At 38.9% G+C, this 144,179-nt stretch overlaps 2 protein-coding genes across 3 annotated transcripts in view; both read left to right on the forward strand.

Moving 5' to 3' along the window:
• Nucleotides 1-19,266: 19,266 nt before the first annotated feature.
• Nucleotides 19,267-86,835, forward strand: nck2a (NCK adaptor protein 2a). 2 transcript variants are annotated; one of them, XM_028436729.1, is made up of 4 exons: nucleotides 19,267-19,509; nucleotides 70,239-70,480; nucleotides 83,406-84,160; nucleotides 85,769-86,835. In XM_028436729.1, exons 2-4 carry the CDS (start codon nucleotides 70,255-70,257, stop codon nucleotides 85,961-85,963), a joined length of 1,176 nt encoding a protein of 391 aa, XP_028292530.1. In that variant the 5' UTR covers nucleotides 19,267-19,509; nucleotides 70,239-70,254; the 3' UTR covers nucleotides 85,964-86,835. The 2 variants fall into 2 exon arrangements, with proteins under 2 accessions (XP_028292530.1, XP_028292531.1); XM_028436730.1 differs by lacking the exons at nucleotides 19,267-19,509; nucleotides 70,239-70,480 and adding exons at nucleotides 75,384-75,394; nucleotides 80,057-80,178.
• A 45,828-nt stretch (nucleotides 86,836-132,663) lies between these two features.
• ecrg4a (ECRG4 augurin precursor a) overlaps nucleotides 132,664-144,179 on the forward strand; it is a 15,719-nt gene continuing 4,203 nt past the window's right edge. Inside the window, exons 1-3 of the mRNA XM_028436214.1 lie at nucleotides 132,664-132,832; nucleotides 143,625-143,675; nucleotides 143,763-143,920. Coding sequence (XP_028292015.1) covers nucleotides 132,664-132,832; nucleotides 143,625-143,675; nucleotides 143,763-143,920 — 378 coding nt within the window. The remainder of the gene's footprint in view (nucleotides 132,833-143,624; nucleotides 143,676-143,762; nucleotides 143,921-144,179) is intronic.

Below are 144,179 nucleotides of genomic sequence, written 5' to 3' on the forward strand. Positions count from 1 at the left end.
CCCAACTTTCTTACACACACTTCTTCGTCTCCTCTTTACTTCCTGGCCGCTCTAAGTAAAAACAGTCCCACTGTGCCCCCTACTGGCCGGAGAAGGATGAACTTTCAGAACACAACAATCACAACAACATTTTTTTTTTATTACCCATTAGCAGTATAATGTACAATCACAGTAGAATTAAATCCTGTAAAGTCCTGTACTTGCTGTAAACATTGCAGAGTTTCACTGAATTCCAAGCATGTTTGATAAGGGAGAAAAGGAACAAACTCAAAGTTATGTAAGTGAAATTGAAGTCAAATGACAAGTTTTTTCAGACAAAAGGAGATGTTGTTCTTTGAAGACCCGGACTGGAATAAACATTTATTGGATTACGCTCTAAGTAACAGGCATGTGGTGTTCTTTTATTCCTTCCTCCATCCAACGGGCTCGTGCTCTAAAGAGGAAAAATAAGTTTGGAGAGGAATTGATATCATAACATCCAGAGACAAGTATAACCCTGCTTTGTATACTTGAACATGCCTTCTTACAGTGCAGCAGAGTCCTTCTGTGTTGGAGACATGCATGCATGAAAAACCATTTTCTCAATTTATCTCAATTAACTTTAGCTCTAATTAATTCCTCAAGGGACTAATCTGTTTAATATATTGTTGAAGATGTGTCCAAGACTGCCATAGCATGATCCAAGTCTTCACCCCTTCAATTCCACCCACTCACTACTACACACACATTGAGCTGGCACCCAGTCATCCTCTCCCCCACCCTACATTCTCTGGACCCAGCCGTGCCCTCAGTAACTATAAGGCCATGGGGGAATAGTGGTGCAGCTGTCCTGGCACTGCGAAGCTATCGTCATGCGAAAGCTCACAGCTTACTCCTGCTGCAAATACAGCTATGGCTAAAGGTCAGGGGAGGCAGACCCCATCATCACCAGTGAACTGTTAATCATTACAGTCACGGCAGCCAATTGGACTGGAATTCTTTTAGGTCATCCAAAATCCAGAGTGATCCTTTAGAAGAACTTCAACGCAGCTCGGTCCAAACGGAGCCCAGCAACTGACTGCAGAAGACCGTGCAGCATCATGATCAGAGTCTCAAATGAGAAATTAGACTTGATGAAGATAGATTAAATGATTCTGGCCTCCCACTGTGGGAAAAGGACAGTAGCTACTGTATATAGCAGAGGTTAGTTCAAGATGGCTATAGGGTTGATGGGAGAGTTTAATGGGATATTTAAACTAACCACTTAAAAAAGGGTTGAAGGTGAAGGAAGTGCGTGGGAACAACCAACACAACTTAAAACATGAACTACATTCAACTAATTAGTGTGAAGTGTGCCTTTTTCTCAAATTTGAACATATAACCAGTACATCATAGAGCAGTGATTCCCAAACCGGGGTATGTGTACCCCTAGGTGTACAGGAGCACATTGCAGGGGTTACTTGGAAAGAATAAACAATTAATTTAAAAAAAATTTCCTAGTTATTTTTTGGACAAATTCACCACAAACTAACAGTACTATTAATATGTTATGATTTTATGTATTCAGACAATTTTTTTCAGGAAATGTACTTTGACCTCATGTCTTGCTTCGACTGTCAAATGCCAGTCTTCCTCAAAGGCATCCGCTGATCGCTTTGATGTGTTCAATGCTTGGACATCGTTTTGTTCATAACTTCCACGTAAAAATTGGAATTACTAACAGTACTACTGCTCAAAAAATACTATACTTTTTTGTAATTTATTGAAACAGGATCATTTTATGCTGTAGAGGCCATTTTATCACACTTGTGACAATAAGAGAGATTTATTAGCTACATTTACAAAGGAGACTGCTATTATTTACTTACCATTGCAGTAATCACATTGAAGTTGCATCTTTTTTCTATTTTTTTTAATTTTTATATTTCACTTTAAATTCCACTCATTGTTTTGAATTTGTGTATTCATATTTGAATCCCTTAAAGTTCCAGTATTATGCTATTTTTCACCCATCTCCATTTGTTCTAAGAACCCCAACAACATAGTATTTGAGGTTTATTTTCCCAAACTCACCTGTTTTATCCCTCTGAAAAGTGACTGTCAGAGCTGTTCTAAAAACGGTCTGTTTTGGGGCCGGCTTATGCATATTCATAAGTAGGCGTGTTTGTGGACGCTGACTCCACACAACAGCTGATCACGGCGATTTTCTTGTGCATTTTCATTTTTAAATTTTCCATTTTCAATACTTCCCCTTTAAGCCTTAGGAACCGATGTTGGAGACACAGTTAAGGGTTTAGGAGAGTCTCAAGAGTCACAAGTTGAATCGGGAATACCCTCCACTCTGCTGGTATGTCTACCCATGGACTCCAACCCAAACCCTATGAAAACTTTTGCAAAAGTCCGCCTTTGCTTTTCTTGCTAGCAAAGCAGTGATGGCTACCGGTAAAATTAAATACAGAACTTGCTCAGTTGGGACTTCTTTACAATCAACCAGAAGAAGCTGTCCAACCATATCTACAGTAGTGACAGTCAAATTCCTCGTGTGTACAACATACACTTGGCCAATAAAGATGATTCTGATTCTGATTCTGAGATGAGGTGGATTAACATCCTTTAAAGCATATTTGCTCTTTTCAAGTAAAAGTTGATCAAGTTTTAAAAATGTAATAGATGGCTCACAAAGTAATTAGTGGAGGAATTGGAGGGGTGAGTGTTGGATCACGAGTAATTTCCTGGTTAATGTGTTTAATTTTTAATTTTTAGGTTAATATCTATTTGCAGTTTAATGCCATGGGAAGTTTCCAGTATGTTTTGTGTTACAAACAAGTTAAAGTTAGCCTAATATATTTAACATGTTTATCTCAAGCCAAGCAGACAATGTTAGTAATAACGCTTCATTTTCCGACTAATTCATGACAATGATTCGATGCCTCCTGCTCTCATTTTTGCTCTTTTCTCATTCGATGCCATCACTGTGATGTGGGTCTATATATGACACAGCAAATCCTCAGTCATTTAGCCTGGTGAGCCCGGTGTTGTGTTCCCAGACGGCTAAATCCCTGCAGAGATTGGTGGGATGTTTTAACCTCTAGCGATGACCTGACACTTTATTTAGATGCTGAAGTGTGTGTCTTTTTCCTTTGTGTTCTTTTCACCTGTGTAATCTCCTTATATGATTTAAATCACAATGACAAGTTGAAGAGAATCCAATTACTTAGATTCAAATGTGTCTTATACTAACACACAGAGAAGTAAAATACTGCAAATGTTTATCTAAGATTCAAAGTATAAATTCGTTAAGTAATGCTACTTAATGATCATGTTTACCATCATCTAATAGTGAATGCTAAGGACGTTGAGTCTTTGCAGATACTGTATGTTCCTTGGAAACTGCCCACACTTGCTGATCAAGCATACAGCAGCATTAAAAGAAGTTCTTGAAAACAGCAAAAGGGTTCTGTAATTTGGTTAGTTCACTGTAATCACCTTTCAATAAAATGTCACAAGGAAGTCTGCAGGCCTACTCTCACTTATTGGATCAACCATGGGCCCCTTTGACTTGGGCTCCATTTATCTAATTCTGTCTGCAATGAGAAACAACAGCTGATAGGCTGGCTCTCAGGCACCCTGTACCAAGCCATTGCTTCCAAGAATATAAATATAAAGATGTGAGAGTGAAAAGGAAGACTGGATCTGGTGGTTTGGTAGCAGCTGGGGACCAACTGTGCCTCAGATTCTCAATTGCCAAATACAGATAGCCCTTCAGGCCTATGGTTCGTCAAATAACAAGGACCTATGGAAGCTGTGTTATGTTTTCAGACATGTCCATGTTTCTTTCCTTTGTCACAGTTGTTTTTAACTCAGTAACTGTTCTAAATAAACCCTGTGTTAGGTATTTTTTTGTTAACAGTCACAGCAGGCTCACTGCTGTGGCTGTCATGACTAACTGGAACAGTAGACTACATGCAAACCTATTGTTCTTTGTTCCTTTCAGCTTAGAAGATAGGCATCAGAAAAACCTGGGGACTGACTTGCAAAACAATTCATTTTCTGGACTCTTTTTTTATATCCGTCACCCTCCCCTCTCGCTTGATATGAATATTCTTACCTCTTTAACTTTTTCAACAATATTCCTCGAGTAGAGTCTGATTCTACAATCTTACTACTTGTGTTAAAGATTCATTACAAATTAGGTGACCATGGCTTAGATGGTAGAAGCTTTGAATCCAAGGCTATCCCTGTCCATGTGTTAAAATGTCCTTTGGCAAGACACCAAGTTGCTCCTGACTCTAGATTAGCACCTTGAATGGTAGCTCTGGCCCAATGTGAATGAGTGAATGTGCTTGATATTGTGCTTTGTGACTACTTTAGTGGCAATAAAAATACTAATAAATCCAATAAGTCCATTATCATTTGACAGCCTAAAATCACCAAATTACCAGATTTCAAACAGTATGTTCACACTGAGACATCCTTCCATCCAACAGTGCTCAGTTAATTCCCATAATGTTGTAGAGTGAGTATGGTACGCTTGAAAAAATTAATGTAATGCATTATTTTACTCATTGTCGAAGCCAGAGAGTTGAGGTGTCAACAGTATTGAGTAGAGGTGCCCCTATCCAACTGTTTTTTTTTTTTTTTTTTTGTTTTGCTGATATCGGACTGATTACTGATATCAATATTGGATCAAGACACCCCTAGTATTGAGAACCCTGTCAATTTGAAATGCCATGTACTTGCATATTAGGACAAATCAGGATCAGTCCTAATAAGTCAGAAGCCATTAAGCCTCCCCAAACTTTTATTCATAGACAAGGGTGAAGTCCAACACGAGAGTAGAATGAAAATCTAGCTGCATTCCCTGGTCTGACCCCGCATTGGACTATAAAGACCTTTTTCACAATAACCGGAACTACGCAACCATAGTGTCTTTTTCTCTACTGCGTATGATTGAGAGAGAGTTTTTTCATCATGTTGTTGTTGATGTAATGTGTTTGTTGATGATTTTAAATGATTTTACTGATTATTTTAAATGATGTTCTTATAGATTTTAAGCTGTTGGATTTTTTCTGTTGCACTTTTTGATCATGTAAAGCACATTGAGTTGCCTTGTGTATGAAATGCGCTATACAAATAAATTTGCATATTAGAGGCGTAATTGTTCCGAGACAAAAGGCTAGGGACAGACTCAGGTTTCAAGTGGCGAACAGTGATCCCTAAGATGTAGTCTTTTGTTGTGTGAAGTGTCTGCTGCAGACATAAGTACTCCCTTTTTTGTAAAAGTTGGACCTTCATCTCGCCGAACAGCCTGAAGCCATTTTCGTCTAGCCTCAGCTTTAACAGCGAAGGAGAGGAACGATAGATAAGGCTGCTTTTAGAAATTACGTGGTCTATTCTCCCGTCTGGACAAAGTGCTTTTTTACGTCCCTGCAGTTACGCGCTTCTCTCCTGCGCGTATTCTCTGGTGCAGGCTCCCGACGCGTACACCGCGTGTAAACCGACCAAAGGCCATGATGTCATTATTTTTGGGCTGTCTAGAAATTTAAACTTGTAAATGTCATTGAAATCTGTTGAAATTATAAAGTGCACTTTTAATTTGAAACTCCTTCATTGATAAACAATGTAACAGGTTCATCAGATTATTGCAGTGTGAGGATCGGACACATGTTTCTGTCTGAGCTACAATTAAAATCTCTCTTTTTCCCCTCATATTAACACCAGATTAACATTTGTTTGTGTGGAAACCCTGATTTTATTAACTTCTTACATTCCTGCATTCAGAAATTATCAGTGTGCATCATCGTCATCATCTGTTGTCAATGTTTCACTTGTTATTTACTCTTGTAGTGGATCAAACAGTGGCTTTACGTTATACACAATGTTAAAATAGTTAGACATCAATCTGTCAGTTTCATAGTTACGAGCAGCAGCAGCCGAAGCGCACACAGCTAAACAGCTCTGCGACGCTGCTCTAACCCCCTCCCTGAAAACGACATGGATAAAATGTAATTAAATGTAACACATTTTGTCCCGTTTAGAACTGGTAAATGTTAACATATTAGTTATGCTGATGGTCAATCCTTTAGTGTGCTTGTGTGACTCCCCCCTGCCACCCCAGTGACAGTGTGACAGTGTCAATTTGGATAGATTATTTCTGGGAGTCTCTTCCGCAATATTATGAGTCAGTGTGGCTTAAATTGTAACTATACTTCTTGTGCAATATAATGTTTCACCTTTCTCGGGACGCTGCACTTATTTCAGGTTCAGAAGTAAGAGGAAAAGAACTTAAGCAGACAGGAAAATACGCGTAAGGCCAGATTTGAATTCAACCGAGAGTGCGTAACTGGGATGGCGGTGCGCTGACTTAAGTACAGGACAGACTAGCACGCAGCCAAAAGCAGCGCCACTGCGCTGCTTTTTTTGACTTACACGCATTGGAGAATAGAGCCCGTAAGAACAACCCTGTACGCAGTGAAGTGCCGTGAGCATTAGGGTTGGGTAGGCAGGGCGTTCCAAATCGAGACCACCAATGTAAATTCAATTTTACTTGTAGAGCACAATTTACAACAAAGTCATCTCAATGCGCTTATCAAAAAATAAAATTCATAATAAGAAAGAAAAAACAAGATCCACATGAACAAGCATTTAGCCATCTAACAAAATCAACATCGTAAAACACCATTAAAGAAACATAAACATTTAATATAGCCTCCATACTCTCCCAACAAGATATATCTCATGACACGGCAGCGCATCCGTTGTTTGTGTTGGAAACACAGAAACACGGAGAAAATGACAACAACAACAACTCAGAAAAGCCTCAGTGAGGAGCATCCACAAAGTCAATCCTTCCTTTTGTACCATTCACTGTAGAAAGTATGAAACATTTTCTGATCTTACCTTTGCTGAAGGTCTGGTATCTCACGTGTTGGTCTCCCATCTTTTAAAAGCTGTCGTTTTTCCTCAGAAGAAAGTTTCTCTATCATCTCTAGCGCTGTCATCCTGCCTGTAGTGTTATCCCGCCCACTAGCTAGAGAATGTAGCAGCAGCGGTCACACGATATCAATTCACTAATGCACTGTGAACTTACGTATAGCATGTAGCATAACGCAGTTACGTCCAAAGGCAGCGTGGAGAACTGCCTTTTTACGTAAATGGTTTTCATCATGGGGAACTGACTGTGCATGCGCAAACACATAAAAATATGCAATGGGAACAGAGGCAGAGCAGCAACGTGCTTTTGAGAGGGTGAGAGGTGGTTTATTAAAGTCATGATGCTGAGCATGAATGCACCACTTTGCAACAAGTACATGACCTTCATAATGTGGGATTCACAAGTCTTGAATAAGGGCCCTGAAATAAACTAGTCACTTTACATAGCAAATAATAGCATTGGTTAATTATTACCAATGCTATGATATAATAACATATTTGTTAAAAAAATGTGGGTATGGGGAGCAAACATGTATTATTACAATTATTGTTAGTAGATTCATCCTCAACAGTTGCAAAACAGTAAGTGCAAATAATTTGTGCAAAATTCAACACACCATGGATTAAAAGTATATTGGAAATGCATGCAATTGTGCTTGACACATTATGACAGCTTGTTCAACCATTGTGCATGTTAAGATTGATATAATGAACTAATGCATAAATGTTGTGGGGTGTGACACTAAACAGGGAGCCTAATAATACAATTTGATCAACAGGACATCAGAAATTGAAAATATAGGAAACAGCATAAAATTGAACAAATCATTTGCATGGATTCACCAAAGCATTTGGAACTTTTTCAAAGAAATGTGAGGTGCACAAGCAAAATAATGACGTGAAGATTGAACAAGAAGTTTTCAGAATTTCAATTCTGATCTGAGAAATGAACTAAAGCGACTGATAAAATGTCAATTTCAGGTTTACAGGAGACTTTGTTGAAAGATCTTTATGCAAAGCCTCCAACAGCATCAGCAGAATGTGGAAATGCAAAGTCATCAATAAAGCTTTGAAGAAGGCCTCTGCATGATCAAAGGACAAGTGTTGTGCGAGTTTTAATGGATGCCAGACAAATTTGATTGATTTGGTAATAAAGATCTGAACCCCAATCACACTAGTATACTGCAGGGATCCAAGGACCCCTTGGTGGGGGGGGGGGGGGGGGGATTTCCCAAGGACCCCCTCATATTCAATTAAACAATTTACTCCCATTTGTACCACTAAATGCTTGGGAAATATCTATTCTTCACTATTATTTAAGATATTTGTCGTAGAAAGGAACTTAAAGAGTACCTGTACCAGTCTAATAATACTTGGATGTATTACCATTAAACAAATTATGTGCACATTTATTTGAAAGAAAAAAGAAAAAAAATTGCACAATTGCACAAAATGTCTTTTGTGTGACAATCCTTAACTGGTTTATTGGGCATTTTACAGAATAACACCCCATGTTTCTTTATTTAATTAAAAAAAAACATGTGATTTCTCAAAACATCTCAGTAACTAATAAATAATTATAAACCAACCCGTATTTGTCTGGCCTTAAATGTTCCAAACTTTTTTTTTCCAACTCCAAAAACTCCTTTTTCCAGTTTCACAAATGTCTGAAAAAGGCATTGTAAGGAATATGTGGATTTGAACGTTAAATTCACATATCCATGTGTAATTCAAACATTTAAAGGCTCACTGTGTAACTTTTGACCACTAGAGGCACTAGACCTGTAACTTTCACGTCAAGCGCCCCTAGTGGCCACAAACGCCGCAGCACTGTCGCAAAAATCAAGTCACAACAGTCAGTCGGGCCAGCCTCCCTTGTCATTTGATTGTGTATGCAGACAGTAGTTGACCTGGGACTTCGGGATAAGAATTGGCTCTAAGGGCTGGGTCGGTCGGGCTGGGGTGGAAAGGGGAGCTGGGCTCGTCTGGAGGAGCAGCCGTCGCCGTCGCCCTCCTCTCCCTGCCACCGGAGGCCTGGTGCATCTGTGGCACTTCCTTTTACTACCTAGCCTCGCTGTCGTCGTTGGCCCCCTTCGCCGGAAGTCAGCGCGGTAGTTGAGGTCAAGGCGGACAAGGGACGAGCAACCCAGCGTGCGTGGAGCGGGGCGGGTTGGCGGAGAGGGCAGGGTCTCCACAGTGGAGACTTTTGCTTGCGTCGGCCATGACCAGGAGTCGAGCAGGTGGAAAAATACTAGCAGAAGCCTTAGCCCAATGAGTATATCTGAGCCTGTGGTCCCGTGACTGCCAAAGAGGGATACGTTCTCCAGGTCACATGACCTGGCCAAAGACGGTCCGTCTCCTACAAACTTACATAGTCAGTAATGCTCGGAGCATTGATACTGTCAAGCACTGTATTTTGGCCTGAGGAATCATTTAAAATAACTCATATTTATTTAGGTCAAAAGTCCACGGTGTGCCTTTAAGAAAAAATCTATCATAATCTAGAAATAAACAAAAGGACTGAATGTTATTTTGCATTTGTAGTTTATACCACTGGACGTTACGAATATCTCATTCCTCTTAGACATTGAATTAATTATTAATCTAATACAATTGTCTATTTTGAGAGTTAACATCAAAGTCTACATCAATGAAGCGAGTTTCAATATTTGGCAGCATTTAAAAAAATAAATAAATCCATATTTAATCTTAAAACAACAATATTTGATTTGTTTGTGTCAAACAATCTACACCAAAGGTCACCAACATGGGGCCTGTGGGCACCTGGTAGCCCACATGGACCATGTGAGGTGCCCTCAGCTCTGTTTTAATAGCAGCACTATAGTCACTGATGAGCTCCGTCTACAATCTGATTTACTTGTCAAGTTTCAAACCCACAAAAATAAATACAGATGCTAACAGATGTAGTCGGAGCCTTAGTAGAGTTTAATACTGCTGCGCTTAAAATGTTTTAATTTTAAAGGATTTATTTTTCACTGAAACAATGTGACAAATGTGTTCAATTGTTGCAGAAAGCATCATGTTAAATATGCTTCTTTGTTTTTTTTAATAAACAAAAATAAAATATTACAAACAAATAAAATAAAATATTGCAAAATTATTAAATTGTACAAACATGTTACCTTTTTTAAGATTGGTTATAAGTTGTTGGCTAGTGGCTAGTAAAATAGGAACATGATGATCTGTTAGGAAATGTAATTAAAATGAAACAATTGCATAAATTAAGAAAAATAACTCAAAAAGACTTCCTACCTTTGTAAGTTACTGCTAGTCTTCATTCTATAGCGTACCCTCTAATTAAAGCCAAATGTTGAAATATTAGTATTTAAAAAGTGGATATAAAATGGCCCTTTGAATTATTCAGAACCTTTGAAGTATCTCGCAGATTCAGAATGGTTGGTGACCCCTGATCTACACATTAGCCCAGTGTAAACATTTTTTTTTTCCTTGAGCAGCACATTTATTCCAGTTAGGATTAGATATGTAGCTAATTCTATGAATCAAAAAGTTTCCACACGACCAACAGAACACACAAATACACTTTGGATACTGGGAAGTTAGTGATACAGAATATAAAAAGAACAATATATGTTGATTTTGTCATACAAAAGGCCTTTATTTCCCCTGGTTCATATTTCAGAGTGCCAAAAGTAACAGTGATGATAAGGGAGCCTCTGGCTTATCGTGTATATCATCACTAGAAGTCAGGTGGTCCTGAGGAAACATCCAGTTCCATCGCTGTGGTAACTATAGCCTTGCCTTAGCTGCAGGGCTCAGCAGTCACTCAGTGGGGTTGTGTGCTGTGGGGCAGGCTTTGCAAATGGCTCTGGGTCTAAAACGGGGATATCATGCATGGTTATTACAGCAGCAGACTCAGAGTCGAGAAATGTAACTCCAAGCTCTGGGCCCTCACTGATACAGGTGTATTAGAGTTTCACCTAGGTCCCAAATAATGAATTGCGTTCAAGAATGTATGCAGAAGAATATACTTTACACACAAGAATGAACAAGAAATGGGTGTAAATTTCCTTTAAATTGTGTTATATAATAGGACTGTTTGCAATATTTAAATATATTATTGTAAAGTCTGATTGAACACACAAAGATAGAAATGTATTTATGAATCTGTTGGAAAGTGTATTAAAAAGGCACAGTGCTTTATTGTAAGTCCTGTGTAATAACATGTGGATAAACTCTGTCATCAACAGCCCACAAGGAACCACGTTATCAGATTTCCAAATTGTGGAATCAAATATTTTGGAAATAAAAGGCTTTCTCTGGTTTTGGTGACTTATAAAGACATCTTTCTCAATTAAAAATAATATAGGATTCTTAGTTTGGCCTCGTTTTGTTCTGCAGTCAAAGTATCCCACTTTTAAAATCAAGCACAAGCCAACATGAAGTGAACAAATCTATTTATTTCCAAATGATTAAAAATAGATCAAAAATGACTAAAACAAATGGAAAAAAATAACAGAAATCTCTATAAAATAAATGCAGGCGCCCACGTGTGGTTACGCTTTTCCCGCCCTTTTCCTGATAGAAAATGAAACACTTCCTGTTGCCTAACCGTGGCCTATAAATGTCAGAGGTGAAAGTAACTAGTAAGTACTCAAGTTACTGTAATTGAGTTGCTTTTGTGGGTACTTGTGCTTTGTAAAATACATTTCTAAATCAGTGTTTTTACTTGTACTTAAGTAAGTTTTGAAACAAGTAAAGTACTTCATTACATTTCTACACCCAACCTTTACTGAGTAAATTATTATCAGGGGGCCAAGCCCGCTGGGCCAGGGAACCGCGTCTTGTCCAATAACTCCCACACCGTTTGTTGCACATTAAAAACCTTCATATCCACAGATTCCTTGAATAGCACTGAATCACCTGGGCTAGGCCACGCCCATTTCTTTTTTTCCAAAAACCTACTTTTTCGAACTACACCTTGGGATTTTGTCCAATCAGCGTGAAACTTGGCATGTAGAGTTTTCAGTTGGACCTGAACTAAAGTTCTGCGAATAATTTTTATCGGTCAAAATATGCGCAAATCATTAACGAGTAAAGTTTTCTAGCTCGCTATGAAAACGCGAACTGGTACATATCTCGGTCAAAATAAATGTTGACAACACCAAAACTGAGATCCTTAGTTGGCATGTGACTGTGGGAGTACGTGGCAAATTTAAATAATGTAGGTCACAATGGGGTGCTGCAAATATGGAATATCTATATCACTTAAATGGTAAGACCAATTTTTACCAAATTTGGTGGGTATGACCTTGGGTCCCTCCTGAGGCCATATCTCAAATTTATTCACGATTGGTCAAAGTGGGCGTGGCTTATTACATCATAACATATAAATAAACAAACATTTATTTCAGCTGAATTATTATGTTGAGGGCTGTAAAATTTACAGGGTAGATATAAAAAACCATAAAGACCACCCATACCAAAATTTGCACTACTAGGTGGCGCTATAATTGCAAACACATTTTGGCCTCTAACTTTCACATTTTAATTCACATCTTCAAAAACTTCATATCCATTAGTTCCCTATATGGAGGCGCATCTTCTGACATAGGTTACGCCCACTCCCATGGCATATTGTTTTTTGTAAGTCAATACACATCAAAAACCTACTTTTTCAAATTACTCCTTGGGGTTTTGTCTAATCAGCATGAAACTTGGCACATAGAGTCTTCAGTTGAACCTCATCTAAAGTTGATAAAATAATTTTGTTGGCTCAAAATATGCGCAAATAATTACTGAGTAAATTTTTCTAGCGAGCTATGAAAATGCATAACGGTTGCATATCTCGGTCAAAATGCAAACAACACCAAATCTGAGATCCTTAGTTGTCATGTGACTGTAAGGGTATGAGCCGATTTTGAATAAATTAGGCCTCTAGGGGGCACTGCAAATATGAGAAATTTATATATCTTAATGGCACGACCGATTTTTACCCAATTTGGTGGGTATGACCTTGGGTCACTCCTGGGACTGTATCTCGAAGTTGATCGCGATTGGTCAAAGTGGGCGTGGCTTATTACTACATAACATATAAATAAACAGACCTTTATTTCAGCTGAGGTATTATGTTGAGGGCTGTACAATTTAGAGAGTACATATATAAGAGCACACAGACCACCCATACCAAAAAGTGCACCACTAGGTGGCGCTATAATGGGTGCATTTTGGCCTGTAACTTTCACATTTTAAATCACATCTTCCAAAACTTCATATCCACCTGTTCACAGCAAATGGCACGTTGGCCTGTGTCCTGACGCTCGCCACAAGCTCGTCCACAAACTTCCATGGGCTCCGCGAAACCTGGGGGCCGAGTTGCGCGGGAAGGCTCGGCCCCCTTTCATAACTGCTTGCAGTTCTAGTTATTATCATTATTATTTATTTATTTATTTTTTAAATTGTAAAACTACAAAAAAAATTTAATAACCAGATAGCAATTAAATGCATCATATCATAGCCGACCAATCAGATTAAACATAATGCACTGCACCAAAACAGCACTGAATGGAGGTTCTTTTTTCAGTTTTAAAGTTCATAAATGTAGCTATACTTGGAGCCTGAGAATTTTCTTTCTTTGTTTCTTTTTTTTTTTGAAATTTAATTAATTGGTGTTATTCTATTTAAAAAAAAAATTGTTCATTTTGACAATTATTTTATTTTAATTTTAATTTGTTTAATTTGGAAAACAAATTAAGTTCCAAATGTGCAAGATCTGATCTTTTCTTTTTTTTTAGGTTTATAAACAGTATGAGATGTTTACTGTATGTATGGGAATCGTGGTAAGATTTATTACCAAAAATAAACATGGGGGTTGAAAGCAACGAGAAACTTTTAATATGAGTACCATTTAATTGAGCTACTTTTACCTTGTACTTGAGTATTTTATGGATGACTTACGAATATTTGTACTTGTATACAATTTCAATCAAGTAACAGTACTTTCACTTGAGTAGGATATATCAGTACTCTTTACACCTCTGTTCAAGGTGCTGTTTCATGTCTCTTGACATATTTTACTCATTTCAAACATGTAAAAGATGTTTCCAGGCCTATTACTGAACTCACTGCATGGGTGAACATAGACACACGATGGCGCTGTCGCTCAAAAAACAAAAACAAGCTGAGGGACTGACAGGTGGTGTCTAAGTTAGTGAGCAATAGAATGCAATGGCAATTTAAAGATTTATTCATGTGAACACATTTGGAATTCTAGAAACGCCTTTCATAATATCAGCGTGTACAAATATGAATGTCGTGTATACAAGGATAGAACATTCTCGGCCTAATATAGAACAATACCTCTCCCAACATGAGGAAATATTCTTGGGTAAGACACTGAACCCAAGGTTGTTCTCAATGGTATAGGAACAATGCCTTGCCCATGTGCCAAGTCGGCAAACCTGACCAGGATGAAGTTGGTGCAAATAATCAACCAAATGAATAAATAAAGTGCCCTTGTGTAGGATTGAACCATTCAAGCCATTGCTCTCAATGAGCAATAAGCTATATATATTGACATGTACCAGGGTTGGGGTCAATTACATTTTTCAGTTACAATTACGCTTTCAATCATCCATGTTCAATTACAATTCAAATACAATTACAGTTACCAGCATTTTCCCCAATTACAATTATTTTGAATCCTCAGAAAATCAATTACAATTGCATTCTCAATTACTAAAGTTCAGTTACAATGAATCACAATTACTAACCCTGCATTTATGATAACGGTCCGAAATCAGCTGTAAAATACACTAAAAACAAATATCTATCAACTCATTTCTTTCCCTTGTTAGGCTTCCTAATCAATGAAAATATAGGTTTTAACATTTTGGTGTGGGTGTCTTTTTTGTGTCAATAAACCCCAAAATTAAAATAAAAATAAAAAATCAATTCATGATGGTAAAATGTGGAAAAGATTGACATGAAACAAATTTTTAACAACTGTTAACTACATATGTGTAGAACTGTAATATTGTCCCCCAGTTGAGCATGAAATTATAATTGACAATTTTTATAGAATTTCCATGGCAACTACTATTATCTGAACTCACTCACAATTTAATTATAATTACGAGAGCAACAGATTAAAGACATTTCAATTATAATTATGCCATAATTGTAATTAATCATCAATTACGCCACTACAATTATAATTGACCAAAACCCTGACATGTACTGACCTCTACAGATCTTGTCTAACGTTACAATTTCCTTGCGTACCAGTTCTTGTTGCTTGCAACACATCAATACTTTACAACAGTACTATCTTGATGCCATGATCATGAGGTAATCGTTCACCAGTCGTGACTTCAACACTAAGTCACAGAACGTTGGAAGAAGGTGACCTGTCTCACACATCACATGGATTGCATCACTCTTGTTCGGAAATGCATGACACAGCATGTAAGGAAAAATAGGGAATGTTGGCAGAGCATTGGGTATCCAGAGATTTTGTTCCTGTCATCCAATGAGGACGTCTCCTGGATATGTACGTACACCCGAACCTGCCTTAAACTCCTCAAATGGATCAAATCTAATTCAATTTGCCTTTTCTTTTTTTAAATGTTATGGACACATGATTCTTTGATTTCCCACTGAGCATCTTGCAAGATTATAGGATTTGCTTTTATTGAGAGATATCACATAGATAAGTAGTCAATAGGTGTAACAATGCACTGAACTCATTACATGACACAATAGACAAAATTGCATGGTGATAAACTGATAATTATAAAATAGAATGTTTTTGGAAAAAGATAAAGACAAAAAAACCCAAATACAAAAATCTGGATTTGGAAAAATAACCATGCTTTTTAAAAATGTATCTCTGGACATACTTATATGCTTTTTCCACTCAAAAATAACATGGAAAATAATAACAATCCATAACAATCTGATGTGCAGTTGAGAGTGTGGATTTTTTTTTTTTAATCCGGCACTTAGCAATACCACTCATACCCTAAACAATACATCTTGTGAAGTTTAAATATCCAATATCTTGTTTTACGATCAATCGTCTCACCTTTAGTGATCAATTAATTGATTTGTCAGTGTAGTATTGTCAGCAAGCATAGCCTTAAACATTTTTAATGTTTAATGAATCGCTGACAGCAATTATGTCCATTAATACTGTAAAGGTTTAGTGTAAAATGCAAATTTTGCTGGATGTTTAAACTGAGTTTAATGTAGATGGCAAAGTGAAAATTAATGATCTTATCAAAAGTATAGATACAAGTTTGTCTTAAACCTTTTTTTAATTATTACAAATCGAGGAAGATAAATAAATGAATGAAAATTACCACCCATCCATCCATCAATTCGTTGCCGGGTCGCGGGGCAGCATCCTTAGGGGAGGCCCAGACTTCCCTCTCCCTAGCCACTTCATCCAGCTCTTCCGGGGGGATCCTGAGACATTCCCAGGTCAGCCAAGAGACATAGTCTCTCCTGCGTGTCCTCGATCTTCCCCTGGGTCTTTTCCCGGAGGGACGGGCCCTGAATGCCTCACTCGGGATGCTTCCACGGGGCATCCTAATTAGGTACCAGAGCCACCTCATCTGGCTCTTCTCAATGCAGAGGAGCAGTGGCTCTACTCTGAGCCCCTCCTAGATAATAATAATAATAATAATAATAATAATAATAATAATAATAATAATAATAATAATAATAATAATAATAATAATAATAATAATAATAATAATGAATTTTATTTATAATGCACTTTACATTTCAAATAAAATCTCAAAGTGCTACATAGTAAACAGGATAAAAATACAATACAATAGAACAATAAAAGCAGGACAAGTTAAAATTAGCTATAGGTTTTTTTAAAAAGGAAGGTCTTTAGTCCTTTTTTAAAAGCATCCACCGTCTGTGGAGACCTAAGGTGGTCACAGACGAGGAGCGGCAGTTTCGAAAGCCCTGTCCCCCATGGTCATGAGCCGCATCCTGGGCGTGAGCAGACGGTGCTGTTGGCCTGACCGGGTCCTGGTTGAGGTGTGTGGTGTGAGGAGGTCAGTGAGGTAGGTGAGGGCATCGCCGTGCAGACAGTGGTGGAAGTGCAGGAGGACCTTGTACTCTATGCGGGCGGAGATGGGGAGCCAGTGGAGAGTGCGGAGTATGGGGGTGATGTGATCGTATTTCCGCACCCTCATCAGGACCCTGGCAGCGCTGTTTTGGACAAACTGGAGTTTTTGGATGTTCCTGCCAGGGATCCCGATGAGGAGTGCGTTACAGTAGTCCAACCTGGAGGAGACAAACACATGGACGAGCCTCTCTGCAGCTGAAAGGGAGAGGAAAGGACGGAGTTTTGAGATGTTACGGAGGTGAAAGAAAGAGGTTTTGCATATGTGGGTGACATGGTTGTCGAAAGAGAGGTGGGGGTCAAACTTCACCCCAAGGTTGGTAATGGAGGGAGAGAGGGGAATGCTGTGGCCACCACCCCGGTCTGCCAATCCAGAAGCAGTGCCCCCTATGTCCATGCGATGCTGCAGAGTCCTGTCAACCATGACAGTCCCACAACATCCAAGGCCTTGAGGAACTCTGGGCAGATCTCATCCACCCCCGGGGCCCTGCCACCGAGGAGCTTTTTAACCACCTCGGCAACCTCAGCCCCAGAGATAAGACTGTCCAGTCCCAGGTCCCCAGGCTTTGCTTCCTTATCGGAAGGCATGTCGGTGAATTGAGGAGGTCTTCAAAGTATTCTTTCCACCGATCCACAACGTCTTGTGTTGAGGTCAGAAGCGCACCATACACAGTGTTGATGGTGCACTGCTTCTCCCTCCTGAGATGCCGGATGGTGGTCCAGAACCTCTTTGAAGCCGTTCGGAAGTCCTTCTCCATGGCCTCACCAAACTCCTCCCATGTCCAGGTTTTTGCCTCGGCGACCGCCGTGGCTGCACTCCGCTTGGTCCTTCGGTAAATGTCTGCTGCCTCCGCAGTCCCACAGACCAAAAAGGCCCGATAGTACTCCTTCTTCAGCTTGACAGCATCCCTCACCCCCGATGTCCACCAACGGGTTCCGGTGTTTTGCCATCAGAATAGGCACCGACTACCTTGCGGCCACAGCACCGGTCAGCTGCCTCAACAACAGAGGCACAGAACATGGCCCACTCGGACTCAATGTCCCCTGCCTCCCCCGAGACATGGTTGAAGTTTTCTCGGAGTTGGGAGTTGAAGCTGAGAGCCCCGGCCACCAGTCGCATGCTCTCAAGCCCCAATCCCAGGCCTGGCTCCAGGGTGGGGCACCGGTTGCACCAATCCAGGCTACGTGAACTTCCTCTGTTTATTCTTCTTCAAGCGTGGCTTTTGAATCGCTCTTGGTTGGACCTTCAGGTGGTAGAGGGGTCGTCCTGTGATTGAGAGGTTGGGGGTTCGATCCCAGTCTATACCGGTCTATGTGTCGAAGTGTCCTTGGGCAAGACACTGAACCCCAAGTTGCTCTATGTGGTTGACTAGCGCCTTGCATAGCAGCTCTGTCCCATTGGTGTGTGAATGAGTGAATATGTAGAGCACTTTGTGACCATTGTCTGTGAAAGGTGCTATATAAATAAATGTTACTTACATACTTACCGACAACATAGCTCCCATGATTGTTCGGGTACTCAAACTCCTCCACCATGTTAAGGTGGCGCTTCATGGAGGGGTGAAAATGACCAATTTAGCCTTATTCCAAATAAATAGATTTTAAATAAAATATTTTTAAACAAGCATGTAACATCAAACTAATCTGATTGAACCCGAATCAACCAAAGAAATGACTTTCAAAGATGTAGTAAAGTGAAGTTTATAATCTTCCATGATTCATCAAGAAGCTGTTCAACCAGCCACTCCACATCCCTACACCGTCCGGCACGAGTCCCGGCGTTGGTGACGTCACCACTGACACCGGTGATGAAGATACATGGATTCTGTAACGGATACGAGTAGTTCTTTTTTCAAAATAAAGATGATTTTTCTTTGCAACTTCACTGGGACGATGAAACAGAACAAACTGAATGCCCGATTTTATTGTTGCAAAAATCATCTCTTGGATTAAACTTTGTGTACCAAAATGGGTGTTCAGGGCGAGTGTACAATTGATTGTATGGTGGTAGTTGTGTAATAAAGTGCAACATTTATCAAATCCATTTTGGATAGGATGTTCATTCCAAGAATACAACAGGTCCTATTTGTCGTATTTTAGTTACATTTAAAACTCCTCTGACAGTTGTGTAAAAATCCCAAAGCCATACCTTCTTGCTTTTATTGTGAAAAGCAGGAACAGCAGTGAGAGTTACATGGCGGGCAGCCTGACACTCCTCGAGGTGGAGGCAGTCAGCCTGCGACAGGAAAACAAGCGAGCACAGGTCGAGCCGTGCACGCGCTCCGTCTGTCTTTATTGTGACTGAAACAGTGAAACCTGCTGTTATGTGGATATTAATGTGATTTTTGTTGCGTCTTTCTGGAGCGGATAGTTACTCCTAGTTTGGCGCACAGGGGTTTTTTTTTGTGTGTATTTGTGCGGCGGCGTGTTCATCGTGTCGCTGTTCGCCTGTTCTCACTGGAGTCAACACTAAGGTAAGCCTGAAAGAAAGCCAACGAAGTGTGTGCGCTCAGAGTAGACTCTTTGCACTTCTACACTCCTGAAACTAACCTTTTCCCCTCTTACTCGCACAGTTACAGTGTCATTGTGATGAGTGCACAGAGTTGTGTGTGAAAACAAAAGCTTTGTTCGTCTGACGCTGCGTCTTTGTCCACTTTAACCAGACATTGCGCCTGGATCGCTTCACTTTGGAAGAAATGCGTGTAAATCCTGCGCTTCTTTTTTTTTGTCCCATTTCACCTGAGTGTCCAAAACTAACGTTTGAAGTGGATCATCCTTTTTAATGTTCTTCTTTCCTTGAGTTGTTACTTTTGCAAGGCCTATAACCACTGGCAGGTCCTCAAACATCTCTATTTTGCTTTATCTATTGTGTATGAGCAGGTTTCCACTGCATTTTCGTCACATACAGTGTACATACAAGTCAAATCAGTTATTTTCCCCTTTTTTTGTTAGTCACTTTATTGATTTCAGATCACCATGCTGGCTCTCACGATCAGCTTAAATTGCTAAAACAACAGTGACTGGTACCACACGCTCAGCTTGTCATGTGTCTAGTGGCTCGTCATAGTAACTGCAACGTGTACCACAGGATCTATGATTATTTGGCTTTCTTTGGATGTTGGATAGCTTTTTAGACCAACATTTTTATCAAAACCTGTCACAATAATGTGTTAAGTAAAGTTGAGGTTTCGTTTATTCAGACAAGGTTTTTCAGGATTTATTTATTTATTTTTTTTTAAACTGATCGCCTTTGATGATTCCTTTGAAGTTTCACTTGACTTCCATTTAATAGTTCAAGCGAGATTCATTTTGTCATCTTTTTTAATAGTATGTTTAGAAATAATAAAAAAAAAATCCTGAAAAACCTTGTCTGAACAAACGAAACCTCAACTTAACATACTATTCAAAAATAAGATAAATTCAATATCGCTGGAACGGTCACAATAATGGTTTTTTTGTTCCTCTGTAACAATTTAAATAGATTTTTTTTTTCCAAATTGCTTTTTGTTCCAACTTCAGCTTGGAGGCACACCTTTGTCCTGTGGACACACCTCGATTAAAGCTCCATGTTAAGACAGTTTAGGACAAAGTTCACTTAGGAATGACAGGTATGTGAAAGCAACTGAACCAATGGACTCCTAGGCTTGTATCCTCCATTTATATGTGACGTAAAGGGTGTAAACCGAGTGTTGCAATGTGTGACATTATTGTAATGGCATGACCAAACTAAAGCACTGGGTTAGTAATGTTTAACATTTTACAGAACCTGCCTGGACGAATTACATCACCTCAGTCGGACACACACCTTCGTTAAAACTGTTGGCATTAAGGTTCATTTTACACCATTTATCAAAGGAAATCAAGTCGCTGAAGTATAAGGTCAAAAGTTTTGTGTGCGCACGTAAAAATCATTCACCCAAGTTAGTTTCATTCATGGACGCAAATCTGACACCATAAATTACTGTCAAACTTACGTCATGAAGTCTCAGGCATTATGTGTCGATGAAAGATTTGCCGCCAGTGGTAGCAGTAATGCATCAAATGACATGTATTTTTCTTCTATATCTTCTATTTCGAGTGGCGGTTTGCATGGCAGATTTTTAATCGACACCTAATGGCTGGGACTTTGTGATGTAATTTGGTTAGTTATTTATCATGTCAGATTCATATCCACAGGACAAACATTCTACGAATGCAACTGTAATCCAAAAACCTTTGTGTCATTGAGCTACCAAAAACAGAGACGTTATTTAATCCTTTGACAAAGATGGTTGGAGTTCTTCACGGAAATGTACAGAAATAAGATTAAAATGAAAACACAAATAAAGCATTTGTCAATATTTGTAGTTGAGAATAAATTAGGCTAAATTCTGACTCTGTGTTATAGAATGAGTAGCATGCAGTTAGCTACTTATTTATTTTGTAAAAAGTGTACAGATTAAAATGTTAACTGTTTTGTGTTAAGCGATACTTACACCGATTTTATTTATTTATTTATATACGTAAATTATGTCCGAGCCTCCACTTTAACTCCAGATCTTTATTAAACACCTTTTCTCTGCTTAGAGGACTGACAACATCTGCACCATAGAATAATGAAATGATTTAGTAACAGAATAAGGAAATACAATAGTTGGGGTTTGGTTATTCAACAGAGGAACTCAAATTCCATTTGTGATATTTCTATGAAACACAGGTTAATTATAGATATATTGATTAGAGGTTGACCGACATATCGGCCGGCTGATATATCGGACGATATATGGACTTTTTTCAAGACTGGCCATCGGCCAAAAAAAATAAATAAAAAAAAAAAAAAATTATTTATTTATTTATTTGTGACCATCACCAGCCCTCCCTAAGGAAGGGTAAGAAACACTTTATTATAAGGAGGATATAAAAAGAGAGGGCAGTGTTACACCTAAGTGAGGGGGAAGGGAACAGGGAGGAGAGACTCAAGGTAGGAAATGGAAAAGGTGGGGAAGAGTTGATTATTTTAAAGTGAGAGTGAGAAGTGTTGTTGTAGTTGTGTATATGGTGACAAGTGTGAAGCTTAGGTATAATAATGGTAGTGGCTGTGAACAGAGGGAAGGAGTGTGTGGTTCTACCTAAAACAGGTATTTACTTTAAGCCGACTACTTGCACATTGTATATTGTTTTTGTGCTTTACTGCTACTTACCCGTCCTGTACTTTTTGTTTTACGTGGTTGTGTACGATTATATTTAAAGTTCAAAAATTGTTGAGAGATTTATTGGTGTATTTAATTTAATTTCTAATATCTACATTTATATCATATGAGTGTTTCAATTGTCTTTCATAATCAATGTGCTTTAAAAAAAAAAAAGCATCTGCTGAATTAAAAAAAAAAAATTGGTATCAGCATCGGCCTTTGCAAATCTCATATCGGTCGACCTCTAATATTGAAGTAAGCTCTTTTCAGTTGAGTAAAGAGGAACTTTTTGTAATGATATCCCACTTATTCTTTTTATCATGCTGACTAACATAGATGGTAAAATGTCATTTGTTTCCTTTCTATAAGGAATTTCGTCCATGATTTTGCAAGAATCGTAAAGTGAGTGTGTTTTAAGGAAAGGAGCTTTAAAGTGGTTGTGTAGTTGTCTTCCATATTTGGTATCGCAAAACTTTGAATGCAACCCAGAAATGGTCTCAGACTCCACGTTTACTTGTGCAGTCAAACCAACAATCCTCCTGAAGCATATTTTCCATTCCTTTACCAGAATCCCAAACACAAATCTATCTTTCAGCAGGCGCTCGGGGAAACAGAAAGCACAGCAGGAGAGGACACGCAGAGGCATATGTGAGCTACTTTTTAGATTGGGCACGTTGTGTGATGCACAATGTCTGCATCACCCGGAACAAGCTAAGCTCTCTCTAAGAGGAAAAGGATTTAATAAGAGCTGGCACAGATGGACACAGCTATATCGCCCAGCATCATGTTTGTGGCAAGATAAAGGTCAGCCCATTGTCTTTGTAAGCATCTGTAATCTGGGGAATGAAGGACATTTTAACCATCAGCATACACACTTATGACAATGGACCCCCTTTCTATGACCCTGTGACCTGGGAGGGAAAGAGGATTTGTGTGCTTATTAATCAGCGTAGTATGTGTGTGTGTGTGTGTGTGTGTGTGTGTCCTCTTTTCAAGCATCTTTGTGTTTGACAGTTTTTTTTTGTTTGGGGGGTGGTGGTTAAAAAAATAATTTTTATTTCATTCTGAATTTCAAACCTTGACTTTGCATTGTCCAGCTTTAAAGATAAGTTGATAAGATTTGTTTCTCCAGAATTGAGGCTCTCGCACTATTTGATTAAAATGCTTTGGGTAAATTTCATGCAATAACGATGAAACCTGTTGATATTTTTGGTTTACATTTACTTTCCCGGTAGCACCATGCTCACAGCAAGGACGTCTGTGCACTCTCCTGTTCTGTTTACGTTTGGGTCTTCCTGGAACAACTCATTGGCAACGTTTACATGGGAGCTTTAATTTCCCATTAATTCAGAATAAAAGTTAATTATTCATCATCATCGTCTTTATTAGCAGACATGAGTCCATAAAAACATTAACAAATACATAAAAGTAGGACTGAAATCATGAGAAACAGGAAACTCTGACCCCAACAGGAGAAGAATGAAATTAAAGACAGCTCTGTGAAATTGATGCATTTGTAAACACTGTGGGACTGATGAAAAATATGGCTTTACTTGAAATAAATAGGAGTGTGTGACGATATGTCGATACGACGATATATCACGATATTTTTTCCGCACGATCGATGTGCTCGCACTAAGTATTGATTTTTTTTATTGAATTTTTCTGCTTTTTCACTAAAATGTGCAGGTTGGTCTTCACAGAAATGTTGTCACTGTTTGTTGAAGGAACCAATATATTGTTTACTGGAATATTGCACTATAATGGTGTCACTGGTAAGAAAGACCCTATTTTTTGTTTACAGAAAGCACTATTGGAGATACTTATTCGTTTACATTGGTATGTTGACACTTATTTACAGAAATGTTTCACTAAAATAGTGTCACTGTTCATAGGACACTTTTTCAATTTGTTTTTCAGAGATATCAAATACAAATTGTATTTTTTTGTATCGCATATCGTGAGGTACCCAGAGGTTCCCAACTCTAGAATTAAATATTGTGAATTACGTATACCAAAAGTGTTTTACTACCTGTTCATCTTTATTATTTCAAACAAGGAAATACAATTTAATCCCATGCTTCTGGCACCTATAGTGCATTTGTGTCCCCTCAGCCTCCGTTTTAACATAAAGGGGTTCCCCAATGATCGTCCAGCTTTTGGTCTGTGAGGCTGATTGCTGGTGTGCCCTGTTGAACAGACGTTCTTCCTATGGAGAGTGACACACATTTTTCCCTCCACTTCTATGTCTGACCATTTGTTTTTCACCTCAGCTACAGTCGAGGCAACACAACGCAATCTGCCTTTCTGGCATTCGTGATGTTCACTGTGTCGCCAAATGACGCTATCTTGCGTGTGTCCACCTCAACAATTAATACCGCCACCTGCATTGAGTGACATTTGTTTTATTTGCTCGTTTTTTCCTCCTCGGTCCACTGTGAAATTCATATTAATGAATATTCATCAAAGGTGCAGTCCACGACTCTCAGATCGCTGTCTCCCCCTCCCTCCCTGCTGCTCTCTTGCCCTGCCTCCAAACTTTCCAAAGTCCCTTCCTCAGAGGAGCTAACAAGCTAACGTTTGTCCGACAGCAACATCACAGTAATATAACATGCTCTGTTAAAAAGCATATTACTGCAGCTCTCTCTATGTGCACACACCTCAGCAGCAGCAGCAGCAACAACACAGTGTTACTTACAGCAGCCACATTGAGGTTGCTACGCACACATGAACACATGCACCACAGAGTTCTAGTGTAACAATTACCAATCAAACATAATGTCAATCAAGCGGCAGCCATCTTCTACTCTTCCAGACCATACACTGTAAAAAGGACGGCGCTCTGGGAAAGGGGCGCGGCCTGTGAGCAACAGCTGTCAGACAGTCCATCAAACACAATCCTGGCTCTGATTGGTTCTTTTTGCTCATTGCGGTGCATTCTGGCAATCTGCCAAAGGCTGCAGTCTGTTTTTTTTCCACACAAACTCCTAGTTTCATGTAAAGCTGTCCTTACATAGTGACAGTTCTAGCAAATGTGACAAAAAGTCTCTTTTATAAGAGTTGCAGACTGCACCTTTAAGGGCGTTCACCGGACCTTTTATATGCACCGTATAGGCGGATTAAGGTGTTTTCTTACGTGCAACAACTTTCGAGTTGATTGTGATTTAAAAATGGGGGGCCTGGGGGTTGGGGGTTGGAGTCGGTGGCGTGGTGCGCTGGGTCCTTGGCTCCTTGGGGGCTTTTCGGGTGTGTATGGGGGGGGCAATGGCAGCCTCTCGGCTTGGGACCTTGGGGGCGTTCGGGGGACTGCTTGGCCGTGGGGTGGTCGCCGGGGGCCCCTAGATCTCTCGCTCTTTCTGCTGGCCCGACTGCTTCTTCGGGCCCGGGGGCGGCTCATGGGTTTTGCAGTAGCGGCTCTTGGAATCACATTTGTCATGGACGCACTGGCCTCGGGCTGTGGGATAACACTCATACTGGGCTCAACCATAGACACGTTGTTCCCAAATACCTGTTTTATGTAACTTCCACTCACTTCCTCCTCTGCTCACAGCCACCACCATTATTCCTAAGCCGCACACTGGTCACCAGACTGGCTTGATAACACAACAATAAGCACAATATACACAACCACAATTTCACATCACATCACTTGAAACCTATTGACTATTCCCCACCCATTCGTTTTCCTATCTTGTATCCCTCCTCCCTGTTAACTCCCCCCCCCCACCCCCTTCACCCTGGTGTAACACTGCCCTCTCTTTTTTACATCCTCCCTTTAATAAAGTATTTACCCTTCCCTAGGGAGGGCTGGTGATGGTCACAATTATGCAATGAAATAAATTCATTTATTTAATTGCAATAATAAAATATGCATTGCTGTTAAAAGATTGCACTTCTTGTAGTGTTAACCTTCAACAGCATGTGCAGACAAGGTGAAGAAAAAAAAAAAAAAAAAAAAAAAAAACGGAAACAGGCATGGGACGAACGTGCGCCCTCGTTTATAAGTCGTACGCCAGCTGAAGTGATCGTACCTATACACGCTTTTTAAATGAGGCCCCAGACACATGGAAGATATACCATACTCTTTTAATGCTAATGCTAAGTTTTCCCAGAATTCTACTGTTGCCATGTGTACCGTATATTCTTCTGTCTGCTGTGAGATTATATGTCTTCAATTTGCTCAATGCTGAATAATCATTTGCATCTTTTAAGGTGTCAAATTAATGGCAATCAGCTGAATTGTTAATGGCCTTCCTTGTTTCACTGCTGAGCTCAGTTCTTACTTCAGAGAAGGTGAGGAGTGCTCGAAGTCAAGGAGGAAATTAATCATGTGTGTTGTGCTTGTTTTTTTTTTTCACTGATCCATAGTGTAACTAACAATTGTTCTGTAATACCTGCAGGGCAAGTGGTTTGTTATTGGAAAAATTAGGGTAAAGAATTATAATGCTCCAATTTATTTGACACGTGCAAATAATATTACTGCCACGAGGTGGTTCAAATAACAAGCTTGTTTTGAGATTTATCACTGGTGAATACTTGGACCATGTTTGGCACGTTGTGATGTACTGTGCAGATACCTCGCCCTAGAGAGCACAATTTGATTTGGAAATGATCTGTGGGTGGCTGTGGCCTTTGTCTTATTGGCTTATTTTTCACTCTGGAAGCATTTTCTACTGTGACGGCATGCAGACATGATTAAAATTAACTAAATTAATTAGATCTTTGGAGAAATGTTGATTTTCTACCCCAAATATTTTTTTATTTGACAGAATCCTACTGTATGCCTCATAGATCAATAAATTGAACATCATTTAATCCAAAAAAGAAAGGAAAAAAGGTTGAAATTTCCACTTGAAAGATTGTTTTCATCTCCACCATAAACACTCCATTTGTTTGCACTTGTGCCTTGCATCCTGGGATGTGGAGACAGTGTTTTTACTTTATTCTAATATCACAAGGACTACTGGGAACAAACCAGAACAAAAATGGAGTCAAGCATATCGCTGTCCTCCTTGTCCGGCGACAAAAAATAGAAAATCAGGCTAAGAAAGACGTCAAAACACTTCTTCACATCTGTTTACTGGTCTTCACATCCCACAATGCATCAATCAATTAACCACGCAGCCCACCATGGACATCTCTATACATGTATAAAGCAGTTACCACAGATGTTGTTTTGTATTTTCGTTCAATTCCGACAGGACAGTACAAGACAGGACAAGAAAAAAATATATATATGTATATTGCAACCTTTGCAATTAGAAAATCGTGTTTTATCGTGATAATATCGCAAATGCAATTAATCGTTCAGTCCTATTTAGGACGCTTTGTTAATGCTGAATCAGCCATTAAACAGTCCCTCCAGGATTTCGTGGGCTGAAATACCTGATTTCGCAGGCCATTTTTCCAAAAGTTGCGGTAAAAATTTGTGATTTTTTTTTTTAGCCCTAAAACAGACTTTATTCACAATTAAGTTAATTGTTTCTACCAATTATAAATACATATTGACCAGACATGTTCTAGAACAAATATGCTTTATTGTTGGAAAGCAAATACCAACACAATTTTGCAAAACATGCAAACACTTTTTTTTTTTTAGCTTTTACACTGAGCATACCCTGAATGCAAAAGGTGCAACAGTTTTTGATCAAAATGATCATCAGAAGTGCAAGTCGGTAAACAATATTGAACTTAAGGAATCTTAACCTGTATAACATGAACCTGTCATGAAGACATATTTCTTTAGGTATAACAAGAAAAAATAAATAAATACAAAGCATTAATGAACATACTGTATGTAATGATATTGTGTGCTTCCTGTTTGTTCTCCCACATGGGATTGTGGACTGGCTTGCATTCTCTTAAGGTGGTTTGCAGAAATGCTTGTCCATAGACAACTTCCGCTTTTGCTTGCTGAAAACATTGCATTTTGAACAAAAAAAGTTTACCTCCATTCTTATGAAGCAACGTTGGGTACTGTTTTGCACGGTCCTTAGCCAATATTTTTGTAAACAAATGCATTTCTATCACACAAGACTCCATTGAATGCTTTCTCCCGGCACTGGTTGAAAACAGGATGTGACGTAGGCATTTTCTTCTTCGTAGGTTCCTTGTAAACAGTGCAAAGCATAGACATACGTAGACGCACCGCTCTAGTGGGCGGCAGCAGTCAATGCGGCGTCTACGTATACATGTCTATGGCGCAAAGCCAACATCCTCAGCTACTTCCGTAGCAACTACAAGCGCTAAAATGCCAAAAATAACGATAAGCAGCTGCATATTTATGTTTTTTTCTCAGCAAAGTTGGGAAAATTGCGGGTTTTTGGAAAAATTTCATTGCCGCACTGATTTTGCGGAGTTTGCTTGATTTTGCGATCGCAAGATCCTGGAGGGACGGATTAAATCATGGACTCCACTTGACCTCTGAATATATGTTTAGAGTTTGTCAGACTGTGTCATTGTGGCCAGTTGGCGATTAAAGTAGTGGACAGAGGACAGCACAGGCACTTCCTTTTTCTCTCAGCAGAAGCTTTGACAGGCTTTTCATGCTCTAATTAATTTAATTATATGGACATTTTCCCCTTTGGCTGCACCAATGCACGAACTGAGGCTTTGCTTATTTGTATCTATTTCTAAAAGACAGAAAGATCTGTGTGTGTGTGTGTGTGTGCGGCAAATATCTCCTCGACGCGGTGCGAGTTCGACCTGAAACTTAGTCAACGGCTTTTAAATACCCCAAGTGTGTGTATCTGTTATTTTGGAGTAATTTGGTAATTTCCAAATGTTTATTTTAATTTTATTTCACTTCTGGACGGCACGGCAAGTAAAACCTATTCATCTTTTAACCTCAGAGGGTGAGGGGGCGCTAGCGCACCATCTATATCTATTTCACTGCACAGCTCCTCACCCGAGCAAGAGTCACGTTTGCGGCCAGAGCCAATCGCTGCGCACACAGCCAAGTAGACACGGACTGTAAACACACAAGCGATAGAGAAGAAGATAGTTTGCGAGCTCTCTGAATAGATCATTTGAAACCGTCAGCCACTGGTGAGTCTTTTGCAGACAAGTTTCCCATTGTTTAAAACATATAACTGTCCGTGTAATTGCTCACTAACGTGCTGTTTCACTAGAGTCGGTATTGAAGTCAACCCGTTCAATACTCCATCTGGAAAACTGCAGATTCTCTGTGGTGCCGTGCATGGAAGTTAAGCTCTGGCCACTCGGTTCAAAGGTAAAAAATTTGTTTTGTTTTTAAAAAGAAGACAGCCGAATTGTAGATAATACTTTAATTTACTTACTCACTCATGTAGTTTGGAGCTTTACGTTTTGTTTTGCGCAATTTTGTTGTTTTTCTGATTGGCGCTACAATCACTATGGAGTTTGATTATCAGCGTCTCAAACATTTCACGGGAACACACACACAAGATATATATTTATTTATAATAAAATATACTAATTGAGTAAACTAAAACAAAAAACTAAACAATATTTATACAAAAAGTATGCAAAATGACACAGAATCACTCTATAATGACAACCAAAAACAATTATACAAAAAATGCACAAAAAGACAACTGTAAGATAAAAATGACTCCTAAAAACATGCATTACAGAAAAATACACCATACAACAAAAAATGAAATTGACTCAAAATACACAAAACTACGTATTTCTACAAAAAAATACACAAAATGACAACAGAAATGCACAAAACTACACAAAAATACAAAAAACACTAGGCAACAAAAAACTGTAATTATACAAAAACACAACAGAAAGACACAAAAATACACAAAATGACTTAAAAAAAACATATATTACAAAAAATATAAAAATGATAAAAAAAAAAAACACATTTATACAAAAAATGCACAAACACAACAGAAAGATACATAAATACACATGACTCCAAAAAACATACATTTCAACATTTATGTACAAAAAGACAATAGAAAGATAGACAAATACACATAATGACTCCAAAAAACATACATTTCAAGATTTATGTACAAAAATACAATAGAAAGATAGACAAATACACATAATGACTTCAAAAAAACATATGTTAGAGAAAAATACACCAAACAAAAAAATATAAAAGTGATAAAGTCATGCACATGTCCCATAGAATTAAACCAGGAATATTGCACCCACATTTTGCACCCGCAAATATACCCCTTATTCTCCCACATAAATGCATACTTCCGATGGGCACTGTACTAGTTTCACAGAATTAAAAGAAGTTTCCCACAGAGCAACAATATATCTGAGAGTTATCAACAATCTCTAATATCTTTGGACAATTGCACAAGGAGCAACATGGCAGTAAAAAGAAGAGATTTACAATCGTTTTAGCAGGTCAGAAGTTTACCTAATTTATGTGATGGAGCAGTGGATGACATCTGTTTCTCCTTTTAAAAAATAAATCCTAGTATTCTACTGTAGGAAAACCTTTAATTTTTTTCTGTTTTATGTTTTTCTACCAATGTGTTCTGCAACGTAAACTCTAATGTTGGCCAAGTAAAAGATAAAGAACTACAATATCTGTTCCACTTAATAGAGCAGTGTGTTTCTAGCTTCCCTCACTTAGCACAACCAGCCGTTATTATGTACTAATTCTGTAGATGCTTTTAGATTAACATATGTCACACTATAGGAGCAGAATATCTTAGAAGGAGAATAATTACAAATGTACATTCAATTTTATATAGTGATACAAAATATGGTAATTTTTATATTGAATTGCATCGTGGAATTGTCTTTAAACTTTAACCTAGAGATTAAAATCCAACCTGGTCTGGGGCTTTGGAAGTGAAGATCAGATGTTCTTCATTGGTTGTGTATTTCCCCCCATTAGTAAGCTATTCAATTGGCTTCCCCTAGGGCTGGGCAATATATCGAGATTCAAGATATATCGAGTTTTCTATTTTAGCGATATAGAAAATTACAATATCGCCTGTATTGATATATATATTTTCTGTAGCTTATTTTGTTTTAAAATACTTGTTTTAGGAGTCGCTGATTTCACTACTTGTCAGAACAGCATGAAAAGGACATTTAGAAGGATTACTGACTGTGTTCTAACCCAGACCTTCATCTAAACAAGCAACAGTACAGAACTCACTCACACATGCTGTCCCTTATAGGAGAAAAAGACTAAAGTGGCCCATATTGTGCAACAGTTTGTTAATAAATGTGTCTGTGTGGAATTTTGCATCAACAAATTTAACCTAGATTTGTCTTTCTGGTGAAACTTCATTTGAATTAAAATCATTAAGTTGTGTATTGTATCATGGAATTTTGAGAAAAAATTTCGAGATATATATCATTCATATAAGAGTAATATTGAATATTTGTGGCAGTTTTTTTGCCCCATTAGAGACATTATTTCGATTCTCAATCAATGCATCTAGATGCGTTTTTCACTGCATTTCTAAGTTTCTTATCATGGCCTCTGATGAATTGCTGTTTTTATCAAAATAGCAATTGCATTTAGACACAGGAGGCAAATGTACCTTTTATTAAACAAGCAGAGGATATATCTATAAGCTGTTCAGTTTGAACTGCATGGTATTAAAGTGCCAAAGTTGCTGCATTCATGCTTGTAACATATAAAGCAGGCAAAAAGGGCTGTTCTAAATTATATATATATATATATATATATATACAGTTTATTGCATTTAATTACAAAATGAAATATCTAACAATTTGTTAAAATATCATTCTACAGTAGCTCATCTAATTCAGGGGTTCTCAACTGGTCTCACTCTGCAATTCACATTTTGCCTCGGTCATTAAATCGCGACTCACTTTTTTTTTAGAATTCAACCAACCAAATTTAATTTTTCAAAAATAGCTGTTGAAAACACATCTATATAACCTTTTTTTTAAAAAAAAAAAAATATTTTAACAAATCTATCTATTTTCCTGTGCTACATGCATTTCACAGGATGCCTGTCTAAAGTTCAACATGAGAGACATTAAGTATTTATTTCTTTTTGACCAGCTGTCCGCGACCCACCGAGTACAGCTCCGTGACCCACTTTTGGGTCTCGACCCACCAGTTGAGAATGGCAGGTCTAATTTGCCATTCAAATAAATGATTTCTGGAAATGTATGTATGCATTATCAATTACTGTGTCTGAATGGGGATGCAATGATTATTAAGTGTTGTCCTATAAAACTATTTGGTGACCCTACGCAGGGTGTTTTATATTTCATGAATCATGTTTTAAATCCAGTACAGCTGATCATTAGCATTATATTTGAGCTTTTTCTTAGTAAGGACAAGCCTTCTATTGAGAGTACATTTATATTAAAGTGTGCAGTCAGTTATGTCTGGGGTTGTTGGTAATTTTTCACAGGCTTACTGGGAAATCCCTGTGATTGAGGAAAGCCCTGCACCACATGAAGAGGGGAAAGTAGGAGCTTTTGCATGAAATTGTTGTTGTGGGAGGGATTGTATGGTTGGAGTTAAGCTCTCATAAAAAAAGCCTCTAAAATGAATAGAACTCAACTTTTGAAGTTGGGTACACAATGAACATGAGAAGAAAATACTGTAGAGAAGCTTTATGCTGGTTGTAAGAAATATGGCTTTAACCCACCAGACTTTCTGATGCATTGATTATCATTGTTTTTGCACCGTTGATGAATGACAAACTATCCTTAGACTGAAAATGGAACCATTCATGTAATTTGTTGGTGTTTACTTTGATTGCACAATTTGAACTCATGCCTGGTCGCGTAAACCATAGAGCTCCAGAACATTCACTACCTAAGTATCATGTTCATTATTCTGATAGCTTTTAAGACGATTATCTCGAGTCTCTGATTTTTCATTTCAAAATTTCCCCAAATTCTTTTTCAGGATTAACCAGCGCTGCCCAATTATGGTAAAATGATAAACCCTGACTATTTTTTTTTTATCAATATTGTAATCATGTTTGTAATCTGTCATTTGTCATAATAGGGAAAATCTGTTTTTATTGCATTACTTTTAAACAAACAATATGTGCACAGTTTACAGTGCAAAATTAAGCTTTGAAATTGAATTATAAAAAAAAATTGAGAAAAAAAGAAACATTAATTTGAAGTCTTTTAATGTTAATGGGTGATGAAGCGCTCCAAACCAAAGACAATGAGCCCACACATATTTCTCCCTTTTGCTTTGAAAAGATTGGGTGATACATTTTGTACTGCAAGGCAAGGCATATTTATTTGTATAGCGCGTTTCATACACAAGGAAACTCAATGTGCTTTACATGATAAAACATTCATCAGCTTAAAATCAATAAGATCATTTAAAAACATCAGTGAAATCATCAACAAACACATTACATCAGTAACAACTGCTGTTCTGGGCGTGAATTTCCCACGCAGTTCTGCGGATGTGACGTCAAAGGTGCGCGTTCTCGATGGCTTGGAAATTAACCGGAAATGAAGAAGAATGAGAAGAAGTTGGCTTGGAGAATGAAAGGAGACAATCACAGTGGACTAAACTACGGTTTGGTTCCACAGATGTACGCAGAGGCATGTGCACAGGTCTTGCAGTAAACAGTCACATGAACGTCGAGTAAATAAATAACCATGTCACAGTTGGAGTGCGGATCGGGCCGCATTTTTTTTTGTCTGAGTCCGACCCAACAGTGACAACCTAATTTTTTTTTTTCTCAAAGAAATTAAATATTTATGTTTTAGTTGTAAGCACCAATTTTATTAACAAACAACTGTTAATGTCAACATCAGATCAGAAAACGTCAAACATAAACAGGGACGCAGTGCAGGAAAGAGACCCATAGGAACTATTTACATAATCCATGTATCAAAGATAAGGATAGTCCATGTTATTGCGCAGAAAAAATAATGTTTCAGCGGTGTATTCATTTAAAATTGTCCTCTGCTCCATTCACCTTGCCTCGCGGATCACTGCTCTCACTGTTATACAGTTTAAGCTGCAACCGACCACCAGTTCTGTCCGAACCCGACCTGTCCGGTGCCGTCGAGCTTCGGTCGGGTATCCATCCTCTAGTACACACCTGAATCAAATGAATGGCTCGTTATCATGCTGCTGCAGAGCTTGATGACAATACATTGGTTTCAACCAGGTGTGTTGGAGCAGGGAGACATCTAAAAGTCTCAGGAATCCGTCCCTTGAGGACTGGAGTTGCCCACCCCTGCTCTAGTATCAGCTGTAAACATTTGATGCGCTCCCCCATGGCGGCTTGGCTGATGGCTGCAGTTACCCTAACCACTGTGATGTCACTATGGAGTCTGATTTCTAGATCTTGCTCTACCCCACACGCACGCACGCACGCACGCACGCGCACACACACACACACACACACACACACACACACACACACTGTACCCTGGTCATCACGTCACTGGAGAGAAGAAGTGATAGTGATAGTGACCAAAAAGCGCCACTATGTTTAAGCGACTCATTACAGGCGATTGAAGTGACTGCAGTTGCTTCAGTCGTGTTTGGTGTGAACACATCTTAACCATTAGATCAGCCATTTTACAGTGAAAAATATTCATACAGGTTTAAAGATTTCTGATCTGATTCCGAGATTTCAGCTCTCTAAACCTGCTGCTCTGCAGAGTATACGAGGATTGCAATGATTTCAAAGTGGTGTCAGAGTAGTAAAGCAGACCAAACAAGCACTAAAGGTGGACCACACAGCAATAGAAGGTAGTACGGTCTGCCAGATGTAGAAGTTGGTATTGTTGCAGCACTAGAAAAAGACTACAGGGAAATAACTACTTCTTCAGTTGATACCATCCGTTGGTTTTATTGATTTAAAGATTCAAGGATTCCAAACCTTTACACTCCTGAAACAAGCTGAGCAGTAGAAAGAAAAAAAAGCTGGTGGTTGACTCTTCTCTCTCATTAGAACACATTTACATCAAGCTGAAGCGATTGGTGGTAAATGGGTGTTAGCACGAGAAAGTTACACAAATGAAAGCCAAGGAGGTGAATCGAAAGCAGGCCTCTGTTAAATTAATAAATTATGTTTAAAAAAGAATGTAAAACAACTCCTGAGCCATGTGCATGCACAGATTTCAAAAGTATCGCTTGACCTTCGACAGCATATGCAGATAAAGAAAAAAAAAAAAAAAGGGAGAGTCCTAGAGCGGAACGATGCGATCCCATTTACTTTCACTTTCATTCCGGACAATTATGTCAGTTTCAGGGCAATGGTGGACACAGAAGGGCTTGTGTGTGTGCGCTCCTCCTCCGCTGTGCACCTGTGAATACGTACTAAAAGCAACAGCGGGTTTTGCGATGCCACAGTGAGGAAATATGTGTTTGCTTTGCTAACGCTGATGGAGGCTTCACGTCGTTCCAGTGTGGTCGGCCTCCGCAGCTTCTTTTCCAACTCTCTTGTAGTTGCTTCACGGGAGTCATTGAGTATGACAGTTTAATTAAACAGCTGCAACGTTTATTTTGCCAATCACTCAAAAACGGTATACTGCTTATAATCGATATGCTTCGATCTCACATGCTCCCTCACTCTGCACACTGGTCGAGTGACCAGCGCATTCATTCTCAGTTAAAGGGTTACCCACACACACACACACACACACACTGTGACAACAAATGTTATGTTCAAGTCCTGCATGGAAATTCTGCAACTCTTCCACTCCCTCACAGTCACAAGGCTGCGTTCAGGTCCCAAAACATGGTATCGTTTGATTGATTTTCCGTGAGTCTGTAACAGGTAGTACCAAAGGAATTTGGTCGATACAAAAAAAAAAACAACCTGAATTCATTTGACCGGATCGGTGATCGTTTTTTTAAATTCACAAATGGATGATCGGTCCAAAAATCCTGATCATGTAAAGCCTACTAACTAAAGATTTGAATAATCAAATGTGTATGCACACTTTAAATCGGATCACTATAATTACACTAACTTTTCTGTTCACCACACATCTAACCTGAAAAATAGCATTTAACGTAATTTTACAAACTGCAATTCTTTAAACATTTGAATAATCCTATCACATAATTAATTGCCACTCATTTTTCCTTTCCATATTTCATATTAAACGTCATTAAAAGTCTTCTAGTGGCTTGATTTGATTGTAGAACGGGCTGCATTGGTGCTTTTGTAAAGACTGTTCAACAACAAGCACAAGTGTCTGTCTCAACCATCTGGACCAACAGTTCAGATTGTCGTGGGTGATAATTTAGAGCTTGGAAAATCTGTTGGAGAGCAGATTGATGGCTCAGATACAACAGCTCATTGCGTGGTTCTTGCAAGACACTTTGTGATGTGGTATCATATTTGATGAATAGGATGTAAATACTGTATGTCCTTATACTGTATGTGCAGCTGCATGCCTGGGAGATGATTTCGATCCTATCTACACGTAGCTGGGTATCTGCTAAAACTAATATATTTTTCTACAGCTTGGCCTGTCATCCACACAAAAGGCAGGATAAGGTCATTAAAAACGTGGAAACTCCGTCCGAAGTGAAGATTTGGGAAAACTCTGGTTTTGTGTTTGAGTGTGGACGTTGATAACCGGAGTTTTAAGTTTCCTCTCTCATCGGGGCCGGTGGGGCCACCTCCCTGTGGACGGTGTTGAATCATGGGGTCGTGCTGGTCCTGGTTTGGGCGAGGGTTTCTCTGCTGTGCGGTCGCTGCTGTTACGGCGGGCCGGGCCACTCGGGGCCAACATGCGGTGGGGGTTGCCGCCTGGACTGCTGGGGAATGTGGCTGGTGCTCCGCTGTGCCTGGAGAGTGGGGGGTGCCGCCATGCTCCGTGGGGCCGGTATGGTTTGGGGGTGGGTTTCCGGCCGTGCTGCTCGTACGCAGTGCTGCGTGCTGTCTGCGCTATCTACCCTCTCCTGTGGCCTGCTGTATTGACGGGCCGGGCTCACACCAGACAGGCCTCCTACATGGACCGGGTCTCAAACGTTGTTAGGCAGGTGTGCAAAGCTATAACGGTGCACTTGGGACCCTAATACATAAAGCTGCCAATAACAGACGTCCATTCACCTGTGGATAGCACATTTATGCGGTTTTGTCTGAATGTGCGGACGTAACTTTTTTTAAAACAGAGGAGGGTTGATATACGTTTGTAAAAGTACCCAGCTACGTGTAGACAAGGCCGTAGTTGACTATATTGAACAACATGCTAGGATACTCTGATCCATATGTATTTTCTCTCTTTGTTATATACACACACGGGCAGATCTAAGGTCTGTACTTGTTAAAATGTGCACAAATGTTATGAAATGTGCTGATAGACATTTATACATTGTAATAATTCTGGATTTTTCCATTAGTTTTAGTTCCTTTTTTGTTTTGACTCTTTATTTTTAAATTAGTTCATTTCTATCTGTTTTAGAGCGGAGTTGCTGATAGTTTTTATCAGTCTTTATTTTTTGAAAATGCCTTTATTGAATATGCAGTGTGGGTGCAACAGCTGTGGTGTGCTAAATATCGGGAAGAGGAAATTCAAATACATTGATGTAGCATGCACAATCAAATGTATCAAACCTGGAACTACTTGCAGTGCCTGTTTTTAAGTCTGAATATATCACATTACACAGACAGGTGGTAATTGACACTAAAGTTTGACCGATATGTTTTTAGGGCCAATACTGATATTGATTATTAGTAAACACACTTGGGATTAGACTGAATACAGTATACTGTTTGTTTTTTGTATACTGATCTATGATTAAAAAAAAATTAAAAAAAAACCTTAAATTAAGAGTAACTACTTTAGGCAGAGGCGGCTGTAAAAAGTCAAAGGAGTGCATTTTATTTTATCAACTATCGGTGAAAAAAAGGACTAATACCGATTATTACAAAAAGAAAAAAATTCAAAAAACATTGTCTAACTATTCAAGAAAGGCAAGGTAAATGTATTTTTATTGTGCATTTCATACACAAGGCAATTCAATGTGCTTTAGATTTGTGTAGTTGATTCCTTTTAAGTCATCAAACAGTTCATTGTTGCTGTGCAATGGCCTGTATAAGCTAAAGTCATGTATTCTTGTAAAGGCCCTCAGTCAGTTAACATTTCTCATTACCTCCTTTTGCTTATTCCCATTTGTATTGAGCAAAACCCATTAAAAGCTTTTTTCTTCATTACTAATTTATATGTTGCAATGTAATAATAAAAACATTTTAAAAGACCTTAATAATAGATGCATATTTATATCTGTAAGATTAGACAAACAAATTATTGATATTTTATTAGCTTAAATATTTAGTTTGCGATGACATTCCCCTTGAAGATTAATATTGGTGATAAAAACACAAAATATTTGCATACAATCACTCATATTTTTATTTAACATATATTTTTAATACATCTTTTCTTATTCACCTGCAACTTCAGGTGAAGCCTGGAGCTACGGCAGCTTAACAGCCGACTGTCGCACAACAAATATAATTCTGACTCGGAGTGTGACGATACGGCGATATATCGTGATATTTTTTCCCATGATTGATTCTCGATATACATTTTTTTTGTTTGTTGTTTTTTTAAAACCTTTTCTGCTTTTTCACCAAAATGTGCAGGTCGGTCTTCACAGAAATGTTGTCACTGTTTGCTGAAGGAACCAATATATTGTGTACTGGAATATTGCATTATAATGGTGTCACTGGTAAGAAAGACCCTATTTATTGTTTTTCAGAGATATAAAATAAAAATTGCATTTTTTTATTTAATTTCTTTTTTTTCTTATTACGTCATAGATTATCGTAGATTGATTTCTGACCAATACATTGATAATCACAGTATTGTGAGACAATCGTTATCGTGAGCTTTGTATCAGGAGGGATGGGCGATATTGACAAAAAAAATTATCCCGATAATTTCTGGTATTTATCACAATAACGATAAAAATCACGATAAATTAAAAATATAAATAAAAAATAATAATAAAAAAAATCACAACTTAGTGTAAACAGGTTCTTTACAAATACAAATAAATGTGAATACATCAACATTAGACACATTTAAAAAGGCTATAATAGCTGCTAGTTCATGAGCTGATATTTTATGGAATATATTTATGCATGTGGGTCACTCTATTAGTGTTATTGTATGTAATTAATTTATTTCCTCATTTGAAAAAAAAATATTTTCTAAAAAAAAAAAGCACATGAAAAACACAAATATCTCCATTAGTGTTTTTACTGTTGCTGAATCTTGTTTCATTTATCTGTTAATGAGTTACATTAAGTTATGATTGATAAATATTTATCTGATTTTCTAAAATTAAATCAGATCAAGCTGATGATTTAATCATTCAGTATATTTAGGTGTTATAATCTCAATAGTTACTAGGGATGTAATGATTCACTCAACTCCCGATACGATTCGATTCACGATACTGGGTTCACGATAAGATTCTCTCACGATTTATTTTACAAAATGGGACTGTAGACAAATGATGACTGAAAAATATTCCATTATTTTTTTGGGAAAAAAACTAGAAAATACTGTACTGTTTTCCTTTTATTTTTCATTGTCAAAAGAATCCATTGATAAACTATTCAAAACAATGCAATTTGACTAAAAATAAATATTGAATGAAATAAATAAAGGAATAATACAAATGAAGAAGAAGCCTATTAATTTAAATTCTGGTTCTATAGTAAACAATGCAAAACTACATAATACTTTTTAAAAGTGCAACTGAAAATGTATTTTGTGCCTTAACAATTGGACTTTTAAAAAAAAAAAGCCGTCATTGCACTGTATTTAGGTCAGATATTTGTTTGGACCAGCAGAGGGCGCTGGTAACCCAGTGGTTGGTTGGCATGCAGCTAATCTAGCAGTTAAGAAGAGATGCTATGCACTAGCAGCAGAGCTAATAGAAAAATGTGACTTTTACAGATATTCACGTAATATTACAGATAATCTTTCGGTGCTAAAGGGGTAAGGAATCATTTATGAACATGTTTAAGAGTAGAAGGCGGCCAGAAAGAAAGTTGTAGCAGATTCCGCCCGCCGCCAACACTTCTGGATAGCGCCTTCTGCTGTTTAAAAAAAGTACTGCGATTCAATTTTCACAGTATCAATGTGAACATGATACCTATGAATCGATTTTTAACTGCCTTACGATTAATCGTTACATCCCTAATAGTTACATTAGTCTAATGGGACCAACTTTGTCTTGTGCACACGTGAAATCTATTTAAAAAATATTGCGTTTCACAAATTCGGACGAATTAATAGTGACACTATTATTTATGCTAACATTTATTTCACACATGTGACACATTTGATTTTTTCCTTCCATAGTAAAGTGTTAAATTTGACCATAAACAAGTCGGTGTCTGTGGCTTTATGACAGTAAGACGTGTTCTTTTTACTTGGTATGTTCCTTTAATGGAGTGGTTAGCATTAGCTCTGTGTCGGTGGGTTAGCTTAGCATAGTTAGCTTTAGTTGAGTTTCCAGTTGATAATCGTGGCTACAGGTTCATCTCTGTCCCTGTGTTTGTGGAACTTTGGGTGGACATGACGGAGGAACTTGGATTGGTTCACTTTGTTGGATGGTTGTCTGGTTTTATCCATGTAGCGGTCCATGATGTATCGCAGCACGGCAGCTTCAGGTAGCTGAGACGAGCACGTCACACACACAGACGGCGGTGTGTGTGAAGGGGGCGGTGGCGGTAGAGCGTTCCGCTCCAGAGAATAATAAGTTGACAACAAACAGGGGCAGTATTGGCCCGTGGAACACGTTTTTTTTGGGGCATGCCCGTGGCCCTAATTTCCAACATGGGAATTTATCGTTTATATCGTGGGATGACAAATTCTTACCAGTGAGAATGTTTTTGACGATAAATCATAAACGATCAAACTATTGCACATTCCTAGTTCCCAACCCTAGTTGTGACTATATTTCTGACAATAATTGTATCATGAAAATCTGTAATCGTGACATACAGTACATACTGGGTTCTGATTCAAACATTAAACACACTGTATTTGGTTCATAGAGTAACCTGGGCGTGTTCCCACCTACATACTTGCCATGGGGCATTTATTTGCCCTATCTGCTGTTTTAGCTGGGCTGATCTGCACTTGTTTGAACATGACCTTGGCAGTGCATGTTCAGAGTGTGAGGCTTCACTGTTTTGTGAGGAATGATTGATATTAACTTTATGTCAGAGAGGCAGAAGTCACATGATCCATTCTGTGGTTGTGGAAAATAAAATGATGAGTGCTCCACCTATGTCTGGAAAAGTGCATAGATGTAAGATGATAAATGTGTTTTTTGGAATAGTACAATAGACATAAACAATGGCAGGGTAATATTACTGCATGGAATGCACCACCGAATGTAAACAATTTATTGCTCTACAGCCACAACCTTTGCCCCTCATCTTCTCTTAGTAGCCATTTCCTGTGTTCGTTCCCACAACTATTTCCTGCTGGCTAAATGTCATCAGAGGTCAATGTCGTCTAAATCCAAATAAACCTTTGCTATTGCTGTGAGGGAGTGCACAACTTTCCCAACAGCTGGTAAATGTGTTGTAGAGAATGTGCTCTCAAAGTGTTTTGTATCACTGATTGCTGAATTTCTATCTACATTTTTAACTATCTGCCCTGCTTATTTAAATTCAGGACAATTGAGCCCTTCTTCCAGGGTGCAAGGCCAAAGACAATAGCATAGGAAAACACACAATTACTCACTAATTAGGTTTTGCTGCCTGGAACCTATTGTTATCCTGCGTGGTCTTTTTTCTCCCGATGAAGTCATACTTAATGCGCTAACAATCACCACATTTTTCACACAGGTCCATTCCCATGCCAAACTAAGTTACCTGCAAAAACAGGCCAATCGCCCTATAGGTGGCGTTATAACAAGCCCTTAAGAATATTAAAAAATTAAAAACAAATCAACCGTATGTGCTACAAATTGGCAACTTTCACCAAAATGTAACCTCCATACTAGAGAATTGAATTTTGCTCTCTTTGGAGTCGATGCAGAAATGGCATTTTTAAACAACAGTTTTTCACTTATGGAGGCAATAAATAATTTTTGAAAACAAAATACCAACATCCCCATGCTGTCTATATGCAAGCCCCTGCACTTCACTGTGAACTGAACGTCCAAAAACGGGCTTCAGAAGTTGTGGAGAAAAGTGATGCACTCACAACGCACAGGAGGGATGCAACATGCCTTGTATGGAGGATGCAGTCCGAGTGGAGGAAAGATGCGTGGGAGCGAGTGACTGTAGAAGTCATACATCTGTTATACATTTGTTTTCATTCTCTATGCTTAAATCAAAGTGTACCATTTTAAAAAGTTAACACAGGTGATAAATTGACTTTCCTGGACCATGGGAGCGGTGAGGGCTTGTATACATGTATAGCAGAGGGGTAGAGGGTAAATACAAGTTATGAGGTTTAAAACAAGCTCCTCCACTGATTCTGGAATCCCATCGGGCTTTCTCGAATCATCCTAGCTCAAAATGACCAACTGTTTTGCAGTCTTTTTTCCAGCTATGGTCGTGGGATTCTGAAACAAAAAAGTAGTTCATAAATTACTTTTAGTAACAGCATATCGATGCCTATGATCATTCTCATCACATTTGCAGTCATAGAAATTTTGACAGCATCATGTCCTTAAATTTTGGTCACAACATGGATGTGTTGCTTTGGAACCACCATGTGCCACCACCCAACTGTGTAGCAAACCAGTGGGTATGGGTCTTTAAGATTATGGTGCTGAAGAAGTCCAATTTCATTTGAAGGGGATGTGGTAAGATAAAGGCTCTGTAATGTTCAGTGCACCATGCTTCAAGCTTTCTGATAATGAAAAGTAGCTTTTCTTGGAGAAAAATCATCTGGATAATTTCACCAAACTCTGGCAGACCAGCAAGTTCCATATGTGCTATGATGATGTCTCTGTATTCGAAGCCTTCATGGGTCACATCTAGGGATGCACCGAATATTCAGTGGCCGAATATATTCGGCCGAATATTGTAAAAAAAAGTAACATTCGGCCTTCGGTTTAGTGAGTTAAAAGGAAGGCCCAATAGTAGCGTGTGACACAACGACACAATCAAACAATGTGCAGTGATTTTGAGTCTGAAAAGTGTGCTGCATAGCAGAGGAGCAGCAGCTCCTCCTTTCCGCACACAAACACAACCAGACTCTCTCCTTTCCGCTTACCGCTCTCCATCGTCCACCAAAAGTTGGAAGCCGTCCAATTCCACAACCTAGTCCGTTGTTAGCACTGTGAGCCACAAATCCGTGAACATCCCCATCGATTCCTCCTTACACTACACCGGATCTCGCTGCACAGGCTGGTGTAGTATTAGCATGGAGTGCTAATAGCTGATGAGGGTAAACAATGGGTTCGTGGCTCCAAGCAGTGACTCCCAACACAATCGGCAGCAGAAAAAGTAGGGCAGTTTGGGCGTTCAGTAGTGCATTTACATATATGGCAATAAAGTACAATATATATTCTATATTAAACCGCAGTCTTGTTTTAGCTGTTAGATAGTTGGAGAGGGAGGAGCTCACATTCTAGGAGGCGTGTTAGGTGACGTCACCTGCCAACGTGGGCCAAATTCAACTGTCCTGTTTGGAGCTGACTTTTTAGAAAATGTGGAATAACAAGGGGAACAAAACTTTTTCAACTCTGTCCCTCTGAATGAGGCTAAAGGGATGTAGATGACTGTAGCAAAACCATTATAAAGTGATTTTTTTTTAATTTTTTATCCTACCTCCCCTTTAATGCACTCAAGTTTTTTTTGGAATGCATGTTTTGTTTTATTTGAAGGGCTAATATAAATGAAAAACTTTGTTGTGCTTTTTATGAAAAGCAAAGGCTACTAGAATACTTAAAAAACGTCAGAATATTCAATAAACATTTACTTTCTTTAAAAAACATGTCTAAAATTGTATTCTAGGCGATTTATGCACTAATAAAAAAAAAATAGTGAAAAACTTAACCGCATTCGATAGTCAGCCAAGCGTTTATAGTTTATTCGGCTTCGGCCACATTTCTTTTCGGTGCATCCCTAATCACATCATTGGCCATACACAAATTATCCAGATTCAGGTTCCTCTGCCACACAGCATGGGATATTTTCTTCCTCCAGAAGATCAATAGAGAGAGTGGAAACATTTCTAACTTCCAGAGCTGGCTTCAGGAAGCTGCACAAATGCAGCTGATATTCCATAGGAAACTAATGCCTGTGGGCTAATGACTGTAGCACATTTTTGAAGCAGTTTGTGTGATGCACAACCATTTTAAAGAAGCTATGTTTTGCTTTGAATGCATTAAACTACATTGCCACAAGGGGACCAAACCAATTTGTTTAGTCATTCTATTTAAAAGGAAAGTTTTGAAAACTCCTTGTTGCTCCAATGTGACTAGGTCATCTGTCAAGGGATCCAACACTCTTTCATATCATGACTAACAGTATTGCTATTAACAACTGTTACGGTCTCCTAAAGAAAATGTGGCTTGATGAAGGGAGACCACTAACATATACAAAAGGACACAGACAAAAGGGTTCGAGTTGGCAAGTTTATTGTAAATAAAACATTAATGAGTCAAAACATAAATCAACAAACCAAAAAGGCTACAGGCGCCGGCCAAAATAAGGAAAAGAGGGGTTAAGAACCTGGCTAACCGCTCCATGGGCCATCGGACCAGGCCCCACCCTGGCTAAGCTACCTCAACCAAAACTAACTGTTAAACCAAAAAAAGAAAACCCGGAAAACAGGACTACCGGCGACTATAGCCAAACTAAAATAACAAAGCCCAGCAATCTAAACATGCCTGAGTTAAATAATTGCTACTTAAATAGAAAAAGGTTTCAAACCACTCAACAAAACAACCAACAAGACAAGACAACAACCAACCAAGCGACAACCAAACCTCACTATACCTCTGTCCTGCAGTGTGTGTGTGGCTCAGTGCTCAACTCTGCTCTGCCTGCTCCTCTCTCCTGCCATCCTAAGTAATCTCCCTCACACTGATTGCCAACAGCAATCAGGTGTGCTACAGCCACTCAGAAAGGGGAAGGAGGGAGACCTGCCATAGAGGAAACACGTAACACCCCCACCCTAAGATGTTGGATGTACGCTCGCCCAAAAGTACATTCAACATGAACGAGATAAGGCATCAGCCAGTACATTTTTCACCCCCTTAATATGTCTTATCTCCAAATTGAATGACTGCAGCAAAAGAGACCAGCGCATAATTCTCTGATTAGAGTTGCGCATTTGATTAATAAAAACCAAAGGATTGTGGTCAGTGTATACGATAATGGGACAAATGGATGAACCGACGTATACTTCAAAGTGATTTAAAGCCAACACTCGTGCGAGAGCCTCTTTCTCAATTGTGGAGTAAACACGCTGGTGAGTGTTAAACTTCCTTGAGAAGTAAGAGACTGGGTGTTCAAGACCCCCATCGTCATCCTGAAGGAGGACAGCACCGGCTCCCGCCTCACTGGCATCAACAGCAAGTTTAAAAGGACGATCAAATGCAGGGGCAGCCAAGACGGGGGCATGGGATAACAACGCTTTCACGCAGTCAAATGCGTGTTGACAATCATCTGACCAGTGGAATCGGCGTTTAGGGCTAAGGAGGTCAGTGAGCGGAGCGGCAATAGCGGAGAAGTTTCTACAAAAACTTCGATAGTAACCCGCCATGCCTAGGAATCGACGAAGCTGGCGCCGGGACATGGGTGCAGGGAAAGACATGATTGCCTCAACCTTTGTGTCAACTGGCTTTACCTGCCCCTGACCTACAACCTTCCCCAAATATGTGACAGTTGCTTGACCAAATTCACACTTTGCCAGGTTAAGCGTGAGATTGGCATCCTTTAGCCGTGCAAACACTGCCCCAAGCTGTTTGACATGATCTTCCCAAGAACTTGAGTACACCACAATGTCATCTAGATAGGCCTCACAACCAGGAGTATGATTCTCGCTTGGGGTGCGAGAGGTCCTGGGTTCAGATCCCGGACAAGCCCCCATATATGTTACGGTCTCCTAAAGAAAATGTGGCTTGATGAAGGGAGACCACTAACATATACAAAAGGACACAGACAAAAGGGTTCGAGTTGGCAAGTTTATTGTAAATAAAACATTAATGAGTCAAAACATAAATCAACAAACCAAAAAGGCTACAGGCGCCGGCCAAAATAAGGAAAAGAGGGGTTAAGAACCTGGCTAACCGCTCCATGGGCCATCGGACCAGGCCCCACCCTGGCTAAGCTACCTCAACCAAAACTAACTGTTAAACCAAAAAAAGAAAACCCGGAAAACAGGACTACCGGCGACTATAGCCAAACTAAAATAACAAAGCCCAGCAATCTAAACATGCCTGAGTTAAATAATTGCTACTTAAATAGAAAAAGGTTTCAAACCACTCAACAAAACAACCAACAAGACAAGACAACAACCAACCAAGCGACAACCAAACCTCACTATACCTCTGTCCTGCAGTGTGTGTGTGGCTCAGTGCTCAACTCTGCTCTGCCTGCTCCTCTCTCCTGCCATCCTAAGTAATCTCCCTCACACTGATTGCCAACAGCAATCAGGTGTGCTACAGCCACTCAGAAAGGGGAAGGAGGGAGACCTGCCATAGAGGAAACACGTAACGCACTCAAGTTTTTTTTGGAATGCATGTTTTGTTTTATTTGAAGGGCTAATATAAATGAAAAACTTTGTTGTGCTTTTTATGAAAAGCAAAGGCTACTAGAATACTTAAAAAACGTCAGAATATTCAATAAACATTTACTTTCTTTAAAAAACATGTCTAAAATTGTATTCTAGGCGATTTATGCACTAATAAAAAAAAAATTGTGAAAAACTTAACCGCATTCGATAGTCAGCCAAGCGTTTATAGTTTATTCGGCTTCGGCCACATTTCTTTTCGGTGCATCCCTAATCACATCATTGGCCATACACAAATTATCCAGATTCAGGTTCCTCTGCCACACAGCATGGGATATTTTCTTCCTCCAGAAGATCAATAGAGAGAGTGGAAACATTTCTAACTTCCAGAGCTGGCTTCAGGAAGCTGCACAAATGCAGCTGATATTCCATAGGAAACTAATGCCTGTGGGCTAATGACTGTAGCACATTTTTGAAGCAGTTTGTGTGATGCACAACCATTTTAAAGAAGCTATGTTTTGCTTTGAATGCATTAAACTACATTGCCACAAGGGGACCAAACCAATTTGTTTAGTCATTCTATTTAAAAGGAAAGTTTTGAAAACTCCTTGTTGCTCCAATGTGACTAGGTCATCTGTCAAGGGATCCAACACTCTTTCATATCATGACTAACAGTATTGCTATTAACAACATATAGCCATGAATGCTGATGAATAGTTGACTTAACTAGTGTCCCGTAGTTTTTTATGAAGTTAAGATTGACAATGACTTGAGATATTTGCAGAATGTTTTCAGGATTTATTGACAATATTAAGTTTTTCTGCAACAAGCAGTGGCTGAAATAACAGGTCATCTATTTTATATAATTTTAAAAGAAGACGTAACAATTATTTTTTGTTAAAATAACAGCAAAGCATAACAACAGGTTACATGTATTCTGTTTTTTTATTTTGCAGAAAGGCTGTACTTGAATTACCTTAACCAGAGCATAACCAACTTAGCATCCGCATGGCTTCACCCCATGGAATTAAATTCAGAGGGTCCAGCTCTTATAGTAGGGTCTCCTAACCCTCTTCCCCTGGTCAGGGGTCTGCAACCTTTACTCTACAAGGGACCATTTAACGTCATCTCACCTGAATTAAAGTCCTCCTGGAGCTGAAAAAATACCTTCTCAATGAAGACAATACAGTGTATTAAATTATATACAGTTAAAATTATATACCTAAAAGGTATTGTAATGACGTGACTTTGGCTGTTATCACAGTTTTACAGGCTTTAATGGATGTCATAGGAACACGCCAAAAATAAACAATCAAACACACAAAAACCACACTCACACTACCGTGGGGACAGAATTGTTCACTCTTTTCCCCGCTTACGCCCGCCCTTCCCCCAGCCTCCCAGCCAATCAACACTCAGAAGACATGTACTGTAAATAAAGACACACATTGGCAGAGAAAGCTGCAGGTAACCGGACAATAGTTCCATCAACTTGGCAGTTATACTCTTGCAATAACTGGGTTAAAGTTTCATAGGCAACAGGGACTGAAACTATCCGCATTAAATACTGCAAAAAGGTCATCAATAGCCACACCAGAGACAAGAAAAACAATCTCCAACTTCAGCAACGCACAGGTGAGTTTACGCTCAACAAAATGGGACAAGCCTGAGTTTGTGAGTCATGGACAGAAACAATGGTGTCATCATTTGAAACATCCTGGTGTGGTTCATTACCCTTAACTGAGTCTTCAGAGGGATGACTAAGGACTGGCCCTAAACCCTAAACAATGCCAGGCTTTAAATCGTTTACATAAAATGATTTATGTTTTCTGGATTTTACCTTAGACGATTTATGTAGACATGGGAAGAAAAATGTATACATTTTTAAAAGCTGCAGTTTATCCAGGGAAGTCACTATTCTAGCCCCTCCAAGCACTTATCAGCTAATGTTTGCGAGCATATGAATCTGTAACTTTCGATCAAACAAAAACTTAACAGATTTACAGCTACTGCAATTTAGTGAATATGGAGGTAGAAGCAACACCTATAGCAGAAAAAACCTTTGGCATAGTTAACTTTAGTTAACCTCAGTGTGGTGTCTCAGGTTCAAATGAAAAAAACAATTACCGTATTTTCCAGGCTATTGAACACACTGCTGTATTTGCCACATTCCTATAATTTAGCAATTTTTAAAGAAAAATCCACGAAAAAGCCGCTTCGTGACATAGGCTGAGAATGGCCTTCAAACGACTCGGCCAATCAGAACGGGCAGGTTGGCGGGCCGCTGTACTCGTATTAACCCCTATTAACGGAGGTTTCTGTATATTCTTATCAGTTTCAAGTTAAGCGACGAGTTTCTATCTCCACATGAAATCACATCCTCACTGCCCCACGTCTGCATATCAGTTCATTTACAACTTTTTATGGTCACTTTTTACTGGAAGCTGACTGATTCACTGTTCCGTCTGCTCCTGTCCACCATCGCCTCAGCAGCGATCACGTCGATCGGACTCTGAGTCAGAATTCGGACACGATCGCTTCTGAACAAATGTAATGGTTGTTTGGCAACCTAATGCTGTTTATTGTTTCTTTCTATCATAAACTGGCTGATTTAGTTTATGCGGGGTGTTTCAGCTCTCTCTCTCTCCGTGTGTGTGTGTCACATCAGCTGTCAGACTCTGTCCTGTGTACGATCGCTTATGATAAACGTAATGCAATGATTTGACTACATTATGCTGTTTATTGTTAACTACTATTAAAAACTGGCTGAGATATCTTACATTTTAAAGGGGCGGTATGATGAAAAAATCACTTAATAATAATTTTGCTACAGTGATATACATCCCTATAGCCTCATTCAGAGGGACAAAGTTGAAAAAGTTATGTTTCCTCCCTCCCTTGTTTTTCCACATGTTGTAAAAGTAAGCTCCAAATGGGTGAGTTGGATTTTCCCACGTACCTGACGCCACCTACAGAAAACTCCTCCTCCTGACAATCCTCTCTCCTCCTTCAATGGGCATAATTCACGTCTCCTACCCTATAAGGATGTGAGCTCCTCCCTCTCAAACTATCTTACAGCTAAAAAACAAACACTGTGCTTTAATCTAGAATATTTATTATATTTTGTCATATACAGTATGTAAATACAAACTGCACGACTGGACGCCCAAACAGCACTACTTTTTTCTGCTGCTTGTGTTTGCAATCTTTGCGATTGTGTCGGGAGTCACTGCTTGGAGCCACGGCCCCATTGTTTACACCCGAGTTCAGCTGTTAGCACTCCTTGCTAATGCTATGCCAGCCTATGCAGCGAGACCCAACATCCCCCGTGAACTGAGGAGGAAACGACGGGATGCTAGCGGCACTAACCCAGCATTAAAATGACTTCCGGGAGGCGAGCTTGCTGATGTTTATGGAGCTCACAGCGCTAACACCAATCTGGGTTGTGGAATTGGATGACTTCCAAATTTTACGCGGTGACAGGACGATGGAAAGCGGTCAGCGGAAAGGAAAGGGTTCTGGCTGTGTTTGTGAATGATGAATGTTGTAATCTGGGGCACATCACTATCAAGGTGCAATTTTGTAGTCACGACATTGAGGTGTGTGCCGCACGGCGCACACACATAATGAAACAGTGTTTGCCTGACTCACAATCACAATAACCGCTTAAATAGCCATGTTTTTTACTGTAATGTGCAGGTTTTTGGCTGAAAACAATAACAAGAGTGTGTGCATAGCAAAAAAAAAAGTTGCTACTGATCAGCTGTTGTGTGGAGTTATCGTATACAGACACGCCTACTCATGAATATGCATAAGCATGCCGCAAATCAGCACGTTTTTGGAATTGCTCAGAAAGTCACTTTTCAGAGGGCTAAAACTCCAGAAAACAGGAGAGTTTGGGAAACTTAAACTCAAATACTATGTTGTTGGGGTTCTTAGAAGAAATGGAGATGGGTAAAAAAAAAAACATAATACTGGACCTTTAAACCTTAGTGTACTTTTTTTACACTCTTCCCACTATAAATGTACACGAGCCAGCACCGCTCCCCAAACTTCAATTTATTACTGGTATTTTATTTTTATTTAAGCAATTAGCAATCCTTTTTTATATATAAATATATAAATTAAAACAAATATTCAGCAGATGTATGACTTCTGCTGTCACTTGCTCCCACGCAATTTCCCTCCACGATCGGACACTGTCCTGCACACTGACCATGATGCCTCCATCCTGTTAATTAAGCAGTGAGAGCATCACTTTCCCCACATTATCTGAAGCTCCTTTCTGAATGCTGAGTTCACCGTGATGTTTAGTGGCTGTTACAGTTCATTCATTCCACTTTAGGGGTGATTGTCAGTAATATTCTGCCTCCCGAAACCTGCTTTCACTGAACACATGTGACTGACTGAAAAATCCACACATTCATTGGACGCACCCTCAACTTTAAAGCAAAAAATATAGCGTCCTATATGCCGCAAAATACAGTAGTCAAAATGTTGTACATGGATCAATGAGGTAGAATAACAGCATGTTAAAATACAACAGTGATTTAAATAACTCGAGAATTTGGCCATATGTTTACTGTGGTCTGTGTGATGTCTGTGGTCCATGTGTCTGTAGCAGTCCGTCTCTATATACGGTGGAACAAGATGGCAGAGTCGGAGTCACGTGACTGTGACGTAGAGAAAATAAAACCTGACAGTGCAAACTCAAGTTAAATGCTGAAGTTTTTTTTTTTTTTTTTATCCAAAGTCATTACAATACATTAAATTAGACAAACTTTGATTTAGGTTGAATAAACCTACATTAGATTACTCCAATAAAAATAGAGAAAAGCAATTGTATTGGGTCAGATTATGCAGAAAGAATGCCTTACATCAGTTGGAGTTTTTTAACCTTGTATTAACAGCAATCAACTATTTTATTGTCAGAAAGTTATTAGTTGAGTTTTTTTGATTTTAGTAAAAATGTCATTAATAGAATAATGATCATGGGATGTATAAAGCATACAATAAAGAGTAGTAGTAAATTAGAGCGTTTTGTGGAAGTATGCTTCACTGAGCCTTTAGATGAAATTAAATCAAGGTAATACAGGGCAGGCTTGTGTGAACAGCATGTCATGTATTTTGTTGAGAGTAAATTATACTAACTAAACATGCACTGGGACCATTCACCTTAAAAGTGAATTATGGGATGAGAAAATATCCCAAATCTGTACCTGCTTTGCAGCAGTCGCTCTGCTTTGCCATCGATACATCAGCCATTACTGTGTGTAGCCTCAAGGTATCATCAGATCAAAGAGAATAATTCAGGTCCAAAGTTCAGGGAGGGACAGAGAGAAAACTGCTGGAGCAGAACTTACAAAGTGAAAGTAAAGCTCAAAATGCGATGAAGTACAGAGGGCTTTGTGTTAATCCAGGGGGAAAAAAGACTTCACTGCTTTAGTGGCCATGCTGTGGTTGGTTTCCACATCATTCTTTACCAGCTCATCCTGATATCAGTCACTGCCACACTAAGCATTCAAAAACAAGAAATAAAGCAGGAATTGCTATACAATAGCAATTTTACAGTTTACCTGAAAACATGAATTTGAATTAGGAAAGATGCGTCCAGTTTTGGTCCAAGATTGGCACATCTAGAAGATTTTATGAGCCTTCTTGTGTGTAATGAGAAGCCTGTTAGGGCTGTTACTTTAATGCGTTAATTGCGATTAATTAATTACAAGAAAAAATAACGCTCTAAAGAAATGAACCTTTTCATTGCACGCGTTGCCGGTATACCCATAATATATGATGCACAACGGTAGAACCTGAGGAGAAGTTTTCGTGCGTGTTGATTTTAGTTAAAAATACACACCGGATGGAAAACTAAAGCCTAGTTTTGTGCAAATTGTGCAAGAAAGAGCTCTTCCACCTCAAAGCTAACTATGTAGCAGCTAGCACGGACAGCGGTTCTACTATTCTTCTATTCGGACGCTACGCTAGACCGAGTGGCCAGTCTATATTGGACAAGATGACAAGTTTCAGAGCCCCAATGAATAAGTCCATGACTGATAAATGAACAATGTCAGTGGATAAATGATAATAGTGGACAGTCGACCACTATCGGTGATAGAGGAAGTGGGGATACTACTACTACTAGAAGGGATTAGTTGATTATTTTATTTTGTGATGAACAATGTTATTTTTGATGTGCTAAATTACAGCACTCTGTGATTATTTGCTTTATAGATAATCTGAAGGAGAGAAAAAACAACACATTTGGTGTTCAATAATTATATTGATCATTAAAGTATTCTTACTGTTTATGATGTGCTAACTTTATAGCACTACATATGGGTCTGATGTTTTATTTCATTTGTATTTTGTATTATTTGTAGATTGACTAAAGTACACATTGGTATCTCCCCTGATGGTCTAAACCAGGGGTCTGCAACCTGTGGCTCTGGAGTCTCATAGAGTTTTGGAATGGCTCTCTATAGCGTAAGATAACTAAACTAATAAAAAGACTATTCTGGAAGAAAAAGAGATTTTATTTGTGTGGGGAAATATTTATTTAAACGGCCAACATGCTGGCTAGTTATGCATGCTTGATGTGTTGCAAGAAATGAGCAGTCAGCATATGTTGACCAACGTGATCATGTGTTATCAAATTCAAGTTTTTTTTTGTAGCCCATCAAATCCATTGACTCGTAAAATTGTTTGATATTATTTTAACTGTATATGATTTTATACACTGTATTGTCTCCATTGACAAGGTATTTGTTCAGCTTCGGAAGGATTTTAATCGAGGTGAGATTAAGCAAAATGGCTCTTTTGAGAGTAGAGGTTGCAGAGCCCTGGTCTAAACTAAAGGTGTCAGCAGTCCTTTATAGTCTCACACACACAGGAATGGAAATGGTCTGTTTAAAACAATAAATGACTTTATAAAGCCACTTTGTTATATATCAATGTTTTGATCTGCCACAATAATGTAATTTCAATAAAAGACCTCAAAATGAGGGTGATTCTCAGCAATTTTTAGGTGAGATTAAAAAAAGGGATTAATTAGATTAATTAATCAGAATAATTCATTAATCACACAATATTTTTTTTTATTTATTGACAGCACTAAAGCCTAATGCCAGGGTTTCTGTAGAAATGCATCACATCTTAATCAGTTCTAAAACTTTCATCTGAGGCCATCTCACCTCTTCATAACAATATTAAACCTCTTTGTTGTAACACAAGTGGGTTTAAGTGAATTCAGATGATCTACATTTGTTGCACAGTATTGTGAACTAATTGCTTTGTTTATTTTTCTTTGTACATATGCTTTTACTTGTATGTGTATCAAAAAAAAAAAAAATCCAGAAAAAGTTGTACATTTATTCAACAAGGCAGGATTTACCACCAGTGTAAACACTTCTGAATCAGGTGGAAACTATTTGGTAAAGATGAAATGAAAGTTAAAGGTGTTGCCTCCTGATCTGGAAAAAAATTGTCATTTTATTTAAAAAAAAAAAATAAATAAATAAATTCTCAAAGCAAACTACATTCTTGTAGGCTACACTTAATTTGACTCTGTGACTCACTTTGTTAGACAAAATGTAACGCAGTAAGGTAAAGGCAATGTGAGCGCAATATGGGAAGTGACAATTTCTCATCACTTCTTTTTAAATTGGAACATACAATGAGAGGAACAATGTTCAGGGCAATTTCAGTCTTTTTCGATTCCACAAGCTGCTCATAATCAACAAAATGAAGTTTGTCAAGCCAACAAAAGCTCTGCAGTGTGGAAACGTTTCTCACCTCTGGTTCAGACTGCTCGGTGCGGGACAGAGCGTCATTTGTTCTCTACCAATTCAGCAGCACTTTTTTCCTGAAATGGTGTTGTTTCTTTCACTGCTGCTGCTGCTTCTGCTTCTCTCCATGTTTTAACAACTTTGAAATCACAGATAACTACCAACAGAGTCATTATGATAAGATTTTATTTAGTAGTTGAAATATTTTGGCTCCATGAATTTCTTTTGTTTTATTCAGGAACAACATAGTGAAGAACTAATAATTTAATGAAAGATATATTTCTTGAAAAAATATGTAAAAGATTGAACTTGCTGCTTGAAAGGTCTCCACTGTGAACACTTTATTGACTTTGTTGGAAAAATGCATATGTTTTGACTTAATTTTTACCGTGAGTTCTTGTGTTCCTTTGCCAGACAAGGAGGACAGTGCTTCACTTGACATGACTTTTGTTCTGGTTTGTTCCTAGTATTCCCCGTGATACCACCTCACTCGACGTGAAATTGCATTTCGACCGCTCCCGGGCTTTTACGTGTAAGCCCCAAAATAAACATACACCATTGTTTTGCGACAACTTCCAGTTCGTGAAAACACCAGAAATGTGTCGGGAAGTCACTTTGGCAAAGTGTCTAGGGTGCGAATAACAGTAAAGAATGAAATAAAAACACTTCTACACATCCGTCTATAGATTCAGATTCAGAATACTTTATTTATTCCCGAGGGGCAATTCAGTTTCAGTTACATCCCGTCCAAGAAAACATGGAGAGACAGTCACATATAACACACAACCACAATCATATAACATGGGGGGACAGAAGCGGAGAGGACTGTGGGTTGCCACTAAGGCAGCGCCTCTTATCTTAAAAGAGAAGTGGGAAAAACATGAGGCAAGAAGAGGGAATATGGCAGATCCCGAACTGTGTTCCTGATGGGAAATATAATCCCTTCGCTTCATTTCTGATACAGTCAGATGACGTGTGACGACCTTGAGGAGATTTGGTTCAGAAACAAAGTTTCATGTGGCGGTGGAGGAGAGGAGGGTGGGTGGTGGGGGGTGACCTAGTGTATTTTTGCACAACATCCTGGTGGTAGATGAGATAACCTTGATGACTGGCTTTGGAAGCCAAAGATGATAAGCAATTTGTTTTTGATTCAGAACTAGCTCAATTTCGATAGCCTTGCATCCCGGTCCCTCAGCAGTGAATCCAATAAGGTGGCCTTTTAACTAGCGAGCCGAGCATTCAACTTCTCTAAGATTGAATCAATTCGATGTAAACGTTCCAAAGCAGCCTCCTGCTTGTTTTTGAGATCATTCATCACGAGTCTGAGTGTTGAGAGCCCTGCTTCATCCGTCAGTAATGACTGGCAGCCTTCCCAAAACAGCTGCCGCCGTAATACGGACTTTGAGATATATGAGAAAGTTGCCAGCTCCAATCAGCAGCTTGCCCGCTACCATAATTCCAATCGTGTGGATGTCTTCCACGTCATCCACGTCTTTCTCTTTTTGTCGAAAAAATGTGTTGGATTGCATTGCGAGACCGTCTGAGTAATTCCATTATTCCAGATTTGGATAGACATGCAAAGAGAGGCTCCTATTAGATTAACAAGACCAGACAAAACAAAGCAGCAGCAAGGACAGAGTGGGAGAGAGAGAGAGCAGAGAAAATATGACCGCCCTCATTGAGACACAGAAGAGAAACGCAGGACTCCACATCCCACAATGCAATGTGCAAAACTTTTCTGACATCGTCATTAAACGAGTTCATAGTGGAGATTTTTTAAAAAAAAAAGATTTTTTTTTTTTTTTTATTGAAAAAAATATCCTCGATTCATTGATCAATGGGACCTACATTATGCCTTTATCTGGTAAAAAAAAAATAATTCCAGAACATATTGTAGTTTCCTTCTCCACTCCATTAGCATGTATGTCAGATACAGTGAACTGGCCAAATTGATTATTGTGCCCTGGGTAAGAGGAATAACACTCCAGCTGGCATCACTTCCATACGGTGATGGAGATGTCTCGATCATAAAAGTTTTCCTCCAACACAATCTAAAAAGAATTATTCCTGCTGTTGTGACACACATGCAGTTAGAATTTTACTGTATATAGGGGTATATGTGAAGTTTTTATTTACCCCAATTAAACCCATTTTGGCCCAACCTTTTATGAAAGCTCAGGACTTCACAGAATACCTGAGTTTCATCTCTGTTGCTTAAAGTTTTGCAGTGTATATCAGTTCCTAAAATGTGCAGAGATCCACTCAAGGAGCTGATAACCTCAGAGGCATCTAATTCTGATGCGTCGAGCAATTTGGAAGACACTCGCTCTGTTCTCTTCAGATTTACCCAGAAATAAGGTCCTCAGGGATGTTCCTTGTAATGATGGGTTAGAAATGCATTTAAATTCAGAGTGGGTTGCAGTTCTTTCAAACAGTCCTGTAGCCTCCAGCTAGTGCCACATATCTGTGTTTGGCCTAGTAGTGACCTTGTGAGTCTTTGCACACACCATATTTTATTGCTTTCTATTCCCTTTTTTTCTCCCCTCTCTGTAGCGTTGTCATAAACACAAACAAACACCACCTCGGGTGATTCTCTGTCACCGCCAATAGAGAGGGTGAAACATCAGCGTAGTACATCAAAGCCGTGTTCACTATATTGGCCCCGCCGTGTTTTAGTGTGGATGCTTTTTGTTTTTCTGCCAGGGGACACGGATCCCAGACTATTGCTGAGGCAAACCGGAGCTGAAAAGCAGATAAGAAAAAAGGCTAATAGTAAGATATTGGATATATTGTGAATTAATGAAACAGGGTAGACACGTTCTGTACCATTGTGAATGAAGTAAGCATCAAGAGTAAGAAAACAGCTCAAGTATGAGTTTAGTTGTTTATGCCCAAGGATGGAATACTGTTTAAAAATAATCTCCACAGTGAGATGGAATAATTATATGAAATAATCAACATGCATCACACTGAACCCAAATTTTGGAAACTCCTAATTAAAAAAAGCAGCAAACTTCAGCAAATCACTGCAGAAACCAAAGTATGAAACAAATAATATTCATCATCTGTGTGTGAGTCAATGCTTGCGATGCACGACGGAGCACAATTGTGCGTGTGAGCTCATTCTCTCGTTTGAATGAGCTGTTACATTCATGTTTTATGTCTTTGTGGCATGCAATGCAGTCAGGATGTTTAACCATTTTAAATGCAATGATCTTCTTAGAGCTGCACTAAACTATCATTTTAGTAATTGAATGATTAGCTATGCCTATTTTTATCACATGTTTTGCAGTTTTTTATGGTTCTTGACCTTATACCATAACTAGCTTTACGTGACACAAAAATACTCGGGCTCTTTTTTATGGCACATACAAGAATCTAACAAATTAATTTGACAACATTTCAACTGTGCATTTAGGGCCCTATTCTCCAGTCTGGACTTAAGTGCTTTTTTGTGCGCTTGCAGTTACGGGCTTCTCTCCTATGGGTATTCTCCGGTCTAGGCCGATGATACGCCCACTCCGCGTAAGGAGCCAGAAAACGCGTATATGTGAATGAAGGTGGGCTGAAGGAAAGGAGGCTGTCTAGAAACATGGAGTTTTCTCAACGCTTGTAAATGTCACTGAAATCCGTGAAAATGGTAAAGTTCACTTTTAATTTGAAAAGCCTTCATTGATAAACAATATAACAGGTTGATTTGATCAGATCATTGATCAGATTATTGCAGTGTGACCGAGGATCGGCCGCATTCTGTCCGAGTCATAGTTAAAATCTTTCTCCATCATCATCGTCATCTTCATCATCATCGACGTAAAGCGTGACGGGATTAGATTCCCTTGACGATATGAGGAAATAACCCGTCCTGCTTTAATACAGAGGGATGTTTGCAGTGAAACAGAACTATTGGTTTCCATATTACGCAGTTTTAAATATAAATATGTTTAAAGCAACCTGAGCTGAGCCTCATTAAAATGTGTGGGAACAGTTTCTGATCCATGCTCATCTGCATATGACAGCTCGTTTCACTCTGTAGTAGATCAAACTGTGACTTTACGTTGGATACAGTATGAAAATAGTTGAATCACTTTGACCAACGTGGACAAAAATCTGCGTCTGTCAGAGTTTTAATTAATCACGCACTAGCAGCTGAGTGATCACAGCTGCTGCTGCACGATGCACGAGTCCGTGTGGCTTCAAATGTAAGTCCATATTTCTAGTGCAATATAATGTTTCACCTTATCGGGGCGCTGCACTTATTCCAGGGTTAGAAGCGTGTAAGAGGACTTACGCACACCGGAGAATGCGCGTGAAGCCAGATTTGAATGGGAACACCCACATTTCAGGGCTGCTCCACCCACAGTGCGTAACTGGGATGAAGGTGAGAAACGACTGACTTAAGTACAGAGATCTGGCATTTACAGAGAATAGAACATGTAGATGCCAAATGGAGATAAAGCACAAATCTTCCCCCAGGTTCAACAATAAACAATAACATTTTATTTTTTAACTGAGTTAAAAAACCAATAAAAGTTTACAGTTTTTAACTGTAGTAAGTACTAATTAGGGGATGTTGTTTACCGACTACCGGTTGACTGCGCCTTTTCCTGATCGAGTTGGCTAGTCTATTATATGTGGTGTTTCTAAAACAGTTCAACTGAAGCAGAAATTGAACTACAAAGTGAAACATTGTCTGAAATGATTGTGTGCATTTAACAACTATCTGAAAACATCCTTTGCATATAAAATAATTAGCTAAAATGCTACTGAGATGTGCACACTGTGATACAGATGAGAAACTGAACACCGCTGAACATCAAGGCAAGGTGGACTGGGACAAATATTTGGCCCTGGACTTTAGTACAGTCCACTGTGCCAACTCGCCCCATTGATGTACCAGTACATACAAACACTCAAGCCCTTAATAACGCCACTATACTGAACAGTATCCCTTTATATTCTAGAGCCTTGAATAAATAAATCATTCCCTTCAGGATTTCACGGCCAATTTGTCTGATTGTTGTGGCCCAAAACGTCTGATGTTTGTTGCATCTTTTAAAAAAAAAAAAATGCCGTAAAACTTGTTATTTTAGGGCTTTATTGTTTTCCATAACTTTGTATTAAGAGGTCAATTTGCAAAAAAACAACAACAAAAAAGTGATTGCCTTCAAATTCTTTCATAACAATCTCAGGTTTACAACAATTTAACAAGGTATGGTTCACTTCCGTCACATAAATGTCTTCAGTGCAGAGTATTAAATATAGCCTTACTGGTTGAGATGAAAGAAGGGGAAATCCACCTATTTCTAAATACAAAGTAGTGAAGCTTATGCAAGTATTAACACATAGGATCACAGTACATTTAAAAACACCTTTAATACACTTTTCATTATTTACAGAAGCCATCCAGTTTTTTCATGTATTAGAAATGACATAGTCAAACCTGATGGACTGCTTTCAATAACAGTCATCTAACAATCACTCATGTTGGGGTGTTGAAAACAAGCAGCCACACATCTTCTTGTCTGAGGAAGTCAACAGACAGAAAAATATTTTCTCTTTTTTTTCTCCTTTTAATTTGAAATGTTTGCAAGAGACATTACAGAGATGCAGAAGACCTGAAACATGTGTTGCAGAGTTGTATCACTCTTGTGTTTGATGATAAATTAGGGCAGTGCAGCAGCAGTTTTCCACTTGGAAAATATTGTTAGTATTGGCTGCTTGTGAAACCTTCTGGATTTGGTTCTCGCTGCTGATCTTCAGGAGAAGACAACCATTAAGCCTCCTAAAGCGCCTTGTTTTCTCATGTTCCAGTGTGATTGTTCACTCCCAGCACCAATTGCCAAGAGGGAGTGAAGCAGTCCTCTTTCCTGTGAGAAGCAGCTTCTGCAAACCCTGTGGAATGAAGGTTAAGAGAGTGATAACTCGCCCCCATTGGCTGAATTCAGTTCGACTTGAATGGCAAACGAGTGTTTTTTTTCTCCCTTTAAACATTTTGTCTTTTTTTTCCGTAATTCTCTTTTACTTTCCCTCTGTCTTTGTGTGTCATTGAAAAGGCCTCAGATCACCCCCCCCTTACACACCCCCCGGTTCACTGAATAGTACTGAGTAGTGAAGTGGAGGCAAAGCCCAGCTCAGCAGTCGGTCACTCATCTGAGGAAGGAGATTTTAAGGGGTGATGGGAGTCTTTTTTTTTTTTTTTTTTTCCTAATGCCCTTTCTCCTCACTTTGTTTTCCTTTGGTTAATCTGTGTGCTCAAACAGGAAGAGGTTTTTTGTTCAGCCATCTGTTGACTTGTTAACAACATCAGGAAAACAAGTCCACCACTCGGTTTACATAAAGGGGACGTCACGGTCAGAGGGCTCTATTCATGGTCTTAAAGGTAGTATGAATGGATTTACCAATAACAAAAATTAGGGATGCAATGACTCATTCAACTCCCGATACGATTCGATTCACGATACAATTCTTTCACGATTTATTTTACAAAATTAGACTGTAGACAAATGATGACTGAAATTTTTTTTTTTTTTTTAATTTCTTCGAAAAAAAAATAAAAATACTGTACTTTTTTCTTTTATCTTTCATTGTCAAAAGAATCCCTTAATAAACTATGCAAAGCAATGCAATTTAATTAAAAATAAATCCTGAATGAAATAAAGAAATAGTACAAATGAAGATGAAGACTATTCATTTAAATTATGGCTCTACACTACTCAACACTGCATAATAGTTCCTTTTCTTTTTAAAAGTGCAACTGAAAATGTATTTTGTGCCTTAACAATTGGACTTTAAAACAATATTGTTTCTCTCTTGTTTCTGTCTTTCCTGTCTGTGTCCCTCTTACCTTGGATTTCACAAAAAAACAAACAAAAAAAAGTACTGCAATCAGAGTATCGATGTGAACCGTGACACCTTTGAATCGGTTTTTAACTGCCTCACAATTAATCTTTACATCCTTAATAAAAACCATTAGATAAACAAAATCTTTAGTTTGGGTGAGTTCAACTGTCTAATAATTTGAAACATATACAAAGTATCTGTTCTTTAGCAATATCTGGATATGTTAGAGTTTATACTTGGTCATTTACACATCCAGCCACAGGCTATTTCAATTTTCCCAACAGTTACTTCCTCCCTAGCAGCAAAGTAAATAAGCCATAAAGGCTCTGCTCGCCTCGACTGTTTTAGGGTCACATAAATATGTTGGAATTTGTTGTTACCCTCTCTCTGGCATTTTTACTGTTGAGATCAGATATGTCAGCAAAAAGCTGATGGATAGTGGTTGTTATGTGTCCTTCCCATATGTTGAGGTGTGCCTGAGTAAAACACTGAACTCTAGGTTGTTCCCATTGGAGGATTAGTGCCTATCATGGAAGATCTGTTGAACAAGTCATTTTCCTTTGAGATAACTGTCTATCCTACTTAATAGAGATCTGTTGCAATAGTGAAGTTTAAGGCTTTGCCGAAAATTAATGCAATCATCAAGCAACACACGTCTAGTTCTAAGTGCACACAAACAGGACACTTAGTTTTAACAAAACATTGTAAGATCAATGAAAGCGGCAACAAATCAAAAGTAGTTATTATGTATTTTTGTATCTCCCTTGTTGGTTTAGGAATTCTTGCACCTTATTTTGCAACAAGCGACACTGCATCTTCTTGCCCATTTAACACTCGTCTGTTGGACCAGGAAAAATGCAATCAAACCACCAATGGTTTCTATTGTTGGTTTGGTCTGATCTGAAGAGTTTTTACACTTGGTAAAATAACAATAGTAGAGAGGAATTACTGCAGTAGATTGACTTAGGATGCTCTATTTTACTGTCATGATGAGAGAATATTGTAGAATAATTATACACTAGTATTAATACAAGTTTGCAACAGCAGCCCGATGGCTCTTTGCTGCGCTAGCTTAGCTTTAGCTTTAGCTTGATTTCTAGCTTTGAATGCTGCATACTCAGTGGTGTGGTGGTTTCTTAAGGTGAATAAGGTAGTGTTTTGTTTGCAGCTCCACCAGGACTTATATCCGTTCTATAAGAATTACAAATTAACTGCCGACATGCTAAGCTAACCGTGCCTCCGTGTCCGTGAGTGTTGTTCTCCTGTAGCAGAGGCATGCGCACGCAGGCACATGGTCACATGCAGCTTCAGAGCTTTCAATTGTGTCTTTCTTGTTTATTTACACGTATGATTTACACCCCAACGAACACTGTTAACCTTCTTATTTAGAAGTGCAACGTTGAAAAGGGTCCGTTCTGAAATGTGGCACAGCGTAGCGTTCCGAAAGTTGTGTAATCAAATACATTAATACGGCGGTAAATTAAAAATTAATATCATAGCAAAAATATATACTGGTATTCGGTATGAACCGGGTATACTGTCCAGCCCTAGTGACACATAAACCGTATTTGTTAAACCGTACCTGTATGTCTTCCAAAAGTTGTTCTCATCCGCTACTGATGCCAGTGTTACCCCAAAAACTCAGCCAAAGTGACATTTCTGGTGTTTTCACGAATTGAAACTCGATAACAGCTGAAAACGACTACATACCAGTGACCACATATTAAACACAATGAACAAAGCAGGAGATAAATGACGTCAAGCAAATCCCTGTCTTCCTTGTATGGGGAAGAAACACAAAAGATCACGGTAAAGGCTGAAACATGCTCGGGCGGACATCCGCCAGGAGTCTGCCAGGCCAAATAACTGCAAAGCTCAGATTTTACGATCGCGCCGAGTCACCCCGAGTATGTGTGAGTCTTAGGAATGAGGTAAAACAATTCTTAAAGAAGCTTTTAAGGACTCTGAATCCCACAAAATACAATGTGTGAAACTTTTCGGAAGTTCAAAACACATAACCATTTGACCACAAACCCATTGGTGGGTTAGGGTTAGGGTACGTGGAGTCAATATCAAACTTCCGAGCTACAATTTCTACCTTTGACATTTGTGTATAAGTAAATTCCTACCAAAGGATTTCTGAGTAAAACGTTTTGATGACATACAGGTAATTAAAAAAAAAGTGAGTTATGTGGTTGAGCAGCTTTAAGTATGTATTGCCATTCCCCTAACAAACCTTTGTTCCTGCCACCATAGGAAGAACAACATAGTTTCATTGACATAAAACATTCAGACATTCTTTTTATTAAAAGGCATTTATTAAAAAATAAAATAAAAAGGTGCATTCTTGGCTTTAAAAAAAGAAAGTGGCATTCTGAAGTGTTGGGGGTTAAAAGATTGAATCACACACAACACAAGCCAACAAAACTTTATTTTTACATCCTTACAGTTTGAATCCATTAGCAATAAAAGTTCCACTACACATATTTCCCATTTAGACATGTGATTTATTTTCTCCGTCCACACCAGTGGAGATGGATTTATGGAGAGAGGCAGCTAATCCAGCTGCTGTTACCCCGGGGCTCACGGAGTCATCGGTATGCTCGCATGCCTTCTGTCTCTTAGCAGAGTGACGTGACTGTCCCTCACACGGCCATAAATCTGCTTTCTAAAAAGCTCACAGACATTCCCTTCTGTTCATGACTTTTCATCAATCCTTTTCCGTCAAACGTCTTCATCAAACTATGAGAGTTGTCCCGTTGTGTAAAGTTTTGAAGTACTGTATTTACTCCTCGTGGGATTGACTTGAACATTGTGTTGCACAACTGTCGTCCTCCCCAGCTGCCCCTGTTCCAGCCTGTGTAGAAATCCTGTTTGACTGCTTTAGTGACGACAAGCAGAGGCCCATTTACAAGTGTAGTGCTGGAACGTACACACACACACCGTAGCAGCTCAGTGGCCTGTGCTCCTTGTGCAGGATGAGAGCAGCCATTAAACTGTCTCAGTCCTACTCTGCCCTGCATTTTACTTTGTGTGTAAATGTATTTCTGCAGCAGCTTCTCTCTCTGTGGGGTTGCTGCCTAATTGACACGAAATTGAATCTCATCCGTGGAAAAATAGCTTCAGAGCTTCCATTTGCATTTTGTAAAGCACATCAATTATTCCCACTATCGTGTGTCTGGTTGTCTGATTTGCACAGCAACCCTTTTCTAAATAACTCGTGCGTGCGTGTGTGTTGGTTCTCCTGCCCTCTCAATAAAGTAATACAAATATATGATAATATATGGGGATGCACCAAAATGAAAATTTGTGGCCAAAGCCGAATAAAATATAAACGCTTGGCCGAATATCGAATAATACCGAATATCGAATGCGGTTAAGTTTTTTGAATAGTGCATAAATAGCCTAGAATACATTTTTAGACATGTTTTTTTAAAGAAAGTAAATGTTTATTGAATATTCTGACATTTTTTAAATATTCCAGTAGCATTTGCTTTTCAAAAAAAGCACAACAAAGTCTTTTCATTTTCGTTTCATTTCGTTTTTCATTTATATTAGTCCTTCAAATAAAATTGGAGCGAGTTGGATTTTGCCCACGTTGGTCACCTAACATGCCTCCTAGAATGTGAGCTCCTCCCTCTCCAACTATCTAACAGCTAAAACAAACACTGCGGTTTAATAGAATATATATTATACTTTATTGCTATGTATGTAAACACAAACTGCACTACTTTTTCTGCTGCCGATCGTGTTGGGATTCACTGCTTGGAGCTACGGACCCATTGTTCACACACATCAGCTGTTAGCACTCCGTGCTAATGCTACATCAGCCTATGCACTGATACCTGACATCACTTGTGAACTGAGGAGGAAATGATGGGGATGTTTACGGATTTGTGGCTCACAGCGCTACGGACTCGGTTGTGGAATTGGACGGCTTCCAACTTTTACGAGCGGTGATGGAGAGCGGTAAGCAGAAAGGAGGAGCTGCTGCTGGTTCTGCAGCAATGCGCACACACTTTTCCAACTCAAAATCACTGCACGTTGTTTAATCGCGTCATTGCGTCACATGCTACTATTCAGCCTTGCTTTTAATTCACTAAAACGAAGGCCGAATTTGGCTTTTTTTGCAATATTTGGCCGAATATAGTCGGTTACCAAATATTCGGTGCATCCCTAATAATATAATATATTTTTCAGCATAGTTTTATTTTATAATTTCAGCATCGTTTTCATTGACAGTACATTTTTAGCTAATTAAAACTAGATTCAGAATAAATAGTGAATTGGTTCATAGACAAGATGAATATTGAAGTTGTCCAAAGTATAATAGCTTGACTGCATTAAAACCTATTTACAGGTAGGGCTAGGCGATATGGACCAAAACTCATATCTCAATATTTTTTTCTCAAATTAGCGATATACGATATTTTTAACTCAAAGTCTGACCAGAAAGACAAGTCTAGGTTAAATTTGCAGATGAAAAATGCCCCACAGGTACATTTATTAACCAGCAGCTGCGCAATATGCTTTACTTTTGGTTTTTTCTCCTTTATAGGGGACAGCACGTGTGAGTGAGATCTGTAGTGTGGCTTGTTTAGGAGAAGGTCTGGGTTAGAACGCATTCAGTAAGCCATCTAACTGTGCTTTTCATGCTGTTCTGAGAAGTAGCAAAACTCCTAAAATGAGTATTTGAATACAAAATAAGCTATGAAATATTTATCTCAGAAAAATTGTAAAGATGGACACTGTAGTCTATGAATAATATGAAATACTTGTATAGCATGATTTGCACTGTGATTGTATAAAGCAAAACAAATAATAAAAAAAAAAAATGTATCTTGATATAGGCAATATTGTCATTTTCTAAATCGCCAAAATAGAAAACCTGATATATATAAACTTACGATATATTGCCCAGCCCTATTTAAAGTCAAGTTTTAGCACGCACTCTGTTTACCAAAGTAAATATTGTTTCGACGTGTCTGTGGGACTAATGATATATGTAATATATTAAATATTTATGAAGTCTAAGACCTCACTCTCCTTCCACTGTCTACTTTTACTTCATCCTCTGCTGAAGCTTTTTTAGATCAGCAAGTTTCTTATTGTGAAGGTGCCCTTACCTAAATTGCAGTTAATGATTTGTAAATTTGTAGACTTTGAACATCCATTGTGTATTTTCTAATAATTCATATTTTCTACAAAAAAAACTCTTTTTTTTTTTTTTTTTTTAAGACCAAAACAGTTTGATCTGGTTTAAGTCCCTCCTCTCCCTGCTTACTTGACTGTGAGCTAAATAAAAAGTGGATTGCCTCGGTGGTTCTCATAGCGTGAGAAAGATTTTATCCCAGGAAAACTGCTGACTAAAATCAATTGAAATAACATCAAATGCTTCTTATCCTCTCAAGCATTTTCCAATAAAGACACTTTTTTTGTTTTTTTTTCCATTGCAGTCTCGTGAGCAAATTCGCTCAGCAGTGAAGGTGGTCGAGCAGAATTGAGTCAAATGACCTCACCTAAAGCTCTGTGAATTAGAGCATATAATCGCTCACTGCCCGTCTGAAAAACTCCTAAGCAACATGGGTCAATATGTGTGTGTATACAAGGTCAGCTTTGGAAAGGATTTTATACGTCTTTCATCTGTTTTTTTTTTTTCGTTTCTAAGAAAGCCTCAAAGCTGTATTTTAAGTTTTACCTCTAACATCATAAAACTTCACTATTTTAATTACTAAAATGCATAAAAAGCACTAATACATGGATGGTGAGAAACACAATTACATAGGTCGATGGATGCATTTAAGTGTGAATGTCTATATGGATACAAATACACACTGTGCATTGATGTGTGAAGACCTCATACAGTGTGATGAATAATATTTGAACATGACACATCACGACTCGGCACCCAAGCAGGAACTAAAAACGACTGCATGCGAAGCCCCACAGAGAATTAACTGGGATTACACCCAGCGTCTGGTCACGCCAATGGATTCAAACCATTAGACCGTCAAATTATTTTCAGAAAATATAGAACTTTATTAAAAAAAATTTAAAAAAAAGAAGTGGATGGGACATTTAGGATATTAAAAAAAAAACACACTTCTATTAGTTTTAAAGCTGCCTGAGATGAACATTTTTATCAAATAAAGACAATGTTGATCTCATAGATCAATACATTGAAAAAAGATGTAAAAGGTTGAAAATGCTGCTTGAAAGTTTGTTTTGATTTCTACGTTCACACTGCAGGTTTTAATTAGGGATAGGTCGATATGGATTTTTTAGGGCCGATGTCGATTCCGATCTTTTTCCCATCAGCTTTCGCCGATGACCGATGCGGATACGATTTTCTTGAGCCGATACTACTTGTGCTCCCTCAATTTAAATCATAAAAATGACACAATGATGATAAAAAATGGTACAAGTCTCATTTTTTTAAAAAGGAACATTTATTGAAATTAACAAAGATGATGTAGAACGACAATAAGTAAAAAAATATTTAACAAATATTAAAAACAGGTGATTTAGAACAAGAACAAGTAAAAAATATTTCTGCTCTCTGTAAGAATTGCGAATCGGTGAACACAGCAGCCCGCATCGGCCGATGCTGATACACGTCAAAAATGCAAAAATCGGCCGATAACATTGGCTGGCCGATGTATCGGTCTATCACTAGTTTTAATGCACTTTTCAGACTTTTTCAAAAAAATGTGTTTTTTTTTGTGTGCTTGTTCATGTTAAACATTAAATGCATCTTCTATCAGTTTGGAGTATTAACGGAATGCGACACTGAAGTGACGCACCTGCGCTAAAGCGGTCCTGAAGTGCAGAGTGCACTCTGTTTACCAAAGTAAATATCGTTTCGACGCGTCTGTTGGACTGATGATATATGTAATATATTAAATATTTATGAAGTCTAAGACCTCACTCTCCTTCTACTGTCTACTTTTCACTTCATCCTCTGCCGGGGCTTTTTTTCCCCGCCGCTACTCCTGGGACGCAGAATTATGACATTATCAAATTTTGATGACGTAAAGGTCAGATACACTGCGGCCTGGCCGCTCAGACAGCAGTCGCATTGCAAAATATCAGATACGTATTGGTTTCAGGAACACGTATGAAAGTGGGCTGGGTCGGATCTGAAAAAAACACATTTGTGCTGTTCAGACTGTCTTTAACAGATTGATAATAGGTCACACATGGGCAAGAAAAAAGTCTAAATTGGGTCTCATTTTCCTGCAGTCTGAATGTAGCTTTATTGACTTTTTTTAAAATCTTACTGAAAAGTTGGGATGATGAGTCCTGTAGATAGTTTTTACTTTATTCTCGCCATGATTTCTTGTGTTTCTTTGCCATTCAAGGACAGCGGTGATTTGTGAGATTAGTGATCAAACTAATTATGAAACACAAAAGAGCATTTGTATACAAAAACTTGCAGATCTATCACTGTTTATTGCATGTCAGGAATCCTTTTATCTAAAGGTATCTTAATTCTTCAGCTCTATTTGTTTGGATGAGTTAACATAAACTCTTTATTTGTGTTTATTACAGCAATAAACACTTCAGGATTTGGTACCCATATATATATATATATATATATATATATATATTTATATATGGGTACCAATTAAAAAAATAATAATACTCTATTTCCTTTTATCTTTCATTGTCAAAAGAATCCCTTGATAAACTATGCAAAATAATGCAATTTAATTGAAAATCAAGAAATAGTACAAATGAAGAAGAAGCCTATTCATTTAAATTCTGGCTCTACAGTAAACTATGCAAAACTGCATAATAGTTCCTTTTCTTTTTAAAAGTGCAACTGAAAATGGATTTTGTGCCTTAAAAATTGGACTTTAAAACAAATCTTATATCAAAGAAATAATATAAAGTTTCATTCTCCCTTTCCTCTCTGTGCCCCTCTTACCTTGGATTTCACATGTTCTTTCTTTCTCACCTCTTTCATTTTGACTTGGGGAAGCCAAAATGCTTCCACACTTCTGATTTAAAACACGGTGGTGTGTCCTGAATTTAAAATTCTGAATAGAAAACGCCCTCTGCTGGTAAACAAAAAAAATTTTAATAATTAAATTTTAAAAAATGTAAAATGAATGTACTGCAATTCAATTTCAGAGTATCAATGTGAACTGTGACACCTTTGAATCGATTGTTAACTGCCTCACGATTAATCTTCACATTTCTACTTAGAAATGTATTGATGCATATTATGTAAATATCTATGAAAACATAAAGTTTTAATATGTTGACCAATTATTAGAATATCCCTCATAAATTGTGAGCATTTTGAATTATTTAATTTGATTAATATTAAAAGTAGAGTCAAGTTTTTTCCAATACTTTTCACCACTGCTTAATTGCTAAACTTGGATAAGTACCATTAGCTATCCACTTTTTGTGTGGTAACTTGGAATCCATTTGTCACCACAAACCATCAAGTCATCATCAGTTTGGTTATGTAATTCCAACCCTCTGACAGAGTGATATCCTTCCCAAGCGCACTGTATATCCGGTCTGATGCTGTGTGTGAGCCACAATAAGCAGTTTAATACTGTGTGCAGATGCAGATATGGATTATTTTGTAATGACTTTTCAGCTGTCCCAGTACCACTGAGCCTCTGACCCTCTGATGCGCATGTCTGTAATACACCCAGAGTTTTACAAATGTTGCATTAATGTCCTGTGTACGTTTGCAGTTTGGCTAATGAGAAAATGAGAAAAGAATCCATGTTGCTGATCCCTGTTTTTTATTCTCTGCAGGAGGACTCCATGAAAGATGACAGAGGAGGTGATTGTTGTAGCCAAGTGGGACTACACGGCCCAGCAGGACCAGGAACTTGACATCCGAAAAAATGAGCGTCTCTTCCTCTTGGACGATTCAAAAACCTGGTGGCGCGTCCGGAACGCCGCCAACCAGATGGGCTACGTGCCGTCGAACTATGTGGAGCGAAAGAACAGCCTTAAAAAAGGCTCGCTGGTGAAGAACATCAAAGACACACTGGGTAAAAGAAAATGTTTGTTTGAACGTCTTGATTTGAAAATTCACTTCTAGTTAAAGATTGATCTCTAAGTTTTTTAATGTCAAAACTGATTTATTAAAAAGAGGATTTACCGCAGCCTAAGAAAATATTAGGTATCAAAATCATAATAATAGGAGATAATTGACACTTGCAATAACTCTTTTTTTGGTTGTTTTCAAATCTGATGCATCTGTGGATGAGTTTACTTTGGTCGCTCGAGCTGTTGGTAGTGCTGTTAATGTTAGAATGTCAGTCTGTGGTCATACAAGTCGATGAAGGCTTCCAGGTCGGACATTTCTTCCACCTTATTGTTTTGTTCAGCCAGGGGTTGTACACACTATCAATACAGAGTCGTATCAATGACGTATACCTCAAGGGCCTGTACTACAAAGCTGGATTCCCTCTTATCGCGCTAACTTCCAGTATTTATTCAGTGTGTGCTGTATGCTGGTTAACTTCTTACGGAGGTAAATCACCATGGCAACTTACACTGAGCGGCTAACCTGGTCGGGTTAAGATGTGGATCAAATCTGAGGCAGTATGAAGCCCCGCCTCCTTATCGATCAGTTCACTTGGAGAACAAACTGCCCAAAAAATACATTCGTCATTCTCCGTACACATTTCTGCGTGAAACTGATGTGACGCTGTCAGGAGAGAGAATATTTAGGCATTGATGTATCCTTTCATTTGCCCGACGACACCCTATAGGATAGATTTTTATCTGATGGACTGACCTACATTAGTCAGCTGATTGTCTGCGTGCGTCGGGCGCTTTCAGACTGATAAATCCATTCATTCATCATATACTCTGTTGATGAGCCTCAGTCCTATAAGATAATACATTCTGTATAAAATACAAATATTGTCCTCCTTATGATATAGGCTGAGCTGTATGAACGCAGCATCAGAGCCATGACATGGTCTGTGCCTTAGTAAAGTGAAACTGATCAGAGTTTCCGTTTATTCTCAGATGAATTAATATTGTATAATCTCACAAATTTACGCCCAGTCATAAAGTCTCTGCCTGCATTCCTTCATTCCAGCTTTTGGTCTGATTATGGATTTTAATTCTTAATATTTTTCAAGAATTATTCCTCACTTGTCAAGTAAAAGTTGCTCTGCACGGTTTCTCCGTGTGTTGGTCAGACACTGCAATCTCCACCCCTTTTATAGGAGCGCGCATGTAGCCAGGCTGAAATCACCTGGCTTAAGTGATCGTGTTGATAACCTGCTTCGTAGTACAGCTACTCTGTGACGGATACTGTTTGGTTAGGTGAACCCCGCTAACGGAGAGTGAGTCTGGATATACTTATCCAGTTTTTTAGCACAGGCCCTAAAGATGCAGTGGGATATATGGATCTTAGTGACAATTTGTTGTCATGTAGGATCTTGCCTCCATCTGTCACTCTTTTAGCAAGATAAATTTAAATATAATGCATTGCTCTACACAAGCTTTTCCAGTGGTGGCACTGTTTCTCAGTTTTAACAAACTTTGGTTGCACCTTTTTTTTTTTTTTTTTTAGCGGAAGGGGCGGGGTTTTACAGCATAGCCATGTGTGCTGATGACTAGTTGACTTAACTGACATACCGTAGTTTTGTATGAAGTAAAGATTAACATGTGAATCGAGATATATTTGCAAAATGTTTTAATGTTTCAGTTTCAATATACGTTTTTTCATCAACAAGCATTGGCTGAAATAACAGGTCATTTCTTTTATATAATTTTAAAAGAAGACGTAACTAAAATGTTTTAGATAACAACAAAGCATAACAACAGGTTACATGTTTTTATTTTTTTTTTATTTTGCAGAAATTCTGTACTTGAATTAGCTTAACAGTAACCCAATCAACTTAGCTTCTGCGTTTCTTCACCCCATGGAATTCAATTCAGAGGGTACAATTCTTATAGTGGGGTCTCCTAACCCTCTTCCCTTGGCCTGAGAGAACCACAGCTGGCATCATCGTTCATCAGTTCTGGCCCCTCGATGGTGATTCTGATGAGGTCCTCCACAGTATCAGTGTGAAGACTGGCCCTCGTATCTGATTTTATCCGATTTTGTGTTGAGAAGCCTCTCATGCTGACTGCAGCTGATATTGGGCGTGCACGCTTTCTCACTTTGCTCGGCGTGCTCTTCCCCGCCCCTCCGCCCCTGGTCCGATAAGTGCACCCCACATGCGCTACCTTGCTCTCTGGATTCAGACCCACGCTCAGATTTATAAGGAGAAGAAAATCATGAGCGCTGTTGTTAGCCTTAGTTGGTCGCACGACAAAGAGGGAAAAACAGGAATATGAAATATGGTGACTCCGCGCTGCCATCTTGGCTGTTCAATTGTAATAGCCGGGTTTTAACTCATATCAGCCAATCACTTTTACATTTTTACCGCAGAATATGCTAAATAGAAATACTTTGACTGAAATGTCTACAGTTGGACAAGGATCAATCAACATACACTACTTCAGTGGCTCCCAAACTAGGGGGCGCAAGGCCATGGCAGGGGGCACGGGTCATTGAGCATGAAAATTTGTTTATAAGATTTTTTTGCATTCAAATAACTTTATTGTTACCGTTTTGAAATATGTGATTGCATATGTTATGTTATTTTTATGGGTTTTGAAGAAGAAAAATCACAATTTTCACTTTTTTCATTTAAGGTTACATTTTTGACCCGTTTGATGGAAATGTTGTGATAGAGGCCCTGAAATTTTTCTATTCAAAGTAGGGTGTAACTGAAAACGTTTGGGAACCACTGCACTACTTCATACCCAGATTGGTTTTCAGCAGAAAAAAGTGGATTTGGGGTTTAGTTACTCTTTAATTAAGAATAAAAGGACTTATTTGATCACTACTTCAACTAAATTGCTGATGCACAGCTGTAGAGGCCTACAGGGGCTTTTCTAGTGATGGTATTTATGATATTTATTTAGCTCTTTGAAGTACACACTGTAAATCTGTTGATGCAGTTGTTTTGCAAAGTTATTTCACAGCGTGAGGCTTGAACCTGGTTATCCAGCTTTGAAAGACAAACTGTGCTCTATTAGGGCTGCTCAATTAATCGAAATTTGATTACGATTTCGATTATTATACCCAACGATTACAAAAATAACATAATTGAGAAAAAACGATTATTTTAATTTTTTTTACATATGTTTTATTCGCTAAATAAACAAACATACTATTTTGGACATCTACAAATAATGAAGCTTGGCACACATTAATACTAACTTTGAGTTGTTCCATCCATGCAACATGCAAGCTCCTCCCCTCTGCCCCGCCCCCTCAAAGCCAAAGCTAGCCTGCAGGCCAACACGAGGAAAGTTGTTGCTCGTGGTCTTGAAACATGGCAGGAGAAACGCAGCAAAAATGCTCTGTAAGCAAGTGGCAGGTCAAATTCTCTGATATGGGAACCCTTTGGATTTGATGATGAAAACCTAGAGCAAAGACACATCATGTGCATTTAATATTAATCATTGTGTGTACATGTGTGTTTCGTGCAAAAGTGCATATTCTTGATTGTAGTGTTTGAAGGATTTTATTTATGTTTAAACAATTTATTTTATGCTTTTTTGTCCAAAAAATAAATAATAATCGTTTGAATAATCGTAATTTCAATTATGACTAAAATAATCATGATTATAAATTTATTTTATAATCGAGCAGCCCATAATTAGTGATGCAAACACAGAACCGTTTCAGAGAATTTGTATGAGGGAAAGAGCTAAGTCATATCTATGGATCCCAGGTTTTAAAACTGGTTTTAGAAAATGTGTTTTTAAAACGATTCACTTGCAACATCATCAGCTTTATCAAGCATCATTATTTACATAGGTTCACAGCTCAGCCATAATCTAATTGATCTTGTTGAAAAGTCTCACTGGAAGCAAGTAGTTTAGGCCTTCACAGTCAGACATTTTGTTGCCATAGAATGAACTTCCTTTTCAAGAGATGGCTTCAGTTTCACATTTGTCCGAGAGTAAGTTCAGCTTGTGAAGATCTCGCGCCAAGTCGATGGGAATTCAGAAAGGATCGGCCCACTCTGCTGTCATGTCACAGAACAAGAGCCGTAGGCAGTGCAGTAGGGAAATGCATCTGTTTTGACAGCACCAGATACATTCTTTTTGCCGTTAGCCACTGTGGGGGAAGAAGAAGAAGAAAATGACAAGAACATAACAAAAATGAAGGGGAGGGATGACAAAGGAGTTCTAGTCTGGTCCAATGCACTGATTCCTCAGCTGCAGGAGCCTGTGTGGTTCTGTGTGCTGCTCTCACCCTCACAGATGACAGAAGAAATCCACCCACTCGTCAATATTGTTCCCTTCGGCTATTGGCTCTACTCTCCTGTGGTCAGCAGTTTGATTAGAGGAGAAGTCAGACGCATAATGGTGGTACCCTGATGATGGAGCGCAGCCTGTCCCTGACTGAGTTACACATCGACTCCCACATTATGGCCCAGTTCTATTACAGCAAAAGTAGTTTGTTCGCAGTCAGTAGCGTTTTAGTGTTAAAAGCTGGAGAAAACTCAATAGAGCGGCACGCTCTGACGATGAGGTAATGAGTGATAGGTGAGGTCAAGGGCTAATGGAAGTTAGTCACACAATCCAATGAAAAATCGGATTGGGTAAGAGCTTGATTGCTTGACTCTCCCTTTGTGGCTTGGCCCTGTAATTACTCTTATCTCCAGCTTTTCCTCTTCATTTACAGTGCTTTTATGTGGTTGCATCATTGACATCCATCTAGGCAGAACTGAACTATAAATGGCTGCACGCTGCTGTTGTGTGTCCCAGTTTCAGCCTCTCTCCTGGAAATGGAAATAGCGACGGGGGCAAAAATATAGAACCATCCATGCTCACTCGTAGCTGCACCTGTGGGACTGTTTACCAGTGAAACAACAGTCACAGTGAGTTTTCTGGACTGTATGTGACTCTGTGAATTTTAAGCATGTGGCCATGTCGTTTATCTTGTCCTCGAGTCCCAATACTGTCCTTTTAATGAAAGCGGCTATACCTAGAAATGGCCTCATTTATAGCTCACAATGGCACTCTAATGTTCAGCTGTAAGCAGCTCCATTTCTCTGCAAGACCTTAATTAGAGCTTCTATTTTTGTACAAGTTGCAAAATCTCTGGTTTTGACATTATCTTCACCAGAAGTTTGAAAGTTGTGCTGTCAAAGGACCAATTTTCTTCCTCTGTTTCCAAAAACTCATTCCGTACTATAAAACATGTTTAACCTTTAAGGAAAGAGATATACTACAGATTGTATTGTAGAACTGCAATCAAATAAACTGGTCTTGTGAATCGGTTTTATAACATGCACCAAATGACGCAAATTTAAACAAAGTCTTTAAAGTTTTTTTAAATAATCACAGAACTTGACAAAATTGAGTTTTTGCAACAACAAGAGCAACTTGTCTTGAGGAACTGTTTACTGTTGAGTTATATAAACATGAATTTGACTGTATTTTGAGGGCTAAAAAGGCATCTGTTTCTATTTATATAACAATTATTCCAATGGGGCAGTTTTTAATGCGTTTCAGTGCATGTATTTCCCACATTTTTTGAGAGAAAAAAACAATAGAATCCTTACATTTTGTGATGACATGCCTGTTGTGATCATTTATTACACTATTGACATCAAGCAGGTGAGGTGATTTAGAAAAAAAAAAAATCTGTAATGCAAGCAAGAATCATCTAGATCTACTTCAATAAGACCTTTACTTTCTTTTGACCTCATTTGTTAAGAAGTTATTGTTGATTTCAAACGATAAGACTTTATTTTACTACAGCTAGCAAATATACTGTAGGTCAAAGATGGAATGAAAAATCATGTTAAAAAAAAGCACAGAATAAATACAGTAATGACTCTTTTCAAAAAAAAAAAGAAGACGGCAGTATTCGACTCCTGATAGTTGCGCAATGTAAATTTGTGGACTCAAATGGATTTTATTGAGATATCTGCTTTTATGTTGAATTTGATATTTTTTTAGAAAGTGTCTATTTGTACCGTTGCCGTACGGACAACCCCCGGTGCTATTGGTACGGTTATCGTAGTACACGTACGTAGCATCTTAGGGTTAAGTTACTGTATAACCCAATGTCGCAACAATTTTTAGGTTTAGGGTAAGGTTTAGTCTTAGTCACGTGACCTAAACTCACCAATGACTGACCTATCACATGACCTAAACAGGCCAAATAGGGGCGCTGCGTACAGATAGAATGTCGGTATATTGATAGGGCAACTGTACGGATAGCCACTGCCTTTTATTTTTATAGATAAATATAAAATGATAACATTTATTTTAAAGTTAGTAAAAAAAAAATCAATTGAATATGTACCTAAGATGGTTTACTTTTCACTCTTTTAATCTAAGTTTTATAAAAGAAAATAATTATTATAAAATTGGTCTTCCACTGTAGCTAACCGTCATTGGCTAACATACACCACTACCTGCCAGCGAACAAGTTAATAGGGAATTCATTCAACCCTTACTATATATATATATATATATATATATATGGTAATATATATATATATATATAGTAATATATATATATATATATATATATATATATCTTTCTGATTCATGTAAAACAGAGCAACAGTACACATTATTAAGAATCCATCCATCCATTTTCTGACCTGCTTGCTTTTTTTCAGGCTCCAAGGGGTCTGCTGGTGCCTCTCTCAAACAATTATTTGCAGGGTTTGTGTTTTGTTTAGCGTGTGTTGCAGTATTGTGTGAATTCAGTCATTACTATAATTTCCCTGCTGTTTTCCCATACTGTGAGATATAAGTTGAGGCATAAAGCAGCACCCTGCATACATATTGGCTGTCATCAGCTCACCTCCCTCTGAGTGCTGGTGCTGTGGGCTTGAAAATGAGGTTTCCTCTCAGAAGAAGAGGAGCTAAGTGATGGTTTGGAGTGAACGTGTGGGAAGAGGAAGTTCAGCCAGGCTGGTACTGCTGTCACCAGCTGGCCTGAGCCTTGAAGTACAAATGAGCGGAGGATGGAAAAAAAAAAGTGCATTTTTACTGAGGTTCTTTTCCCTTACATCACTGGCACCTAACTTTAAACACCTTAGATTTTTCAATGCATTTTGGCCACAAACACATGGAGACACTAAAAAGTGTTTTATCAAGGTTTGCTCACTTTTTAATGAACACAATGCACCTAAAAATGGGTTTTGTTTTAATAAGGAGATAAAATGATGTTTGATTTGAGACTTCGGAAATTGCTAAACCAATATCATTAAAATCTACTTGTACTGGGGTAGTGGTTACATGCCATTATGTGAAAACCCAATATACAGTACATGAAAGGACACATACACTATCCGGCCTTAATTTAACTTTTTATTCTCTAAATTAAGCTTATTGTTCAGCACAATATTAACCAGTTTATGTCCACATGAAAATAAAACAGCAAGAAATCACGTAGTTTCATCAGGGGTTTATTCTGATTGACTGAGAAAGATAAAACCTACAGACACCATCTGTCTGTCCTTTCCTCTGGACATGAATCTACTTTACCTTCCTCTCTTATTACTATTATTGTAAGTAAATGTTTGGCGATGATCAGTCAGACACACATTGAGAGCCATGCTTCTTTCAGACTCTTTCAAGGCAGCTGTGGCTTCAGATGTAGCTTCCCTCCATGGCTTCTTCATCGTCTTTGACAGATTCAAATGAAAACATTTTCACATTATTTAACAATATTTATATTAATCAAATAAATAAAAAATGAAATATAACATAGCTTAAAAGTTGACCAAAACAAAACCTAGAGTGTCACATCAGCAGTTTTATCTAAAACAGTTTCTCAGATCATCCCACGGTTCAAATACACAAATATATCAATGAGTCTGAGATGGTGCTGTTAACTACCCTAAAGGTGTAAAATCACATAAACTTACCAAATGCACAACGAAAGCACAGAATCACGATTTGATTGACGGACGTGTTGACAGAGTACTTCACAGGTTTAATACACACTGCCTGTTTTAAATACATTATTCTAGTGTTTCTAAAATGGGGTACGCAATGGCACTACACACACACACACACACACACACACACACACACACACACAGAGAGAAACAAAGTCTCTGTCTAAATGATAAAAACTGTAGAAATAAATCTACTCGGGAGCCAGTAAATTAGTGTTTTTCAACCTTGGGGTCAGGACCCCATTGTGGGGTAGCCTGGAGATTAATAAGTTTTTGAAATTTATAATATAATATAAATCTAGTTCAACTAAAATGCAGTAAAAAAAAAAAAAAATAAATAAATAAAAATATCTGAGCTCAAACATACGGAGCCCCTAAAGGGACACAGGTCATTTTTTATTTATTTTTTTTATTGCGTGCTCACGTAAAGGTTCCACGTGTGCACGTGATACTAATACGTGTTCGCGTAAGGGGCAAGGATTTTTTTTTTTTAATTTATTGCGTGCTCACGTAAAAGTTACACGCGAACACTTGATACCAGTACTGCGTAAGCGAGCACGTAAAGCTAATTGTTAACCTGAACTCTAACCCTAAGGCTGAAATAAAGCTTTACTAGATCCTCGAACATGATTAACTCCTTACGAGCAGAGCATGCAGCCTGATGACTGACGTTTATAAACACGCACGTAACGTGCTCCCTTAGAACAATTTTTTTTACGCGCTTACGCAATAAATAAAAAAAAAATATATCCGTGTCCCTTTAGGGGCTCAGTACAAACATGATCACAAACTAGATCTAGAAAAAAAAATGTTTTTGGAATCGCCAGGAATGCTTGATATAAATATCTTTTCACTTATTTACAAAATGAGTTTCTTTAAAATGCGTGTTATCTCTGAATTAATTCCATCATTATGATTTATTGTTTGAGAACCACTGTTCATATATGTCTCACCAGCCATCAACTCCACCTCATGTCACGGATGCACAAAGCCAGTGTCATCATGGTGTTTATGTTGAGGCCACAAAGCAGGCGTACTACTTTTTGACACATGAAATATGGATGTAATGCTGAAACAAATAAGAACAATTGGTTTTTACCAGAAATTCAAAATGCCCAGTTTACTGTAGAATAGCACATTGTCTGCTGAAATACTTGACGATCCCTGTGAAGCATGTTGCTGATGTTCACTTGTAACAAATGTGATGATAATTGCCACAAGTGAACACACACATGAATGTCTTTATCTCGATTATAAGTGATATTTGTACTAATGTAGACATTTTATTTCTACATTACTTTTTTAATGCCCTTCAATGGAAAAGCTAAACCCCCTAAATTGGATGCCTACACAATCACTGGAGCTTTTTAAAAAACGTATGGTTTGCGAAAATGCATTTAATAAGTCTTCAGCACAGTTCATAGGGAAAAATATGTTGCTTATTAGTATTATTTTTAATGACGCGCACATTATTTTTCAACCAGGGCCAACCTTTGTCTTTGACTAAAAGTGTGTGTTGATGGAGAATAGTAACATAGCCAGACATGCAGGGTACACGCTGTTATCCATAAACATGATCTGCTTGTTATTCGTGTCTCATCTCTCTTGTTTGAGTTTTTGTCAGCTGTGGCCTCTGATGTTCTCGGTCTGCTGTGTGCGAGAGGGAAACAACTGCCAGGGGACCCCTCGTCTTCACTCCTCTCCTCTCCCCATGTCCTCCGCCTCTCTGCCAACAAGTTTGGTGCTACTCTGTGTGAACCCGGCCATTTTTCCCCCGCAAACAATGTTGATGCTCAGTTCACCACTGACATTTCTGTGGCATTTCGGTACGCTCTGTGGCACAAATGTCTGGATTAGCTGTCAGGATGCTCGTCTCGCTTATTAGTCACACACCTAAGACTCAGCGGTAGCGGTGAAGGCAACATTTTAAACGTTGTCAACCGTGGATTGGAGACCTCCTTGATGGTGCCCAGCTCAGAAACCTTAATGGTGCAGTTTCATTAGACTTCACTGTGTTGTGGCAGTTTTTTTGGAGTGGTTATTATAGAAAGCAGAGGAGTCGTTCTGTTGATCACCAACCTGTTTTCAGTGAGTCGCAGTTATTTACATGCAGTGCTCAGGGGATCGTCTTCTGATCGAGAGTTTGAGGGTTCCATTCCAAGGCCATTCCATGTGTGGAAGTGTCTTTAAAGAGTAACTAAACTCCTGCTTTCTCCTGGTCTGCCTAGGAGAGAAATTCAAAAAATGCTTTGATGTTGGGCGGGGTTCCTGGAGCTGTTAAGACACGCCCAGTCTATACCATAAAATCTCCAATGAACTATATATGCTATGTTAACTTGCTACTCATTACTCAATATACCTCTCTATTCACTCTTCTCTCATTCCAATCTACTCACCAGATTTTAGAGCCCACAGGTGCTAGTTTTTATAAAAGCGGCGGGGCTAACGGTGCTTGTTTGTGACAAAAGTTAGTTCCAAAACGTCACATCTGTGAAGCAATAATTCACCCGTCGATCGAGTAAACACAAGACGTATAATCCACAAAAATGTTAGCTCCACGGCATCACAACCCTGGAAAGTGTCCCCAAGTCCGTGTGTGACATCACATCCTTCTGCATGTCTCTGCGTGCGCGATCTGCTCCCCTGATATACCGGTTACATCGCCAATTCACAATTACATTCATACATAGAAGGGAATACAGTTTCAATAATACAACATTGCTAACAAAATGATAATAATAAAATTAGTTAATATCCTCTGTGACCAGGTTCTGCAAAATAAATGACATTTTAAAGGTTTCGGTTCATGTGCTTCACACACATGTATAGACGTATGTGGTCTTTACAACTATTTGTGTTTGAGATTGTAGATAAAGATCCTTTTTTTTACTTGATCTTGTTTGTTTTTGGAAATTTAAAGAATAAGATTTTTCTTGAAAACCTACAAAATTTGACTGGACCCCTCATTTTTCTATTTGTTAGAGACTTAAGGTGGAAGTAATGGATTACATTTACTGACGTTACTGTAATTGAGTACATTTAATGTTAAATTCACCTCTGGTAGCCATTAGAAATGTAAAAAAAAAAAAAAAGATTATTCAATAAAAGATTTGATAACAATAAAAGAAATACCAAAAAAGACTGCAAGGTCCAGGAAATGAAATTATGTACCTCAGATCAGACAATGCACCAATCAGGGTACTACAACGCCTAAAGTCACACTTGCCCCTCAAACTGCAGGTGAGCAGGTTAACTTTGCATTTGGGAATGAGTTTCATTGGTTGATGGAAAAACACCCCATGACCATGTGGTGTTAAAGATGCAGGCCAACATGTTAGCTAGCAAAACCTCTGTAATGCAGGTCTAGGATGAGACATGAAGGCTTCTGATTAGTCCTTTCCATTCAGACTGAATGGAAGGTATTGGCCTTAGTTTTAGATTACAGATGCTACAGAGGTGTGATTCTTATTGACTACTCTCAGGATGGAAGGACCAGTTCACCCAGTTTAACAAAAAGTATATCTTAACAAGATTGCAGATTATTGCTATAAGTGATTGCCAATGTGCAATTTAAAGACCTGACTTTGAAAGTAAAAGGGGAAGAAAGAGGGAGGTGAGAGTGGATCCACCTTTGATCCTGTATGAGACTGTCATCATTGAGCCCAAGGTGCCTGCTCTACTTTTCGTGCTCTGTCTATTTTCAGATTTTCATTTGTATAGATGTCTGTAGACTAGAGTATCGGTTGAATACCGAGGAGTTAATGAGCTCTCATTTGCAGAATGAGCAGAGGGACGTCAGGCGCTCGGATGGAAGCCTGTGTTAATTCTCTTTTCAGTAGCATCAATCCGTCGTTCACTGCTGGGTTTCACATATGATATCCTGTATCATCACTTTCCAGCATAGCTTCTTTTTTTTTTTTTGCTTCTTATGAGGATGGAGAGAGAACAACTTGCAGCCTCAATTACTTTCTTGCCAACCATAACTGCCTCCTTTTCCCCCCCCCGAGGAGATCACACTGCTCCTGGCTTTTCACAATCTACTTCCCCTCATCACTGCCTCTCAGCGCGGCTCTTATACTGGCAGTCTTATGCTCATGCCAGTTTTGTATAAAGGTGCTCTAGTGTTACAACTTGAAATCTATTAAAGCAAATAAAATTACACAATGTAAGCGAGTGCAGAGATTCACAGGTACTTTCAATTTAAAGAATAAAGGTGAATAATAGTTTCCCAATTCAACAACAGATTAAGTAGTTGAAGTGAAATTAGTTATTAGAGTAAACTTTATTTATTTCGACCGAACGAATGAAAAAATGGATGAAAACGAATAAACAAATCTCTATGAAATAAAGTCAATTTCAGTATAAAAGGGATCGTAAGAAGCCTATGCTTGTCGAGTACTGCCCCCATTCTTCACCACTAACAACGGCTAAATCCCATGAAATAAACTAATTGATAATACAAATAAATACCCCCATCGAGCTATTCAGAAGAACAGAACATAAACAAACAAAATGGACAGACGCCATCAATACCTGTGAGATTTACATTCTTCTTCATTTCTGTACTTTTCAAAGATAGATCTTTTGTACATTTTTTAACTGCATTATATTCATACTTAGTTTAACTGTTTCATCAAGATCATTCCACAAAACCACCCCTCAAATGGAAATACACATACTTTTTTCAATTAGTCCAAGCATACTATTGTTTCAAGTTTAGTTTCCCCCTAAAGTTATAACGCCTCCGTCTGTCTGTGAACACTTTTTGTATGTTTACAGGTAGCAGTTTAATTTTTACTTTATTCATTATCTGTGCAGTCTTAAATTGTACCAGATCCCCAAACTTTAAGGTGTTTAATTTTATTAAGAGTATATTGGTGTGTTCATAATATCCTACATTGTGTACTATACAGATACTCCATGTCTCTGCCTCATGGTTAACTCTTCCTCTGTGCTGTTGCAGGTTTGGGAAAAACCAAGAGGAAGACGAGTGCCCGTGACACCTCTCCAACGCCAAGCTCCGACACAGAGTACCCGTCAAATGGCAGCGGGGGTGGAGGTGGGGGCGGAGGAGCAGCGGAGAGAATCTACGACCTCAACATCCCTGCTGTGGTGAAATTTGCCTACACAGCAGAGAGGGAAGATGAGCTGACTCTAGTCAAGGGATCAAGAGTGATGGTGATGGAGAAGTGCAGTGACGGCTGGTGGCGAGGCAGCCAGTCGGGCCGCGTCGGCTGGTTTCCATCCAACTACGTGCAGGAGGAGCTGCCAGGAGCCGACGACAGAGGGGAAGGAGATTCATCGCAGGGAACTCTGCTGGCTAACGGGCGTGCAGGAGGTCGTGGCGCGGTGCTTCACCTGGTTCAGACGCTGTACCCGTTCAGCTCTGTGACGGAAGAGGAGCTGAACTTTGAGAAAGGGGAAGTAATGGAGGTGGTGGAGAAGCCGGAGAATGACCCAGAGTGGTGGAGGTGTCAGAACTCCCGTGGCATGATTGGCTTGGTCCCTAAAAACTATGTGATGGTGCTAGACGAGCGGCCCAGCCTTCCCCCCGCCATATCGGCCCCGCCGCAGAGCCGCTTCGTGGCTCCGGCACACTCTGGGAGGTTTGCTGGGAGGGATTGGTACTACGGAAACATCACCCGACACCAGGCCGAAAACATACTCAACGAGAAAGGGGACGAAGGGGACTTCCTCATACGAGACAGCGAGTCATCGGTGAGTCAGTGAGGTGGCGTCATGGAGGACGAGGGAAACAAACTGTTTTAGAACATTGTAAAGTAAACAGGAGACTTCTCTTTAAAGAGGAACTAAGTCCCTGCTTTCTCCTGACCTGTCACTTGGAGGCAAATTCAAAAAATGCTTTGATTATGGGCGGGGCTCCTGGAGCAGTTAAGGCACGCCAAGTCTATACTATAAAATCTCCGATGAACAATCTATGCTATGCTAACTAGCTACTCATTACTCAATATAGCTCTCTATTCACTCTTCTATCAATCCAACACTCTACTCACCACAGACTGTCGAGCCCACAGGTGCTCATTTTCATAAAAGAGGCGGGGCTAACGGTGCTTGTTTGTGATGCAAAATGCTCCCAAATGCAACATGATCTTGTTCTCGTTCTCAGCCAATAGCAAAAATCAATTGTAATAGCTGGGTTTCAACCCATAGAGGGCAGTCAAGCTGACATTTTACAGTAAAATATTCCAAATTGAAATACTTTGACTAAAATGTTGAGAGTTGGACCAGGATCAATAATCAGCACTTCTTCATACCCAAATACATTTGTATTCAGCAGAAAAAAGTGGTTATGGGGTTTAGTTACTCTTTAAGATTTGAAAGGAGACATTATGGATGGCAAACAGAATTGAAACTTTGGTAACACTTTACTTGGTGTTATACATAAGGCTGACATTACGCTGCCATTATTATGACATGACACCTGTCATTAGCATGAATAAGGTGTCATTAAGTGTCGTTGGTTACCCTAACCCTCCATTACCCTAACCTTAACAATAACTAACCTTACCTAACCCCACAAGATCCCTCCACCTAACCCAAGAAACGCCAACATCGGTCCAAAGGTGTCATAATTTAGCGAACAACATCTCAGCCTACATGACACCTTATTCATACTAATGATAGATAATGACAGCCTTATGTATAAAACTTATTTATGCATGAAATGTGATTTACTACACATGGTTCTCATGGTTTGAGAAATGTGTAGGAATCTATAATCTTTATTATACAATCAAAAAAAAAAAACATTCCAATCCAAAAAAGTTTACTTAGCAAAAATAAATATTTTCAATCAAAGAAAAAAGTGTTCAAATGCCAAAAAGATTTGAGACCCAAATAATTGCATTTGAACACTTTTTCTTCTTTGATTGAATTTTTATTTTTGATTTTTTTGATTGAAAAGTTTTTTGTTTTTTTAATTGAAATCATCTTTTTTGTATTTGGACCATATTATGGATACATTTGTGTCTTTATTATTCAATTAAAAAAATAAACATTTAAATCAAAGAAAAACATTTTAATAAAATTAAAATAAATGTTTATTTAAAACAAATATTTTCAATCAAAGAAAAAAAAAAGTATTTGCTTTGATTGAAAATATTTATTCTTGATTGAAGTAAACTTTTTTTTGATTGAAGTTTTTAATTTTTATTAAAGTGATTTTTCTTCTGATTTATGATTGAATAGTAAATAGACAATTCTACCTCCATATAATCCAAAGACTCTCCTGCCCCCTGCTGGACTCCTGGTGTCACTACTTAAAGTTGTTCTAAAACATTTTCTTTCACCTCTTTTGTTTTGCAGCCCAGTGACTTCTCCGTATCGCTCAAAGCTGCGGGTAAGAACAAACACTTTAAGGTGCAGCAGTCAGACGGTGAGTTCTGCATCGGCCAGCGCAGGTTTACCTCCATGGATGAACTCGTGGAGCATTACAAGAAAGCGCCAATCTTCACCAGCGAGCACGGAGAGAAGCTGTACCTGGTTAAAGCGTTGCTGTGATCCACACACACACACACGCACACGCATCGTCACGCCTTCACTGGATCTCATAAACACGTGTAACGCCTCTGACTGTCTTAACTCAAGCCTTAGCTCCAGATCTTCTTGCTGCAGCGTCTGCACACGCCCCTGGCCTCCAGCGCTGTTCCACATCCCATCACAGTGCATGGCAAAGCCCCCACCCCCCATGGTGGCTGCAGTGAGCACACCTGCTGCTAACACAACAACTGAGGCCTTTGGTTTGGGGGTGGAGCTCTCCCTCTGATGTCATACAAACCGTCCACATTGTATGTCGTCCACACAGGTGAACAAACAAAAGCGCTGAGCGAGGCCTCGGTGGACCTATGTCTGTGTCATCCTGTGTCTCCCCCCCCCACCCCCCCCATTTGATGTTTAGTTGATTTCTTTTTTAAGAGAAATGCTGATTCCAATGTTGACTTTTAAATGATTTAAAGTCCTCTTTTGAGACTTTGATTTTTCGTTTCATTTAGTGACTTCACAAAGTGACCAGAAACACTCTTTGGCCTTTTTCTTTTTTTCTTCTGATTTCCTCCATTCCGCCTCGTGATTTATTTCTCTGCATGGTTCCCGTCGCCTCATTAAATTGTTCAATAAGTTTTAGCCGATCCTTACTGTTGTGTTTGTGTGTAAAGCTGAGGAAAGTAATTGCAATATGGGAGACTGCTGATTGGCTGTAGAGTTTGAATGTTAACCAATGTAACCAAATGTGCCACCCTCTAGCTGTTTCTACTGGCACCTTGTCTGCACTTCACTCACTGCTCATTTCATTCGTTTGTTTCTTTGTGCTTTTCATGCTTTCCTGTTCTACAGTTTGTGTCTGTAGCTACATGAAGATGCTGACTGAAGAATAATAAAAAACCTTTGTTTGGTATCACGTTGACTAAACACACTTAATCTGCTACTGGGAATGAATGCTGTTTAACAATGGTTATATGTGTTGATCACACCAATAAGCCAGACCATTATGACCTCCAATGGAAACTGTTAATGGAGGACTGGAAAAGCATATATACATGTAATATTTTAAGCAAGTTTGACAAGGCCCCGCGACCCTGTTAAACGGGAATAAGCGGGTATGAAAATGGATGGATGGATGGATGGAAGTTTGACAAGGACCTCACTGTGATGGCTAAACCACTGACTCTACATCAACTCAGTCGACTTAATGGTCATAATGTTGTGGCTGATTGGTGTAGACCTTTTGTAAATCTTGTGATTAGAGAAAATTTTACACGGAATAATAAAACCGACATTGACTCAAGCCTCGGTTAGATAAAGTACACTACCTTTAGAAATACACAGACACTTTGTAGCTTTTTAATAAACACCTCCTATTTGCCACAATCGCTGCTCTGCCACCATGACCAGGAACGGTTTATTAACCCTGGTTCTAGTCTTTAAAATAATGTAGAAATTATTGCTTTTTTTCTACCAACCTTTTAAAAATATGATTATTGAACAGAAGTAACGCATTAGCTACAGGTTAGCTACATACAACACATATACTCTAGCTAGCCTACGTTACGTCCTACTGTAGTAGCCAAGCTTTTTCATGTGCTGGAGACAAACTGAACTCAAGCATGTTTGGTGAAATAGTTAAATAATAATAATAATAATCTAGAGTCGTATGAGCTCCAACAACATACAGTATATGAGGTATTTGAGGCGTCACTACAAGGGGTTTAGAATGCATTCCAAATCTCTCACTGTCGAGAAACCAAAAAGGCTGCAGGCTATAGTCTCTACTTAAAAATGTAGTGGAACACGTGTTTCTGTTTGCTATGTGACTTTGTTTACCGATGGAAGTGTTGATCATGGGGTCTTCAGCTTTTATATGCTATACCTGAATGTTATTTAATTGTTGTCTCCACTGTATGTATATATTCAAAAATAAGATGAGGTGTGCATATGAATCAATACAATCCAAATATGGTACTGTATCACTGGCAATGTGATGAAGTTGATACTTTTGTCCAATAAAATTTTTTGAAATATACTAAACTAAAAGTGTCGAACTGTGTGATTGATTCAACGTGACAAAGTAATGTTTGAGTCCTGCTGGAAAAGGAAATCAGCTGCTTATCCATAATGATTGTAAGCAGAAGGCACTGGCACTTTATTTAAATTGTACTCAAGTACAAGTAGAAGTAAGTCATACATAAAATCATCAAACACAAGTAAAAAGTAGCTCAATTTAAAAGCACTCAAAGTAATAGTTGTATTTGGCAATTGAAAATTGTAATCATAGGAGTTCTTGTTTTTCTTCTGCAACTTGCTTTGTCGTGGAACTCCTCCTAGGCTATTAATGCAGCGCTAATGAAACATATGTCATCTCATAGGGGCAATGTCAAGGACGTACAGTCGACCTTTTTTGGGTTAGGTTTAGGGCTAACCCTAACCCAAAATGTCAAGGTTGAATCAAGTGTCAAAAACCAAAATGTTCCATATCTCTACGAATCTTTATTGTACAAGTTCAATGCTTACATTTATGAAAAGCTCATCTCAAGTGGAGTATTTTATTTTGATGGATAGAAGCTGCACGACCAGTGAAAAGATAGGTAGGGGTCAAAGTTCATGATGTCACAAAAATGTTTTTTTTTTTTTCCAATTGCCTGCCCACAAATTGAGATACAGTGCTCGGACTGGTACATTGAACAATATTTCCTTTCAATGTGTGACCTTGACCTTCACTCAAGGTCATATTTAAGGTCAAGGTCAGTCTTCTGTTTTTCCTGCATTATATAACTTGCCAATAAATCCAGATACAGGTTGTCATTTTTGCCAATTTTCAATTGCCAAATACCAGTGACGTGCTGTGACCACTAGGGTTGGGTAGGCACGTTGCAAATCGAGACCACCAATGACAATTTCATATGTTTCAGCTGGCAAGTGTTAATCAAACAAAATCAACATCATAAAAAACATTAAAGAAACATAAACAATTATTCAATAGCAGCCTCCATACTCTCCCAACAAAATATATCTCATAACACGGCAGCGCATCCGTTGTTTGTGTTGTAAACACAGAAACATGGAGAAAATGACAACAACAACAACAACTCAGAACAGCCTCAGTGAAGCGCATCCACAAAGCCAATCCTACCATTCACTGTAGAACGTACCAACAATGTTTTGACCTTACCTTTGCTGAAGGTCCGGTAGCTCAGGTGTTGGTCTCCCATCTTTGAAAAGCTGTCGTTTTTCCTCAAAAGAAAGTTTCTTTATCATCTCTAGCGCTGTCATCCTGACTGTAGTGTTATCCCGCCCACTAGCTAGAGAACGTAGCAGCGGCCGTGTTGGATCAATTCACTCATGCACTCTGAACGTACATATAGCATTTAGCATAGCACGGTTACATCCAAAGGCAGCGTAGAGAGCTGCCTTTTTACGTAAATTGTTTTCATATTGGGGAACTGACTGAGCATGCGCAAACACATAAAAACACGCTATGGGAACAGAGGCAGAGCAGTAATGTGCCTTTGGGAGGGGGTGTGGCCTCCTCCTGCCTTACAGCGGAGTGAGATACACAGTAAACATCTCATGTATAATCTTAAATAGGAAGAAACCAAATCTACCACAATTGGAACTTCATTTATTTTGCACAAAGGCTTCTGTATAAAATAAAAGGTTTGTGAAAATGTACAATTCTTTTTTAAATAAAAAAAAAAAACATTCATTAATTTAATTCAATTAAAAAAAATTGTCAGGCTCTAATTATAGCTACATTTATGAACTCTGAAACTGAGAAAATAACCAGCATTCAATGCTGTTTTGGCACCGTGCATTATGTTTCATCTGGTGGTGATGCTGCATTTGATTGTTGTTTGGTCATTTCATTTTTTGTAGTTTCACAATAATAATTTACTCAGTAACTGTTAGTTGTAGAAATGTGACTACTTTTCTTCTTGTAATGACCGATTTAGAAATATACTCTAAATGTACCCATAAAATCAACTCAATTACAGTAACGTGAGTACTCCCTTATTTCACCTCTGGCAGAAGGAAGCATGAAGCATTCTAGAATCTCCTGGTAGATACTGTGATGATGACTTGTGGACTTCAGAAAACACACAGACCAACAGCAACAGATGACATGGCACCAAAATCATCATCACTGAACTCACTAAAAAAAATTGAAATCGAGGGATATAGTGACACAAGTAAGGATCAGACAGACAGACATCCACATTTAAATTAAACAAAAAAAAACTAGTGTTTTTTTAAAGCAACACCATGTAACTATTGACCACTAGAGGCGCTAGACCTGTAACTTTCCCGTCAAGCGCCCCTAGTGGCCATATGGCCGCAGCACTGTCGCAAAAATCAACAGTCAGTCAGTCGGGCCAGCCTCCCTTGTCTGTTGATTGTGTATGCAGACAGTAGTTGACCTGTTGGTTGAAGAGGGATCATCGACTCACTATTAAAGAAAAGTAGAGTTAGTTTTATGTAAGTAGGAATCTGTTGCTTGCGCAAAACGCCTGAAGGTGCGTTCACACCGAACGCAACTGAAGCGACTGAAGCGATTAGATTACGTTCAAATCAATGTAAATGACGCGACCTCAAGTTCTCAAGCGACGTGACTTGCGTGATTTGAGCGACTAGGTCAAGCGCGACCTCATCGCTCAAAGTTGAAAAATGTTAACTTTTTAAGCAACTTCAAGCGACAACTTTCCCGTCCTTCACTGTCTGTGGAGCCGCGGCATCAGCCCCTGCCGCTACAGTGCATACGGTTGCAGCAGAGGGCTGTACTACACTTCCTCAATTTATTGTGGCAAAATGAAAGAGGTTAGTTTCTTGAATAAGCCTACATTCTGAATGAACTCATCTTTTAGTAACCCCGTAAACTGATAATTTAAACCGTAAAAGCGGAGCTGTCTATGATAAGTGCTGTAAACATACGGCGGGACAAGAAAGGAAAAAAAAATGATCAGACCTTTCTCTCTCTCCTGTCACCGCTTCGACACACACACACACACACACACACACACACTGTTCCCTCATTAATTAGTTATTCCAAATTAAATAATTCGGATTTAAAGTGTGCTTTGTGTTTACATGGAAATAGTCATTTCCGAACTGAGGTTTACATGGAAAACCAGTTATTTGGCTTTAGTTAATTCTGCCTTAAGTCTGGGGGTTGGGAAGGGTCTAATTTGACAGGGGGCGTCTATCGGGAAAAACACACAACAATAACACACGGTTTCAGTCTGGACCGCGGAGCAGAAGGGAGATAGGAACTAATCACCGGTAAAAAGCCCAGTAAAACTCTGGAAAACAATCACCAGGAATAAATATTTGCTCCCTGGTAAAGATAGTAGCTCTAACAACTGGTAAAATGATAAACTTGTGATATTATAACCTGTGAATGCAGTACGGGGACGTATTTACTCTGCCTCCGGGTCCTCGTGCCAGCCGTCCAGGGAAGCCTGTTCTGTTTACTGAGGTCTGTGTGTGTTTAATAAGTCTGTGTGTGTCTTTGTGAAAGTCCGCATGTTTATGCCCCCGTCCATCCACTCTTTTCATTATATCCATGTCTTTTATTGTAGGCTGGAGTCTGGGCCACCGCCATCTTGGATTATGTCGTCACCAGCGCGTCATCGCCGCAAGTCGCGCAAGCGCAAAATGATCCAAATTAACTTAAAGTGGCTTTACCCAAGTTACGTGTTTACAAGAAAGAGGAATTATCTAATTCGAAATTAAAAACAGAATAAACCAACCACCTAATTCGGAATGAACTTTCATTCAGAATTAAATTAGTTATAAGAATGATGTGTTTACAAGGTCAGGTGAAAGAGGAACTGACTTTTATTCTGCTTTAAAGAGGAATTAAAGCTCCCATGTAAACATGGCCATTGCATCAGATGGAGTGACCAAAAAGCACCACTTAGTGAAAAATAGTAGCAAAAGCCTTAGCTCCATGAGTGTATCTGAGCCTGTGGTCACGTGACTACCGTAAAGTGGAACATTCTCCAGGTCACATGACCTGGCCAATGATGGTCTGTCAAGAGTATTTCAAGAGGGAAGCCCCGCTCGGAGCATTGATACTGCCAAGCACTGTATATTAGCCTGAGGAATCATTTAAAATAACTCATATGCGTCTACTCTTTAGGTCAAAAAGTCTGCGGTGTGGCTTTAAAATAGGTAAAGTTAAAAAGAGATTCACAGATTCGGTTTTCCCGGACCAATAACTCATCAGCAGAACATTGCTTTTACACAACTGACACCTCGTTACAATCCCACCAAGCTACAAGCAGATTTTCCTCAAAACGAGCCGTCCTTCGCGCTTGGGAACTTGTATTGCAGGGGTCCCCAATCCTGGTCCTCAAGGGCCACTATCCAACATGTTTTAGATGTTTCACACGGGAGAGTTGTAATGTCATCAAAATTATTTTACACATATGTGATCTCTCGTTGTACTACTGTTACACTAATACATTAGTTTGGGAAATAATACTTTAACATGATTTTGAGGATTTTTAAATGCAAATACTTTTCAAAAACATCCCTTTTGTAAACTGCAGTGTAAAAAAAATCCCATCATAAATAAATGTCTTCCTGCTGTACAAACTACAGCACATGGCTTTTGAAAAGGTGCTTTAATGCAATTTTAGCAATTTTTTTTTTTTTTTTTTATCATTAAATTAAGTCATAAAAAAAAGTAATAACTGTAATATGTCATGTTGTGCTGTCATCAAACTCACAGCACACATACATGAACTACTATTTATTATACTACAACACTTGGTTTGATTGAATGTGCTTTAATGTAATTTTATTGATTTTTTATCACTCATATTACTCAGAGAACTGGGGTTATGTGAATAACCTACAGTTCTGAAAAGAGCAAATTCCATATAATTTCCAATCCATATCTTTTTTTTTTTTTTTTTTTTTTTTTTAAATTTAAGAAGTTATATCTGTTACATTTGAACACCTGGAGAACTTAGCACTCGTGAATACAATTTGTAAATAAAATGTGTCAAGAAAAAAAGGGCAAATGCTCAATAAAACCCAAAGCAGCTTTGAGCTTTACATTTTTAAGAACTTGTAGAAAACTGGACATACACTTAATCCGTTAACACTTTATGAACACCTGGAGAATTTTGCACTCATACTGTAGATAAAATTTGTAAGAAAAAAATATAATAAAAAGTTTTAAGAAAAAAATGCAAAAGCTTAATTAAACCTAGAATAGCTTAGAGTTTAACATTTTTAAAAACTTGGAAATGTTAACCATAAAACTAAGGGACCTGTCTAACAGAAAAAAAAATGCCCAAACTTCCAAAATTGACATCATCTTCAAAGGTCTTAAAATTAACAATCTCATTTTTAAAATGTGAGGAGTAAAAAGTACAGATATTTATTTAAAAATATGTAAGAAGTCAAAGTAAAAAGTTGGCAAAAAATGAATACTCAAGTAAAGTACAGGTACCAGAAAAACTACTTCAATACAGTAACAAAATATTTGTACTTTGTTACTTGTCACTAGATAACGTGAAACATTATCTCCTATCTAAATCTTTCCATTGCTTTGTGGCATTGCAAATTCCATTTCTACAAAACCACAACTCTGTACAGTGCCTTGGAAAATGTATTCACAAAAGTCTGACTCCAATTGTCAGCAAATGATCACTCTTCATGATTGAGTGAACTGTTGTATCATTTTCATACCTCTGTGTTAAAGTAGACACTGACACTTTAGCTGTTTAATAACTGTTCCACCAAACGATGGCAGTGTTGAGTTGTAGTTGTAGCAATAGACTCAAGCTGATCACAGGGACATTATAAAGACTGTGTTGCTTATTTTTTAAAGAAGTTAATTACAGTGTTAATGGTTATTTAAAATTGCCTAAAAATCATCAAAAATATATTCCTATTAATATTTCTTGTGCAGTAGTTAGAGGAGATTCTAATAAGGAACGTATTATTCTTCAGCATACTACAGTGGTTTTTAAAGAAGTTATTGCTCATTATTTACTAAGGGTGTGAAAAAAATTGGCGATATATTGCGATTTCACTGCGCGATTATTATACCGATCCAAATCACTTTTTTAAATTGTGTTTTTTAATGGAAAAAAAAAAACATTTCATTGTTCTAACATATGCATAGCACAGAAGCTAAATGTGATGTGGTTCACTAAATGTCAGTGAACCACATCAGACCTTGTTAAACTACATCACTCCTCAATGCATTTTAGCTGGAAGTTGATGGCACTTTGTTTTCAACAATACATACTGCGCACTTGAAGTCATTAGTAAGTAAGTAATGTTTATGTATATAGCACCTTTCACAGACAGAGGTCACATAGTGTTTTACATATCAGCTCATTCACACTCAGTCACATTCACACACCAATGGGACAGATCGCTGCCATGCAACCACTGGGAGCAACTTTTAGAACAATGTGGTTAAACATACCACTTGTTTTTGATATTGGTACTTGAATTACACCTAGTTACCATTGACTTTTTTTTTTTTTTTTTTTTTGTCACAATTTACTTTACTACAAATTAAAATGAAATCAATTGTATTTCATACAATTTTGTACTTGTAAAGGTGAAATTTGTAATTATTGATATCGTGATATTTCTACAGTATATCAGTGGTTTGCTGGTTTGAGTCTCATCTGGGCCAACACTGTGGGATGTTGAGCAAGTCCCCCAACTGCTCCTCAGGGATAGGCTAAAAGCAGAGAACAAATTTGTATATGTGTAAAAAACACATAAGCCAATAAATAAAGGTGAAAGCCCTGATTCTTCTTCTTCTTGTTGTTCCGTGTACCCGCTCTTCATATCATAAATATCCTCTCCATAATTTCATACGCTCTTTCATTTGTGTAACAGTAGACTCTCCGAAACCCCTCATTTTGAACATTGGTTCCATAAAACTCAATCTTCATCTTCAAAACAATGAGTGAAATTTAAAGTGGATTTTTTTTTTTTAAATACCATGCACTTTTATGCTTCAATAGTTAGTAAATATGGTCTCCTTTGTAAAATGTAGCTAATTATTGTCTCCTATTGTTAGAAGTGTGATAAAATGGCCTCTACAGCATAAAACATTATCCTGTTTCAATAAATTACAAGAAAATAAAGTATTTTTTTCACAAATACTGTTGTCCAGAAAATAGCCTAAAAATAACTAGTAAAATTTCCCAATTATTATTAAATTATTTGTTACATCTTTACGAGTGCCTCCCACAATGTGCTCCTGTACCCCTGTTTGGGAACCACTGATCTATATCATATTGTTTAGTATTGGGATATGTCGCATTGTGGTATGCAAATTGTGACTCAGATTTATGGTAATGGACACCCCTATTATTTACTGTATTAATATTTTGTTTTAATCATCAGAATCAGTTTTTTTCTAAATATATTTGCTATAGTAGTTAGGGACCTAATACAAACTCCTGATCCCCACCTGGTGGTGAGTTGGGTCAGTTCGGACAAGGGTTCTCAAACTTGGGGTGTGGGACACCATTTGAAGTGGAAAAGCTCCGCTGGAGGCTAGAAGACCTCCGTTGATCCACAAACTCTTTCTTGCACAATTTGCACACAACTGGGCTTTAGTTTTCCATCTGGTGTGTTTTTTTTTAAACTAAAATTAACGCGCTCAAAGGCTGTGTCCAAATAGTCCCTCCTATCTCCTTTCCTACCCACTGTTCCTTAACCACTGAAAGTGTTTAAGTGGTTGCCACGATAAAGAGCGTCCAAATTCTCTTTAAGCTCAGGAAAAGAGGCTCAATGCTTCGTTTATTCAACATAATTCATATTTGTGAGTGGAAGGTGAGTGAGCAACTATTCTCAATGTGTCATTCTTTTAGTTTCACTTTTGTTCCTCATAGCCTGGTAGCCTCTTTTCCTTTGATTTTCAATCAAACAGTGTGATTTTTTAGATTATATCAGCAGAAAGTGTTATAAATGTGCTTTCAGGCCATTTTTGGAAACTTGTAGTTTTTTCACCACAACAGACGTCACTAACCTTCACGGCCTTCAGATTATCATATCACCTAGTGGAAGTGCATCAGATTGTCAAAACAAACGTGATGGCCTTTTCCTTACTCCTCTCCTAGCACCTTTCCTTAACCCTGTAACGTCATCCACAGGGTTATGGAAAAGTGGATAGGAAAGGAGATAGGAGGGACTATTCAGACGCAACCACGTTGCTGTGTCCGAAATGGCGCACTACACACTAGTTGCACTCAGTATGACGTCATAATTAGTGTGTAGTGCGTCCCAATTCAATAGTCTCCAAATATTAAGTGCGCAAAAAATACCCAAATGTACACTCCTCAGACCATAGACATCTCAGGTTGAGAAGGGTCTAGCTGCAGCTACGCTCCTTACTAACCACACCCCCTTATAAACTACGCCCTATCGATCCCCTGAGCCAATACTTTTCCACTAACCTCAACCGCTTTCGCCTTCTTCTTCTTCTTCTTCTTCTGCTTCTTCTGCTTCTTCTTCTTCTTCTTCTTCTTCTTCTTCTTCTTCTTCTTCTTCTTCTTCTTCTATGTATTGTATTGTAGTAATGTATTGTAGTATTGTATTGTAGTATTGTATTGTAGTATTGTATTGTAGTATTGTATTGTAGTTTGCCAATCGGTTGGCAAACTCCGATTTAGTGCATTACTGTCACCCACTGGAGGACCAACTACAGCTTCCGCCTCCACTGTTCTGGCAAATTTGGAACTTTGCAATACTAACCTTCCTTTTTTACTAACCCTAAACCTATCCTTAATCGCTACAACCTCCACTCCCTGGCTATACTAACCTTCCTTTTTTACTAACCCTAAACCTATCCTTAATCGCTACAACCTCCACTCCCTGGCTATACTAACCTTCCTTTTTTACTAACCCTAAACCTATCCTTAATCGCTACAACCTCCACTCCCTGGCTATACTAACCTTCCTTTTTTACTAACCCTAAACCTATCCTTAATCGCTACAACCTCCACTCCCTGGCTATACTAACCTTCCTTTTTTACTAACCCTAAACCTAACCTTAATCGCTACAACCTCCACTCCCTGGCTATACTAACCTTCCTTTTTTACTAACCCTAAACCTATCCTTAATCGCTACAACCTCCACTCCCTGGCTATACTAACCTTCCTTTTTTACTAACCCTAAGGTTCTACCGTTGTAGCCGGTGCATCAGTATTTATGGATATACTGAGAACGCATGCAATGAGAAAGGTTCCGTGCTGTTTGCGGTGCAAAAAAAGAAGCGATTTTTTTAGCGCATTACTTTTTTCTGTTTTTCTCTTAATTAACGCGTTAAAGCGATACCCCTACAAATAATAATACATTTCATGGATAACAGTGGATATTATTCAGATAAATTAATTAATGTGGTTATCACGGGTTCATGGAACAATGGACCATCATTTTGCTGACTTTATGGATAGGGCCCCAAAAAGCTATCCCCTTTATTGCCCCTTACAGTTGGCACAGTTTACAAAAGCACCCTGGACAGTTTAGCCCAACACTATCACAGACGCACAGAAATGAACAACAATTAATTTAGCCATTCATGTTTTTCGTCTGAGAGAGAAATCCAAAACTTTTAAGACACAAATGCTGCGTTTGAACCCAAATAGGTGCTTATTAAACAGGATGAAAGTCCAAATAGGACTGAAACTTTACTGTTCAGTGACGCTATCGGTTACACCACCTGACAGGCATCGTTACAGAATTGAATTTCGCACGAATGCCCACAGGAGAAAAAACAAAACAAAACTAAGATCTGATCCTGATATCGAAAATCAATGAACCATATACCTAATGTTTAATATATTCAAGTGAAAACAAATGAATCTGATCATTCATAATTCATGCTGAACTGTATCCAAAGCTACAAATCTTAGAGGAGAAAATATTGGTGAAGCTTTGAGCTGCATGTTGGACTTAAACCAGCACCATGTTTGAAAATATTTGTCACAGCTACATGGAGCTTTGACTGTGATTGCTCAAAATGTGTTTTGACAGATATTCATGAAGTCGTCACTGTTTAGATTACACGATTAAATGACTCGTTCCATATATTTCTCCTTTCACCTTTTATTTAACGCCATATGCCATGAAGCTGCTAAAAGCTCTGGCACATCAGAGAGCTGCTTTCTGTGCCTTTTACTGATGGAAATGTTTTGATCTTGTTCTTCCCTTCACATTATCTTCCCCATTTTTCTATTAGACCTAATGTGCCTTTTTGTGGAAAAGGCTCAAGATTCCCTTTACATACAACCAATAGTGAATCAATAAACCCCATAACTGCTAAAGGAAGAGTGCCGTGTCATTACTGATACCCTGGTTCCTGAATTTGATGTTTTTCTAATACCTCAGGCAGATTTTTTTATTCATAAAATAAAATTGTGTGAATGTGGGTAACATTTTAAGAAATTCTAAACATTTTGGAATAAACAGAAATCTAATTTGTATATCTCAAGCTCACTTTATTTTGAGGTTAATCTGTTTGTTTCATTGTTTTTCCTTGTCTCTGTGTCAGTGTGGGGTAGAACCTTCCTTCTTGTTTACATCACCCCTTAAGTGCAGAGAGAACGGCCCACTCACTGCCATGAGCCCTGAGCCAGGGTTGGGGTCAATTATAATTGCAATTGTGTAATTGATAATTAAATCAAATTATAGGAAGATAATAATTGTAATTAAAAAAAAATATTTTGCTGTCACAATCATAATCAAATTGTAAATGAGTTTGAGTAATTGACTTTGTATATGTAATTTGTCATTAGAATTTAACGCAAAACTGGGGAACCCGTGTTACAGTTCTATGTACAGTTGTATACATATGTAATTAACAGTTATTAAAATATGTTTCATATCAAGCTTTGCCACATTTCACCATTTAAAAAAATTGAAATCTCAGGGTGTCTTGATACAAAAAAGACTCAGAAAAAAGCATGCCCACACCCACAATATTAATACCTACATTTTCATTGATTAGAAGCATAATGCTGCTTTCACACCGGATGCGTCACGAAATGTTTGTGCGACCAGATTACACACAAAGTCAATAGAGAGACGCGGCCCAGAGGCAAAATCTTTCCTGTGTGGCGATGCGGTCTGATCTGCGCATCAAGAACATTGGCTGTGCGAGTGCGCACCCGATTTTCCGTCATATTCTCACATTTGCAAGAGTTCAAAATATTGAACTCCTGCGACTGTTTCGCATGATGAAAGCCAATCAGAGTTTTTGTTGACAATGACATCAGGCCGTCAACACGAATACCGGTCTGTTCACCAATTCAACCATGGAGTAGAAGCTGTGTGTCATCACCTGGAGCTGTATGACTCGGTCTATATAACTGGGACCGGAGTAGGAAGGATTTGGCGTGGAGGAGAATCAGTGAGGAGGTGGTAGTAGCAGGTGAAAGTTCTCTCTGTAGTTTTCAGCTTTGAAAGTTGGCACTGAGCTAGGATAGCATTAGCCGCTAATCACACCGGCTTTTTTCACTGGTGGTTTATGTTTATGAGAGGAGAAAAAGGAGCACAGCTCTTTGAGTTGGATGTGTCGCTGGTGGGCGGGGCTATGCTTCAAACATGCATATGAATCAAATGGGGACATTTTTTGATCCTGCAAAATCTGCAGAACGTTTCGTGCAGCTGACGCATTCAGTGTGAACGCAGCATGACAAGGTAACTAATAAATAGATGAGAAATTAGATGATAGATATTTGTTTTTAGTGTATTTTACAGCTGATTTAGGACCCGTTATCATAAAAGATGCTAACACAAGAGGAAGGTTAACTTTTATTATATAATTTAATTGTAATTGGAAAAAAAATGCTTGTCACTGTAATCATAATTTAATTATAACAACGGAATTGTAACTGAAAAATGTAATTTACCCCCACCCTGCCTTGAGCCCTCATTGGCTTCACTGACGTCACCTGTAAAGTGATGAAATGTGTGAGGCTGTGAAGGCTTGAAGCACTAGAAATAGAAATGGGACTGTCCTTTGTTTTTTGTTGACATCATAAAGCTCCTTATGATTGCAGGCTTGGGACTTTGGGCTTTATTACACTCACATTCGCTTCTTTATGACTGTTTACAGTCTCTGAGTTTATGAATTATAAACTCACAAGTCAAATATGAAAGTTGAATACTCGCTCAAAATCTTGAGCTGAATTATTTCTGTGACCAGTAAATAGATTTTTCATTCTCATTTGTGTTAAAAGGATTCTAAATTAGATGGAGTTTAACAAAAGTTGTTAAAAAAAAAAGCATTACAGCATTAAACATCTACTGTACACCCACAAAAGGCACAAGTTTATCAAGGGATAATAGACAAATATACACAAAACAAAAAATAAACACAAGTACAAACTACAAAATAAAGCCATTCACTCATCATATTAGCATGTAAGGCATAGTACAACTATACAAAATGTATCTTTAATTATATATCTACAATTACATACATTTAAGCATATATACACACAAATGTACTCATTTTTCTTGGTTTCTTTTGATATAATTTTATTACATTTTTTCCCATAAACTGTCCATATAATCTCCTGTATCACGTAGGAGCGACAGAGACAGAAAAACTGATTTAACCTCGACCTTAACTGCAACAACACATGGATTTTTTTTCCATTTGCTTTTGTGTATATGGTATTTACCTACATATATCACAATGTTACAATGATTTTGATACTAATTCACTCGTTTCACGTTGCTTTTAAAGCGGCCACCAGCTGGTTTCCCAGGAGATTCCTGCCATACGTCACAATACAATGAACTAATTCCTTCACAGTAAGTCTGCGCAGATGGCCACTTACGGAAAGGGAACATGAAGGCCTGAAAAAATCAACAGAGGTTCCCTTACAAGCTTTATGATTTCCATCTTGCTGACTTCTAAGCCAAGATAGCGCCTGTGACCGGCAGTGCCACGGCTCGTCTCCTGCTGTGCAGAATTTTAATGGTCATTTTATCTACATATGTGATCAGCCAGAGTAACAAATGGATGAGTCCTGGCTTTACAGACTTATTATCGGGACTCTGTGTTTCACACCAAGGAGTTGATAGAGGGCCTGTTTGATACACGGGACAGGTACAAACAGGCGTTTCCACCTCCTTTTATCATCAATCCGGACTCACCTGAATACTTGCTGCTGTTTTGGGTGCCGGGCAGGGTCCACAGGAGATGGAGGAAGAGAGGCTCACGGTCTGGAGTCCAGGTCAGGCAAAGGCTTGCTGCAGCGCTTTTGGGCTCCGCCGTCCTCGGCCGCCGGGAACGAGCTCAGTGCCTGCACCGGATTCCTCTCCTCAACCTATGCGACAGCGTGTCCATGCCGCCGCCTACTTGGACTGCAGTGAGTGCCCTGGACCCTACACAGCACTGGAGTTGTGATCACGGGCCTTCGTCACCATCATCCACTTCCGTGCTTACACCGGTTCTTCCCGCAAGGTCCAGCTGGAGTCCACGTGACCGCTGGACGTGCCTTCAATCAATCCCGCTGCGCACTATGGACACTGCCGACGTGACATCATCCAAAATCCGCATTGGCCTGTTAAATACCAGTTCAATTGCAAATAAATATTTTATTTGAATGATCTTTTCTCAAGAGAAAAGCTGGTTATTACGTTCCTTTCAGAGACATGGCAGAGAGAGGAAGAGTTTATTCATTTAAATGAACTCTGCCCTGCTGGCTTCTCTGCTGTTGGGAAACCCCGCCCCTGTCACCGTGGTGGTGGTCTCGCTGTTGTCCACAGGGACTCCTACACATGCAAAGTGATCCAGTACCAAGAATTCACTTCTTTTGAATCACAGATGGTCAAGGTGGGTTCTTCAACTCCTTTCTACTGCATGTTGATCTACCGTCCTCCTGGCCCTGCTGCTGTCTTTTTAAAGGATTTCAGTGACTTTTTATCTTCTATGATAAAGTTGGAATCTGTTTTAATCCTTTAATTTTGAGCAACATGTTTTTGAGCCCACTCACCAAAAAGGATTTATTTTAGACTTAGTTTTTACACTTGGCCTAGACATTATCAACGTGTCTGTAAATGATGTCCATTTGAGTGATCATAGTATTGTAGTGTGGATGAGCCGTGAAATAAGGGTTACTGAAGTCTTTTATTGCCGAACAAGGGAAGCAGGACAATCGCACACAGTGCTCTTGAACACCATCCACACTGTCAGCACGTGAACTAACACACTCCTTTTCCTCCCGCCCACACTTATATATCCTCGTTCTACTCCCGCCAACCACGAACTAACGCGAGAGTGAGGACACAACAGAAGGAAACGTCACAATCACATACATTAATTCAGGGCGGCAAACACACACGGAAACACCCAACGTGGCAACCCAGACATGGCAACATAGAACACATTAAGGCTGGATTCACCGGCATCACAGTATTGTTTTGTGTGATCTGCACTTTAGCCCAAGCCTTCAGAAGTCAGGTCTCAGAGGCGTGTTATCACTGCTAATACTGCAGATACATTTTCTGACATGTTTGACCCTGTTTTATTCATGGAGTGCCTCGATGTGGACGATTTCATTCACTGTTTTAACAATGATTGTGTAACAATTTTGCTACAGATGTTAAATCCAACTTGTCTACTCAGAAAAAAACATGCCCTCAGACAAATGAAGGTAATTTAAGTCTTAAGAGACTGTGTCGAAAGACTGAACGCTTGGGGAAATCCACAAACCTTGAGGTGGACAGGCTTTATCTCAGGGATCTTGTGTCACCACACAATGAAAAGGTTGACAATGCCATATCTGACTATATCCATCAACTGGTAACACTAAATAAGATCTTGTATGTCCTGCTGCTCCAGTTACCCCTGTCTTTTTTTAAGCTGACAGCAATGCCTTTTTGAGATATTTTACTGATAAAATTAAGATGATTAAGGATATAGCAGCCATACTAGCCTGTCATGGCCCGATCTTGGAAGCTAGGCAGGTCTGGGCCTGGTTAGTAGTTGGATGGGAGACCACTGAGAATTCCAGGTGCCACAGTGGGGGACAGTCATCCCAGTGGTGTCTGTCATTGTGTCCTTGGGCAAGACACTTCACCCATATTGCCTAGTATGAATGTAGTGTGTGAGTGAGTGTTGGGTGACTTAGGCCAGTCTGCTAAACCAAACCTTAGAAACTTGGGAGTAATTTGACAAAGACCTGTCATTACTGCAGCTGATGAGGAACTGCGTCTTTCAACTAAGGAACATCTCTAAACTCAGGAAAATTCTGTCTCAGAATGATTTGGAGCTTATCATCCATGTCTTTGTGTCTTCATGTTTAGACTATTGTATTAGTTTATTCTCATGTCTAAACAAGAAGGAGCTGTCTCGACTGCCACTCGTGCAAAACTCTGCAGCAAAAATCCTGACCCGTACAAATAAGAGGACCCACATATCCCTTATTCTAAAAGAACTCCATTGGCTGCCAGTGTCTTACAGGATCAATTTAAAAATTTTGGTTCTGGCTTTCAGAGCCTTGCAGGGTCAGGCTCCTTCCTACATCAGTGATCTGATCCAGCCTTACACCCCTGCTTGGGCTCTGAGGTCTGTGGATCAGTATCTACTGATGGTTCCTCGCACTTCTACGGATCTTTCCAGGCTGTTGCTCTCAGGCTTTGGAACGATCTTTCTTTCGCTCTCTCTACGCTCGATTGACTCTGTTGACACCTTCAAAAGCCAACTAAAGACTCATTTATTTGTTCAAGCTTTTAATTAGCTATTCTTGGGCTACTATGATTCTATGTTGTCTTGGCCTTTTTTTTTTAAATTTTGATTTTAAGCTGTGTTGGAAGCACTTTGTGGCTTTTTGTCTGTGAAAAGTGCTATATAAATACATGTTTACTTACTTACTACAATGGGACAGCCCTGAGCCCTCACAGACTTAGCGGGAGCGCCTCATAGTCAGTGAGTGTGTAAGTGGACATTGGGATTGGGCCAGTGAGTATAGATTCCATCTGGTCCCTCAAAGGTGAAGCCTATCTCCTTGATTACGCTCACTACTAAAGGAGTGTTTGAAACATGACAGCTTTGATTTGATCTATTATTATTATTATTATTATTATTAATAATAATAATAATAATTTGTACTGTCGAACTGCTGCCTTCACTTCTGCAATCAGATCCTGAACTCTCCGTCACCCCCCCCCACACCCCACCCCCCGCATAAAACATTTGAAGCATTCTTTACCTTATTGTAGGTACTGAACCCTGCAAGCTTCATCGGTGCATTCACTGAACTCTTTGTAATTGGAAAAATGTAAATTCATTTCTTCAAAACTTTGCTGTGTATTCACTGTGTATTCACAGTATTCTCTTGGTCATTTAAAAAAAAAAAAAAGAAGCTTGATTTAAAATGCTTTAAATTTTTATAAATTCACATTTAAAGTTAATATTCAACATCGTTATTGTAATTTATTATGGACATTCATTTTGTTTAACACATTTTTTCTGTGTGTATCTTGACCATTGCCTAACCCTGAAACCGACTCAACAAACCCAAGGTTAAGAGTATTATTTTCTCTCTAATCTAAGTGTAAACCATTCAATAATAACATGTGTTTGGTTTGACTTATTTTACATTTATGGTGACTTGTTCCTTAATTTACAACTGTGTTTGGGTTTTAATGCTGCACATTGAAGTTTTAAAAAAACATCTTTTAATACTGTTCTAATAATCATGTAAATCCCATGTTACATGCTGTTTAAAATGCAAACATATTTTGTTCTTGTGGCATGTGGCCATTGAAAGACGCATAGAGCAGGCCGTGCATGGAGAAAAGTTATTAGCAAACAACAGGGGGAAAGAGAAGAAAACAATACATGCAGGAATGTAATGCACATTTTACATGATGATGCAAATTGGTGTGAAGGTATAATGCAAAGATACACAATGGATGGATATGAGGTGTTTTGACTGCGCCGCGTTTCAGACCGGACCCTTTTCAACGTTGCACTTCCAAATAAGAAGGTAAAAAGTGTTAGTTGTGGTGTAAATAATACGTGTAAATGGATAAGAACGACACAATTAAAAGCTCTGAAGCTGCATGTGAGCATGTGCCTGCGTGCGCATGCCTCTGCTACAGGAGAACAACACTCACGGACACAGAGGCACGGTTAGCTTAGCATGTCGGCAGTTTGGCAGTAATACACAAAAAAAGAAGGCAAAGGATTGCATTTTGTAATTCCTACAACGCGGATATAAGTCCTGGTAGACCTGCAAACAAAACGCTACCTTATTCACCAAAAGAAACCACCACACCACTGAGTATGCAGCATTTCAAGCTAGAAATCAAGCTAATGCTAAAGATAAGCTAGCGCAACAAAGAGCCATTGGGCTGCTGTTGCAACCTTGTATTCCTACTAGTGCAGAATTATGTTAAATTGCAGACAGTGTACATGAAAACATTGTTTCTGGGTTTCTTTCTCAGTGGGATGAAGGTAAAAGGATCAAGGGTTTGCGAACAGCAGGAGATTTTTATTTTTATTTTCTCTGCCTTGTCTGCCTTTGTCGTCTTAGGTTGACACGACATGTGGTGCATCCTTTTTGCAATAAATATGCTCATTTTGTTTTTGTTTTTTGCAAAAGCTAAAGAGATTGAATATATTGCATATTATGCATGATTGTGGCCATCAGCAGCTTACACTAAGGAAGTGGGAAATATGCAACAAGAGAGGCCAGTGTTATTTGATCTGAGTGAAAGTGGAAATGAAAAGGTTATGGTTGGGAGGGACAAAGGAGGGAGGCAGTGGTCGTTGTGCTGTTTGTACGGTTGTGCAGACGACAGATAAGAGTGAACAGAGGGAATAGATGTAAGATTCAAGGTATGTCACAGTAAGAACTGTCCAGATGCCCCAAGCAAGTCAGATGTGTGTGGGGGAGCACCGTTCAGGACCCACAAGACCAACTGGCTGGCAGGCAGCCCCAGAGGAAATGCAGGTAAGTCTGGACTACTCCCCTAAGATCGCACAGCCACACCTGGTGTCCCACAGCCTCGAATACCCAGAGGCACCCACCCAGCCAAAGTACCTAAGCAAGCCCAAAAAGCCAGCAATGCCACCCAATGCCCACCAACCCAACCTCCTCAACCACTCCTATTTCAATTGGTAACACTGCTCGCACACCCCGATGGCCACCCCGCCCAGCTCATCAGGGAGGACCCCCACATACCCTCAGTGACCCAGCTGAGGTTCCCTGATGGAGAAACCAGCAGCACACCAGCAGGACAACCTGAGGTATATAATAGACCCAAGGCCAACCTGGACCAGATGCCAACACTCCACACCGCCAAGGAGAGGACACCGCAAGCCACCCCACCAGGCCGCTGGCACACCCGTCACGCTTCCATGGGGGGCAGCCCCACCCCTACAAATAACTGGCCACACAACAAGTATACATTACAGGGACCAAACAGAGCAAGGAGGCCCGTACTAACCCCCCTACTTTTTCAGACTTTAGCTACCCTTTGCTAATAGATATTGCTTTTTGACACTTTTATCCAAATTTTGTTCTTTCTTTAATTTTTTTTTGGGCCACTTTTCATCCAAATAAGCTAGCTTTTGCCCAATAAATACCACTAGTTTAATTTTTCCCCTATATTCTGCCTGTTTTTGTTTCACATTTTTTTCCCTGTTCACTGTTGTTTGCGACATTTTGCCCATTTAAGCTACCCTTTGCCATTATATACCACCTGGTTCCTCTTTATTTGCTAATTTTTTGGCCACTTTTGGACCATTTTTGGCCACCTGTTACCATGTCTGCCTTCACTTGCTCATCAAAAAAAAAAAAAGTAGTGAACCGGACCAGCTCACTTCAGCTCACATCAGTTCACTATTCCAGACGTCCAGTTCACCCGCACCACAGCCTAAGATGTCCATCAACCTGCCAAGCCCATTCACGCCCCCAGATGGACCGAGCTCCACACATGGACTCCCCAAACCAAAAAAGGGCCAAGCTCCACCTTCCTTGTGAGCTGTATTTGGTGCTTATCCATTGGATATGGTGGGTAAGCACTTCCTCTGACCAATGGTGCGTGATGTGAATGGATGTATGAAGTGTAATTATAATGTGAGGACAGGAGGAGAGTGGCCGCCTGGCAGGGACGCACATCAGCACCACAAGTTCAAGTATAGGTGTAAATATCGACTGTGGGATGTAACATTCAATCCTGATTAATCTACAATACTTCAAGGACTTAACGGATTATCAAGTTTGTCAGTGTGCAGATATCAGAGCAGAGTCCAAAGCCCAGTGGGTGAACAGCATGGAACAGGTCTGAGTCACTCAGTGTCGTTTTTTTTCTTTTTTTAGTCTTGTTGGATTATCCGATGCGTACACCCCAGCGCCTGTCAATCCTGCTTTTCAATAGACTCACTGCAGCGAATCATAACCTCTGCAACCTCCCACAGAGTCATCTGATTAGGAACATGGTGGTGTGGAAATGTCTAACCAATGTTTTCTCTTTTCCTTCTGCTTTTATTACTTCTCACACTCAAATATCACACTTTTCTGTTAGTGACTGTAGAGGAAATATAGCTTTATGTGGGTTGACAGAAAATGGATCTAAAGATGACATTTTTTGATCAAAACCATTGTCATGTGTGAAAATCTATCAAATATGACACCCACCACACCGGAGGTCATTTTCACTCCTATTATTCCCCTCAAGTAAAACACTCATTTGAATTAAGACAATTAAAGAATGAGGCAGGAAATATAAGCTTGGATGAATCATGTGTATGTGAATAAATGTGAAAAGAAGTCTGAATCTATCCATTCTCTCACTGATGTGATCAGGCTTATGGGAGGCTGCTAAGGCAGGACATTATTCACAAACTATGTAGCCAGTACAGTTAATAAATCATGTAGTGTTCTCCAGGATATCATACATTCCTGCTGTACACATACTATATTATTCCATACGGTGCAGAATTCACATGTGCATTTTCCCTTTCCCGGCGGAAAGATGAAATTACAGATTTGCCAGAAGAATCCCTTTGTGCTTTTAGAAGCTTGTTTTCAGGACGTCCGTGCTGTGTTGGCTCCTGCAGACCTTGGTCATTCCAAAGGTTATATGTCAGCAGCAGAAGTGAACACAAAGACTGTGTTATACTGTGTATAATACAGCACTGTAATTTAGTGTAAGATTATTTTTATTGAGGAAAGTACAGTCAGGTACTGCAATGGTCCCCTCGGATTTATTTATAGGATGCATTTGTGTTTACTGTAGGTTGTCATTTTTGAGCACTGTATCATTTTTATACTTCATGTGAACACAGTGAGAGACAGTGTTTTGTATTTAGCAGTGCAGTCAGTGGCGGTTGGTGCATTTTTCTCCAGGGGGGGCTACAACTCCAAACTAAATATACACCAAAAACAGGTTTTGTGTTGTTATGAACAAATAAGTAAGGACAATTGCTCTTACAGAACTGCTTTCAAAGGAACCACATTTATTGTCATTGAACCCATAAACAAGTAAGAACAAATATAGTATATAGTAGTAGTATATTACAGTGGTTCTCAAACTTTTTTGGCTCAAGTACCCCCTTTTTCTCATTTCTGAATCCATGTACCCCCTTATGTCCAACTACCTCATTTTGCACAGAATACTATGAAAAAACTATATATCATAATGATGGAATTAATGTGTGACAACACACATTTTAAAGAATCTCATTTTGTAAATGAGAGGAATGAAACAGTATTTAGTGCCTCATGAATAGATTTATTTCCATAGTTTTTATCATTTATGGTCATCTCCCTCCTGATGTGGGACCAGGAGAATGATCTTTGTTTTTTCAGTTAGTGTTCTAATCAGTATCATTTCTATCATCATTTTGTGGGTTTTCTGTGTCAATGTGTGTGTTTCTGGTTTCATTTTGTGTATTTTGTTTTTGAATGTTTGTGTAATTTGTAGCAATGTGTCTTTGTTGTCGTTTTGTGTGTTGCTGGTAATAATAAGTATTTTTCTCTCTTAGTGTGTGTTTTTGGTGTCATTTTGCAGATTTTGTTGATCGTTGTCTGTTCTTTTTATTATTCAGCATGTTTTTCTCTTATTTGGTGTTTTTAGTGTCGTTTTGTGAATTGCTGGTAATATTTAGTATTATTATCATTTTGAACTAAAGAAATAAACATTATATTTTTAATGCTTTCATTTGTTAATTTTCCTTCTCTCGCTCTCTTAAGTACCCCCTGTACTGCCATTGTGTACCCTTAGGGGTACACGTACCACAACTTGAGAAACTCTGGTATATACAATATAGTGAGTGAGTGTGTGTCAGGGTTATTATACTTCTTGAAATTTAATTTGTTTTGTTTTTAAATCTAGTTTTCAGATTTTACCTTTTTCTTCCTGTTTTAGTTAGTTTAACACGTAATTAAATAAAAACGGGGTTGAAAAAGGAAGTGGTAAATGAATACACATAATGTAAGACGTGAAAAAATGTAATTTAAGACCTAGTTTACAAAATATGGACATATTCAAGATTTTAAATCATCAAATTTTGTTTGTTCCAAGTTCGTTTATGTTTCTTTGCCTTCTCTGAAAAGTGCTTTAAATGGGTCCTACCTGTCTTTATGCATGCTGAGTCAGCAGGGAAAGCAGAATTATTTAATTTATTTCTTCATTTTGCTTCTCCTTCTAACGTTCCACAGTTTCACCAGTCAAAGCCGCTTTATGACGGATCGCTGTGATGTCAGCCCCTCCCATGGCGGGCGGAGGGTGTTGTGTAAATGTTCCAGCCGCATTCAACTCTGCACAGCCGCAGAGGGTCTCTGGGCGCAGGTAAACTGCGCCCAGAGACCCTCCATTGACTCGTTTTGAAGATGCATTACTGTGAATGCAAAACTTTGATTTCTGCGCCCTAAACAGGAAACACGTCATCACCAATCAGACACAGATGAATGAAACAACTTCACATTATTATTTTCTATTATTTCAATGTCTCACACAAACAAACATGGTAATTGGTGGGGCGGCGCCCTAGCGCCCTCTATTGGCCAGCCACCACTGAGTGCAGTGTGCTACTTTTGCTCTGTGTGTGCTAATTTTAAAAACAAATTTTGACAATAAAGTGCACTTTTGACTCTGTGAATTGTGTCCTAATGAAAAAAAAAACAGGGTGCAGTGTTTTGGGAAATGTGTGCTATTTTTCAGGAACAGTGTCTTATCAATCGAGAAAAAAAAAAAAAAAAGATTGACAGGTGCATCTTCGTGTGACCTAAATTGTGGTCTCATAAATCCAGCATTCTTCAAGTTTCTACAAATGCATTGGAGTACTTCTGATATTTCTGTAGGTATTCAAAACTTCAGCAGAAAGCATTGTTATGGTCATTTTTATATTCATCATCATATCCTCAAATGTATGTTCATGTGTACAATTTGTCATGTTTTAATACATGACGACTCCATTAATCTTTACACTTTTGAACAGCTGAATCATGATTAAACAGTACAGATCGTATTATTCTCAGTGCAGCACAGTCTCTGCCAAGGCCAGAATCTCTGCTCACATGCAGACATACACTGACGCACACACTTATCAAGACAGATAAAGACTGGAGCCAAACCTTCTCATAACATCTTCATCATCCTCCAACATTGCCACTATGGGCATCTGACTCCCTCCCTTTTGTCTCTCACTGTTGGGACCTTTTCTTATCTGTATAAAAAGCTTAAGCTTTGAAACTGTTGGAGCGGGGCGCGGCACTTCCTTCGGACGTCCGCCTGGACGGACGCTAATTTTGTTTCACTTTGTTCCATTTGTACCTTTTTACTTAGCAATAGAATAAACTTTTTATATAAAATCATCAATGCTTCTCCTGGATTCCATCATTCAACCAGAGCAATGAATCATGTCACTAAATGAGGTCAACCGTAAATTCTGCCGTAACAATTGGCGTCACGAACAGGATCCATCTTCTGCTCTGTGGGGCGTCGATCGTGGACCAGCACTGGGTCGACACATTTGAAGCCCCGGGGCTGGCCCGCGGTGGTCCGCCCTCGGACAGAGACTGGAGCACGAACCATCGGTTGAACCTCAAACACCAATTCGGACTAAGGTAAAGCTGCCTTTATAAACATATATGTATAAATTTTCATTTACATATATATTTGCTCTGTGTTGATTTTTTTTTGGAACCAGTCAAGCATTGTATTGATTTTCAGCTTTGAGCTTTGATTTTGATCCTCAGCTGTTCTGTGTTTTGACGCAGTGAATAGCCATGAGAAGGGCTCAAATGGTTGCTTTTTAATGCTGTAGGTTCTCTCTGGTTTTCTTCGGGCTCGGATATTTTGTTTAGGCATAAAATACGGCTGGTCATTATTTACTTTGGTTTTGTTCGGACACCCACAGCCTGTGAGGTCCTGACCATAGATAGACGGGCAACAAGGTTTCCAAAACATCCCAGCGGTGCCATGATCTGAGTTCACCTCTGTACCGAAAGATTAAAACCCCAAATCTAACCTAAATTGTGTTTCTGTGAATCAAACAGATGAACAACCCAATAAACAAATAATATATGCATACGCATATACAATCTTGGTATGATGTGAACTCAGATCATGCTTTCAGGCGAGTTTTACTTTTTTTTTTTATCTTTGTTTTTATTTTGTTTAAACGTGGAATCAGATTTCTCCCTTTGGCTTGGCTTTAATGCTTTCATTTGGACGAGTGTCAGCTTTTGAAAGGGAGAGAAAGACAGAGAGCTGTGTTTTTTTTTTTTCTCTTTTTTTTTTGGACGTGTGACCACACACACACACACACACACACACACACACACACACACACACACACACACACACACACACACACACACACACACACACACACACACACGTACAGAGAGAGAGAAAGGGAGAGAGAGAGAACACACACACAGGCACGCGCACGGGCGCACGCACACGCACAGCCACACCCATCCCAAGAGAGAGGTGGCGCCCCTCACTGGCCAGTTTAGTGCACTACACACTTGTGACACAACATTGTGATTTCTCACTTCTCCCCTGCCGATAGAATAGTGCCATTACACACAGACACTATTTTTATTTTTATTTTAAATTTTATTTTGATTTCATGTTTGATGGGCAACACACACACACACACACAGATGAATACAGTATTTCATTTTATTTTATTTTAATATTACTGTTACCATCATTATCATTTTTTATTATTTAAATTGTTAGTTTCTGTTGGCTTTGTGGTTGCCCCCCTGAAGAAACGACATCTTCAATGAAAGAATGAAATCACCTTCAACTCTTACGCTAATGGAATGTCAACATCATTCAAAGGACCAAGCATCAGAAGGAAATGGACAATCAAAGGTGTGTGACCTTTCAGGACTCAAGGACTCAACTCCCATTCAGCAAAGCAATGCTGAAATAACTCGCTCAGTCCCAAGTCAACTCTTCATCGTCTATGAATGGGCCGCATGCCAATGCCCCATCATCAAAGACTGAGAACCTGTGGGCGTCGGAGTGGACACTCCCCCCACCAATGAGTTGCGAGTTAAACGCCACGACTACTGCCTGAATGATGGGCAGCAACTGCAGACTGGTCACACGTCTGCTGGATATCTTCACCAAAAAAGACACTGTTTCAAAAGCCACAAGGATACCAAGCCACAAGAAGTCCACCACAGCCTTTGGTGGTAGTGCTAAATCACTTTAGCCTTGAACTTTGGCATGGAGGGGGACAACTAGCAAATAGCCAACAAGCTTCTCCTTCGCACAATACTAACCCCTCTATCTTCTGACTGTGCACTAGATTATTTTGTTTTCATTTATTCTCTCACACGCAGACAGACCAGGCATACAGTCACACACCCACATTCATAACTATGAGAAACACAGAACTTCACACAGAACCCTTCTGTTTGCCACATGAGATCAAGTGTGCCCATCATTTATCTTTGCTTTTATTCATTATGTTGCTCATTTATTTACACTGCTTTGGCCTTTATGAGAAAACAACAAACAAAGGGGAAGCTTTTCTTTCATTTATTTTCTTGATTGAGGGGAGCCCCCCCACAATGCAAGATATGATTTTTTTTTTGCTGAAGACAGAGCCCTCTGTTGCCTCAGCTTTTGGAGCTGAAGTTTTAATTTTTATTGGCCATGATTTTTTTGAGCTCACACGTTTTTCTCCTTTGTTATTTCTGAACGATTCTTCTTTTTCTCTTTTGTTTTTACTTAATTTCAGGAAAATTGAGACAGAGATTGAGGACTGCAGCCTCAACGAAGTTTAAATTTTGACATTTTTTGACCGATACCCTCGTAAACAATCTGTACCTTACCCTTTTTGAAGCTGCTTGCGACAGACAGCCTAGTTCAACATTCATTGTTTTAATTTTGCGCGCCTCCCCCTTAACCGCGTCGGACTGTCTGGCCGGCCCAAAGCCACTCGACAGCATGGGGGGGTACCAAATTTTTCCTGAGAAAAAAATGTCCCATTAGTTGCTATGAGTACATAGGCAATTACTTTTCAAACAAGAAGTCCTGGTTTAATGTGCAGAAAAAGGATAAACCTTGCTAGGGAAAGCACTCTTCGGGGGATAGCAGTCCACCTGATTTGATACATGCTTGGTAACCGAGTACCGTTCTGAACAAATTTCTACGTTCCCTTAGAGTGAGGGTTATTAGAGGTTGCGTGCTCCGTTCAATGTTGAGTGATATTAGAGGTGCCCAGAAAGTTCTGACAGTTGAGTTTCCCTCAGGTTGCAGACCGAGGTTGAGTAGACTGCCGATTCAGAGGTTTTTTTCTTAGACTTCTGGAGTTTATGGTGGTTGAGTTATTCCCAAACTCTTATTCTTCAAGAGTGGCGGTTGAGTTTCCTGCCGATTCAGAGGTTTTTTCTTAGACTTCTGGAGTTTATGGTGGTTGAGTTATTCCCAAACTCTTATTTTTCAAGAGCGGTGGTTGAGTTTCCTGCTGATTCAGAGATTCTTTTTTACATTTCTGGAGATGGACAGCGGTTGAGTTTCCCCCGCGGACCGGGGTTGAGTTTGGTTATTGTGCATGGCCGTGCGATTGCTGCCTGATCAGCAGCTAGTAGACTGTCAGTACTGCAAGGGACAATACTCTAAGTGTAGACTCCGCCAAGGCGGAAGTAAAAAGGAGCGTACCTCTTAGTAATCAGACGATACCAGTAAAAAGCAATTAATTAACACTAAAAGGTTGCCAAGCATGAGGGGGCAATAAGAGCTCATTGACCCCGAGAGAGGAGGTGGACTGGCTATCGCCATTGGTGGGTTAGATGAGACCTATATTCCACTTAGACACTGCAGCAAAACCTTGTGAATGCATGGACGTGAAAATTGAGGCATGAACGTGTGCGGTGTATGAATGACTGAATGATGACACGTTACGTATGCCTGAGAGTGAGTGCGAATGTGCCGTGGACGTGTCATTGAGTGATTGACCGAACCGCGTTGATGAATGGCTGTTTGACTACACATGTTCCTCTGTTTCACCTTCCTTTCCTCCTGGGTTTTGATACACTAGATCTTCTCCCTGTTTTTGCCAATTGTGTAGTGGGGTGTTCAGAAAACACTGCTGCTTGTTAAAAGAACTATGGTTTTAGGCCTTGGGCCTTCTAAAAAGTTTACCAGGTTTTAAAGGTTTTTTTCTGGGTGTTTAAAAACACCAAACGACGTTTTTATATATGATACCACTTTCAGTGGAATGACTGGCTTTGACCTTGACTGACCTTACTGTTCATGTTCAGTGTCCATGTTTTTTGTTGTTATATGTGTATACTCGTTGTGGTGTGCACTTGTCTACGTCTTCGTCTTAGTTGTTGTTATTATGTAGCTTTTTCCAAAATACAGGTCGCTGTAAGGAGACGAATCAGATCCAACTAAAGAAAAGAGATATTTTAAATTATCCAGTTAAGTCTTAATGGTTTCCTCTCTTTCTGTTTCTGAGTGTTTCCTAACAGAATGCCACCGCCTTCTCGACTCCGATCCTTCCTCTTCGCCGCCATGCCTGGTCACTGCTTCTTATGATGAAGGATGAGAATTAAAGGGAAGTATTGTCCATAACTGTAACTGGGAAGCAAAGGGGAAATAGATTGAAATAGACACGTGACAATATGACATATTGTGGATGTTCTAACATAATATCTATTCCAGAGACTACAGAGACTTCCAATCCAACTGCAAAAGTGGGGACAGATCTTCAAATTTCCAAAAGGAGCGTACAGTTGACCCTGGCTTTGACCTTTTAAGGCTGAGGAGGAGGAGGTCGAGGAGGTTGGAGGGCACAAAGGCAGGCGGACACAAGAGAGACGAAAACGGAGACACATCCAAAATGATCAGATAAGTGATTTTCCAATGATATTTATCATATGGTTTTAAGAATCCAAATGTATTCTTATGTAAAAAAGGGAAGGGAGCGGGCCAACGTCCCTCTGATTTTTTTATTTATATTTTATCATAGGAAAATATACCTCAAACCCTCCAACTATTTTCTTCTTGTTCCACCAGCACTTAGCGTGCAAGACCATAGAACACCTTCACTGGGTTTAGACACTTTTAAGGGAAAAATTAAGTGTTCTCAACATTGGGTTGGTGGCCCAATCTGGGTCGCCTGAGATTTAAAAAAGGGTCCTCCTGAAATTCTTGATAATTGATTGAAATAAGAGATAGTTTAAAGTTAAGTAACTTCCAAGCATTTAAGGAAGCTCTCCAAACCGTGCTGGGGCTCGTCACCCCTACGAATGGGATAAATACAGAGAGCAAAAGACAATATGATTGTTCGACTCAACTTAACTTTAATTCTGTCTAACCTTAAAGGGCCAATAATCTCGCTGAACTCTGGTTCAGACACAGAATAGGAGACACTTTTGCCACCAATTGACCTTCAAAATTAAGTAAATTACATCTCAAATAATAATTATGAGGGAAATGAATGAAATAAATGAACTGACAAATTCAGCTCTATAAAAGAATTAGGCTATGTGACTAGGTGTGGAGTGTTAACATTATTCAGAATAAATAAAGGATAGAATAAGATTTCTCCTTCACAAATAAGAGATAGCAACGAAAAATGAAACAAACAATTTAAATAAATAAATAACATTATTTATTTATTTGGTTAAACTCATTTAGCTTTCTCACATCTCCATGTCTCCCAATTGTATGTATTCATCTTGAGAAGACATGTAATCACACTCTACACTTCTCCGTCTGACTTGCATGTCCTTCTCCGTCCGACTTGCATGTCCTTGTAAACAGTGGTTCTCAAATTGTTGCTTCTCACCAGGTAAGTAGACGTACCACAGATAATCACTGCAACTCCAGCTGTGCTTCTTCTTACTCCAGGAAAAGAAAATCGAATTAATACTTCCTGCTTTTCTTTCAGCCTCATATTTTCCCACTCGCGTGCATGGCTAAAAGCTTACTAACCCACACCTAACCATTGTGTGATTGTGCAGCAGCACCTTTTAGGATCTGAAAAGCTCTCAGATCCTGACCTCTGACCTGTCTCTGCCTTCCTGGCCATACTAACTATTCATTTAGTTAGTTAACTAAACCTAACACCCCTAAACTTTTATTTTATTTTATTTTATTTTATTTTATTTTATTTTATTTTTTTTTTTATTTTTTTTTTTATTTTATTTTATTTTATTTTATTTCATTTTATTTTATTTTTTATTTTATTTTATTTTATTTTATTTTATTTTATTTTATTTTGGGTGAGTGTTTTTCCCCCCCACCCCCTTTTTTTTCTGTCCAGGTACCAGCTAAAGCCTACCAGGTACCAGGTACCAGCTAAAGCCTCAGTAGTTCCCCCCTCTGTGAGGACAACACACTCACCGGGGAACAAACTCTGATAATTGGCGACTCCATAGTGAGAAACGTGAAGCTAGCGAAGTCAGCGGGCATCGTGAGGTGCATCCCAGGGGCCAGAGCGGGCGACATAGAATCAAATCTAAAGTTGCTGGCAAAGAGTAATCGTAAGTTTGATAGGATAGTCCTCCATGTCGGCACTAATGACTCCCGACGTCGCCAGTCGGAAGCAACCAAAGTGAACATTGAATCAGTTTGTGCTTATGCTAAAACAATGTCGGACTCCGTAATTTTCTCTGGTCCCTTACCAAATCTGACCAGTGATGACATGTATAGCCGCATGTCATCATTTAACCGCTGGCTATCGAGGTGGTGTCCAGAAAACGAGGTGGGCTTCATTGATAATTGGAGATCCTTCTGGGGAAAACCGAACCTGATAGGAAGAGATGGAATCCATCCTACTTTGGAGGGAGCATCTCTACTATCAGAAAACATGGCACATTTATGACATCTCATGAATGAGACCATGTTACAGAGGGGGAGTCCTCCACGCCCCTCTGCGCTTGCCTTAGGACAGTTTCCCTCCCATTGCTATCAGGATAGCTGTGTTCATCGCCATGACAACTGTTGTGATGGTGATGAATATTATTTTATGGAGACGGTGTCAGTCCCCCGACCCATATTTCACAATGATTTTAACATAAAATCAAATAAAAGAGCTATCAATTATAAAAATCTGAAAAAAATTAAAATCTCAAATCTAGAAACACCAAAACATAAAACCATTAGATGTGCTCTATTAAATATTAGATCACTGAGATCCAAATCTCTACTAGTAAATGACCTTATCTCAGAAAATAACTTTGATTTATTCTGTTTAACTGAAACATGGCTGTATCAAGATGAATATGTTAGTTTAAATGAAGCCACTCCTCCCAGTCATTTAAATACTCATATGCCACGAGACATAGGCCGTGGAGGTGGTGTAGCAGCTATTTATCATTCCTCTCTCCTAATCTATCCTAAACCAAAGGCCAGTTACACTTCCTTTGAAAGCCTGGTTCTAAATTTATCTCATATCGAATCAAAAACCTGCCAGCCAGTCTTATTTGCGATAATTTACCGTCCTCCAGGCCCTTATTCTGAATTTCTATCAGAATTCTCTGAGTTTATATCAAACTTAGTCCTCAGTTCTGATAAAATACTGATAGTAGGAGATTTTAATATCCATGTGGACAAAGATAGTGATAGCCTGAGCTCAGCCTTTATGTCCCTAATAGACTCAGTTGGCTTTTTTCAAACTATTAATGAAGCTACTCATCGTTTAAATCATACTCTTGATCTTGTTCTAACATATGGCCTTGATATTAATGAACTAAAAGTCTACCCTGAAAATCCTCTGCTATCAGATCACTTTTTAATATCTTTTAACATTATCCTAGAGGATCTCGCACTGTGCAATAAAATAGTTACGAGTAGAAATCTGTCCAATAGTGCTGTGGCTAAATTTAAAGAGGCCATTCCTGCTGCCTTAAACTCAGTGCACCATCCAATAAATAACTATGATATTAATTATAACCCCTCTCAACTGGATCTGCTTGTCGATAGCTCTGCTAGTCTACTAAAATCCACCTTGGACTCAATTGCCCCATTGAGGGAAAAAACTATTAAACGTCAGAGGAAAGCTCCGTGGTTTAGCTCTGAAACTCACACACTCAAACAGACAACCCGTAAATTAGAGAGAATGTGGCGCTCCAATAAAACAGAGGAGTCACGAATACTTTGGCAAGAAAGCCATAGCAAATACATGACAGCCTTACGACATAGTCGATCTACATACTACTCCTCACTAATTGAAGAAAATAAAAATAATCCGAGGTACCTTTTCAGCACTGTAGCCAGGCTAACACAAAGTCAGAGCTCTATTGAGCCCATGATTCCTCTAGCCCTCAGCTGTGAGGACTTTATGACATTTTTTAACGATAAAATTCACAAGATTAGAGATAAAATTAGCCACTCCCTGCCTTCACCTGGGCCTGCTGTACCATTAAATGTAAATAGGCCTAACCTAAACTGTTTCACACATATAGGACTTCAGGAACTTAACTCTATTATTTCATCCTCCAAACCATCGACCTGCCTTTCAGATCCGATCCCAACTAAGCTGTTTAAAGAAGTTGTTCCCCTAGTCTGCCCATCTTTGTTGGAGACAATAAATATATCCCTATCAATAGGCTACGTGCCACAGTCCTTTAAAGTAGCTGTAATCAAACCCCTTCTCAAAAAACCTACTCTTGATTCCAGCACTTTAGCAAACTACAGGCCTATATCTAATCTTCCTTTTATTTCAAAGATTCTTGAGAAAGTTGTGGCAGCTCAGCTCTGTGAATTTCTTCAAAACAACAGCCTGTTCGAGGACTTCCAGTCAGGCTTTAGAGCTCAACACAGCACAGAGACTGCTTTAGTTAAAGTAACTAATGATCTACTCTGGGCTTCAGATGAAGGACGACTCTCAGTGCTGGTTTTATTAGATCTTAGTGCAGCTTTTGACACTATAGATCACTATATTCTACTAGAGAGATTAGAGAAATTACTTGGAATCACAGGGACTGCCCTAAACTGGTTTAAGTCCTACCTATCTGATAGGTACCAGTTTGTACACGTGAATAATAAGTCTTCTGTGTACACTAAAGTAAGCTACGGGGTTCCTCAGGGCTCTGTGCTAGGTCCAATCCTCTTCTGTATCTATATGATCCCCCTTGGTAATGTTATGAGAAAATACTCTGTTAACTTCCACTGCTATGCTGATGATACCCAACTGTATGTATCAATGAAGTCAGGTGAGACAAATCAGCTATCTAAACTTGAGGCCTGTCTAAAGGACATTAGGGCCTGGATGGACCAAAATTTTCTTCTTCTCAACTCAGACAAGACTGAGGTCATTGTACTGGGCCCGCGCCACCTTAGAGAAACCTTTGCTAGCCTAACTGCCCTAGATGGCATTACTCTGGCACAAAGCACAACTGTTAGAAACCTTGGGGTTCTATTTGATCAGGACTTATCCTTCAACTCTCACATAAAACAAACTTCAAGAACTGCCTTCTTTCATCTCCGTAACATTGCTAAAATCAGATCTATCCTGTCTCAGGGCGACGCCGAAAAACTAGTCCATGCTTTTGTTACCTCTAGACTGGATTATTGTAATTCTCTTTTAGCAGGCTGCCCGAGCAAGTCGCTTAAGACACTTCAGCTGGTTCAAAATGCTGCAGCACGTGTACTGACTAAAACTAGGAGAAGAGATCACATTACTCCTGTATTAGCCTCTCTGCATTGGCTTCCCATAAAATATAGAATAGAATTCAAGATTCTTCTTCTCACTTATAAAGCCCTAAATGGACAGGCACCAGTCTATCTCAAGGAGCTTGTAGTGCCATACAATCCCCCCAGAACACTACGCTCTCAAAATGCTGGACTACTCGTTGTTCCATTCATCTCTAAAAGTAGTATAGGAGGAAGAGCTTTCAGTTATCAGGCCCCACTTCTCTGGAACCATCTACCAACCACGGTTCGGGGGGCAGACACCCTCTCTACCTTTAAGGTTAGGCTCAAAACATTCCTCTTTGATAAAGCTTTTAGTTAGGAACCAGCTCATAGCTCATAATTAAGATGCAATAGGCATAGACTGCCGGGGGGGGGGGGTCTGGCATGCTCGGTTGGAGAGAGGTTGGAGAGGGCGTTAAGAGAGAGGTCATTTAGGTTAGAGAGGGACCGGAGAGGGTCCCATTCCTCTTTCAAACACTCCCTCTATGTCTGCTTACTCCCTTGTGTGTTTGCTCCTGTACTCCTTCTGGCTTTTGTCTTGCAGGTCCGTGGGATCCTCAGTGTGGAGTTACAGAGACTCAGCGGCTCTGTCTCCACCCTTTCCTCTGCACACACCCAACACAGCATAACGTGGATGGCTGTTCATCATAGGAATGGGATCCACACAAGGTTCCTGCTGCTTAACAGAAGGTTTTCCTTGCCGCCATGATGAATTCATGTTGGGTGTGGGATACATATGTATGTGTATATACGTATATATGCATATGTGTGTATCCATAAAATGAAGAGTCCGTCCTTAAGACTGCTCTACTGTAAAGTGCCTTGAGATACCATTGGTTATGATTTGGCGCTATACAAATAAAGATTGATTGATTGATTGATAGTGGGATCGCGCATGTGTTCAGGTACCAGCCAATCCCAAGAGTTCTGTTTCGGTGTTTTTCCCCCTCTTCTGTTCAGGTACCTTCCGATCCCAAGAGAGGTTGCCAGGTGTGTGGAGACTACCCTTCCTCAGACAACAACCAATCATCTACAACGCCGACCGGAACGACCCACACGGCAGTGAAGGTCGCGGAGCAGGCAACATGGATCCAAGATGATTGCCGACACCAGCTGATGCTGAGACGGAGGCTGACCGAACAATGAAGGGGGAACCGACAAAGCCACTGAGACACACACAAGAAAACGCTCTAGAACAAGGGCCTAGCTTTGTTTATAAGCCACACCAAATGCTCATAGCTAGGTTGAGGGAGGACAACCCCACACCTAGCTGCAGGAATACAGTCATAAACCCTTCTGCTACGATTGAGGAAAATACTCAAGGTTCTTCACTCATGATGCAGCCAATCAAGTGCGGTGATTCTAACCATGGCTATTGGTGACCCCAGTTACCACTGAACTCAGCGGATGAAGACGAGTGATGTCCTTGATGCAAATGATGATTTTTGCTTATCTAGATGTAATAAAGGATGATTTTTGATGATTCATGCCATTGATAATAATGATGAAGTTTTTTTTTAAGGTTTATTTCCACATTTTTCTTGATATATCTGTGCCTCACAAAAGAAGAATATATCCAATGTATGACAATAACGATGCTAATGGTTAACCCTGACAGACAGCAAAGGTGGAATATAATAATTTTGTTTCTTGATTTGGTCGTTGAGGCGACCAAAAGTGGGGAATGTTATGGTCATTTTTATATTCATCATCATATCCTCAAATGTATGTTCATGTGTACAATTTGTCATGTTTTAATACATGACGACTCCATTAATCTTTACACTTTTGAACAGCTGAATCATGATTAAACAGTACAGATCGTATTATTCTCAGTGCAGCACAGTCTCTGCCAAGGCCAGAATCTCTGCTCACATGCAGACATACACTGACGCACACACTTATCAAGACAGATAAAGACTGGAGCCAAACCTTCTCATAACATCTTCATCATCCTCCAACATTGCCACTATGGGCATCTGACTCCCTCCCTTTTGTCTCTCACTGTTGGGACCTTTTCTTATCTGTATAAAAAGCTTAAGCTTTGAAACTGTTGGAGCGGGGCGCGGCACTTCCTTCGGACGTCCGCCTGGACGGACGCTAATTTTGTTTCACTTTGTTCCATTTGTACCTTTTTACTTAGCAATAGAATAAACTTTTTATATAAAATCATCAATGCTTCTCCTGGATTCCATCATTCAACCAGAGCAATGAATCATGTCACTAAATGAGGTCAACCGTAAATTCTGCCGTAACAGCATCTAAAACAAGTTCTGGTGAACTACGGTCGGGCCACGTCTCCGCGCCGAATAGCATGCACCACGTTCCCAAGAATTAAGTCAAATGACTCGGTTCCACCGAGTAAAACAAATGAAATTATGCGACGTAAAATCGTAATCTACGTTGAATTGCCTTTGAAACGATATATATCACACGACTATGTTCAGATAAATTTAGAAATGACCAGAAAAGGAGGTGGGCTCTCCCCCCCTCCCCCCCTTTCAAAGTCATTTGAAAAATGGGCCATCCGGGGGCCCGCTGGCATCCCGGAGACACATACGGAGTAATGGGCCCCATTTATATATTGGTGACTTTGATGGAAATTGCTGGGAAAAAGTGGGGTGAGGCATAATCGTAATCTACTTTGAATTACCTTTGAAACAATTTATCACACGACTATGTTCCCATAAATTTAGAAATTACCAGAAATGTGGGGGTGGGCCCCCGGGCCCCATTTTTTAAAAAAAGACCGCCGAGCGTCTCATCATATTCAGTCATAGAGTATTCATCCCAAACTGCCTTCGTATCTAACATAAACTAACAGAGGAGTAGTCATTTGAAAAATGGGGCTCCGTGACACGTATGGGGTAATGGGCCCCATTTATATATTGGTATGTGCCAATGATTTACCACCAACCGTTGTAATATTTGACTTGCAAATAAATGAGAAATCAGCTTATGTTTTGTTTTTTTCTTCTGGCAGTAGCATCTTTAACTAGTGTACACAATTGTAGGGAACCAAACCACATCAAGCCTAAAGACCCTCTTCCTATAGGAATTAACCAAGGAGCCTGTTTCTTTATCACGAACTGTTTACACAATAGCTGCCCCCGCAACTTTGAGGTGCATAGCTAACCCCACTATGCGGCCTCTGAACCCAATACCGTAGCCGAAAAGACTGACCCAACTCTTTGAAATATTCAGTACGAACTCTTTTTACGACTCCACAAGGGGGAAGAACATCCGTCTTCTCCCTCCTTTACAAACAGATACTTTTGGGATGCTGTAAGATCACAGAACTGTCCCAATGACCCTTTGACCTCCTGTGGTGAGATGTCACAGAAGGACACTTTCCAGGCCCCTTCTCTGAGATGTGTCCCAGTGAAGAGGGGAGAACAAAGAAATTGTATTATGTTTGAAAAGTTACAAATGGAAACATTATTGGAATGGTTTCTACAGAAATTGAAATTGCAAATATTTTCTGTCCTATTCCACTCTTTTCAGATAATTTAATACCCACAGAATGCTATTTTAAATGTTTCATCATTTAAAAAGTGCTTAAAAATACCAGAAAACATCACAAAAGTTAGTTTAAGGTATCTACTGCAACCATATAGTAAAGAAGAGGCATAACATGATTTTTAACATTTATGTTTATGAGTAATTACAAGTAAAATTCATAAACCGGTTCCTAAAGTAATACTAGGCTATTTTCCAGTCGTGTTTGGTATCAAACTCTTTCGTAATACATGATATTTCAAGATATGATGTTGAAAAGATTATTTGAATATGCTGAACTCATTATTATGGTTCATATGTAAATCTAGGAATCATCCCTCCTGTTTGTCATTGTCCCACATACACACACACCCCAGACACACCCACAGGCATCCAGCTGAGATGCTGACAACTTTAAACCAATCAACGAAGCTTCCTTCTTGGGAGGCAAGTCTCAAAGATAATCTTTTAAGGAAGAAAACGCCCAGAATTTCAGTTTTGGGACGCTGGCGTTTCATGCTCAACGCGTTTCCCTTCCCCACCTTTTCATTTATTTCATTTTATTTTTAGTTGAAACAGTTAAATTTTTGGAACCAACAGCTGCTTGGTTCGGACGAATCCAGCATCTAGTGACGTGCGTAACAGCCGAAAATGAAGCCCGGCCTGCGACCCATCGGGGTAAGCCACGAGCCATTCTCTAACCCAGCTGCGAAGGCCAGAACCGCCTGGATCGGCTGAAGGTGCTATACTCTGTTGAAACGCAACAGAACTCAACGGTGGCACGTCCCACTGCATTTCTTCAAACAGCACCTCCAGGTCCAACCCTGACATCATCTTCAAGGTACCTGAATGAACTTTCATCAGCAACTTCATCCACAATAGATCGCATACATACTTCCATAACCACACACTTACACACACTCACAACATGTTCCACACACAGTTCATCTCATTCGTGTTTGTTCGTCTCCCCTTTGTCTGTCTTCCTCTCTTTGTTTTATGAGCTCTCTTTATGATTTTATTCTTTGATTTTATGATCTTATTATTCGAATATGTATCCTGAATTTTTATTCAATATTCAGTAGACTAGCATTCTCCTAGAATAGTGATTTCACTTTATTACATATAATCCTCACTTTTATTAGCCTAGAAATGCATTTTATCATGATTTAATTATCCCATTTCAATTGATATTTTGACTGTGTTAATTGTTGACTTTTGAATAAAAGGTTAAACATAATATTTGATTCCTCTGATTCATTAAAGCTGTGATTATGGTATAGATGTTGCTGTTAGAATTCACTTTTCCCTAGTTTCACATTGATGGGTTTAGTCTAAAAACTTAGACATATTTCTCCTGTTAAAAGGAGTGGCACCCCGCAAAAATTTAAATAATATTAATAATCATAATTAATATTCTTAGTTATATAACCCATTAATAATAACTCATCCTCCTACACAATAACAAGAACAATAACAAGAACAACAAGGTGAGTGGCGTTTTCAGTCCGGTTACACAGCCTAAAAGAAGAAGGGAAAAAAAGCACTTACTGAAGACACAAAGCAGGCTTCGCTTCAAAGAAAACCTGGAGAAAAAAACACACAAAGCTCATCTGCAATCTGCACATCTTTCCTCTTGAAATGGATTTAACTCTGGTTTTATTTTTCCACTTTTGGGTTTAGCTGGAAAGCTGATGTGTGAGATTTGAAGGACATCAGGGCTGTTGTAAAGAGTCTGCCTCAGGTCACATCCCACTGATAGGCAGAGAAGGTGTGAAAAGGGGTGACGACTGACCAAGATGGACATAAACACACACAGAGCACAGCAAAAACAACAAAATGGTGGAAGGTGTTTTGGAGGGACGCTTTGGACTATTTTTCTCTCCTCTGATTAAATGATTTTTTCTGGGACACCAAACAAACACAGCGGCATACATCAAAGGATTACCTCGGCTTTATCTTTCACGGGTTTCAATTTGAAAAAAAAAAAAACACATCAGAAAAGCTTTTTATACCTGAATTTGAGCATCTGTGGCATCTGGCTCTGCTGTTCTATTTAGTCACTGAGGGGAAGGTTTAGATCATTGACCCATTTAATCAATAGTTGAGTATACAAACATGACCCGAGGGGGAGTTTGGTGTGTGTCTACAACCACAATATTATAGATTTTCAAATCAAAGGTGTTTAGAACCCTCAAACTGAGAAAATGAGTATTTCGAAGAAATCGACAGATATTTATTTACTAGTATTGCAACATCAATAATGTTTGTTTTAGAACATAAAACCAAGTGTCTCTTTTGCAGTAGTGGACAAACAAATACCCTGTTGATGGCGCTAAAGGAGTAACATACAAGAAAATAGCAGGCAGTGCTCGTTTTTGAGGACAAATGCTAGCAATATTTATTTTCAGTTTAATTGAAATTCTTTCTACATCTGCAGAAAGCAAAGATAACCTGGTTGAAACGTTGTATTCCAGCAGCAAAGAGAGCGTACACTACAGTAACTTTGTCCACGGGAAACTTTCAAATAGGATGGAGTTAAAAAGCTTTGAGAGTTTTCTTTTTTAAAGACATTTGAATTCTGAGCGCGGACAAAGATCAAGGTGCTTCATGTAAACTTAGACCATCAAAGGATGAGTGGATAACAAACAAAAGTTTCCAAATATCCAACACAAGAGATCAGTTGGATGTGCTTTAGGTAAAACTGTCTCAAAATTGTTTTTCAAAAGTTTGACAGATTTCCAACTAAATAATTCCTAAATGGCAACGTGAGCCAGTACATTTGTAACCAAGGAGCAGCAGCTGGTTACTGGGCTATAGGACAGTTTGTACAGAGATGTCTAAATGTTCCTCAGGACAAGGCCTTAGACAAAAAGGTTAAAAAAGGTTCCACATGCTTCTATTTGAAAACCAAAATTCAGAATTAAATTAGCAATTAATTGTGTACAAGAGTTAAGGTTAAACAGGTACAGGTTAAAGAGGAATGAATTTTTATTCCGCTTTAAAGAGGAATTAAAGCTCCCATGTAAACGTGGCCATTGGATTCCAGGTAAAAGGTCTGATCTTTTCAGAATCAGAATCAGAATCAGAAGAGCTTTATTGACCAGGTACAGTTTAGAACAATACGAGGAATTTGACTAGGTAGTTGCAGTGAAAGGAGACACATCAACACACCGGAGCAGCCATTTGCGGCGCCCACATATTTAGGTGAAAAAAGGGATCAATAACAGGAGGAGAGGAGGGGTGAGGGGAAAAAAAACTGCCAGTTTGAAACTGATTTCCCTAAACAGAGAAAGCAGTGTGAAACCAGGAAAAAAAACCGCCTCTGCAAACATAAATGTAAGCATGACACAGTCAAACAACTCGAGACAAGGCATGTAGGAAGGGTTGGGTGGGAGGTTGGCTGGGGGAGGGGGTCAGGTGGGAAGAACAACAGGAGTCCAGCCGTTTGGGGACATGGGCGTGCTGCCAGTCGGCGCTGCAACCACGCCTCCATGCAGCTGCGGTTGGGGGGTGGGGAAAGATGGCCGACGAGGCATTTGAAGTTGAAGACCTGTAGCTGCGTTACTGACAACCAGATGATGTGTGGAAAAGTTCAGCATCAACAGTTCCAGGAGGAATGTAGGGAAGGAGCGGGGGGAGGGAGTGGGGGGTAAGAGCCGCCGTCTGCAGAAACTTCCTGGTGATAAGAGTTGAGACAACCTTGGCTTTGGCCTTGGCTGGCTGGGGAGCCGAAAGGGAGATAAGCAATGTGATTTGATACAGGCTATGTTAATTTCCAATAGCCTTCTGTCCTGGGTCTCTCTGCTGTAATCCAATGAGTGGCCTAGTTTCCACTTCCAAGTCGGGTCTCGAACTTCTCCCAGTTGTTATCCATAACGTGTAGACGATCCAAAAGCGACTTTTACTTGCTTTTGATATCGATCAACACATGAGTCTGAGTGTTCAGAGCCCTGCTACATCCTTCAGAAATCACTGGCAGCTTTTCCAAAACAGTCGCCAGCGTAGTACGGACTTTTCGATAGATTAGGAAGCCACCAGCTCCGATCAGCAGCATGCCTACTATCATTATTCCAATCATGTAGATGTCCTCCACGTCTTCCACGGAAAGGATGGACAGACACACAACTCGCCACTTGTTCCAAGGGTCAAGTGTGTATCCAGCCGCAAACGTCCCGCTTGGACATGCGGGGTCACCACCCCTGGTTCTTTGCGTCGAAAAAATCTGATCGATAGCACTGAGAGACCAACTAATTAATTCCATTATTCCGGTTTTGGATGAGTTACAGAGAGAGGCTCTTGTTAGTTTCACAAGACCTGACAAAGCAGCAGCTAGGAGAGAGATAAGACGGAAGGGAGGGAGAAACAGAGAATGCGACTGACCTCGTCGAGAGAAGCAAGAAGAGATGTTATGGTATTACTTACTTTGGCATTCACACCATCTGGTTATAGGCCTCCAAACCTTTATAAGATTTAAGATATTCCGCTGTGTATGGGCTTGGCAAAAAAACCAGGTAGTTGACGATATCTGGATACATAATAAAATAGACGGAAGACTCTCCGGGTCGTCATTGATCCAAGACAAGGGAGCCGACTCGTATAGATCTGCACTTGTCCAAATATGGTGCCCTTTCCAGCAGACCAAGTCCTTCCCTGTATGCTTTTGCATCTATAATGCATTTTGAAGAGCTTTTATGTGGTTTATCCATTGCAGTGTTTACCACCAAGTGCCTCCAACATGGCTGCACATCAGGGTTACTGCCCAGAAAGTGACGTCGGTGAAAACCCTCTATACTGTATATATTGATTTGCCAAAGCATTTGCCCTTTTACAATCCCCTAAACTGCTTGGAAAAAAAAAAATGAAAAAAGAAAAAAACTGCTTTGTAGAGGTTTGAAATGTCTTGAGAACTTGCAATGGCTTCCTCGGTTGTCTGTTGATTAAACAGGCAGCATCTGTAGCTAACTCTGGTTACACAGTTCCACAAAAATCCACTTCAGAAACGTTGTAAAAAGGAAAAACTCTGATTTATTTGCTTTCTAAGCTCTCAAAAAACTATATTTAACACTATGAACTGTTATTTTGCCTCTACATGTTTGTTAAATGCTCCCATCAGAACTTCCTTAACCATTTGAGCTACAACAGTTTGGTCGTATAGACCAGCAATTCAACTGGTGGTTCGGGATCCAAACGTGGGTCGCTGACCTGTACTGGGTGGGTCGCGGACAGCTGGTCAAAAATAAATAAATGGCCTACTTAATGTCTTTCATGTTGGACTTGTCTTTTATTTTGAAAGAAACTTTTCTTTTGACAGACATGAAAATATATAGATTTATGCTATATTAAAGATTATATGTGTTTCCAAGATCTGTTTTTGAAAAACTAAACTTGGTTGGTTGAATTCAGAAAAAAAAAAGTGGGTCGCGATTGATGACTATGGCAAAATGTGGGTCCCAGGGTGAGACCAGTTGAGAACCCCTGGTATAGACTACTGTTTCTCAAATGGGAGTACATGTACCCCTAGGAGTACACAATGGCACTACAGGGGGTACTTGAGAGAGAGAGAGAGAGAGAGAGAGAGAGAGAGAGAGAAAGAGAGAGAGAAAGAGAAAGAGAAAGAGAAAGAGAAAGAGAGAGAGAAAGAGAGAGAGAGAGAGAGAGAGAGAGAGAGAGAGAGAGAGAGAGAGAGAGGGAGAGAAAGAGAGAGAGAAAGAGAAAGAGAAAGAGAAAGAGAAAGAGAGAGAGAAAGAGAAAGAGAAAGAGAGAGAGAGAGAGAGAGAGAGAGAGGGAGGAAAAATAACAAATAAAGTGTTAGTCTTGTCTCACACCAGAAATGATAAAAACTATAGAAATAAATATATTCAGGAGGCACTAAATCAGTGTTTTTCAACCTTGGGGTCGGAACCCCATGTGGGGTCGCCTGGAGTTTAAATGGTGTCACCTGAAATTTCTGAAAATTTTAAAAAGATTTTTGAAATATTATTATTTTCTTAAAATTAAAACAACACACAATCTTAGTTGGGAACCACTGCACTAAATACTGTTTCTTTATACTTATTTACAAATGGTGATTCTTTAAAATGTGTGTTATCACTTGTTCATTCCATCATTATGCTCTATAGTTTGTTTGTTTTTTTTTTAAATAATATTTTTTTAAGCAAAATGTTGTAGTTGGACAAAATGGGATTATTCAGAAATAAGAGAAAGGGTATGTACTGTATAGACCAGACTTTAGCTCATTTTTGTTCCCTACATGCATTAAAAAATGTACATCACAAGGTCACTACTTTTATTTCTATAAACTACTTCAGATGGATGCTGTCCACTGCAGATCCCATGAATGACCTCATTAGCTCAAAGTTTAGTGATGTTGGGAAAGTTCTTTTAATCTTAAACAAAAAGTGTTTTAAATTAAAGCTCTCCTGCGACACTGACACACTGTCCCTGCACTGAAGCCTTTAACCTTCGTGTAAGTTGCCAAAGGAACAAAAATAGGTTTCCAAACTGGCCTTCATGTGACAAAACCTGCTCTGAGGTACAACATCTGAAAATGAAATGGAAGGAAAGCAAAGAATAATGTTTCACTTTTTGCAGACATATTTTCAAACTGTTTTTCTGAATGAAACTATACAGAATAATATAAGAGAGAAAAGAACAGGGAATGTCTTTGATCATTTTTAATTTCATGTTCAGGGTGTATTTTTCTTCGAAATTAAGGGTGTACTCACACTGGCAACTGGGGCCGTTCCAAGCTCACAGCAGGAATCCCCCACTCCCTGTCCCTTTTCTGGCACGGTAGAACGGACGTGATCACCAGCTCAACTCGGTTCCCACAGAGAAACACATCATCACGTTAATTTATGACACACGTTTGGCGTTACGTCACCATTAAGCAACTCTGGGTTTGTTGTTGACAGTACATTCGGTTAATTTCATATTTTCTGTTGCGTAGGGTAACTATAAACCAAGATTTACCATGGACTGGGTTTCCCAGGGCCCCTGAACACATCACGTTAATTTAAATGACCGTAACTCTGCTCATATTTGCTCTATCGGAGAAATTCCACCAGTTTATGAAAGATAATAAGTTGCTCTTTACAGCCAGTGTCGGTACATTGCAGTAATTTTACTCACACTTAACGGAAACATTAAAGATGCCGCTTTGTTTTGACGAAATCGACACAAGGAACAGAGAGAACCAAGTGAGTGAGAAAGAAAGAGATTAAAACTGACCAAATAACGGTGGATTTATTAAAAATGAAAGACTCTGACGATAAAAACCACCATGAATGGAGGTTCAAATGTATTTAAAAACAAAGGAGGAAACTGAGCCTATAAAGGTAAGATCAGTTTAATTTCTGAATCAATAAATGTCGTTCTGATTTTGTGGAGCTTGTCTTTGTGTACATTAATATAAGTGTAAATAGATGCTTTTAATGTGTGAGACAGTTTAGGACAGAGTATTTGTGTGTTTGTTTAAACTTTGTGTGTGTGTGTCTGTGTCCATCTGAGCATATTTATCTCCATCACTTTCAGTTTTCCTTTTGATGAACATGACAATATGTAACTCTTCTTTTATTTCTTCTTCTTTAAGTCTATGCAGAGTGGACACGCCCCTCCCTGGACATTAAAACCATGAGCTGATCCTAGTTTCCATCATCAGGTCTAGACCCATCACTTCCACAGACAACAGACAGAATAAAGCTCAGAGTCAACATGGGATGCACTTATTTATTGAAATGTATATTAAATGATTATTTAATTTTCTGTAATTTTATTTTTTAGATGTTTTTAATTGTTTCAATAATTTATAGAGACTTAAGGAACAGATTGTTATAATGCATAATAAAGGTGATTTACTTGAGTCATCACTAATTTCAGATTGTTTTTAAATCTTTGTATAAAAATACTTTAACAGGACAACAATGATGTGCAGAACTGCAGTAATGTTGGCTTCATACAATAATAATAATAACAACCACTGCACACACCACCAGAGAAGCTTCCAGTGAATAATTTACAAATTAAAAAAAAGTTCACTGATGGTGACATTGAGATCTCAATGTCACCATCAGTGAACTTTTTTTTTTTTTTTTTGTAAATTATTCACTGAAAGCTTAGATATTGTGTGACAAAGATATCAAAGTTTGTTGTTTTGAGAAGAGTCATATTTATGATTAAAAGTTATGATTGTATTATATTCTAAAGTTTAGAATTTAGAACTCTGAACTTTTCATCGGCTAACGAGCACTTCTGACACCGCCTTCATTGCGGAATGCGGATGTTTATGTGCCGTAAAGCGTCGCGCGGTACCAACGTCATCACATTTTGCACGCGGGTCGAGTCGAGTTGTGCGTGCGCATGCGCGGCCAATCGTGCCAGTCTGGCACGCTGTTTGGACCACCTCTTCTAGCAGGACCATCGGGCCGTTAAACCCCCCTGCGGTGCAGTTCACACCTACGCAGGCCAGACTATGGCCCCCCATGGTTTCACACATGCACAGAGCTGGTTAGGAACGGCCCTGGTTGCCAGTGTGAGTACACCCTAAGATGTTTTCGAAAAACATGCATGAGTTCTTCCCTCACAGCACTTTATCCATCCTTTAACAGCTGCTGTTCCAGATGATGGATGCTTTCAACAGAAGTGGAAAAACCCTCAGGTCTTTCTATTTACTGACTTCACTGACTTTTTCAAATTACTTTTAGGTTGCTTCCATCCCTAGAGGATTTCCCCCAATGGCAAAGTATGAAAAAAATGATTTCAATCTGTATTATATCTTAAGAATAAAAAAATAAACAAACTGTGGCCATTTCATTTGGTGCCCTTTGCTGAATCCTAACTATTTCCTCTGTATCAGATGCGTTGTACTATTGTTGCTATGCAGAAAAGTTTCAGGATTTCTTCCAGCAGGAAAAACATGCATAAAAAGCTTGCAGATCTAAAATGTGGAGGTGAAAAAGTACCTGGGATGTGCATTAATATTAAATTGAGTGCAATAGAAGCTCAGAGTCTCTGCTTCTTTTTTTTTTAGTAAAGGGACGTAAAACACATTCCACGGCCAGAGGCCAGTTTCCACATGGAAAGTCTGGTTTACCGCCCACTCTTCCCTCTGGTTGTGCAGCAGTTTTTGCACAGTTGTTGCTTTGAAGGAGCTCTAGAAGGACTCTGGGACAAAATGGCTTCCCAGCAGCACATTTTGAGGTTAACAGTCCTGTGTGTTGTAATGGCAATCTTCACTCTGAGCGGTAAGAGAACTCTTTTTCATTTTTTTTGTAGTGTCATTAAAGCATCTTTGGTATATTCCATTCAATCTCAGTGAACATCTTGAACATATTTTCCAACTGCACTAACTTCAAACACAATTTATGGAAAACCACTCAGCACATGTTGTAGAGAGCTTTGTAAAGTCTTGAGCTCAGATTTGAAGAGCCATATTGATCGTCGCTGTCTATTCTCCCTGTCTGCAGCAGCTTGTGCATATCATTTCTAAAGAACGCCACAGATTGAAGTATATGCAGGGGAGTCACTAGGTTTTAAGGACAGGGGACTGCAAACAGCGGCTCTGGAGCCTAATGTGGCTCTTTGACTCTTATACAACTATAGTGCCCATCGGAAGTATGCAATCATGTAGGAGCATAAGGGGTATATTTGCGGGTGCAATTTTCCTGGTTTAATTCCATGTGCATGACTTCATCATCACTTTTATATTTTTTTGTTTGGTGTATTTTTCTGTAGCGTATGTTTTTTGGAGTCATGTGTATTTGTGTATCTTTCTGTTGCCTTTTTGTGCATAAATGTTTGCTGTTTTTTTTGCCATTGCAGTGTGATTCTGGAATCTTTTTGTGTTATTTTGTATCTTTTTTAGTGTAGTTTTGTGCATTTCTGATGTTATTTTGTGTATTTTTGTATAAATATTTAGTTTTGTGTATTTTGAGTCATTTTCATATTTTTGTTGTATGTTTCTGTAATGTATGTTTTTTGGAGTCATGTGTATTTTTTATTCTTTCAGTTGTCTTTTTGGGCATTTGTTGTGTTTTATTTTACTCATTTAGTATTAGTATATTTAAATAAATAAATACCGTGTGTGTGTTTCGTGAAATGTTTGAGACGCTGATAACCAAACTCCATAGTGATTGTAGCGAAAAACAACCAAACTGCACAAAACAAAACGTAAAGCTCCAAACTACACGAGTGTGTAAGTAAATTAAAGTATTATCTACAATTCGGCTGTCTTTTATTTAAAAAACAAAAATCATTTTTTACCTTCGAACCGAGTGGTCAGAGCTTAGCTTCCATCCACGGCACCACAGAGAATCAGCAGTTTTCCAGATGGAAAATTGAACGGGTTGAGGTCAAAACCGACTCTAGTGAAACAGCACGTTATTGAACAACAGTTATATGTTTTAAACAATGGGAAACGTGTCTGCAAAAGACTCACCAGTGGCTGACGGTTTCAAATGATCTATTCAAAGAACTCCCGTGTTTTGGTCTAAACTATCTTCTTCTCTCTCACTCGTGTGTTTACAGTCCGTGTCTGCTTTGCTGTGTTTGCAGCGATTGGCTCTGGCCGCACACGTGACTCTTGCTCGGGTGAGGAGCTGTGCAGTGAAATAGATATAGATGGTGCGCTTGCGCCCCCACACACGCTGAGGTCAAAAGTTTAATAGGTTTCATTTCGGGGCCGTCCAGAAGTAAACATTTTGAAATGACCAAATTACTCCAAAATAGCAGCTACACACACTAGGGGTATTTGGAACCCGTTGACCAAGTTTCAGGTCGAACTCGCACCGCGTCGAGGAGATATTTGCTCCACACACACACACACACAGACCTCCCTTGCTTTTTAGTTAGATGGCTCCCTATAGCTTTAAAAAAAAAACAAAAAACTATTGAAATAAATAGTACGTTTTGAAGAGGCTATTAATGATTAATAACAACAACATATAAAAATTTGTTAACCTAAAAAAAATAACATTGTCCAATGACTCAGCACCTTCCTACTTCACCTCCTGCAACATCTACAGACCATCAACTTTCCTGTGGCTAACCTTAAGTTTTTAATCCCTGGTAAAATAACTAAACCAACAAAAACACTATTCTGGAAGAAAATAGAGATTTTAATTGTGTGGGAACAGATTCATTTAACCTCCAATGTGCAGGTTAAATATGCATGTTTTATGTGTGGCAAGAAAGTAATTAGCATGTGTTGATCACATGATCATGTGTTGTCAAATTCAAGTTACTTTTTGTAGCCTTTCAAATACATGAACTAAAAAAAAAAAATCTTCTTTATATAACATTGTGTTCATGTACACTGAGATGTGTAAAAATGTTAAATAGTTTTTAAGTTGCAGTTCAAATGATCAATAAAAATCAAGTCAAATTAAATCAAACATTATTCTATATATTTTTAACTGAATAGAATTTAAGGCACTGTATTATCTTTATTAAGAAGGTATTTTTTTGGCTCTGGGAGGTAGGGATGTAACGATTCACTCAACTCCCGATACGATTCGATTCACGATACTGGGTTCACGATATGATTTTCTCACAATTTATTTTACAAAATTGGACTGTATATAAATGACTGAAAAATATTCCTTTATTTTTTTTGGGAAAATACTATACTATTTTTCATTGTCAAAAGAATCCCTTGATAAACTGTTCAAAACAATGCAATTTAACTAAAGATAAATCTTGAATGAAATAAATAAAGGAATAATACAAATGAAGAAGAAGCTTATTATTTAAATTCTGGTTCTATAGTAAACAATACAAAACTGCATAATAGTTATTTTTCTTTTTAAAAGTGCAACTGAAAATGTATTTTGTGCCTTAACAATTGGACTAAAAAAACAAAAACAAAAAAACAGTCATTTTACTGTATTTAGGGCAGATATTTGTTTGAACCAGCAGAGGGCGCTGGTAACCCAGTGGTCGGTTGGCATGCAGATATTTTGCAGTGAAGAAGAGATGCTATGCTAGCAGACAGAGCTAATAGAAAAACGTGACTTTTACAGATATTCACGTGATATTACAGATATTCTTTCGGTGCTAAAGGGGTAATGAATCATTTATGAATATGTTTAAGAGTAGAAGGCAGCCAGAAAGAAAGTATTAGCAGATTTCGCTCGCCGCCAACACTTCTGGGCAGCCCTCTGCTGGTTAAAAAAAGTACTGCGATTCAATTTTCACAGCATCGATGTGAATCGTTATACCTATGAATCGATTTTTAACTGCCTTACGATTAATCGTTACATCGCTACTGGGAGGACTTTAATCCAGGTGAGATGAGGCCAAATGACTCCTTTGATAGGAAAGGTTGCAGATCCCTGACCTAGGAGATACATGGGATGGGAACGAATAGCACACGAGCACAAAATATTATCATGTAAATTATATATAAAGTATGTGACACCAACATTATCCAAGCAATAAATTACAGATTTCAGTTCCTGCAGGATCTTCAATTTAAGGTTACTTGATATTAAAATTTGTGGGATAGTTAGTAAAAAAACAATAGCAGGATTTTAGAAAATTCAGATTTTTCTTCCCTCCACAATTTATATTTTAATAAAAGGTCTGCAGTTGTATGATAAAGACAGAAATATTGCGAACACCTGTAAATATTGTGGAGTCTCATTGAATTTGTGAATTTGGAGATGGATTAGTTGGAAATTGACACCGTGATTCTTGTACTGTATTCTCTGTCATTTTTACTTTCTCTTATGGGCAGATATGGATGTATGTGTGCATTTAGTGCTTTTCATAACCTAGATGACTAAACATCACTATTTCCTGGTACGGCAGAGACGCTGCTCATTCTCACTGAGCTGTTAGGCAGGAGGAGGCCACACCCCCTCTCAAAAGCACATGGCTGCTCTGCCTCTGTTCTCATAGCATGTTTTTATGTGTTTGCGTATGCGCAGTCAGGTCCCCAAGATGAAAACCATTTACGTAAAAAGGCAGCTCTCTACGCTGCCTTTGGACGTAGCCGCGCTATGCTAAATGCTATACGTAAATTCACAGCGCATTAGTGAATTGATATCACGTGACCGCTGCTGTTAAATTCTCTAGCTAGTGGGCGGGATTACACTACAGTCAGGATGACAGCGCTAGAGATGATAAAGAAACTTTTTTTTGAGGAAAAACAACAGCTTTTAAAAGATGGGAGACCAACACCTGAGCTACCAGAGCTTCAGCAAAGGTAAGGTTAGAACATTGTTCGTATTTTCCACAGTGAATGGTAAAAAAGGAAGGATTGGCTTTGTGGATGCTCCTCACTGAGGATGTTCTGAGTTGTTGTTGTTGTCATTTTCTTCGTGTTTCTGTGTTTCCAACACAAACAATGGATGCGCTGCCGTGTCATGAGATATACAGTATCTTGTTGGGAGAGTACGGAGGCTATTTAAATAATTGTTTATGTTTCTTTAATGGTTTTTTACAATGTTGATTTTGTTAGATCTCTAAATGCTTGTTCATGTGGATCTTGTTGGATTTTTTCTTTCTTATTATAAATTTTATATTTTGCTAAGTGCATTGAGATGACTTTGTTGTAAATTGTGCTCTACAAGTAAAGTCGAAATGAATTGAATTGAATTAACACTTGCAAGCAGAAATATATGAAATTGTCATTGGTGTTGACAACGCCCTGCCTACCCAACTCACGGCACGTCACTGAAATATATATATATATAATTTTTAAAAAGCTGCAATACCGTAAACTGGGCAAGGGAAGTGAACTCTGCTGCTTTCACCAGCAAAGACTGCAATTAATGTTTTATTTGACTAGAGAATGGAGAGCAGTCAGTAGCATCAATAAGCTATCCATCAGTGTTAGCTTTGATCAGCACTGTCGCTAACATCAGGCTAACCTGAGCCCCATTCCAATAAGTGGGTTTTTGGGTCACTACGGTGCCATAAATAATCAAAAAGAAAGATGGTAGCACGACACAATGCCGAGTCACCATCTCACCAGTAAACTGAGGTAGTTAAGGGATCCTTAAGAGATCCTTAAGTGATCCTTGGGGAAGAGAGTGCAACCGCTGTCTACCCAACAAAATCACAACTCAAACACATTTTAGGTCAACCCTTTCATAAAAAAAAATAAATAAACAAACTGCTTTAATAACTGTAACGTTCGTCTGGAAAGGTTCGGTTTCCATCGACGACCACACCGGTTCTCAAATCCTTCTTTTGCTTTAATTTAGCTGTTTTGAATAGTATGCATTGCACGCTAGAATAAAAGAGGAAACCTCTGGTGACACTGGTCACAAATACTGTAATATGTGCATATTATAACTGCACATATGCAAAGGGAACATTCAGTGCTTTCAGCACCGCCTCTGGCAGTCAGCAGGGAAATTGAACTGACAGATATATGATCATATTTAAGTGAAAAATAACAGGTTATATGATTGAATTTGGTAAACTTTAAAAACATTAAATAATATATATAAAAAAATAAATTCACAATGATTTAGGGGGGCTTAATTATATTTTAGGAAGTGCTTCAGCCCCCAAACAGTGGGTGTACATTCATCCTACTGTTTGTGTGCATGTTGTGTTACATACATTTTCCAATCATTTGTGTGGATATGACCTGTGCTATACATGTAAAAAGTAACATGGAGTAATTGGGGGTTTGGAGGGTGAGTGATGATACTGTGTCTGTGTTGGAGCTCAGACAGCTGCAGTGATGTAAAATGAAAACTTGTTGACAGTTGTTTGCGGTTATTTTCAGTCAGATCTGGAGGATACAAAAATGTAGTTGTTACCACAATACACACAATCAAAAACTAGTTTATGATGAAAGAGTTTCTTTGATTATAGGTCAGAGACTATAGTGTAAATTTGGCTTAGGACTATAATAACGCGTTTAACCACCAAACAGACTCACCTACAATGAATCAGAATTCACTCATGGAGACTAATGAGACAACAGATGCACAAGAATTAAATGCAAGCTGAGAAGAGCGGTCAAGGTTTGTTCACACCTGTCAGGTTTAATTCAATCACACCAAACTCTCCACTTGTGGAGGAGGTGTGAACGCTGCCATCTGGACTGATGTTTGCTACAAACTAAACAGATCTTTACTGTGTGTGACTAAAAACTTGCACTAATGTACATTTTGATCATTGCATCTCCTCTTATAATAATAACTTATAATTGTAGGAGGACAAGGGTAGTTAATAATGGGTTATATGAATGAGAATATTAATTATGATTATTAATAGTAGCTCAATGAATTACTGGGTGCCACCTCTTTAAAAAGAGGAAATATGTCTAAGTTTCTCTTTAGACTAAACAAAGTATTAAACCAGGGAAGTGGATTCTAACAGCAAATCTACACCATCATCACAGCTTTAATGATGAATCAAAGAGGAATCAAAGATTACAGTTTAACCCTTTATTTGCATAATCCAGTAAGAAACGAGAACAATGCGGTGATTAAACCATGATGAAATGCATTTCTAAGCTAATAAAGGTAAGGATTACATGAAGTAAAGTGAATCACTATTCTAAACTAATCTAGACTAACTATTGTAAAATCACAGAATAAAATCATAAAACAGAGAGGGAAGACAGACGGGGGGAGACGGACAAACATATGTGGTGGATTGTGAGTGGAGTGTAAGTATGGGGTTGTGTTGTAGTTTAAGTGAGTCAGTTCTGCTGGTCCATTGTTCACTGGTCCATACCTTGAGATGCGGTCTGGTTGGACCTGGAGACGTTCTGGGTTTGCAGGAACAGCGTCCGTGTGGCAGTATAGCTGCACTGGCGTGCCGCCGTTGAGTTCTGTTTTGTTAAACAGCAGTGATTCTATTGGCCGATCCACAACCTCTTCTGGGTTGATCGCAGCCGGTTTCAGACTAAGAGGGACCACGGTTTGGTCCACGATTCAGCTGTTGGAAGGTCGGCTTTCAGGCACGTTCTTTTGCGTCTTAGGCTTTCACTGCAAGCAAGGTTCTTAAAAAGTCTAACTGATGCAACTACAAATAAAAGAAAAATGAATTGAAAGACTGGAAACATGAGGGAACACGTGTGAGCTTGAACGCCCGCGTCCAAAACTAAAGTTTCGGGCAGCGCGTCTTTTTTTAAAAGAATTTTGAGACGCCTTTTGGAGGAGGTGTCTTGGTTGATCATTCTGAGATCATATCGATGATTGGTCAATGTCTCTGCTTTCAGCTTGTGGGTGTGTCTCAAGTGTGGGTGTGTAGTGGAATGACATAGACAACAGAGGGAGTTCCTAAACATAAAAGAATGCCTAGTAATTAATTCCACATATTTCAAAACATCTTTTCAACATCATATCTTAATATATCATCTATAATGAAACAGTTAGATACCAGACACGGCTGAAAAATAGCACTTAATAAACCTGAATGTCAAAATTCGGGTTACGGAATTTTTTTTATCATATGGTTAACATTCAGTACCTTGAACTAAGCTTTGTGATGTTTTCTAGTATTTCAAGCACCTTTTAAATGATAAACATTTTAAAACAGCATTCTGTTGGTTATTGAATTACATGAAAAGAGTGGCATAGGACAGACAATATTTGCAATTTCAATTTCTGCAGGAACCCGTAACAATAATCCTTTCTTTTGTGACTTCCCAGTCAAGCACATGTTCTTTGTTCTCATTTGAGTAGGAGAGCTAGTGTTATTCCAACGTCCTGTGTGACCAGTGGTTTGGGTTCTGGAGGTGACAACATCTGCAGGGGGTCGGAGCCCAGAGTTTGAAAACTTAGCATGTAAACATTGACTGACTGTTTCCTTTTGATCGTAATGTAGCAGAGAGGTGATAACAGGAGAAAAACTGTTCTTGGGTTCTCCTGCTCCTTTGTTCGGACAGGAAGAGGGAGAAGATCCCCCTGTGGGGCACATTTGCATTTCACAGTAGGAGACAGACTCTCTGACTCCACTGACTGGTGAAACTAGTGTCCTAAGTCAAAGATCAACTTGGAGGGTTTGGTTCCCTACATAATGGTGAGACATAATACAGGTCATGACAGCTGTTAAGCATACATTATGTTTATGAAGTGATGGTTCTTAAGGTTTAAGTGAAAAACAAACTCAAGTGGAATAAGTCTCGAATTAAATGCATACGACACACTGGTGGAAAAGGAATAAAAGTATCTCAGCATTTAAATAAATATAAATATCATTCAGCTTTTCATCTAATATCTAATCACCTGATGGTGGAACGATATATTGTTTGACAAGATATCATATCGCAATATTAAAATAACAAAAGACATATCGACAGGGGTAGGAGTGGTTTCGAGAGGGGGCGGGGGGGTCAAAAAAAAAGAAAAAAGGTTTGTCTTTATTTTTTGTATTCTTATTGAATTTAAAAGAATGGAACTATGTCCAGAGTTGAAGTCAAATAAAAGCATGGTTATTTTTCAAACTACCATTATTTTGCTTGTTAAGAATATTGTATTGTATTGTCATCGCGAGCCCAATATCGTCCATCATATTGAATCGTAAAGTCACTGGTATCGTCCCACCCCTACTTATCACCTATGGTTCCTATAATACAAAGATCACAAAAAGTATTTTTCACAGTGTAGAGACCAACTCTTCACAAAAATGTCTATTTGTTGGAGATGGGCCAAGTGTTTGCAGAAAGAGGCGGGTCTAACCCGCCCTGTTGGAATCCACCAATCAGCTTCAGTAATGGACTGAAATCTCTCCAATGAAGCTCAGCTCTCATCTTTACGTCTCAGGTTCCTCCACCTGATAGAAAACACTTTAAATGCACTTGAAATAGATCTGAGTTTGAATTACAGTTACACGCATTCGTAGTTGTAGTAGGGAATAAGAGCGATGATTATAATATAAATTATTGATTGACAAGGAATGCCATCTAAATGTCCTAGATCATTTTACAGGTTCTTTTCCTTACAGGTTGGTTTGGGTAGATTTCGAAGCCTAAACCGTTAAAATATGAATAAACTAAGGCAGGGCGAATACATGCATTTATTATAAAAGTTTAATAGATAATAAGCAAAGTCAAAACGATAATCACAATATAAACACATTACACGTATCCTGTACAGTAGATATGTTGTTTGACTAAAGTGTATGAAGTGTGTACAGTGTGTAAGATGGAGAAACGTGGTGCATGCTAATGTGTTGCAAAATGTTGATAAATTCAAAACAAAAATGAAACAAAGAAAAGTGGGATTAACTGTAATTTAGGAAGTTTGTCAGAGAGTTTGAGTCTGAACATCCACCTTTAAGTCAATAGTGTATATGTGTAGTGTATTTACCCTCCTTTGTGCATGATTGCATCATAATAAGTGTTCAAAAGGACAATTTTATGGCTTTAAGGGAACTATAGTGAGAATGAAGGGATTTTTCATCTTGTTCAGTATTGGAGTTAAGTCAGAGTTCATGCATTATCATTGAATTACACTAAAATGCAGTTAAAAAAGATCTGAGCTCAAACACGATCGAAAACTAATTTTAGAGAAAAAAAAATGTCTATGGGGTCGCCAGAAATTCTTGATATCAAAATGGGGTCATGATCCAAAAAAGGTTGGGAACCACTGCAGTAAATACTGTTTATTTCCACTTATTTACAAAATAAGACTCTTTAAAATTGTGTGTTATCACTCCAATAGTTTTCTAAGAAAAATGTTGTAGTTGGACAAAGGGGTACATGGGTTCAGGAATAAGAAAAAGGAGGTACTCGAGCCCAAAAAAAAAAAAAAAAAAAAAAAGAATCACTGTTCTGGATCATTTCTATCATGCTACTTCTTTACCATTTTAAAATAAAATGCATTTAGGATCCAAGGCAAAAGTAGTAATGTTTATTTGTATAGCACCTTTCACAGGCTAAGTGCTTTACGTGTCCACTCATTCACACACCAATGAGACAATAGAGTTCAAAGCACTCATTCCAAGCCTCAAGTATAACTAAAATGTTGATCTATTTATATTCAAGTACCATGCAACACACACAGGCCCCAGAACAAGTCTTTGAACCAAACATATCTACAAGCACAAAAAAGGAACCCGGTGTCCGTGGATATAAAAGGGACATTTTTCTTTGGCCATATTCAATGCACCACCTTAATGTTTGTATCTTTGAAGAACAAAATGTTTGTCCCCAGGCGGTTAAAGTGTGGTCGTTTCCCACCCTCATATATCCCGTGAACGCATCATCCCCGTTTATCGGACGCTTTCTTAACCACACCCTCTGATTAGAAGGATTATAAGCAGGTGTGCACGCCATAGCGTCTGCGTGTTCGGGGCTCCTAGGTTGTACTGTCGGGTGCTAAATGCTATCGATGGAGTTTGCATTGAGGGGGAAATGCTGCTCTTGTGAGGCGCCCTGAGCCCCTGTGGGAACCGGGTTTCCAAGTGTGGAAGTTGGCCGCTGGTGTTTAAATAAGCTCTCAAATCATGTTTAAATAAGCTCTCAAATCATGTTCAAATAAGCTCTCAAGTCATGTTTAATTAAAATTTCAAATCATGTTTAATTAAAATTTCAAATCATGTTTACTAAACTTGGCACCATGCACTTTAACTGAATGAAGTGAGGTTTAGCTGATTAGTTTGATTTTGTTTATTTTTGTCTAACGTTTGGGTTGTTTTTGGTTGAGTTACTAACCTTAAGTTTGTCAATATTTTCATTTTCTAAACTTAACCTTGTTTGGTAAAGTTTTGTTGGTGTTGAAAGTTCATTATATTTTTGTATGTCAAGCTTTTAAACCACATCATGAAATAAAAGAAGTGTTTTTATTACGACTGTTGAAGATGGATTAATAAACCAACTAAAGCTGCATAAACAGGAAAATAAACTTTCTTGAGGAAATGTGGGAAGCATTAACCATCATTTGCATTCTGTCTGCAAGAGACTGGTAAAAATTAAACTATGTAACAAATGTGTGACTGGGAGTATTTTATTGGCTTTTCTCACGGTAAATATAACTGTTTTAATATTTATTTATCTTTCATTTTTTGCTGACTCACTTGAAAAAATGAATCCCTTTTAAGTGCACGTCATCTTTTCTGCTACAGACGTCTCCAGTGAAAGCAGTTTGCACAAGGTCTTAAAGAAGAGCGGCGAAGGTAACAACCATGTAGACTTTACTAACGCTAATGTCAGGTTTCATCTGCGATAGTCGGCTCACAGGGAATATTAATGCTTCTTCTCAGTGGGGGGAACTGATGGTGCCACAGTTGCAGTGCCTGCCTTCAGGGCCAAAGAGTTCCTGTCCAAGCTGACAAGAACCAAGAGGAACATCTGGGATCGCAGCAGGCCAGATGTTCAGCAGTGGATCATGCAGTTTATGTCCATGGGCTTCGATGAGCAGGTGAGATAATGTTTAGATTGAGCATCTATGGATTTCAACGTGAGGAATGAAATCACAGTTGAACAGAAAACTGGGATGATTCTTTTCTGTATATAAAACACAACATTGTAAAAAATCATATTCAAAACTGATTTCAAAAATGCATTCTTATTTCATGTTACCAACTAAATGGGTAATAGTCAATGTAACCTTACTTCTAGGTTAAACATCTTAAGTTGAGCCACTCAAGCAAGATAATGTAGAAAATGAGAAAGGAAGC

This window comes from Gouania willdenowi, chromosome 21 (assembly GCF_900634775.1).
Source record: "Gouania willdenowi chromosome 21, fGouWil2.1, whole genome shotgun sequence".
NCBI classification, from domain to species: domain Eukaryota; kingdom Metazoa; phylum Chordata; class Actinopteri; order Blenniiformes; family Gobiesocidae; genus Gouania; species Gouania willdenowi.

What these genes read in the sequence shown, in the direction of transcription:
- nck2a (XM_028436729.1), top strand. Translation starts at nt 70,255, where the DNA reads ATGACAGAGGAGGTGATTGTTGTAGCCAAGTGGGACTACACGGCCCAG. An exon ending in GAACATCAAAGACACACTGG is followed by an intron (nt 70,481 to 83,405) that starts GTAAAAGAAAAT and finishes GTGCTGTTGCAG; the next exon opens with GTTTGGGAAAAACCAAGAGG. An exon ending in TACGAGACAGCGAGTCATCG is followed by an intron (nt 84,161 to 85,768) that starts GTGAGTCAGTGA and finishes TTTGTTTTGCAG; the next exon opens with CCCAGTGACTTCTCCGTATC.